Source organism: Sciurus vulgaris (genome assembly GCF_902686455.1).
Source record: "Sciurus vulgaris genome assembly, chromosome: 2".
Classification (NCBI taxonomy): Eukaryota; Metazoa; Chordata; class Mammalia; order Rodentia; family Sciuridae; genus Sciurus; species Sciurus vulgaris.
In genome coordinates this window covers 45365781-45509959 of record NC_136462.1, presented here as the reverse complement: position 1 = coordinate 45509959, position 144179 = coordinate 45365781, and the positions used below count along the sequence as shown (strand labels likewise).

The following is a 144179-nucleotide window of genomic DNA, read 5'->3' as shown; positions in this document are numbered from 1 at the left end:
ATTCACACATGACAAAGGTGCGCTATCAAAGTCTTTTAAATTTGTATTAAAACTTCAAAAATTTAGTGTTCTTACTATATGTTTAGAAAACAGAAGTCTAGCAAGTGTATCTTTTTCTGCGATAGAAAAAAGAAATTTGGACTTTTTCCTTTTAAAAATCTAATAGTTATCCTTTATTGGTAGTATATTCATCTAGATTTTGACAAACTTTCATAAAGAAATTAATCAAAAGACAATAATATTAGTAAAAAAATTGGTGAAGAATTTGAATTGACGCTTCTCCAAAGAACATACACAAATGACATGAAAAATCCTCAATATAACTAGCCATCAGGGAAATCAAAGTCATAACCACAATGAGATAGTTGTTGACACCCACCAGGATCTCTGTAGTAAAGGAGGTAGATAATACCAAGTGTCTGTGAGAATACAGAGAGCATGAAAACTTTATACATTGCTGGTGTGAATATAAGAGGTGCAGCCTTTGTGGAAGGCAGTTTAGCAGTTCTTCGAAAAGTTAAACACAGAATTGCCATATAACCCAACAATTTCACTTGTAGGTATAGAAAATAGGTATTCAAATAAATACTTACACAGGAAATACTAATAGCAGCACTTTCATAATAACCAAGAGGTAGAAACAGTTATCCATCAATGGATGAATGTATAAAAAAGATGTGGTAGACCCATGCAATGAAGTATGATTTAGCCATAGAAGAAAAAATTACTGATCCCTGCTACAGTATGGATCAGCCTTGAAAATATTATCCTTAGTAAAAGAAGTAAGACACCAAAAGCCTATGTTGTATGATTCTACTTACATGAAATGTCCAGAATAGGCGATTCTATATAGAGAGAAAGCTGATTAGTTGTTTCGGGGAGCAGGGGAGAGAGGGAGAGTTACTGCTAAGATAAAAATGTTTTAAAATTAGTGGTGATGGTGGCACAACACAGACTATTCTAAAATCCATTGAATTGTATACAGTAAATGTGAATTATATATGAATCACATGTCAAATTTTAAAAGGGAAATATAGAGAACAGAATAGTTGTCTGATAAAAAATTAAGGAGAGATAATATGGTTCCTGCTTTCTCTCTCTCTCTCTCTTTTTTTTTTTTTTTTTTTTTTTTTTGCAGGAAGAGTTACCAGGGATTGAACTCAGGGCACTCGACCACTGAGCCACGTACCCAGCCCTATTTTGTATTTTATTTAGAGATAGTTCTCCCTGAGTTGCTTAACACCTTGTTAAGTTGCTGAGGCTTGCTTTGAACTCCAGATCCTCCTGCCTTAGCCTCCGGAGCCGCTAGGACTACAGGCGTGCGTCACCACACACAGCTTGATTCCTGTTCCTCTTGATCCCAAACTTATCACACACCATTGGCCTCAGGGGAATAAGGGAGGGTGACAGCATGTACAGCTTCACAATGACTCAGCTTATTTGAGAAACCATTTCAGGGTGAAGTTCTGAGTTTGGAATTTTGAACAAAGGCAGGGAAATGCAGGAATTGGTTGGTGCCATCACCCGTGGTTTGAACTTACGAATTCCTTGGAAACAGCAGGTAGTATGATTTATGACAGCTTATATTTTGTATGCCAGTTCTTACAGATACAAATTAAATTAGCTGTTTGAAAATGGCTACCCTTTTGCAGATGAGTAAAAATATTGCTCAAGATGGTTTTACTCAAGTCAAATGAGAAATATCTTGCAATTTCAGTTTTATTCAAAAACTGTGAGTATGTGAGTGTGCACACATGCATAATAGAGAGAATTAGAATTTCTTAAGGCTTCACTGGGCTTACAGTGAAATTTAAGTAAAATTTTAAGTGAATATTCCCAAGCCAATTTCTAGTATATTTGGCATTTTACAGAATCTAGTCCTGTGCCAAGTGAATTTCAAAGGGGATAATTTTTTGACATTTATTCATTAGCAGTTATCAAATAATCTTTGCCTTGTAAAAGGCTTTCAAGTCTCCAGGAGTAAGGAATTGGGTTAGGAATTAGTGCAGAGATCTGAGAGATGAGCCAGTTCTTGGAACTTGCAGCACCTCATGTCACCCACAAACATTCCTGCCTCTGTGCCCTCAAATTCTTTATCATTTCCAGTTGTCTGTTTATGTCTTAGACCAATTCAAGGGAAAGTTCAGAAATCTTAGGTGCAATCATGTCTTTCATTGATCTGGCTCAACTGAAAATAGTCCTTGGACTTGTATCCTATCAAGAAATTTGAAGCCAGGAGTGATAGCAGATGCCTAAGTTCCAATTACTCAAGATGCTGAGGTGAGAGGATCACTTAAACCCAGAAGTTCAAGACTAGCCTGGGCGGGTAACATAATGACATCCAGTCTCAAGAACAAAGAAATAATATATAAAATATATCAAAAAAGTGAAGCCAAGTATAGTTCTCCCAGGAAATATGTGTGCCTTGAAATGAACTGTCAAGATAATTCTTTGTAGTTCTGAACTCAAAGTGAGACACTCCATCTTTCTCCCTCTCATATATTCAAAACAAAAAGAAAGGAAGGAATGCTTGAATTACTGTTGAATTCTACTCTCCTCTTTGTAAACCTGCAGTCCTCTATGAAGCTCGGTGGCTATATATTCAGAAAAATCCTCAAGACAAAAAGAACCCAGACTCAATGATCAATGGTATAATCCCTGGTTCCTTCCCTCCCATCCTGTTCAAAGTCACTCAGAGACTAAACAGAGTGGAGATGCAAATTGCTATTCCTAGGATACAGTGGCTTAGCACGTTGGAGTTTTTCTTTCTGTGTTGTCAGGCATCATAAACTTCTTAAGGGTCTGAGACCTTCACCCAAGGGGAAAGCTGAGGGACTCTTGGTACCTCTGGGTTGACAGTCATCATGATACGTGTGGTCTAACTGATGATGGCACTGTGTCCTAGATTTGTGGTCTGTTCAAAGCAGAGCACAGTGGGGGAGTGGGACTGAATGACGTTTGAAGGAGAGGGCTGAGGCTGAGGCAGGAGGAGTCCTGCAGTCACAAAGGATGCTAAATGTAAGAAGAACAAAGAGTCTATCAAATCCAGGGGCCTCCCTCCTCTCGTGGGTACACACCCAACATCGTACATGGCTTGCTCAAGAATGTAAGTGTTGGGGATTCAGAGTGTAGCTCAGTGGTAGAGCCCAGTGGTAACAGTGGGGGCTGAGCGTACACAAGGCCCTGGGCTCAATCCCCAGCACAAACATACACACAAAAGCGTATAAGTATTGTTATGATTTTAAAATACAATAGAGTTAAACTCAGGGGACTGGATGCTATTCATTCTTTTCCTCAATCAACCATCTTTGGCACTTTCTTTTGAGTTTTCAAAAATGTATTCATTATGTATTTTAAAATATATGTCTGGGTACGTGCGTGTTCCTGCTAACAAAAGCAATTTGTTCTTATTTTGGAAGTCCACCTATTGGTAAAATACACAATGAAGATAATAAGTAATTATCCCCTATCACACCTGTGCTAGAAAAATAACTACCCAGTGATTGGTGTCTCTTCCCTCATGTTTTTTCATGCACACTTAGTTTAGTGTTTAAAACAATTGTAAAGTATTTTTTGGTCCACATGCTTCACATTTTATTTAACCAGTCACCTACTGATGGAATTTTAAGTTGGGGGCAGTATTATAAATAGTGATGCAGTATCATCCTTACATATATGTTTTTGACATCCCAAGAAGTGAAATGCTAAGATTAGAGGCATATTTATTTAAAATTTTAATAAAGATTGGAAACTAGAGGTGTAGCTCAGTGGTAGAGCACTTGCCTAGCATGTGTGAGGCCCTGGACTTGATCCCCAGCCCTACAAAATTAAGAAGTTTTAATAATAATTAAATTGATCTCCAAATATATTATCAACTTTTATTCTTACCAGTAATATATTAGACTGCATATTCCTGGTGTGTTTTTTCAAAGGAACACAAAAACAATGAGGAAAGTTTTAAGATTAGGCTTATATCCCAGTACATAATAGGCAGAAAAAAAAATATGTATCCAAGGGGAGCAAAATTACAGCCACTAGTTGTAAGGACATCACAACTGACAACAAATATTATACGTATATCTTCTTGTATGTTTTATTGATTTCTAATATTCCTCAGTATTATTAAAATGGAAAACTAGAACACTCTTTGGCTTCACATTAGAGGAGCCATAAAAGGAAAAAGTTAAAATGTATTGTTAATGCTATTATTATAACTTGCTTCATCTTCTGTTCCAACATTTTTGTCTCAAGATCAGGACAGCACAGAATAATGTAATGTAGAAAATGATAGTCTTACAAGTGACAGTCTATTTTTTTCATCAAATATTAGTATCTGGGAAAACAGATTAAATAAATTTGTATGGAAACTCACATGCCTTTTAAAAGTCACTTCTTGAGTTGGGAACATAGGTCAGCGCTTAAGGGCCTGCCTGGCATGTGTGAGACCCTGGGTTTAGTCCCCAGCTCTGCAAAAAGTCAAAAAGCAAAACATAAAAATAACAAAAAATTAAAAAAAAAAAACTGCTCCTTGTTTAAACACAACACAGCCTAGCTTTATGTGATTTATGTGTACTAAACAGTGAGCCAGTGCAGCTTAGTGGACAAGATACTAATTAATAACTAGTACCAATAACTAATATCATTTGTAAATACTATGATATATTGTAAATATCATTTGTGTTACATGCTTTATAAGCATTATCTCATGTAATCTTGGTTATTTTTTGTGAGAACGGTACTATTATTATCTTAATTTCATCCAAAATAGAGTTTTTTTCCTGGTGAAACACTTTAAGCATGGTTACCAATATAGATGCTTCAGACAAGTGATTGATGATACTGAAAAGTCCCTTCAAGCGCATCTTCCTCTATGACTCATTTCTCCCTGGGAAAGGGATATTGATTGATTATACCTTTACTCTTCCTGCCTTGGGTATTGTGAAGATTAAACATTTGCACACAAATAACGCGACCATTATGGATTTACTTGAGAATAAAGAGAATTCTACTCATGGTGGTGGATCCACTCAGCTGGGTTGAGCAGGACTCTGACCCAGCCTCGGAAGCTGGAATTCCACCCATAGGGTGTGGCCTTGCTTCACTTCCTGGGTAATGCGTAGGTGGGCAGAACATGCTCTGCTCTTCAAACGTTTTCTCAGGAGAGGATCTCATGCCAGCCCTAAACAAACAGTAGGAATAGCTCCTTGGTGCTCAAGGATAAACCATCATGAGCGCAATTTACCTTGCTGATGATACTGTTGAACAATTGATGAGTTGTATTGTAATGTGAGAGCAAGGGAGAAGAAAGCCCCAATGTACAGTAAAATCAAAATTACATTTGGCAGGGAAGGGATCCATGTAGAAAAGGAAGCCTGCAAATCTTAGTAGGTGCATGCTGGGCACAGCATGGGCTATAACTTTTGAGGTTTGTAGAAGAAAAAATGGCATCACTGAGACAAAGGAAGAAAAGAGAAAAATTGATGTGAATGCACAAAGGGGGATTAACTTCGTTCCACTTCAGTACAAAAGTATATTGTGTTTGTATTGAAATATCAATTCCAAACAATAGTTTCTCTGCATCCCCATCTATTTGTAATAAAGATGTCCTCCTTCGAGAAATCTCAGAAAGTTAGCCGTTAGAGGGAAGATGAGAATGAATCAGTCCTGGTGAAACTTGATCAAAAGTAAGGAAACAGAGTTGTTCTTTGTGCATGAAAGCCTTAAGGACAGAGCAGCACTTATTACTGATACCTTTGGTATTTAACGAATTTACAAATTATAATCCCATCTATGTCTGCCATTCTTTAGCCATCTGAATATTTTTAGTTGATTAAAATTAATTCCCGAAAAAATATTTTAAGAGTGCCCAGTCATACTTTATTCTGAGAAAAGATTCCCTGAGAAAGAAATATTTTGGAAATGAATCTCTGAGCTTTAGGTTTCAAACTATCATCCCTTTCAAGGCCTTTAATTGCTTTCTGTCAAACTGGGAAGTTAATCTGGAACATTTTCAGGATGCTCAAGTTCTTGCAAGCTTTATTTCTAAAGCAGATTCACAGCTGTGCAGAGAACAACCTTTGAAGTTACCATGCTTTGCTAGTCTCTCAAATGTTTTGCTTTGATCTGCAGGTACCATTTTTTTTCTAGGAAATTTTCTTGTGCTTGTTTTATTTCCTGTCACTGCCCATTTTTATTCTATAGTGTCCATATTTCTTATGAACCAAGGTTGTCATAAAAGGGCAAATACTTTGCCGGTTGTATTGGCTTTGATGAAATAGAGGTAAGAGAAACTTTATCACTGATTTCTTTTATATTCACATTTTATTTTGATTAAATAGTAACTATATTTTCCTTTAATGTTTACATGGTGATATTTGATGAAAAAGGATGAAGTCATTTGTCTGCCAACAATATGCAAAATGAGAAAGAGAAAAAAATGGAATCAATTCCTCAAAGAGTTTTATTTTTTTAATTGTTACAGGCAGGGGTTTTAAGAAGTTTTACATAAAATATTTAACAACTATTTAGTATGTATTTAATATTTAATGAAATATTTATGAATTATATTGCATTTGAAGTTATAATTATAAAATGTGATGGGGAAAGAAAGGAAAAGAAAAGAGATGGGAAAAAAGAAAAGAAGGAAGAAATTTTAACAGAAAACAGAAGTAAAAAGAAAATCAACTAGAATTAACAGAAGAAGAAAGGAAGTAGATCAAAGAAAAGAAGGAAGGCAAAAAGGGGAAAAAAAGAGGTCAAACATGAAGTGATTATTTTCTACAAATCCTACTGTAGTTGTTGATCTCTATGTATCTCCACTTCTTTAAATAAATGCCTTTATTCCCTGCATACACATAATACAAAGAAAAGGTAGTCTCAAATGCCTTTCTTTCCTGTTACTCTATTTTAAGAAAAAGAGGCTTTTTAAAGTGATCTTCACTTCCCAATGTTCTGTGCAAGAATAATACAGCATGGTTATTATTTATGATTAGAAAAAGCATTACCTGTGTAGCTGTTCCACCCTGATGTTTGCTGCTACAGTGTTCACATGTTCATTTATTCTAAAAGATAATTCAAAGCCTATGGAATCCTTTAGCTCCCATCAACGAAAGGTGCCAACAATGTGGAAGAAATGAATTAACCATAGAGTCATGCCTATAACAGTCCTTTCGATCTTGAAGTCAAACTGCTCTCTGAAAACTCTCTTCCAGAGAGTAATGGCTAGAATGTATAACATCACATTAAGAAAATGTAAGGTCATTTAGAGTTCTTATCGTGATAAAAAAATTTTTTTAGTTTAGTTTTTATGTTTTGAGTTCAACACTGCTGCCAGCACCACCTGGCAATTCTCAATGCTCTTTTATCAGTTAGCTCAGCCCTGCGGCTTTCCCTTCAGCTCTTTGTGGGCTGTTGTATACCTTGAGCACACACTTCTGCTTAATGTGTAACAAGTACGCTGTTTGACACAGCACATAGATACTATCAAAGCAACTACTAGTACTGGGATTTGGATTTGAACATTAGTTGCCTTCTCAAGCTTTCTTCTTTGCAGGAAGGTGTGTTTGAGTATCAGCTAGCTACCTGCATCACTAGGCATTCAGGCTAACCCACCTGCTTATAATGCTTTGCTTCTTGTTCCCTACCTGGTCTTGTTACATTGTGTTATGTGCATTCAGCAGAAGTAGCTAAGCTATATGGTGTTGAGAGTCAATTGTGGTTTTAGGCAGCTTTTCTGTAAACAAAAGACCCAACAAGAACAACTTAAAGGTGATACATGCGTACCCATGTTTATTTATAGCAGCACAATTCACCATAGCCAAACTATGAAACTAGACTCAGTGTCCAATAATGAATGAATGGATAAAGAAAATGTGGCATATATACACATCGGAGATTTATTCAGCCATGAAATTATGTCATTGTAGGAAAATGCATGAAACTAGAGACCATTATGTTAAGCAAAATAAGCCGAACTCAGGAGGTCAAGGGTCATATGTTTTCTTTCATATGTGGAACCTAGAGAGGAAAAAGGGAAAGAAAGGTGGTGGGGAGTAGGGATCTCATGAAAATCAAAGGGACCTCAGTAGAGGAAAGGCACCAGAGAACAGGAGAAGGAGGAGGAAAGTGCTAGAGAGCGATATTGGCCAAATTATATTGTTGTATTGTGTGCATGTATGAATATGTAACAACAAATCCTGTCATCATGTACAACTATAATGCACGAATAAAAAATGAAAAAGGTAGAGAAGTTAATTTGGGGCTCAGTTTCAGAGGTTCAGTCTATGTTCAGCCAGCTCCATAGCCTGGGTCCAAGATGATGCAGAACATCATGGCAGAAGAGTATGGCAGAGGAAAGTAGCTTAGGAAGCAGACTCTCCTCTCTAAAGATAAAATGCATACTCCAAAGGTACATGCCCACACCCAGTCACACCCAGTCACACCCTGTTGGCTTACAGTTAATCCCTATCAGTGGATTAATCCACTGATTAGGGTAAGGCTCTCATAATTGAAGAATTTCACCTCTGAAAATTCTTGCATTTTCTCACATGTGAGTTTTTGGGAGACACCTTATATCCAAACATTAACAATTGCTGAGAAATATGAAGTCAATTGGTTTTCTCCATAAAGAAGGGCCTAGGAGATTCTGAATTTGTTCCAGGATCTCAAGAGAAACAATCCCAGAGAGGAACACTGCTCAGTTTTAAGAATATGGCTGATAAAGAACATGTACCTAGCTTCTCTTCTCTACAGAGCAGAAAACAGGACATTTTGAAATGTGCACCACCCCTGATCCTAAATACAATGGTACCTTTCATCTATTTCTGGTGACTTTCATTTTCTTTTGTTGCTGGATCCCCTATATAATTGTAAGCATATCGCAGGCAAGCATAATGGTAAACTGCGGGTGGACGCTTCCTCCGCAGATGCAGACAATATCTGCCTGGCTGGCACTGCTTAATTCAGCCATTAACCCACTTTTATAAGGTCTTTTAAGCAAAAGGTGCAGAAAAGCTCTTAAGAACTTAAAGGAGAAGATGCAGAAAAGCTCTTAAGAACTTAAAGGAGAAGATGTTTTTCAAATTTCATTTTCTGGTTCAAGATACTTGGTGAGTCAGTCTGAAAATACTAAGGAAACAAAGCGGAAAGACCTTTCCTAGAGTGATAAACAACCCCCAGGTCTCCTTTGGAGTGAGAAACACATACCTTTGGCAATGTGCAACACTAAGACTCGTAAAGCAACCCAGTCAGATGGAGATATGTAAGTCTATTTCAAGCAATTTCTCTGATGGAGAGGAAAGAGCCATCTGGATTGTGGGAATTTGGAAATCACAAGCAAGCAGCCTTTTCCTACCCAGGATGTAGAGGGTCTGAGGATGAGTAGAGATGCCTTTAACCCATAGTCTCTAGTTTTGCTGCCTGACCCCTCTGAAACAGCTGCAATAGTTCTCTCTGGTCTTCCTGTCTCCATTGGTTTCCCTATCCAGTCCCTATCCAGTCCAACTACTGCAGAGTAGTGTCCTTAAGACATCAATGATAGTACTGAGCCCTCTCTGCTTGAAAGCGTCAGTGGCTGCTTATTCCCTGGAGAGCAGCTGGGTGGGCACAAGACTCTCCCACAGCTCCCTCATTCACAACACACTCTTGCAGAACTGGACAAAATGCTCCATGTTTTCTGGACATGCCATGTACATCCTACTGACGAGTCTTTATTCATCTTATTCTCTTCTCCTGTGATGCCTACCCATCCTCTTCTGAAATAATCTTCATCGTTGTTATGGGTTGAATTGTATCCCTTCAAAAGTTAAGGTTCAGTTTCTAACCCACAACATGTATGAATGCATTTAATTGAAAATAAGGTCTTTGCAGATGATCAAGTTAAAATAAAGTCATTAGGGATGGTTCAATCCAATAAGACTGGTCTCCTTATACGAAGAAAGGCATTAGACATAGGCACTCTTATGCTTGGGGTGTTATTTGTACCCTACAAAAGTTCATGTGTTAGAGGCTCGTTCCTCAGAGTAGTGGTGGAAGGTGGTAGAACTTTAAGAGGTAGAGCCTAGTGGGAGATATTTAGATTATTAGGGAAGTGTCCTGGGAAGGAACTATAGGACCCCAGTCTCTCTGTGATCTGTGATCTTTCCCTCTCACACATAGAGCTGCTGTTGTGATACCATTGGCCAGGAGGTTCTCACCAGAACAGAGCCAGTGCAAGCATCTTTCCTATGAATCCTCAAAACTAAGCACCTCTTATCTTTACAAATCAGCCTACCTCAAGTATTTCATCATGGTAACAAAACATGAATTTCACCTCTTGTAGGTGAAGAATGTATAACATGATTTATATTATATATATGTTTATATATCACCTGATTGTTTTGTAATGGTATGTGAGAAACCAATAATTGTATATATATCTTTGGGAGAAAGAAAGGCAATCTCAGGTAAGGGAAAGATTACTTTTAATTATTTAATAATTTATACTGTTGGAAATTTTACCAGATATACATGTATAAATATTTTTTATTTTAAATTTTAATGAATTTTTAAAAGAAGGTAATATGAAATAAGTACATAAAATGTAATTTGTGATACTAATTAGGTTCATTTTGCTAATTACAATAAATGATCCATCTAACATGATTTAATTAACTTGAAGTTAGTTTTTATAATAGTTCCCCTTTATCTGTGGAGGGATACTGCTTTTTCCTATATGTACACATCTATGATAAAGTTTAATTTATAAATTAACACAGTAAGAGATTAAGAGATTAACAATTCATTATAAGATAGAACAATTGGAACACACTTCTGTTCATCCTCCTCTCCCAAACATGGTTTTTCCATCTTAACTAAATACTTAAGACACAGACCATTACTTTTGCAGTTTGAGGTATAACATGAAACTAGCATAAATTTTTTTTTCCTTCTTCACAGTTTCATGGCTAGACAATTCATTCTTGCTGTAGATTTTAGCAACCTCTGCGTACCTTTTTTCCTTCCCTTATTAAGAACTTTCACCTTTTACTTAAAGAAAGTACTTGTGTTTTCTCCTGGGCATACTGCCAAGATCATTGCTCTTGTGCTTTGGAGCTATTATTAAGTAAAATTAGGGTTACTTGAACACAAGTAGTGTGATACAAGGACAGTCATTCTGATAACTGAGATGGCTAGTAAATGACTAAGGGACAGGTAACCTAAGCAGTGTGGATAACCCGGGCAAAGGGATCACTCAAGTCCTAGACCAGGCAGAGAGGGAGTACGAGAGATTTCATCATGCAATTTGGACTAATTTAAAATTTGTAAATTATTTCTGGAATTTTCTATTTAATATTTTCAGACTGTGCATTATTGACTTGGTAACAAACTGTGGAAAGAAAACTACAGATAAGAAGGGAATACTGTATACCTGGTGAACTTTGCAATATGCAAGTGCATTTAAGTACCTGTTTCAGCATCAGACATTTAAAAGAACTTTTACAATTTTATTACAGAATCCACACATGACCATAGAAGTAAAGTTAGAAAACAAAGACAAAAATAACAAGTTACCACTTTTCAACTATTAAATAAAAATCCAAGTTTGATCATATGTCACAGATTATCATGTAAAAATTCAATGAATATTTCCAGGACCTTTTCTATGCTAAAATATGTAAGTATGAAAACTTTCCTATAATTATAATTTTTAATTAATAATATGTCACTGACATATTGTTACGTTTATGTACAGAATTAGATTTTTAGAACTAGAAGAAACCTTAAAATTACCTTAGAACAGAATAATGAAAATATGGCACCCCTTCCTACAAATGTCCTTGACAGATAGGGCTGAGTGACCGTAGCACCTGGTTATAGCTCAGATGGAGCATCAAAATCCTCAACACAAAGCTACAGAAAACTGCAACCAAAATGATAACGTCATGTAAGTTGGAACTGATTATTTTTGACTAACAAAAACCAATAATAAGGAGTCAAATATTTCTAGATGAAAGTCACACAATAAGTAAAGGATCCAAGGTAGAAACTTTCAGTCCATGATGTCCATCAGATGTCTTGGGAATTATCCTGTCATAGATCTCTGAACTCTGACCCTAGGATGGCCAGTTAGGCAAATGGTGAATTTTCAGAACCTCTTCTGTATTGAGGACAATAAATAATCACCTTGTGGGTATGACTTGAAAGAGCTTTTTAAAACATTTTTTAATTTGTTCTTTTTAGTTATATATGACAGTAGAATGTATTTTGACATATCATACATTTATGGGGTATAGCTTCCCATTTTTGTGGTTGTACATGATGTGCAGTTACACTGGTCATGTACTCATATATGATCACAGGACTCTTATGTCCAATTCATTCTACTGTCTTTCCCATTCCCTTCCCTGCTCCCTTTCCTTCACACCCCACCACCCCCACCTTGTCCAATTCAATGAACTTCCACTTCACCATCCCCATTGCCTATTGTGAGTTGGCCTTTGCTTTTTTGGGATTGGCTTATTTCATTTAGCATGATAGTCTCCAGTTCCATCCATTTTATTAGCAAATGCCATAATTTCTTCTTCTTTATGGCTGAGTAGTATTCCATTGTATAAATGTACCACCGTTTCTTTATCCATTCATCTGTTGAAGGGCATCTAGGTTGGTTCTATAGTTTAGCTATTGTGAATTCAGTTGCTATCACATTGACATGGCTGTGTCACTATGGTATAATGATTTTAAGTCTTTTGGGTATATACTGAGGAATGGGATAACTGGGTCAAATGGTGGTTCCATTTCAAGTTTTCTGAGGAATCTCCATATTGCTTTCCAGAGTGGTTGCACAAATTTGCAGTCCCACCAGCAATATGAGTATATCTTTTTCCCCACATTCTCACCAACATTTATTGTTACTGGTATTCTTTTTTTTTTTTTTTTTTTTTTTTTTTTTTTTTTTTTTTTTTGTGGTGCTGGGGATTTGAACCCAGGGCCTTGTGCTTGTGAGGCAAGCACTCTACCAACTGAGCTGTATCCCCAGCCCTGTTTCTGCTATTCTTGATAATTGCCATTCTGATAGGAGTGAGATGGAATCTCAGTGTAGTTTTAATTTGCATTTCTCAAATTGCTAGTGATACTGAACATTTTTCATATATTTGTTGGCTATTCATATTTCTTCTTCTGTGAAGTGTCTGTTCAATTCCTTTGTCCATTTATTTATTGGGTTATTTGGGGTTTTGGTGTTAAGTTTACTGAGCTCTTTATATATCCTGGAGAGTAATGCTTTATCTGAGGTTCAGGTGGTAAAAATTTTCTCCCATTCTGTAAGCTCTCTCTTCACATTCTTGATTGCTGTAAAATTTTTTAGTGTGATACCACCCTATTTATTGATTCTTGATTTTATTTTTTGCACTTTAGGAGTCCTGATGAGGAATTTGGAGCATAAGCCAACATGATGGAGAGTTGGGCCTACTTTTTCTTCTAGAAGGCACAGGGTCTCTGGTCTAATGCCTAGGTCCTTGATCCACTTTATGAGTTTTGTGCAGGGTGAGAGATAGGGGTCTAATTTCATTTTGCTACATATGGATTTCCAGTTTTCCCAGCACCATTTGTTGAAGAGGCTATCTTTTCTCCAATGTATGTTTATGGCACCCTTGTCTGTTATGAGATAACTGTATCTATGTAGGTTTGTCTCTCAGTCTTCTATTCTGTTTCATTGGTCTTCATGTCTGTTTTGGTGCCAAAACCATGCCCTTTTTGTTACTATAGTTCTGTAGTATAATTTAAGGTCTGTATTGTGATACCTCCTGCTTCAGTTTTCTCACTGATAATTGCTTTGGATATTCTGGACTTCTTATTTTTCTAAATGAATTTTATGACTGTTTTTTATTTTTCTATGAAGAACATCATTGGAAACTTAATGGGAATTACATTGTCTGTATACTGCTTCTGGTAGTATGACCATTTTTACATTAATTCTGCCTGTCCAAGAACATGGGAGATCTTTCCATTTTCTAAGGTCTTCAATTTCTTTCTTTAGAGTTCCATAGTTTTCACTGTAGAGGTCTTTCACCTCTTTTGTTAGATTGATTGCAATTTATTTTTTGAGGATACTGTGAATGGGATAGTTTTCCTAATTTCTCTTTCAGTTGATTCATCACTAATGTATAGGAACACAATTGATTTAAGGGTATTAATTTTATATCCTGCCACTTTGCTGAATTCATTGTTGAGTTCTAGAAATTTTCTAGTGGAGTTTTTTGGATCTTCTAAATATAAAATTATGTCATTGGCAAATAGCAATAGTTGAGTTCTTCTTTTCCTATTCATATCCTTTTAATTGAAATAGCTCTTAACAAGAAAACATACTTTAATTTCATATGTTTTAAAGTATTATTTTATGGAATATACTTAAAAATATTTTTTTGTGATACAGGATACTGAACCCAGTGGACGTAGATCACTAAGCTACATCCCCAGATCTTTTTCTTTTTCCTTTTGAGACAAGGTCTCACTAAGTTGCCCAAACTGCCCTCAAATTTGCTATCCTCCTGCTTCGACTTCCTGAATAGGATGACAGGTGTGCACCTCTATGTCTAGCTTAAAATGTCAATTTTTAAACACTGAAACTCAATTCATACATGAGTTTTTAGACAAAAGTGTGAAATAATTAAATTAGCTAAATTTTTTCTTTGTGTTTATCCAAAGGTATACAACAGAGTAATCCTGCCACTGTTCTAGGACATTGTCATAGGTACACAAGTACTTTTCTACTCAGTATTGTGAAAGACTGCTATAGTCACATCTGAAAGGCTCTTCTGGACTCTTGCTTATGAAAACTACTCACTCACTGAGTTGGCTACTGCCTGGCTGTTGCTGAGACTGGCTTTGAACTCATAATCCTCCTGTCTCAGCCTCCCAAACTGCTGGGATTATAGGCATGCACCACCTCGAATCCCTGAACTCTAAGGCAGGCTGATATCTATGACCTCTCCCATGTGGTGTCTAATGGTGTCTTTTAGACAGACCAACTTGACATATTATATTAGCAATCCTTTGTAACCTGGAATGCACATCTTGGGACTGAATTCTCCCAATAATATCAATTCAAGATAATAAATACTATTCAGTAGAGGCAGCAATATGTAACAAGCATATATTGAGCACTTATTTAGTGCAAAGCACTGTGTTAGGTTCTAAGACCACAAGATCTGGCAGACAGTTTCCAGCCTGAAGGTCCTTGCAGTGAATGGGGAGAGACAGTCATAAAGAAGATCATTTTTTAACTACACAAAAAAGAGCTACATTTACACAAAGTAATATTTACAAGAGGCAATATTTACAAATCAAATCTTGCAGTCTAGGTAATAGTCTGTTTTCTTAATATTTTCACAAAGAGTAAAACAGAACAGTTGTTAGAATAATGTTCATATCATTCTATTATTTACTTATTGTTTATTTTTGTTACATAGACTATGAACTCACTAACCTATTTCAGAGGAGACATGCAACTGGGCAGAGTGGAAAACTTTCATATTTATTCTTTCTTTGTTTTTCTTTAAATCTTAAGTAAAAATATATTATTTTATAATTTTAAGTAATCTATAAACAATTTCCATTATTTGAAGATTAATGGTACATTTTCTTAAGATTCTTTTAAGTCATAAAACAAGCTCTTTAGGAGGTTTAGCTAATGCTGAAACATGATTTTTTTCCCTTATATATCATTCCCCACTCCCAAGTTCTACCACAATAAGCATTTTTTTTTTTTTTTTTTTTTTTTTTTCAACTGGGGATTGAACTCGGGTGCACTTAACCACTGAGCCACATCCCCAGACCTTTTTTGTATTTTATTTAGAGACAGGGTCTCACTGAGTTGCTTAATGTCTCACTAAGTTGCTGAGGCTGACCGAACTCTCAATCCTCCTGCCTCAGCCTCCTGAGCCCCTGGGATCACAGGCTGGCACCACCGTGTCTGGCTCCTAACCATGTTTTGTGGTGATGAAAATATTTCTACAGGGTCACTAGGTATTAGAAGAAGAAAAAGGTTGTACGTGTTTCTAACAAATTTGTAAAACTCTGTTATTGTACTGGAAGGTCCCTCTTTAATCCTTCAGTTTCTTTGTGCAGCTTATTCTATCCCAGTCATCTTCTTGAAGTCCATCTGAGCTCCAGTCATTTCGAATGGCCCCCCAAAGCTAGATGAAAAGCTGCAAGTGCACCTGATAGTGTCCTGACATAATAAGAACAAAAGCTCACTAGAATCACAAAGTCACATAGTCTAATACCAGTTAGTACTGAGTACATCAAGCCCTCAACGTAAATGGAACCCCAGAACAAGAAAAGCAATCCAGTTAATGATAATGACAATAACAACACTGTATTACTCACTTGTAAAAAATATTGTGAATGGCAGAATAAAACAACTGTAAGGTAGTGGAGAGGGGAAACGAATTGCTACCAAAAGAGAAAATTAAGAAAAATTTTAATGTTTTAGATTTATAGCAGAAGTAACACTGATATATTTACAATCCACAAGACATCAGGCATCTCATGGTTAAAACATCTAGACAGTTGATCATATTTCCCTCAACCCTGCACAGAATCTCTGAGTATGTGTTTTATCGTGGTAAGATATACGTGACAAAAATTTTGTTGTGTTTACCCTCTTTAAGCGTATATTTCAGTGGCATTAGGTCTGTTCACAATGTTGTATGACCATCACCATCATCCATTTCTAAAACATTTCCATCATTTCTAACAGAAACTTTAGCCATGGATGAAAAGTCCCCATTCCCTTCTCTCCTCAGGTAAACAATTTACTATTGTAAATTGTTTCCATGAATTTGGCTACTCTAGTACCTTGCAGAAGTAAAATCATACAACATTTGCCCTTTTGTCTCTGACTTATTTGACTTAACCTACATCTTCAAGGTTCATTCATGTTGTAGCATGTATCAGAACTTGATTCCTTTTTCAACTGAATAATATTCCTTTGCATATGCATATCACATTGTTTTTATCCATTCATCTGTTCATGGACATTTGCGTTGTTTCTACCTATTATGAATAATGTTTCTACAACTTATATACTGCAGATGGGTAGCTGTTTATTCTAAAGGCACAGAACTTTGAAGAGAACATACAATAACTTCCTAATGGCTTGTTTTTGCCTTGAGTTTGTAGAGCGCACCAGGAACCCACAATTTCAGAGACCTTGCCTATCAATACTAACACACAGTGAAAAGACAATTATTCTAAGCTGAAAGAGCTCTTTATATATAACTTGATGTGTTGATTAGTTTATTTAAAGAAAGAATGTGTCAACCATTGGAAGAGGCTCATATAAGTGTAGAAAAAAGTGGAAGTTGAAGATGCAATTTGAAGTTGGAGAACCTGATAAGTAGATTATACTCAATAAGTAAAAAACTGATAAGTCAATTATAAAAGTCTGTAGAATGGACACATCCATTATGGAGACAGACACAAAAAAATTATTACAGCATGAGAACACATGTTTAACTAAACAAAAGGCCAAATTGTAAGTTTTTTAAAAATTCTTTTTTCATAATCTACTTAATGGTCATGCCCAATCACATGCTCTATACCTCCCAGAACTCCTTATTGCTTGAGTTAATAATAGTAGTACAAGTATGTATTTAATGCTTCTTGCCCTCAAGCTCAGTGAGGATAGGGATTATTTGTCTTGGGCAGAGATCAGGTTTCATATATATATGTATATATATATCTTTATATACACATATATATCTCAACATTATTCACAAGTTTGTAGCAACATTATTCACAATATACATTATATACATGGATATACATGTATATAATATATGTATATACATGTAATATATGTATATACTTATATATGTAAATATTATAAATAAATAAATAAATAAATAAATATATATATATATATATATATATATATATATAGTCCCTTGAAAATTGATAAACTCATATACCTGGAAATTAAACTCATATACCTGGAAATTAAATGCTAGAATGAGGAAAGTTGATAATTCACCAAGTGGTATGGTTTAAACTTGTACCCCAAAAGCTCATGTGTGAGAAAATGCAAGAACATTCAGAGGTGAAATGATTGTGTTATGACAGCCTTAACCCAATCAGTGAATTAATCCCCTCATGGGGATTAGTAGGTGGGATGCAGCTGGAGGAGGTGGGCATTGGGGGTATGGCTTTGGGTATATATTTTGTATCTCGGGAGTGGAGTCTCCATTTTCTTCCTGGTGTGATGTCTTGAGCTGCTTTCCTCCCCCACACTCTTCTGCCCTGATATTCAACCTCACCTCAAACCCCATGGAGTCAGCCATCTATGGACTGAGACCTCTGAAACCATGAGCCCCCAAATAAACTTTTCCTGCCCTAAAATTGTTCTTGTCAGGTCTTCTAGCCACAGCAGTGAAGTAGCTGACTAAAACACAAAGAAAAAATTACATTATATAATAATGTAAATAAAGTCAATCAGGTAGATCCCCTAGCAAAAGTCTTCCAACACTTGGGCTGCTCTCAGCCCCTCAGCAGAACTCAGGATTCCCTGAGTGCTGCAAAGATAAGATCGACATATTTGCTGATATTCCAAAATGATCTTGGTAGAAATGTACACAAGCACTTAACTTGATATTATATTTTCTAAGTGGAAACTAAAATATTGATGGACTAATGCAAAAAAAAAAGTTAATAATAGTCAATAATTTTTTCTTTTCTATTTTTTTTTCCAGTGCTGGAGATTGAACCCAGAGCCTTGCACATACTAGGCAAGTATTCTGCTACCAAGCTATACCCCAGCCCGCAATGTAGTTAATAGTTCTCTTAATAACTCATTCATCTTTTCTCTCAGATTTTTCAAGCAACTTAGAATTCATGATAATGGGAATGAGAAACTCATTCAAAGAATAAACAAACTGATGGAGAACCCTTTGCCTGTTCTTAGAAAGTTGCAATGACAGTGGTAGGAATAAAACTTACATGTCCTGGATTTCCAATATTGGGGTTTTTCCTTCCCAAATAGAAACTATTTTGTGATTATGAAAGTGACATGAATGAGCTATCATCCACTGCAAGTCATATTGCATATGGCAGAAATAAGCCTTGTTAAAACAACTTCCTCTATGAAGACACTGTCATTTGCCCTTTTGGAAAACCCATATTCTAACTCCACTGTTCAAATAACACCCACCAGTTTGCATACTATCAATAACAGTACTGGACTTTGAAATCTCTTTAATGAAGAGTTCTGAGAAGATTAAACAAAAGTTCTTTGGAATAACTAAAGATTCCTCATGAAAGAAGAAACAGGTATGGATTTCTACACAGTGAACATGAGCAAAACTCTGTTAGCATTCATTAAGTTGCTTTGCTAATTTCCCATTCTTCCTTCCTAAGAACTTGGGAAAACCATTAGTCAAATGTATAGCTTGAAAAATGGTTATAATCTGAATCTATATTCTTTTAGGATCTGCTATTTAGCCTCTTCTGCATGTCCAAAAGGATTCTTGCCTGTATTTTGTATTATAATATATGCATTCTTATTTCCCTTAGAGATTTTCTTAGGTTCCCTTTTATAAGAGCAAATGCCTGTATAATGCTTACCTTATACCAGAAACTGCCCTAAATCCTTATATGTTCATTGAAGTCTCATGGCAATCCTTCTGAGATGGGTTCCATTATTACTGCATTACACACATCAGGAAAATAAGGTACAGAGAAGTTTAAAAACTTGTACAAAGTCCCACAGTTGGCAGTATGGCAGAAACTGAGAATTCAAATTCCAAACAATTAACTACTATGCTATATTGCTTTTCTAAGTATCAGGTACTTCATCACAGAACTCTTAGGGCTTCCTTCCATCAGTACGCTCAGAAAAACACCTACTCTACATCATTTTTATTTTTATTTTCCTATGCAGCTTGGCACAGAAATAGTTTGAGTTGAGGGAGGACAGTGGGGATGGTAGGTAAGATTGTATGAAAGCTAGCTCTGCATTTGTTTTATGGACGAAATCAAGGTCTGGGAGAATTTGTACATACAAGAGTGTGTGCAATTGTCTTAAACCTCCTATTTCTTTATGCCCTTAATTTTCTAGGGAACTAACTACAATTACAGTTCTATGTAAGTGTCAGGAAATAAAATAACTAAATGATCTTTCATATTTTCTGATCTCATCACCAGACTGTGCTCTTCCTTTAGCAATTTATTAAATTTTTTTATTTAAAAAATAGTCTTGTTCACTGAGGTTTAATGGATCACATGTTCTTAATTAGAACAAAAATGAAGCTGTTTTCATTTTGAAAAATATGGTGAATCCAGAAGAAAAAAATATTTAGGTGTCTCGTATATCAGATCTATTTCCTTGCTTTTCTACAAATTGAAACCAGGAAATATATATAGTAGCCAATGAAAAACAGATTTCTTTCTTTCTAGGATTAAAAAAAGCACAACTCAAATGCATGCGAAATTCATTGTATGAATGTCAACACTAAATTTCCTTGCAAAATTACCCTTCTGTAACAATTAATATAAAGACAATATACACCAACAAGACTTTAAATGTCTTCTGTAACAGTCATAGTTGACTAAAAATGTTGACTTATTTTTTATCCTATACAAAGATATTTTATTGCTGTGCAAGATTGCCCTCTTGTGTTTTCTTTAGTTAAGTCATTATAATTTTTATTGATTTAATATTCAGCCTTTAACTTTTCCATCTAAAATTAATTTGCTACTAAATGAACTTCAAAGCCATATTCCCAAATTACACAGATCACAAATTAATGTTAATACTGTTATGGTTTTTTTTAATATATTGTATCCTTTCAAATCTCTAAACCCATTTATGAAATACTGTGGCCTAAAATTAAGAAGCAGCCAACAATGAATCAAAATGCAGTCTGTAAAAAATTAAAAGATAAATTTAAAAAAAAGAAAGAAAAAAGCAGCAGACAAGCAGAAATAGATACACAAAGAATATTTGCAAATAATGTAAAAGAAATCTAAAACCCTTCTACTAATTTCCTACATTACCAAGTTATAGAAAATGCAATCAATTAGTCTATGAATATAGGTCTGCTCTGATGTCCCTGTAGTCAAGTTTCTTCTTTTTGCTTACTCAGTTACTATGGGATTATAAAAACAACATTGACATTCTTTAATATTTTTAAATATTTTTCCTTGTGTATCAAATTAGTTTTCTTTTTAATATTGCCTAATTAAAACAGGTACTCTTATGTTGCTAGTGAAAATGTAAACTTGGCACAACACTTTTTGAAAATCAAATCAAGCAATTTGTATGAAGAGCCTTAAAAAAGAATCATTAGGTTTGCTTTTAAGAATTGTCTTAAGAGCACGATCCTAGCCAGGTGCTGTGGCACATGCCTGTAATCCCAGCAGTTTAGGAGGCTGAGGCTGGAAGATCTGGAGTTCAAAGCCAGCCTCGGCAACTTAGCGAGGTGCTAAGCAACTCAGTGAGATCCTGTCTCTAAATAAAATACAAAATAGGGCTAGGAATGTGGCTCAATGGTTGAGTGCCTCTGAGTTCAATCTCTGATACTCCCTCCAAAAAACACAATCCTAAGCACCCCCAAAATTTTATGCCCAAACTGCTTATTACAGTTTTATTTACAGTGCAAACATTGGTGCCACCATAAGCATTGTGTTGTGTTGCATTAGATTGAAATCCTTTGCAGCGCTTAACATTTTTATTGTAATATTTAAAAGAGTATACACTTTTTCTATGATGAACTTATGATATTGAGTTTAGAAAAATCAGGTATAAATTTGTGTGTGTGTGGCGAGGGGGTGGGTGCATCACAGTAACCTGAAAGCAATCCTCCTGGAATTATACACAAAGACTAAAATAGAGGGCTGGGGATGTGGGTCAGTGGTAGAGTGCTTTCCTAGCACGTGTGAAGCTCTAGGTTCGATACCCAGAACTGCAAAAAGAAAAAAGAAAGTTTAAAATGGAATGCTTCAAAATATTAACAGTTATTTGGTGGCGGCACTACAGTGGTGTTTCATTTGTATTCCCATGTTTTTAGGTCTAACACGTATTAGTGATTAATGGGGGAGACCCCTATGTTCCTCAGACTGGGAGAATTCAGATACTTTCCCTCTGTAGACACATCAGGAATTCTGTGGGCTGTGTAAGCTTAGTAAGCTTTTCTAAAGAAAACTAAGATTTTGGCAACTAGCTCAGTATTCAGCATCTCTTTGAGTCAATTTAAGAAATCTGGGGACCTCTGTACCACTAAAAAAGAGTAAGTCTTTTGGGATGAATACTTTTCCTCTTCATACTTTATTCTTTGGAAAAACAGGAAAATAGTTTCAGGTGATGGATTCCTTCTCCAGACATAGAAAAGAGCAAACAAAGTAAAAACCATTTATTAAGTGCTTAGTACATGTTAGGTTGGTTGAATAGGGCCAGAAGCTAAATGTAATAAATGACTGACTGGAATGAAAAATGGTTACAGAATTTCACCTCCAGCCATCCTGTAGAATTTCCTCAGCTAGGTTGCAGCTGAAGAGCTGGCCTTCCTACCTAAAGTTCTGAAACGACCTCTGTCTCTCTTATTTCCCACTCACACTGTTTATCTCAATCCATTTTCCAGAGTGCAGCAAGGATGAGATTTTCAAAGAGCAAATCTTCAACAGATTTCTAGTGCATTTTAATAAATTCTAAGCCCTTCTAGTAGCTGACAAGTCCAGTGGTTATCTGTTTCCACTTCTCCACCTCTCTAGGGTTCTCTCCTGCTTCCCTGCCTTCCAGATGTTCTGATTTTCACGAGGCTTCTGCTCAGGTGTTTTCATGGGTTAAAACAGACCCACCCTTTCTCTTTTGTCTAACAAATTCCTGCTTACCCTCCAAATTTCCGACTAAATGTTGCTGTTGTTGGGAAACCTTAGCTGTCTCTGCTGTGTGCACTCTTCCTAGTCACCAGTCCTAGTGTCCCTATCATAGTCTTTCTCTGGATGTTAAGGAAGCCTCTGGTTTAATTGATCTCCCTGTCTACATTGTAGGCTCTATGACAACAAGAGTGAAACAGTCCTATTTGCTTTGGTCCTGGTGATGCCTAGCAGGAGGTAACAGATGTTCACGGAATGAACAAATAAGTGGATGAATAATTGAGATAACTTGATAATATCTGACCTCCCTAAAACTCTAAAGAGGTACCCCCATTGATGCTAGTGAATATTAAAATAAAGATGATCAACATGTAGCAATGGTGGTGGTCCTGGGTATATTATGTGCATTCTTCTAGCATTAAGTCCTAAATCCTTTCCTCAGTTCATGGATATATGTACACAAATATATTAAAGAGGTTTTAAAATTAGTTTTTCAAGCTCTGTGTTGGGGAAAAAACCCCAATCTAAGACACTGGCTGTTTCTAATCCTTAAAAAAAAAAAAAAAAAAAAAAAAGTCTCTATCCAACAATAGGGGAGTAAATAAATTAAAATTAAATATGATTCATAAAATGTTTATAAATAATCTTTAAAGACATGAGAAAAATATTCACATATTGTTTTTAATGTATTCAAATTGCAAATGTAGAATAAGCTGATCTCTCAGATGCAAAGAAATATATGTTATATGTTTACATAATACAAAGATTAGAAGGAAATGTATCAAAATGTATATTGTGATCATCTGTGAGGATCACCAGGTATAAAAGACTTTTCTTCCTTACACTTTTCAGTATTTCTTGGAATAAGCATGTATTACTTTTGCTAAAATATCAAAAATATTTTAAAGATCTTTATAAGATGAATTCCTTTAGATGGAAGCAATTGTTTCAAAGAATGTTTTAAGACTGTAGGATAGACCAGCAGTAAATAACCAATAGGACAGTTACTTGAAGTGGATTAGGGGAGAGGCAAAGGGGCTGCACCATCTAATTACTTCTGGAAAGAGTGAGGCCCATTGGGTCTGAAAAAAGTTCTTCACCTGCACCACCTATCTCAATAAAGCTAGGAAGTTGCTTTTTCTTTTGCTTAACAATAGGTCTCAGTGATAAGCAAGATTCCCCTCCTCCAAAGCTCCCTGAAGTGCAAAAAGACTAAGAAGATCAAAGGAGCCACCAGCCACTCCCTGAACTTCAAAGGTTGCTTCTATGGGAATTCCGAGAAGCAGCTGCATGTTTATACATTACTTAGAGACCTCCATTACTGTGTATAAATATAACATTACAATATCTTAGTTGCCATATCCCTTCTGTTTCCTCACTATGGTTGCGTTTTAGGTTTGACAGTTTCTTATTCATATCAAAATGAGTAACGAATCAAAATATATTAAGAATAGAGACCTCCCTACCCCCAGTGAGTACATGTACTATTATTAGCCTTAGTTTTTTTTGTCTTTTCTAAACCTAGTTTTAATGTCTTGATTTTTTTCTATATTTTCTCATTGCAGAAAAGAGTGATGAAAGAAGCATTTTGTTTAAATAATTTGTGTTTAAATGCAACATTTGAACAATTGACCGAATCACTTACCTTTTCTGAATTGGTTTCACAGACTCAGTCCCCGTGATGATGAAAAATGTCCCTTCATTAAAATATTTCATGCATGTTAGGGTAACCTAAAGCCAAAATAATCAGTCAACCATGTAAACATAAACTGTTATGCTGTCATTAAATGCATTGCCCCCAAAGTGTTTATTTTAATAATAAAAATGTATCTATAAGTGATTATGTTAAGCAACATTATCTTAAGCCCCAAGTATGTCATATATGTGATAAGAGGAGTCCTATATAATTAAAGGCATTTATACCAAGAAAGAAATTTATATTCTGAAAGGGTGTAGAGTCAGGTCAATTCTTTATTCATGCCATTAAAATGATGTATTATGCATATAATCGTAGAAAGAAGACTATGACATAATTCCGATCCTTAAGAATTCTGCTGTAGAAACCACAAACAAGCAAAGAAATGATGTAAAAATGTGCAGTCACAGACATCCAAAACACTCAGAGTAGGGAGTCAATTTTTTGAGCACAGACACAGAGATTAGAAATCATTTAGTGCATTTTGGGAACTGCACACAGTTCAGTTCAAAGTTTGTTCATTCATATATACAATAATCATTAACTGAATATTTTGAATTTAAGCTGTGAATGGAAGGAAATAATGGAAAGCTAACTAACACACCAAGGGAATTTTCTAGATGGAAAAGCAAGAATAAATACCACAGAATAATAAAGTTGCAAGAGAACTGAAGAGTCTAATGGTCTAGCCTTTGGGTCCTAATGGGTGACTCTTGACATAGTGGCATTAGAGGAAGGGCTAAGAGAGAAGCTAATCCACTGGATGAAGAGTGAACCTGCACAGGGTGGAGACAGTATCTTGTTATTACAGGTTAGCAATTCATGATGGAAAGGTGCAGGAACAGGATGGTAATAGGAAAAGTCTCCAATGTAGATGTACGTAGCAAAAATAACATGGGAAATTCAGGAGAGAGAAACAATGATGGGACAGATCTCCTAAAATGCTGAAAGAGATGGCATCAAGCTCACAACTAGAGAGAGGCATGAGTTGGAATGAACTGGGTGGGCCATCTACCACCCTGTAAGACTAGGGGGAAGTGGGCAAGGATAAATTCAGGTATGGATGAATTTCTAGGCATGGAGTGGAAAGTGGGGGTGTGCACCAATGAAACAGTTCACTCCTCTCAGTGAAATGGCAGCAGAGTTATTGCTAAGAAGGAGACATGAAGCAAGTTATGGTTGAGAATAGGTGCTGTTGGATGAAGCTGGCCTAGGAGACAAGTAAAACAATTGTAGAGTACTGATAGCTAAGGGCAAAGCTAAAGTAGACACCAAAAATTTTCAATAGCTTTAATATGAAGAAATAGCATACTCCAACATTTTCACTGGCCCCCTGTGTCTGAGAACCATTCCATGTCTTCAGGCAATTAGTATGAAAAGTTAGCATGAGGTTGAAAGTAATAGAAATGGGAATCATTTGACCATAACCCTCTCTGATTCTTCATTCTCCCATAAGACCCCAGTTCTACTGCCAACCACTGTTCTTTTTAGGGAGATAGGATTAATAACAGATGGTCATCCTCCATATCAAAAGGAAGAACCAAATTGTTAATTGAAATATTTTACCTAGGAATCATAGAGTGCTTCAGGATTACAGGTAGTAAAACAATATGCTAATACTTATCCTTTGATTAAACTCCATAGCCCTCAAATTTGATATATGCCTTTTATCTAAAATGAAACAAAGTTGAGGACATACACATTCAGGGATTTATGCATGATAGATAGGATTAGTAGGATTAAGAGCCACATGACATGTAAAATAAAATGACATAAACATTTATTCATAAATTATACATAGTTCAAAAAACTACATATTTTTGAATGTTATATAATGGCATTTAACATCATCCTGCTGAGTCAAGGAAAATTGAAGTATCTTTTCATTAATACTGTCTTCATTCCCAGTTACCTTATGGGTACATACATAGCTAGGTTTCCTCTCTAAATTTAGATAATGAAAGAAAAAATTTCTTTTTTTCTTTTTCTTGGTACTGGGGATTAAGCCCAGGCATGCTTAACCACCGAGCAACATCCCCAGTCCTTTTTTGTATTTCATTTAGAGATAGGGTCTAGATGAGTTGCTTAGGGCCTAAACTTCTGAGGCTGGCTTTGAACTCAACCATCCTTTTGCCTCGGCCTCCTGAGCTGCTGGGATTACAGGCGTGCACCACTGCACCTGTTAAAAATGTTTTTTTTTTTTTTTTTTTTGGTTAGGAAGAATTAAAAATCTTTCTCTTTCCAAGTTAACTTCAGTAAGTTACTTTAAGACTTTGTTTTGAAACTGCTATAGGTCTTTCAAGTTGATTCAACCATGAGTTTCTTCTTAAAAAAATTAAGATGTGTCTTTTTGTTGTTCAAAAGAGAACAAAACAATAGTAAAAACAAGTGAACTTTGCATTATTACAAAACAATGAAAATTCCAATTACCCAGAAAGAAGAGGATCACTGGTTATATTTGCCCCATTCTGAGACCATTTCTTTTCATATGATGTCATTGCTCATGGAGATAGCTGACTAAAATTTTTAGAGTCTTGTAGTAGGCAAATAAACCTCAAGCATCAGAGTGATGCTTCTATTTCTATGACTAAAATAATTTTCTCATCATATCAAGTAAACATAAGTAGAAAGAGTTTCATAAGCATATAAAAAGACTTCTTAGGACATCTGACTAGAAGGCCATCATTAGAATTTTAATATCAGGATATAAAGAGAAGTCACTGGAACTTAGATATCAGAAGATTCACTAGATTATTGATTATCAAGGGGACCAGAATTTACTTCATCATTTTGGGCATTCTGAACTGCTGAATAAGATTGCCAAAAAACTTAATAAAAGTACCCTTTTATGTGTTAGTTATAGGAACACAAACTGAGCAACACTCAAGTCTAATAGAAATATTTACAATTCTCAGCCTTCTGAAATCAACTGAGACAACATTCAGTCAGTCCCTTGAAGTGAGCAAGCTCAGTGGCCAAGTTACAATGTAGAAAGGACATGAAGACCAGCTGCCACTCTTTCATTCCAGTGGAGATACATGTATTTTAGGGGGGTTTATAATCCAAAGTGAATAACTGAGAGACATTTTTCTGAGTAAATTACCCTTAAATATTTCCTTGAGAATAGTGGAGCCATCTGGGCCAGTTTTTCAGCCATGATTTGAACAAATCATTGTTTGGCTGAAGACCCAGGTAATACTTAAAAACAATGTATTTTTGAAAAATGTATCTTTAAACAATGTATGCAGATTTGGAGATATGGTTTTCTTTTGTGGGTTTTAAAGAACATAAATGGAATCACACTGTCTTTTTTATACATCTTGTACATTTCCCTCCTCCCCTTAAGTTTTTAGGAAGTCTTTCAAGTAAATGCCTGTGGGAAGTTGTACCTTAAAAACAAAAACAAAAACAAAACAAACAAACAACAACAACAACAAAAAAAAAACCAGCAATATTTCTGTTCTTACCTTGTCTTTAAGAAACTTGTTTCTCCTTATCAAGAGATAGAGTTTATTTACCTTTCCTTTGAACTTGGATGCAACTTTGTTACTGCCTGTATAAATACAATACAGCAGAACTGACATTCCACAAGACTTTTAAGGCTAGACCAGGAAAGGTGAAACGCTTCTGTCTGGTTTTCTCTCTTGGGATACTTGTCCTGGGAATCCAGCCAAGAGGCTTCAAAGAAGTCCAAACCAATCCATGCTAAAAGACCACATGGAGAGATCTTCAAGGATAAGACTGAGACCTTCAGCCTCTAGCCAGCATCAACCAACATCAACCTTAGAGTGAAAATCTCAGATGATTCTAGTTTCTCAACTTTGACTTTTCCACTAAGGTCATATCATAATGAATCAAAGAAAAGCTATTTCCTGACTCATAGAATCTGTGTACATAATAAGTAGTTGTTTTATACTACTAAATTATGGGAGTAATTTACAAAGGATTTGTAGTAATGGGAAGAGTACTTACTCATATTTCAATCTTTTTAAACAACAGCATAACTAACAGTAATATCCTATAGTATTTATGCATTGTAAATTTAGTCATTCCTGTATTTACAGACACTTTCTTGGGTTTGGGATTATTTTTTTCCTATTAAAGATGAGGTTGAAATCAACATTCTTGTATATCCCTATTTCCCTATTTGTACACAACCGTCAATATTTCTTCAGGTCACAAATCTGTAAATGAGTTAGTAAATACATATAAGACAGGACAGTGCCTGGCACACTGTAACAAATTTTACTATTATTATTATCTTTAAAGCTTGAATCTCTCCGTGAAAGGTGATAGTTTTTCTTTAACATCGTGACAAGAACTCTAATACTTGTATCTAACATCCACGCTACAGTGTATCCTGCTTTTTACAGGGTTTAGATTATGGCAGAAAGTCGCAAATATGTTCAGTCATTGAATTATATGCCTGAAAATGTCCATCTTGAGCACCCTTGACCAGTTTTACAAAACAGTTTTTTAAAAGTGAATTTGCACAGTGTGTAGGTGAGTTACACAGTGTGCTGGCCTCTCAGCTAAGACCTGCAGAAAACCATCAATTGTGGACAAGAGCACAAAGAGCCAAGCCACATGCTCAAGTGTGTGCTGCTGTTCTGTGCCTTCTGCACCCCCTTGGAAAGATCAAGACACCTCTTTACTGGTGCTTCATAACCTATCAGAGCTCTTGTCAAAAACCGGGAACGTGCTTCTTGATCATTTTCACTCTCTTTCATCAATCTCTGTCATTCCTTCCCCAGGAGTGCTTGCAACAGTCCAGCACCAGTTAGTCCCCTTTACCTCCAATTCTGCTCGGCGGAGGCAAGGGCGGGGGTGGGGGTAGGGAGAAGGGAGCTATGGAAGAGGGAAAGGAAGGGGACTACCTGTCTCAAAGGGATAAGGAGGCTCATTCACATTGCAAACGCTCAGGTTTCTACAGCCATCCTCATATTTTCACAACTCAAAGCTTTAAACTTCCTCTCCTTTACAAGTTGCTTCCCTGATTCGCTCCATTTTTAACCGCTTCTCCTTTCCTCACGCCCCTGGTTAAGGCAAAAGTTAAACGTTGTGCAGTTGTAAAAAGGGCCAGGTCCACAGGCTTAGAGCTGGCAGGATTCATGGTAGCTGGGTGGGCGCAACAGACTAGGAGCAGGCAGTGCCCGCCGGGCCCACCCCTCCCCATCTCTCCGCGGCCCCGTTCAGAATCTCGCTTGGTGGAGGAGCCCCAAAACTGAGGAGAGGGGGCTGGGAGCCGGTGACTCCAAAGCCCTGGTAACTTCCCCGCCCACAGTCCCACCCATCAGCTCTCAGCCTCCCGCAAAGCCCGCGGGAGACACCTTCGGCCCCGCCCCTCCGCAGGTCACCTCCCTCCACGCCCCTTTCCCTTGGCTCCGGCAGCCGGCAGGCAGGGAAGTGTCGTAAAGCCAGGCCCAGGAAACTTTACCCGGGGTAACAGCCGAGGCGCTTTACGGCGACGGCGGCTGGGTGAGATCCTTGGCGGCGGTAGAGGCGGCCGCGGCGGCTAAGGAGGCGGCGGCGGTGGCTGAGGAAGAGGAGTGGCGGCAGCGGCGGCGGGGACCAGTGCCGGGTGAGCGGCGGGGAGGGGGCGGGGAGGTGCCGCGGGTGACAGGGCCGGCGGATGGGCCCGGGTGAACCGGGACGGTGGCCGGCTGAGCAGCTGGGCGGCGCTGACGAGCTGGGGGGGTCGGCGCGGAATTGGGGGGCAGCTTCGTGAGGGACGGTTTCTGCCTTTGTTCCCCCCTCCTCCGCCGCTCCCCGCCCGCTGCTCCCTCTGCTCCGCGCTCGTCGGTCGAGACTCATGGCCTCCTCTCTCGGTCTCTGTCGCTCCTAGGATGGCGGAGGTACCGCCTGGGCCTAGCAGCCTCCTCCCACCACCAGCACCTCCGGCCCCGGCGGCGGCCGAGCCCCGTTGCCCCTTCCCGGCGGGGGCTGCCCTCGCCTGCTGCAGCGAGGACGAGGAGGACGAAGAGGAACACGAAGGTGTTGGCGGCAGGAGCCGGGCGGGCGACGAGGCAACGGCGGCGGCCAAGAGGCATCCGTGCCTCCGCTGCCCGGAGCCGCCGCAGGAGCAGCAGCAGCTCAACGGATTGATCAGCCCCGAACTGCGACACCTCCGGGCGGCCGCTTCCCTCAAGAGCAAGGTCCTGAGTGCAACCGAGGTGGCCACGAGCACGGCCAACCCCGACGGGGGCCCCAAAGCGACTGCAACAAAGGGAGTCGGGGTTCACTCGGGCGAGAGACCCCTTCACTCCCTCCCCATTAATGCAAGAACTGCGCTCCCCAACCCGGCAGAGGTAGCCGCGGTGAGCGACCCCGCGGCGGCCCGCAATGGACTGGCCGAGGGCACGGAGGAGGAGGAAGACGAGCAGGTGCGGCTGCTGTCTTCGTCCCTGACCGCCGGTTGCAGTTTAAGAAGTCCCTCGGGCAGGGAGGTCGAGCCTGGGGAGGATCGGACGATACGATATGTCCGATACGAATCCGAGCTACAAATGCCCGATATCATGAGACTGATCACCAAAGATCTGTCCGAACCCTACTCCATTTATACGTATAGATATTTTATCCACAACTGGCCACAGCTGTGCTTCTTGGTAAGTGGATGGAATGAAAAGAGGGTGAGCCCAACCGAGATCCAGGCCACGCAGGGCAGGGAGCTTGAGGGCCGAGAATGTGGCAGTGGATGTATCCTTGTGCAATTCATAGTATCTCACATGATGTAAAGTGTGTGTACACATTCCTAGTTATTTAATGAAACTGTTCTGAAGGTAAGACTTCATGACCTGGGTTAACTTGATACTGATGAAAGTGCAGCAAGCCTTATGATGCATGTTTCACTGGGTGGGGGGTGTCTTGTGTCCTGTTTACATTAACTTATGATCATGTTTAACCGTATTTAATTACCTTCCCTCATCCTCAAAGCACTTAGTAGTCATTTCATTTGAATATGGTTCTGTTCGGATACAGGCCTTATTAATCTCTCGATTACAGTCATAATCAGGGAAGAGTGTATGCATAAACATGTTTTGGTGAACATGATTGTCAGTAAACTTTCTGTGGCTACATTGGAGAATTAAATCTTACAAGGGTGTTTAATATTTATGGAGATTGTTTCCTTTTACTTCAGCAGGACAATTAACAGTTGTGGCTAGCCTGTTTTTTACAGAAGGTGCCACTAACACTTCTGGTGACTTGAAAGACTCCTGAAACTTGAACAGAATATTCTTTGTGGAAACTTACCTGTGAATTTGTTACTAGTCTTTTTTTCTTTTTCCCTTTTAAAGAAATCAGTTAAAGATATGTTTAAACACTGGTACTTGGATTGTGTGGGGTATAGTTGACAAAAGTTTTTTATTTACGTGTAAGCCAAAGAGACTTGACTGTTGGATAAACGGAATAATTTTTTTTTCAACTTACATACTATTTACAGTACCAGTAATTCCTTTATAGTAATATTAACCCAATTTCAGTCCATATGAAAACTTTAAATATTGACTGCAGATTAGTATGTTTTGTATCACTATACATAACATATTGTTTCCATTGAATTATATGAATGGTGACATGCTTTTAAGAAGTATTTTTTGTGAAGATAAAAGCTACCATTATTATTTATTGTTCTAACATTTGCTTGGTTGTACTTAATAGTTGGTGCAATATGTTTTGACAATACTTTGAAAGTCTGATTCTATAGCTTGATGGTAATCTGAAAGTATAATCTGGGTATTGTAGATAATAGTTGTTTTGTTATTTTCTGTGTTAACTTTGTGTTCAATTTAATACATTTGCTTAAGCTGTAGGTAGTATTTTGTAGAAAATGTTCTTTTAGGCTTGTTAGCATTGTATTAAATTAAAGTTCTAAGACATGTCTATGTCAGTGAATATGGGAAGATGACTTACAGCACTATTACAAATGTCTTATCGGATGCTATTGTATTTGCTAAATATTTAGAGTAATTCAATTTTAAGTTAACCCACAGAAGTATATATTTGAGTTACATTTTAAATCGAAATGGATGTTTTTCGTCAATTCCAAAAAGTGGGTATGTATATGTAATATTTAGTCAACTTTTGAGTCCTGACACTATCTAGGCCTCCCAACTTGGCTGCCATTTTAGACTCTGGTAAATTTGATATTAGTAAACTTTAGTCTTGATTTTATATAGACCCCTTTTAATTCACCAGCTAATTTGTACTTTAGCCTTTAATAGCCAGTTTAATATTAAATTCTGAATACCTGGAAGTTGAGATGCACAAGTGGTTGTCCTGTAAGATTTACTAGTGCAAGCATGAATCTGGAGGTATTAAACAATAAAACAGTAAACAATAGAGGCTCTCTTAGAACGGGAATTTATGTTGGCATGCTTTTAAATTTGAATTTCCCGTAAGAACTGCTTTTTAAAAAAATACAAGTGTTTATTTTAAATCATATCTGAAAGAATCCTGGAGAGAGTGAGAATTGTTGCCCAACTTTTTTTTTTTTTTTCTTTTCATGAAAAAAATAAAGGTAAGAGTGACTTAAAATGTTTAATTCTCCAGATATTTAGTATCAGAAAGGTAAAGGTAGAACCCAGGTCTCCTGGCCTCTCATTATGGTAATAAATAAGAACCTGGAAAAATGGCATACCCTTGACTGTTTTATACAATTCATTCTGTCACAAAGTTGTCTTCATTAAGGAACAGTTGTTCTTAAAAACATTGTTCTCAAAAGATTAGAAACCTCCAAATGTTCATGATTTCCTGTAATGGGTCAAATGGAATATATAGGGTTGAATGATACAGAATTGCCAGTACTTGATTGACTAACAAGGATGACAAATTTATTATAATTTTTTTCTGATGTAACAGATGCAAAAATACAAGACAGTACAAATGTGAGGCACTGTCAGTTACTGTGTATTTTATCCATTAGTGTTCATGGTGTTGTGGTTGTTGGTGCCTTTTAGAAGTTCTTAAATTCACTACTAACAGTGTAATATAGTACTTCCGTTTATTTGTTCTAAATTTAACTTTCTGGCTTCCTTCAGTTTTCTATTTGTAGTGTTCTGGAATTTTGGAATCTCTGTTTCACACAATTTTTATTTTTTCATAATTTTATCGATTGACAAACCTTTGTCCTTAGTAGTTAAGTCTTAATCTTGCCAGTGATTTTTGAATTTCAGTACTTGAAAAAAAACAGTTAATAGCATGAGTTTTAAAAGTATGTGCAGAAACTTTTTATTTGGAAAGATCAAAAAGCAATTTAGTGGTTGTTGTAAATGTATATTTATTAGCAGTTTATCATGAAAGAATGCAGTATCTGTTTTTATTAGCAACATTTTACTAATAGTGTATCATATATTGGGCTTTTATTTTTAGATAAAGTATACAACTTGATTTTTGCTTCTCCAGATTCTTAATTAGGAAAATATCCAATTCGGTCTAAGAATGAAATAATATATTATTTTGTTTGCTTTTTACTTTCTTGATCAAAGGATGAAGATATGTTTGGGAAATTCCTGTCCAGTATGAAAGTTGTTTAGTCGTATTGTAGTCAGTGGTTTTCATTTTTTCTTGATTGAATAGCTTTAATATCTGTAAGATGTAGTTGTCCTTTATTTTTGTGTCAGAGGTTAATATAGACTTCCATTTCACAGGAGCTTAGTTATGAGATCAGGTCACAATTTTTTTCTGGCCTTTTTAAAGTACCATTTGATCTAATGAGTTTACATGTGTATGTTTGTGTTTTAAGTGAGTTATTCTCAAATCAGAAAATGCTGTCAGGAGGACTGGGGCTATAGCTCAGTGGTAGCATTCTGGGTTCAATCTCCAGCACCAAAAAGAAAAGAAAAAAATGCTGTCAGTGTCTGGGGATGTAGCTCAGTGGTAGAGGGCATTTAAAATAGGCACCAAAAAGAAAAAAAAGTCAGAGTTGTTTGATCAAACAACTTTTCTGTGTATTTCAAGTCTTAATGCAGAAAGAACTTTTAATTTTCAGAAGAATTAAAGCACATTCATTTATTATAAATGAAAAAAATGGAAATAATTTTAGAGGTTTAGTGACCCGATATAATTTTGGACTGTGTGATAAAACAGAAATGAACTAGTGTGGATTGTTGAATTTAATATTCCTTCAAAGGAATTTTTCTGACCTAGTTTTAGGTTTGTGTGAAATGGATTAGAATTATCTTGCCTAAAAAGATTTTTCCACAATTTATTAAAAAAAAAAAGAGTAAGCCTTAATCAATTTATAGAGTCACAGACTGAAAAAAATGTTACAACAAATCAAGTTAAAATATGTCTTAGGTATAAACTGAACTTTGTTAATTAACTTTTTAACCCAACCTAGTTTTGTTGTTGAAATTGTTTCTTATGCAAAGATAATTTACAGAAAAAGAAGTACTGCTTGCTGACACATTAAGCAATTGGAGATATTACCCTATTTATCAGAAAATAGTATTAGAACCTTTTTTTATCATTTTTGGAATTAAAAAAATATTTACTGTGATGACTTTGGAAATGTTAATGAAAATGGGGAATTATTAGCATTTATTTAACATGTAGCCTTTAACACTTTAGGAAGCTGACAAAATAGAAAGCCCTGTAAATCGTATTAATATAAAGCTTTGATTTTGAGCTACAGAGAGCTTTATGACAACGACCCATAGTCAGGAGTATCCTAAAAATGAGACCATCACATACTTAGTCTTTGGAGTACTTGAATACCAGAATCTCTTGAATCTAAGCAATATCTTACAAATAATAATCCTTTCCCTGAAAATGTATATATTTTTTCTTGGTGAAAATCTGTCATTCAGATATAAATATCATGTAATATTTTTCATTAAAACTTTATTATAAAAACATAATATTCTGCTGATGGGAAAATTGTATAACATTTCATCATATTCTAATGAATAGATTTTTTCCTTCAAAAAATTTTGCTCACCTATTCCCCCTTTCCAAAACTTAACTAGGTCTTTATTGCACATAATTGTAATTTTAAGTATGTCATGTATAATCTTACAAAGTACTTGATTGTTTACCTTGTGAAAAATCTTTTTCTTCTAGGCTTTAATAAGCATGAGAAATTCATGTTCTAAAAAATATTGAGAGATTTTTAAAAATTGGAACATTTGAAGGAGTTCTGGGATTCAGATTTCTGAAACTTTTGTGATTGCTGTCATTATCTCTTCCTCATTCAAAAATGCTGAACAATGGTTGGTTGCTGTTTTCCCTGGGTAAATATGCAGTACCTCATGGCAATGTATTCTTCATGACTGTTTGTTTATTTTTAAGGCCATGGTAGGGGAGGAGTGTGTAGGTGCCATCGTTTGCAAGTTGGATATGCACAAAAAGATGTTCCGCAGAGGTTATATAGCCATGTTAGCTGTGGATTCCAAATACAGGAGAAATGGCATTGGTAAGAAAAATATTATTTCACTAAAAGAATGACTAAGTTATTTTCATTTTTTGTGTTTTAAAACAAAAGACTTAAATATAAATACAGAAATGAACTTGAAGATAAAGGAAGAAAATTAAAGTTGTTTTTATTTTAAAGTAATATACTCAGAAAGACCTTAAAGTGAATTTCATGTTAATGGTTTTAGAGATTTTTTTTTTTCTTTTAGGGGTGGTATTTGGGATTGAACCTAGTGGTGCTGTATAACTGAACTATATCTCCAGCCCCTTTTATTTTTTAAATTTTGAGAGAGGTTCTTACTAAGTTGCTCAGGTCAACCTTGAACTTGCAATCTTCCTGCCTCAGCCTCCCTAATAACTGGGATTACAGATGTACACCACTGTACCAGGCTAGAGATTATTTTTTTAACAAGTAGAATGTGATCAGTTTTCATCTTCAAACCTTTTTTCTTTCTGATATCATTCAAAATGCTTTGTATTATATTAAGTACAAAAAGTCTACAGTTTTTAATAGCATTATGAGGGCACTTGATCCTAGCCCTCAAGAAGCTGTTCATCCATGGGTTAGGTGGATCTGAAGCAAACCCAAACTATGAAGTAATTATTACCATTACTTAGTGCTTGTTGTCAAACATATTTCACTTTCAGGGAGGCCCAGGAGAGGAGAATTGATTATTTCTTCCAAATTCATGTCTTTGGTCAGGGGGCGGGGGTGTCTACCTTTCCTAGCATGTTTCATTAATCTTATGCTCATGGTTTTTAATGGTGGTTAAAATCACCTGGGTGATTTAAAAGCAAATGTTTTGACCTTTTTCCCTGTGAATCTTGTTTATCCTGTCAGGTAGGACTGACACTTCCCTCAGTGACTGAAGTAAGCCTACTTAAGAATCATGCTGGGCTAGTGGCACACTCTTGTAATCTCCATGTCTCTAGAGGCTGAGGCAATTTCAAGGCTAGCCTCAGAAACTTAGTAGGAACTGTCTCAAATAAGTAAATAAAGAAATAAATAGGTCTGGGGATGTAGCTCATTGGTCAACTGTCCCTGGATTCAATCCACAGTACCAAAAAAAAGAAAGAAAGAAAAACCACTGATCTAGTGTCTACTGACTTTTTTTCATGATGGAAGAGTAGAAGTTAGGTAAGCAAGTATTTGTCTAAAGCTTGTCAAATTCTGGGGTGTACTTAAGCAAGTGTTCATGAAGTAATTTTTGATGTCTGTACCAGTACTTAATTATTAGCAATTTTGTTACTTGCAGCTTTTTGAAATAGTAAATGAACATTATTGTCTTAACATTAGACTGTTTCATATAGTATTTGATGTCATGAGAAATTATCATAAGTAGGTTTACTTAATGTTAGGGTATTTTGTTTTGTTTTGTTTTTGAGACAGTCTCACTATGAGGCCCAGGCTGGCGGTGAATTCCTGGGTTTAAATAATGCTGCTTCAACTTCCCAAGTAGCTGTGACTATAGGCATGTGCCACCATGCCTGCCAATATGTTAGGTTTAACTGACTTTGTTTTTTTTAATAGTATTACAGCTTTCCACTAAGATTTTTAATTAATTGGACCTGTTTTGTAAACCCAGTTTAATTTTCAGGGGATTGAAAAGAGCTGATAGAACTCATGAAAAATGATAGGCAATTGTTTGTCTAGTTCACAGGACAGAAACCAGTTGCTTTAGGGTTACAAACTGGCCTTCAGAAATAATTGGCCCACAGTATGCATGCATACTAGTATGCATGATTTAAAAATTAAGTGTTTTTTAAACTGAAATTTGTCTTTTTTTCTTTAAAATCATTTGGCAGTTTTTTTTTTTCTTTTAATGGGTTAGATATTTCTGATCCACAGTAGGATACTTTTGCTAGACGTTTATAGACACACCACTGACATCATTGAGAATGCCATACTTAGTTGCACCTAGGTCACTATAAGATTTGTAGAAACTGAGTGTCTTGTCCTATTGTGGGCACAGTAGTTCCTGTGAAGCTGGCTTGTGCCTTTCTCCAGGGGTTTGGAAGATCTTTCACAAGATCAACTCAGTTAAGTTCTGGCCAGCACATGGTGGTGGTGGGTTGCTCTGGCCATATCATATCTTGCCTTTTTCCTTTCCTCCTATGTTCAAACAATAAAACAAACTCCTGCTTGGGGCAAATGATTACATCTGAGAAAAAGGAGTATATCAGGAGATAGGTCTTTCAAGAGGAACCTTATATTGCAATGTGTAAGTTCTCTTTGGTTTCTCTCAGTTCATATCTACATTTTTGTTCCCTCACTTAATTTGAGATGGTCAGTATGTCTATATTCACAGTACAGCCTAACATTGCACATATCTGTGCTTATTATGAATATCATAAGTTAGGCTCTTTAATAAACTAATTACATTTTTCCTTCATTAATACTCAGATCTGTATTCTAGGTACTAACTTGGTTAAGAAAGCTATATATGCCATGGTTGAAGGAGACTGTGATGAGGTAAGTTTTTCTTAATGTTTAATGCCTTTATTGTGGGCAGTATTGTACTGAGTATTCTATGAATATTCTATAATAATAGTAATAAATTTCATTGGAAACTTATAAAAATTTAGCTGATAGTGAGAATTATATTCTATTTAAAAACATGAATTTTGACATAGAATCAATTTTAAGATAATGGAGCTTAAATTTCTTCAAAATGTAAAGGTAAAAATCTTAGGCATTTCTGGTAAATAACTGGCTTTTATAACCTGGTTATCAGTTAAGTCATTTTAGGTAGGTCTTACTACAAACCTAATTTTAATTTGACCTTAGTCTTTGTGTAACATCTTTTACTTTTTCTTTTTTTTTAACCATGGGAAAACTGTCAGCCTATGTGAAGGACATTTCATACTTGAAAAAAATCTCTAGGCCTTAAGCATAAATGATAAGGCTATCAGGGATGACTTTTTAAATGTAAAACCTTCTGTATGTTAATGTAAGGGTATTTTCTCTTTTCAGCCTGTTTGTAAGACCTGATGGCAGATATAATTCGTTTATATTCTACAATATTGTGCTTTACATATGTGCTCAGTTAATATCAGTGATGATTGGGATGTTAACATTTACTGTTGTTCAGTGTGGAAGGGAACAAGCTTAAACTAGAAAATAACAGATGTCTTTACTATGACAGTGGTAACCAAGGAGGAACAAAGTTGTATTTCTCAAGACAGTTGTCTTTATTATTGGGGAGCAAATGTACCTTAGAGAGCTCTCAAAGGACATGAAATTAGGCAATTTTTTTCAACAAATTGAACTTAATAATATTTTTGTGACCTTTTGGAAAAGCAGTTTTTTAGGTATAAAATTTATACAGTTATTATATTAAGTATGTATTTTGTTTATAAAATCACTGCTTCTTCCATCTTCACACTCTTCAATTTTTTTTTTTTTTTGAACCCAGGGGTGTTTAACCACTGAACCAGCCCTTTTTATTTTTATTTTATTTTTATTTTATTTTGAGACCAGCCCTCACTAAGTTACTTGGGGCTTTGCTAGGTTTCGGAGTCTGGCTTTGAACTTGTGCTCCTCCTGACTCAGCCTCCCAAATTACTGGGATTACAGACATGTGCCACCGTGTCCAGTGAAACTCTTTAAATTTTTTACCCTTTTTTCCACCTATAGCTAATAAGCGTCCTCCCATTTTCTAAGCACACATTTATGCAAATATGTAACTTTTATACAAATGAAATCATCTTGTGCAGTAATAATTGCTTTTATTTAACACTATATCAGTGTATTTTCATGTTAAAATAGAGATTTACTGTAGAGTATTTCCATGCTCCTGGTTCACATTGTCTATATCCTAATAGATCACACTAAATGATGATATATGGCCTATAGACATTGGGTAGCACGTGAAGTCATTTTAGGATTTAAAGACATTTAATTTTACTCTTAATGGATAATTCTCAGTTGGTGGAGGAACTTGCATCATTTATGACAGCTTTCAGTATCCAAAAGTCAAATGTCAGAAACCCATCATTTACAGTAACTAAATTTGCAGGAGGTAATCGAACTGGATGAATTCATGAATATAGGTCTCTATGTTTGAACCGTTGCCATACTAGCTTAGCTCATCAAGAAGAGAAGTATCAGGCTTTACAAAAGTTGCTTAACAGTTTGGAGAAATCTTTGGGTTTGATAGACTTTGTTTTGATCTGCTATTGAGTAGAGTCATTTCTGGTGAGGGAAGTTAGAGGCAGGAAGCATTTTGTTCCCATGGTCAAGCCTTTTACGAATTACCCTAATCACAACCTGTGAGGGGGGCTTTACCTTAACCAATCATATTTATAAACATATAGTGTTGGCTTTTCTCTGAAAATTCTAAGGTATGATACAGAAATTTTGATGATAATTTTAGCTTCAATGTTAAATCCTAAAATTAGTGATATACTTTAGGATAGAAACAGTCTTTTCATTGTGGGTCTGAAAATCTAATGCTAGTTCTTTTTTTTTTTCCTTTTAAAGTAGTGAGTATTACTTATTGTTATCTTATTGTTACTTATTGATCATGGAGATGACTGCTCCGTGAACTTTTTTATCTTATTTATTCTTGGAACTTGAATGTCTCTGCTTGTGGATTAGAGAACCTTTCCTTGATTTTTTAAAAATTGCTTATCTGTGTTCCACATTGCTCATATAAATTTATTGTATGAAGGGACAGAACTCTTGTTTGTGCTTCATAAGGCTTTCACTCCCCCTTTCATTTAGTTTTAAGCCAGTACAGCAACAAACACTTTTATTTTCATTTTTTTATTAAAATCTTTTTTATTTTTACAGACTGCATTTTGATTCATTGTACACAAATGGGGTACAGCCTTTCATTTCTATGATTGTACCTAATGTAGATTCCCACCATTCATGTAATAATGCATATACATAGGGTAATACTGTCTGTTTCATTCTACTATCTTTCTGTCCCCCACTCGCTCCCACCCCATTTTCCTCTACACCATCCAGAGTTCCTTCATTCTTCTCTTCCCCTCCTCCATATATATTGTCATGCACTTAGCAGAGAAAACATTCGGCCAATGGTTTTTTGGGCTTGGCCTATTTCACTTAGCATGATATTTCCCAACTTTATCCATTTACCAGCAAATGCCATAATTTTATTCTTTATGGCTGAGTAATATTCCATTGTGTATATAGACCACAGTTTCTTTATCCATTCATCAATTGAAGAGCATCTAGGTTGGTCCACAATCTAGCTATTGAGAATTGAGCTGCTATGAACATTGATGTGGCTGCATCACTGTAGTTTGCTGATTTTAAGTCCTTTGGGTATAAACCGAGGAGTGGGATAGCTGGGTCAAATGGTGGGTCCATTCCAAGTTTTCTGAGGAATCTCCATACTGCTTTCCAGAGTGACTGCACCAATTTTACAACTCCACCAGCAATATACGAGTGTGCCTTTTCCCCCACATCCATGCCAACACTTACTATTGCTTGTGTTCTTGGTAATAGCCATTCTAATTGGAGTAGGATGAAATTTTAGGGTGGTTTTGATTTGCATTTCTCTAATTACTAGGGATGATGAACACTTTTTCATGTATTTGTTGACCACCTGTATATTTTCTTCTGTGAAGTGTCTGCCCAGTTCCTTAACCCCTTTATTGATTGGGTTCTTTGTATTTTTGGTGTAAAGTTTTTTAAGTTCTTTATCAACTTTGGAGATGAGTGCTCTGTCTGAAGTGTGTGTGGAAAAGATTTTCTCCACTCTGTAGGCTCTCTTTTCACATTATTGATTGTTTCCTGTGTTGAGAAGAAACTTTTTAGTTTGAATCTATCCCATTTATTGATTCTTGCTTTTATTTCTTGTGCTATGGGGGTCTGGTCCTAAGCCAAGGTGATGGAGATTCGGGTCTACTTTTTCTTCTATTTCATGAAGGGTCTTGGGCCTAATTCCCAGATCCTTGATCCGTTTTGAGTTGAGTTTTGTATGGGTGAGAGATAGGGGTTTAATTTCATTTTACTGCATATGGATTTCCAGTGTTGCCAGCACCATTTGTTGAAGAGGCTATCTTTTCTCCATTGTACGTTTTTGGCTCCTTTGACTAGTATGAGATAACTGTACTTATGTGGGTATGTCTGCGTGTCTTCTATCCTGTACCATCGGTCTACCTGTCTATTTTGGTGCCAGTACCATGCCGTTTTTGTTACTGTTGCTCTATAGTAGAGTTTAAGGTCTGGTATTGTGATACCTCCTGCATCACTCTTCCTGCCCAGGATTGCTTTGGCTATTCTGGGTCTTTTATTCTTTTAGATGAATTTCATGATTGCTCTTTCTGTTCTATGAGAAATGTCACAGGGATTTTAATTGGAATTGTGTTAAATCTGTATAGCACTTTTGGAAGTATGGCCATTTTGATAATATTAATTCTGTTTATCCAAGAACATGGGAGATCTTTCTATCTTTTAAGGTCTTCTTCAATTTCTTTCTTTAATGTTCTGTAGTTTTCATTTTAGAGATCTTTCACCTCTTTGGTTAGATTGATTCCCAATTATTTTATTAATTTATGTTTTTTTGAGGCTATTGTGAACGGAGTTGTTTTCTTCATTTCCCCTTCTGATGTTTCATCGCTTGCATATTAGAATACTTTAGATTTATGTGTGTTGGTTTTATATCCCGCTATTTTGCTGAATTCATTTATGAGGTCTAGAAGTTTTCTGGTGGAGTTTTTTGGATCCTCTAATATAGAATCATGTCATCAGCAAATAATGACAGCTTGAGTTCATCTTTTCCTGTTCATATCCCTTTAATTTCTTTAGTCCATCTAATTGGTCTGGCTAGTATTTCAAGGATGATGTTGAATAGAAGTGGTGAAAGAGGGCATCCCTGTCTTGTTCCAGTTTTTAAAGGGAATGATTTCAGTTTTTCTCCATTAAGAATGATGCTGGCCGTGGGCTTAGCATACATAGCCTTTACAATGTTGAGGTATGTTCCTACTATCCCTTCTTTTTCACTTTTAATTTTTGATAGTAGTGCGTGTGTTGCTTCTGTTTCCTTATCATTTTATCCCATTTGGTTTGGTTTCTGCCCCTTCATGGTCATGAAAGTGCTTTCTCATCGATGTATTTGCTAGATCTAGTAGCTTGTTTTTTCTGCTTATTAAAATACTTCTCAGTCTTCAAGACCCATTTTTAATACCAACCTAGTTCCTTCTGAACAGATCAGTTGCATCTTCTGTGTTTCTCTTGACTCTTTTCTTGTTAATACTTTCTGCACTTACATTCACTTTCAGTGTCTGTGTCTTTACCACTGAGGCACAGAGATGCCTTCCTGTGTCATTGCTGTATTCTTAGTACTTAGGTTGGCATTTGTGATACAGTAAAACAGTTCATAAATATTTGTTGAGTAATTAGCTCTGTGTTTCTAGCATAGTGTTTGTACCTGTTTTAAGGAGCACTTTTGAGTTTTGACTTATATGAGTTGTTAACTTGTATTTTTTTTAACTATATAGAGGCTTTCTAAGGACAGAAATTGCCTTATTTTTTGTACACGGTACCTAATATATAAAATGCAAAAGGATTCTGCAGAGTCAACCACAATGTTAAAATATGTTTGGGTTAAAAAAAAATTAAATGTTCTGGGTGCAGTGGTGCATGCCTTTTAATCACAGTGACTCAGAAGGCTAAGGTGGAGGATTTCAAGTTTGAGGCCAGCCTCAGCAACTTAGACCCTCAGCAACTTAGCAAGATCCTGCCTCAGAATAAAATGTAAAAGGGGTTGGGGTGCAGCTTAGTGGTAAAGCACCCCTGTGTTCAATCCCTAGTGCCAAAAAAAAAAAAATATATATATATATATGAAATTGCCCTTTGTATATAATTAATTGTTTTGAAGAAAAATTTGAAATTATTTTATTATTATATTCTCTTTAATAATATAGTGACCAACTATAAACATTAAACATGTACTTTTACTTTCATTAAATTAGGCCAAGCTTGGTTTCTTTTAAAGGGTCAAGAAATGACAACATATCTGAAAACCTTTATCTGAAAGATGTTTGTTTGTGTTATGTTGCCTGGCACCCAACCCAGGGCCTTGAGTATGCTAAGCTACTTAGTTACACTTCCAACCCTGTGGATTTTAAATTATTTCTTTTTCTCTTTCTTTTCCTCTTTCTTTTTTTCTTTCTTTTTTGGAGATAGAACCCAGGGCTTCCTGCATGACTTAAGCATGCATGTAGTTCTGCCACTGAGCAGCATCCCCAGCTCCTAAATTACATTTTCTATTACTTTGCTATTTCTAAAATTCTTACAAAAAGATCTTTTGACTCTGTGGATCTATTAACAGATAAATGCACATCCTATCAATTTATATTTTCTGTTTGCTGAATATGTGACTTTGATGTTCATATTGTTCTTGATTGCTACTAGCCATTTTAACTTCAGAATAAAAAAGCCAGTTAGTAAATAGAGTTGAAATGTAGATCAAATAATAATTTTACATTTTTCTGGCTTAGTAGATATTTTCATTTTGTCTTACTGTGATTTTGCCAATTTTTTATATCAAAATTAGACATGTTAAAACAGCATAGCTATTTTTCACTTTCTTTACATTTGGCACCGACAAAAAAAATTAAAGCATCATAAAAAAGAAATAAGTGGATTTGTTGCTTTATGACTAAAAAGTGTATTACATATATGCTGATCTTTAGCTTGAATTTGGTTGCACCCCCATGCTCTGGCTGCTAAGACAAGTATCTCAGGTTTGTGTTTCACATTAAAGGAAAGGGTAAGATAAATACAGATTAAAGTAAAATCTGTAAACCTAATTATAGTATATCTGCATGGTAACCACTTTTTTGTACTTTTTTTCTGAAATAAATTAGTATATGTACATGTAATTCATTTTGTTAACAGGGCTTTACTGTTTAAGCTGTAGCTTTCCTTCATCTCTGAAAATTTCAGGTTTTTTTCTTTTTTTTTAAGATTCAAGGTATGAGTATTAATATCCAGAATGAACTGTGATCATAATACAGTGGCATTTCTTAATGGAACTGAAGTGTGTAGTATATAATCTTAAAACATTTTTAGTGGAAAATAATGTCATTTTTTCCTTCTGTACTAGGGGTTAAACCTGAGGCCTTGTGCATTTCTTCCATTGAGAAACCATAATAAACATTACAGAAAACTCCAAAAATATAAAAAGTCTACTGCTTACCTTTTTGGCATATACATTTTTTTATTGCCATTTCTAAAAATGAATGTGTTTAGTTTGAATAGGTAGTTTCTCTCTTGTGTAAATAGTACCTCTGTGACTTATTGCGTATTGTGACTTATTGCAATTTAAACCCAGGACCTCCCCTAATGCTTCTTATTTCTAGCACTATACAAGTAATACACATGACATTTTGGTAAATTCTAGATGTGTAATACTTCACTGTATTTTGTACTGTTAAAAGAATAAAATAGATCATATAGGCAATAATGACTACACTAGATTATTAGGAACCGAGGAGGAGGTCCAAGTTATTTTAGGGTTAAAATAGGTACATATAAGGGTAGGAAGAGCCAATCATTCATTTTTTTTCACTCTGATAATATAAATGATGACTTCTTAGTACTTAAATTATATGTTTATCATTACATTTTTAATGTGTTTAATAATCATGTTTAATATTTTTTATTTCACTAGAAATATATTTTTGGCTATGTTACACAGGCTGCTAGGTAAATAATACAATAAAATGGGGTTATTAAAATGTAAGGATTTAGTTGGGCGCAGTGGTGCATGCCTTAATCCCAGCTGCTTGGGAGACTGAAGCAGGAGGATCCAAAATTCAAAGCCTGTCTCAGCAAAAGGGAGGCACTAGGCAACTCATTGAGACCCTGTCTCTAAATAAAATACAAAACAGGACTGGAGTGTGGCTCAGTGGTTGAGTGCCCCTGAGTTCAATCCCTGGTACCATCTCCCCCCCACCCCCCAAAATAGTAAGGATTTGGCATAGGTAGTTTGGCCTAATTAAAGAAATGGCCACTTAGCAGTTGTGTGATTTTAAGTGAATCATTTAACATTTTCTATTGTCACTTTGTGTAATATGCTGTTAATTCTGTTTAGTAGGATGTTATAAAGAGTAATAATTAGTTGTTGATTCAACCAGTGCTAGTGGAAGGCCTGCTAGTTGCCATACAGTATGCCAATGGACATGCCTGCTTTCTAGAACCTTCCAACCTAGAATATTAAAAATGCTGTCTAAACTGTAGTGATTTGACTTGCCCTGTTAATGGTTTGTTACTGAGAGAATCAGTGGAACATCCTAGTAATTCCTTTTCTCTGTTAAATAGGATTCAACTTTGTCATGTTTCTTTAAGACCAAAAATCCTCAATTATCCCTTACTTTCCTATGTAATATTCCCATGTTGAAGAGTAAAAGAGAAGCTTTTAGTGAATTTCCAGTGTAAACCTGGATTTTCTTTTAATATAAGAATTTAAGTGATTAAGTATTTAAAAATAGCTATTTTTCCTAGCATTTTCTGTTGTGTCAAATAATATATGATATCTTTATTTAGAAAATGTGAGTGTGCCAAGAGAATCTTTACATTTTAATTAGAGTAGCCTTTTAAGTAATTTTTTTTCTGTGTAATTGGGCTTTATTTATCTGATGATTAAGATGATGACAAACCAGAATTCAACTCTTAACCACACTTCAATAGTGTTTGTGTAAGCTATAGTGAACCTTAGATGTGTTCTGAATATTTTTAGATTAAGGTGGACTTCAGTCCCCTTCATCCTGTCCTGTGTAGGTTTGATCTCCCTTTTGCTGCTTTATTTTACTCTGGGAAACAATTGGAGAAAGTAAGGAAGAGTGATTACTACTGAGCTCTGGTTCAGTATTTGGACTCTGGTTGGTCCTTGCTCTACTGGTTGCCTTAAGTTTCATTCATCTTTAAAATAGAGATAGCTGTATTTTCTTCATAGGGCTTCAGTAAAAATAAATGACATAATTCATCACAAATAGTACAGTTTCAATAAATATTAGTGTTTTGTTTTGTTTTGTTTTGTTTTATGGTGCTGGGGATTGAACCCAGGGCCCTGTGCATGCAAGGCAAGCACTCTACCAACTGAGCTATATCCCCAGCCCTAATTATTACTTTTTTTAATTGTCACTTTTTTTTTTTTTTTTTTGTGAAATGAATTACAAGTTTTACATTATTATAGCTTTACTGTTTCTTGTATTACATGGCCTTGATTTAACATGTTAGCTGTAATTAGGGGCTGACTTAATATCAGAAGTCCAGGAATTACCCAACAGAATTGTTCAAAACTGAAAACTTATATTAATCAGACTGGAATGTTCCAAATTTAGTATAGCATACATTACTAGAAATTGAATTGTGTTTTTTGTTTTTTTTGAAGAGCAGATAGGAATTGAATTTTAATTCTTTAATTTATTTGCTGTACAACTTCTATTTAAAATCTTTCTAGGAAAATTTTTACTTGATCCTGAACTGTCAACTGTCATTGACTTGATTTTTAGATCTTTTAAAGGTTTGGATTTAGCATGCTATTTGCTTTTATCGGCTGATTGCATTGATAATTGCTCTTAGATGATGCTTTTTCTTTATATTTTCTGATCATTTAAAAGCATGGCAATACTTTTTTGTAATATTTATGAAATGTGTATCATACAATGAAAGATTCCAAGGACATATTTTATTAACAAACATTTAAGAGATTTCAGTGTGGTAGATAGTGTTACATGCAGAGGAAACAGCTGTGAAGGAGGTACATGTTGGTCCCTGCTCATTAGGCTCACTAGCTAGGAAAGGTGACACTAGGTACATTGACTGTTTCATAGGAGCAGTGCAGTAGTTGTGGGGTAGTATAAAAGGAAATGGATATTCCATCTAATCTGAAAAGGAAGGCTAAGGCCCAAAACAGTGAAGGTAGAATATTCTTTCATGGTGGGTTCCAGAGACTGAAAGTTTAGTGTTAAACATGAAAAGCAAGAGGAGAGAAACTTAAGGGAAAGATGGATATGTAGAGGCTATTTCTTTTCTTTTCTTTTTTTTTTTGTACCAGGGATTGAACTCCCGGGTTCTCAACCACTGAGCCACATCCCCAGCCCTAGTTTGTATTTTATTTAGAGACAGCGTCTCACTGAGTTGCTTAATGCCTCACTTTTGCTGAGGCTTGTTTTCAACTTGCAATCCTCCTATCTCAGCCTCCCAAGCCTTTGGGATTACAGTCCTGCGCCACTGCGCCCGGCTAGAGGCCATATATATATATATATATTTTTTTTTTTTTTTTGATACATATGTATTTTTAGTTGTAGATATACACAATACCTTTATTTTATTTTTATGTGGTGCTGAGGACTGAACCCAGGGCCTCAGGCATGCTAAATGAGCATAGAGGCCATATTTTAATGTACTTAAGTCTCTTTAGATTATTTTTAGATTATGGATTTTATCTTGAGGACAAAAGAGTCAATAAATTATTCTAAGTAGGGAATTAAGAACATCACTGCTTGTAGACAGTGGAGTCTTCTTGAGTTAGGGAACTCTTAAAATTACAGTGAGAGTTGATGAGAGTGGTATCAATGGGAATGGAAAGAAGAGAACCAATCTGAGAATAGTTTTTGAGGGAATTGACAGTACTCACTCTTTGGATGTTTGTAGGTGGGTGGAGAGTAATGTTTCAAAGATGATCCTGGGTTTCAGGCTTGAGGCTGGTGTGGTGTGATGGAGATCTTTTTACAAGATATAGAATTATAGAGAAAGATCAGACCATCAGTTCAATTTTGGATATGATAAGTTGAGGGGTACTGTCTTTTCTGTATTACATCTGTTTGAATCCTTGCCTTGATAACTTGAGATAGAACAGGAATAGCTTCATATGCTTTACTTGGGCCTTTGTTTTATTATACTTTGCCATTTTCCCTTCCCCTCTATAAATACCTAAGTGTTATAATACCCTAATAATCACTATGGCTCACTGTATTGACAATTCTTCAGTGAGATAGGTGAGAATAAATAGAAAAGGCAAATAGAAGTATATATTTATATATATATATAAAACTATATCTATTTTAATCTACCCTAAAGTTTGAGTATCACTGATCTGAGTTAGCAGACTTCCTCTGCAAAAGGCCAGATACTAAATATTTTAGGTTTTGTAGACCATAACTTTGTATGGCAACTGCTCATCCCCGACCTGTGTCAAGAAAGCAGCCATAGGCTTGTAAACAAATGGGTATGGCTATGTTCCAGTAAAACTTTATTTACAAAATCACTCAGCAGGCACATTTTGCTCAAGGTCTGTAGTTTGCAGACTCTGGTCTAGACAAATGTAATTGTTATCAGTATGAATGATGACATATAATGAAAATACAGGAACAAGAGGTCAAGCTGGATAGTTTCAAATAACTGGTTTACTTTTTAAACCTTTGTTGATTTTTTTTTTTCCCCCTTGATCTTTTGTCACCTTTATTTTTCTCTACGGGGGAATAATTCATCTTTGTTTTAGTTTAAGACATGTATTCTCATTTTTAAAAATTTCAAACATCACAAAAATCAGTAGAACAGAAAATAAGCCCCCAGGATCCATCCTCTCCTTGACTCAAAGATAATTACTGTTACATTCTGATGACTTTTTTTTTTTTGTATCATTAATACCGTTTTCACCATTGGTTTTTAAACAAATCCACATCATATGTTTTTCTTAAATATTTAATCTGATTATATCCTTTAAGTTTCTGAATTATGAAATTTTAACTTAGTTTTCTCTCATTTCTTTGAAGGTTGTTTTGGAAACAGAAATAACAAATAAGTCTGCTTTGAAACTTTATGAAAATCTTGGTTTTGTTCGAGATAAGAGGCTGTTCAGATACTATTTAAATGGAGTTGATGCACTGCGACTTAAACTGTGGCTGCGTTGAGAAATTGACATCAAGGAACAACTTCCAACCACACAGAATCGACCTTTGCATGCAATGCAATTTGTACAGAATTGCTTTGCAGGTGGATTTAGAAATTTCCATGCAGCTCTTACTTGTCAGTGTCTCATTGAGTGTCGCACAATATTTGTTGCACTTTGGCATGGCGCATTTGTTCTGAATTAAAAGAGATTGTTTTAAACTTCAAGAGTTCTTTTGGTACCAACAAGATGTGCCAGTTGATAGCCAAGATTTGTCCATTTACAGAGTCTGCTGACAATGTTATTTACATAGTGATCATTTTATCACAAAACCAGTAAATGGAACATGATTTTTGTTCCTTAAAAAAGCCAATGTAGATTGTAAAAGTCTCTAAGTATACTAACATTTCACACAAAACCTGCCATAGTTTTTTGAAGGGGGTGAGGGAAAAGCTTCAATTTTAGGTTTTATTTTTTCAATATTAAATTTTCCATTCTTAAATATTGGTACCTCAGTGATTAGTGAATGAAAAAAAAAATGTATGGTGGGGTATTGTTTTATAATAAGTAAAGATAATTAAATTGCGTCTGCCAGTGCCTGTGTAGATAAGTGTATTTGTCTTCATCTCTAGTTTTTGAATGCATGCTGTCTTTTCCTTTTCTTTAAGACCTTTACAAGAAAACTTTGTTTTTATTTAAATTCTAAATTTGATAATAAATTATTTCAGATTTTTATAATTTGGATACTTTTTCCAGGTGAGTGACAGAGTGGTTTACTTTAGAAGTCCCTTCTTTCTTTACTGTAAGAAGTTGAATCTATTTGGAAAAACTTAGAGGAATGACTCAAAAGGGATGAGAAATGTTGAGAGAGCAGGGAATTGCTGGGTTTTGGATGCACTTTTTTTTCCTTTTTTTTTTTTTGAGAGGGAATTTTTGGAAAAGAATAGAAAATTAATGTAAATTGGTGTGATTTTATTTAATCAAAATTATTGCTAAGCTGTGAAGAACAGCTTTTATAAAGTAGCTGGAATTTTTCCCCCCCCTTAATTTGGATTCACATTGCTTTTGTTTTCTTAAAATACTTCACTTTTGGTTCTTCATCTTGGAAATAAATTTCAAGGTGCATTGTATCCATTTTAAGCTGCTTTTATTTTCTTTTCACTTGTCTGAGCAGATTCTTGGGGGCGCTTTGCTTTGTTCCTCCAGAAACACACAAAAGGGAGAAATGAAAATCTTTTTTTAATGAGTTCTTTGGGTTTTCTGAACAGCTACCATGTTTATTAATTACATTGTGTTTTGACTAATCAGTGCAATGTAACACATTTTAAAGTTAATTGCTTTCAATTGAGTCAATAAATCTGTGATGGATAATTTATTTAACTGGAAAACCTAGGTACCCATAAGAAAAAAAAGATTCATTCTCTGTGAAAACTCTTCTAGGAATCTATGTTGTCATTTTCATTTGGATATACTTCTGCGCTAGGATTTGGTTTGAATATTTTATGACTATAATTACTGTATTTTAAAACCCTACCTCCATTAACAGTTGGTAAAGGCCCCTTTTCAGGAAAGTTTGTTGCTTTTTTTTTTTTTTTAAAGGAAAGCTGCTCTTTGCTCAGTATAGTGTTTTGAAAGTGAACATGGTAAGAAGGACTTTTAAATAAAGATACACAATTTATATTTGATGAAAACTAAAATTCCTGCTGGTGGGATCATTTATAATTCCTTATTTTTAAGAAAACATTTCCATTTTATATTGTCTTTAAAAGTTTAGTGGGCAGAATACTGGTTCTATTAAAAAATATCACGACCATAGGACTCAGCTTTTCAGCTGCCATTTTGATCTGTTTTTGATCAAACTTCATTTGGGCTCTAGCATTTAGAAGAATGCCAGTCATATTGATGCTTCTGTTATTTTAATTTGAAGGAAACTAGCTGAAACAGTGTTACATGTGTCATCATCAAGTTATATTTCACACCTTTATATTTGGTTCATAGGTAATGATTATTGATGAATGTACATTTGATTGACTCAAATAATGGGGAGAGTTGTAAAGTAGATACATGCTAGATTATCAGTTCAACCATTTTTTATGTTTTTGCCAGAATGTCAAGGAAGCTCTAACTACTGACCCTTAACCCCAGAACTGCTGAATTAACTAAATTGATTGCCTGGGCATTTGTAAACATGACCTTAACTATGTGACTAAAAAGTCAAATGGATGCCATATTGTTCAGCTGGTATATGTTTGATATCAGTGTACCTTATGTCTTTAGGGGGGCAAAAATTGTTTACCTAAAATTTTAATCTGTAGCCTGATAACCTACCACCAAAATTAAGTCTCTCTTCCAGTTGAAATAGCATCAAACATTAACTTACTTGGATATCAGACTTAAACATTTTTCTTATATCAGCTTGAAACAGTTCCGTTTATAATTGATAGAGTGGGTTCACTTGGCTAAAACTGAGCAAAATTGGTGCAACTTTCTTTTAATGGGGTGCTGCCTCTTTAAGACTGACTGTACTTTATCCACTGACACTGGTTTGGCAGTTGGTACTGCTGAACATTTTTATAAATGCTACCATGAAGCTATATATGTTAGTGTTGGAGAAGCTAACGGGTATACTATCATTTTTGGTGTGTGGGCTGACTATAATTTCCCTACCTTGGGATGAAGCTACTTACTCTAGAGAAGTCCACAGATCAGAAAACAGACAGTAATTTTTGAAGTTGAAGCCAGCAAAATAAGAAAAAGAAAAAGTACTATTAAAAAATTGGTCTTAATATTTTCTGCATCTCTTCTCCAAATTACCCTCCCCCCTTGCTCGACAAATCTATGTAAAGGAGTTTGTTTGTCACATTTCAACTTTACCTTGCCCTGTGTTATGATGTTAGCTGACATGTATAAGACTGGATGTGTATATTTATTATGGTGTCTAAAAATCATGAAATTCATCACTTTGGAGGAGCATAGATAAAATCAAACTGGTCGTGCATCAGTTATTTTTCAGTGCACCATGACATCATTAAAATGAGTGCTATAATGTTACAGGGCTTTCAGGTTTGTAAAAACATAACCATAAATTATATTGACGTCAGATATGAGTTGAGTATCTATAAAATATCACGTGTATCTCAAAATATTGGACTGCTGTTTGATGACTGGATATTGCTGCATAATTTTCTCTTACTGTCCCATATTCTTTTGGAGAGAGAGATTTAATGGGATTTGAAATGTGCAAGCTGTCTAAATAAGATGCAGTCAAATAAAGTATGGTTAAGTTGTGTTTGCATTTTTCTTTAAGATACAGCTGTGTGCATTTTGTGATTGGGGTTTTTTTTGTTTTGTTTTGTTTTTTTTTTTTCGCTTTTACTCAGAGAAACAAGAAGAAACAATCTATTCTGTTCCCCACTTCTGCCTCCCATCCAAGAGTTGTTTGGAAGCAGTAATAAACAGTTGTCATTGTTCTACTTTTTGTTCTGACAAAGTAAATTTGAAAATAAGATGAACTTGATTTTTCTAAAAGTACTCAGTCAACTCATGTATCAGTACACATGAGAGTTTTTGCATGCATTAACTGAAAGTTATTGTATTCCATAGCAGTTTATTTCTGAGAGTTTTTATTTCAGTTTACTATTTTTTGTTTGTATAGTGCCTCCTTGCATTAGTAGTGTTTTTCACTTTTGCTAAGACACAAAGGTAAAGTAGAGCACTATTTTAATACAGTACTGAGGTAGAAAAGGGCTTTTTGCCCCATTCTAGTAAGAAACTTAAATTAGTAGTTATGTATGCTTTCATAATTTCAAGATTTTTGAATACTGGTAGGATGAGATAATCTGTTTTAATCATATGACGGCTACATTTTTATTATGAATGACAAATATTCATTTGTTCTTTATGATAATGTGAAAATATCTAATTGAGTTCATGATTTACTTGGGTCTTATGTGGAACTCAAAATACTTTATAGATATTTAGTCTAAACACCAAAAAATTGATGCAGTTGGTTTATACCTTGAACTCAGTATTAACCTGTAGCCAGAGGTATAGTGATGCTCAATAAACACCTTTTAAAAATAGGAGTTAAAAAAATCTCATGAGCATATAAAAAAGCTGCACTTTTTTCAGATCAGTGCTCTGATGATGGAAATGAATGCTCTTTGCACTCTCTAGTATGGTAGCCACTAGTCACACATAGCTACTGAGCCCTCAGGTGTGACTAGTGTGAATGAAGAACTGAATTTTTAATTTTATTAATTGAAATTAGTCACATGTGGCCAGTGGCAACTGTATTGGGCAGCACAGCTTTAGATAATGTGTAAGCAGTAATAACAGGAAAGCATATTTTATACTTTCTAATTCATTAAAATATGAAATAAAAAGATCAGAAATTGCCTCTGAGCAAAAGAACACCCTGCCCACGAGGTGTTGTAGCTTTCTGAGAAAAGCAGCTCTTTCAGTTTTGTTTGTAGAACTTTGAGCTGAGAAGATACGCAGATTCAAGTGTGAAAAATTGGTTTCTGATAGACTCTTATACTTTTAGTCTTAAATCATGATGTATAGTTAGGCCTGAAAGTTTCTCATTTTAGATGAATTTAAAATCATTTCATTTCTAAATGAAATCAATCTTTATAATTTGCCAGTGGTCTACTTGAGGCCTGGAGGTTTGTGATATTTACACTTTTAAATTCTGGAAAATCACTCATGGTGATGAGGCCAAAGACTGTTTTTGTTTCTGAGCAAAACAGATTAAGCAAAGTATTACCCTAACCCTAGCTGGTCATCTGGTAAGCTGCAATTAGTCAAAAGGCAGGAGTAAGGGTGGTAAATACCTGGCCAAAGTGTGCCTGGTTTAGCACAGCTTGTTAGGAGATCAAAACCCCTGTTGATAGCAACTCGGTGTTTAATCTTCAAATGAAAAAGAAGTCTTTATAGACCATGGAAGTGCCAAAACAATCTAATAATTTATACAATGCAGGGGTTATTAATAATGACTTTTCAATCTAATTATGTAAGGTTTTTATAATACTAAAAAATAAACTTTAGTTATTATTTTCATGAATACCTCTTTGCTGTATGAATATATATCAATTTTCTAAGACCTCAATTTTCTGAGAATCTGTATGTACATTGTGGTAAATAACTATGTAGGTTCAGACCTGGCTTTTAAAGACATTGTATAAAGACATTTGTTACTGGATTTGTTACATAGTGAATTGATTTGAAATTTCTTACAAACCTTTGTAGACTTTTCTAGTTCCCTTTACATGTAGGGTTTTTTAGTAAACACTTATTTAGTGAGATTTGTATTTCAGAAAGTGTGTACCCTCATTTGTTCATTTACAACTGCAAAGTTTGTATGTCTCGTTTTCCTTTCATGCCAAAAAAAACTCACTTTTTAAAAGCCAGCAGGTTTCATGAACTGAAAAACGTGTTTTGCCCCCTAAATAGGCATTCTTAAGTTTTATTTGGTGGGTTTAAATATTTTAGAGTTAAAGCCAGTAGTAATCATTTTGAGAATGCATGTATTTTTTTTTTTTTTTTTTTATCTTTAGAAATCCGCTAATTCCATTTTAAAATGTATAGATGCCTTTAAGGAACTGCTGCATTAAAATGTACAGATGCATGAAACTTCTTAAAAATTAATATAATTGCTAAATTGGTTTATTTATATTTGTGATTCAATGCCCTAATATATGTAGGGCACTTATCACTATCGTCTTTAGGGCCAGATTTCCCATGATTATACATGGCTGTTTATCATGTAGGGGGCCAAACCTACTGCCTTAAAGCTAAACCTGCTGCCTTTAAACTCGGATACCTGCTTTCCTCCCAATTGTGGCTGTAAACTGTGACTGCACAGTCAGGTAGTGTTATACTTAATTTTATTGTGAATTCAAATAAAATTTGTAAGTCCACCAAGTATTGACTTAACTAGGTAAATGTGAAGTGATTTCAAATCTGTTTTTGGCCAAGTCTATTTAATAGCTTTAATTTGGAAATGAAGTACATCAATATGGATGTGAGCATTGTTTTGAGTTCTTATGAGATAATTATTTCTTCACATTAGGAACCAATAGTGAACATTCAAAATGTTTATTTTCATCCGGATGATGCTGGGCAAGTTTCTTAACCTGTCTGAGCATTTAGTGGTTACTACCTGATACACTTATTGTGAAGAGTAAGATAATTTATGTAACTCACCTGAACAGTGCCTAGTAGCCTAGTATGAAGTAAATAATAAATTTTAGCTATTATATATATATATATAATTGTTCGTATATATATATACATATATATATACATATATATATATACATATATATATATGAACATAGTAACATAATTTTGTATTTTTCCAGGGGACAGTACCAGGGATTGAACCCAAGGGCACTCAATCCCTGAGCCACATCCCTAGCCCCAGTTTTTATTTTGAAACAGGGTCTTGCTAAGGTCCTGAGGCTGGCTATGAACTTGTATCCTCCCACCTCAACCTCCTGAGCCACTGGGATTGCAGGTGTGCACCATCAAGCTTGACATAATTTTGTATTTTGCTATCCAGTTTTGTTGTACCATTTAAATTGTAAAATTGATTTAAATATTATATTAGATCGTATGAACATAACCCAAACTGTAGCAAATGAAGAGAAAAAAAGCTTTTTGCATTCCTCTCATAGAGAATATTGAAATAGGTAAACAAGTATAATGAACTATCTATATACTTATCAACTAGGCCCAACACCGTGGTCAGTCTACCCCACCTCATACTGTTTCAAAACAAATTTCAGAGATCCACAAATATTTTGATATTTATCTCAAATGGTAAAATTTCATTTTTAGAAGCAAAACCTCAGTATCTCTATCCCACACACTAATCCTTAATCATATAACCAAGTTTCTAGGAACTTATTTTTAATAGCAGCATGGGAATACATAAGAAGTAGAGAGAAATATACAGAAGGTTGCTCTCAAAGATGAAAGATGCAGTTCAAGGATAGTAGATACCTAAGTACATGTTTGGAGGTACAAATATTAAGCAATAAGTGGAAAAGTAGAGGTCAGATTTCATATCCCAAGTACCTAATGTTTTCCAGTGGACATCAGAAGATAAATATATTTATTGAGAGAAAAATAGAGTTGATAAATAGGGTGAAATTGCCAAGTGACTAATGACTTTAAGGGTTAGGTTTTTGAAAAATAATCAGCTAGATATATTTTAAAAACCTGGGCGAGCAGGAGAGAGAAACGTGGTAATATTTGCACCAGATTTTAGTAGAGATGGTTACACAAGTGAAGACTAGCTGAAAACCTATGGTGAAGTAAAAATAAGAACCAATCAAAAACTCCAGTGTGTCCAAAAGGGATCAGTGGAGAATAACTCAATACATTTATTACAGCCGTTTAATCTGAGTTTAAAAGGAAACCCTGAACCACATGGCTGACTAGAGTTGCCAGAAAGGCATGAAATTAGGGTTCGTTGCACTGCAGCTACACCAAATGCCAAGTATGGGCTGCAGAACTGTGGGTCACAAACCATGGAGACCCACTTGGGTGTTTGTAAATATGTTTGTTCGTAAGAACACCCAAGTGGAGGTGCAGGACATTTGGGTTCTTAGGCACAATCTAAAACTGAGAAGATGGCTGGCCTGGCCTGATGATGGCATCCTTGGGAGCGTTGGGATGTGATCACCTTGGTTTGGGGTGGAGAGGCCTGATTAATGCTCTTTGCATTGCTAGGAAAGCAGTTGAGTGATAAATGGTAACAAATATCATGCCAAAATATCGTGCCTTCTCATTTTCAAAGCACTTTCCCCCTACTTTTACTCAGTCTTTAGGGAGATCTTTTGAGATGGAAAGATTTTTTCATTTGGCAAGTGAAACCAGGACTCAGAGTGCTTCAATGACACTTAAAGGTTATGCAGCCGTGATGCCACCTGAACCTGGGCCTCTTGAGTCTCTAGTTTTTTTTCCAACATACATAGTGCTTTATGAAACTGACAGAGGATAGGACTGAATGTACTTTATTTTGTTGGATAAATTAAGACTGTAATGAATTCTACATTATTTAAATAGTTGTTTTTATTCAGCGTAAAATGTAAATGCTCTCAAAATGTTTAATAGGTCTAATTTGTAAAATCCATAAAAGGATTTTGGATTAAGTGGATTTTCTTAATATTTAATTGGTTTCCAATATAGAAAGAACTGTAATATCTTTCAAGGAGACTAGGATTCGTTTCTGTTTCAGAACACACTTTCTTCATGTACTGTCCTATGAAAATTGAAATGATCTTACTAAGTAATTCATTGGTAATTAATTTTGAAATTTCTAAATCTTGTGCATGAAACTTTTGACATACTACCAGTAAAATTTTACTTTGTCAAATTTCAAGTAAGCTCATCAATTTTTTTTTCCCCCCCCGTGGTGGTGTTGCTGGGGATGAATCCTGGGCCTCATGTATGCTAGAGAAGCACTGTACCATTGAGCTACATTCCCAACCATTTTAAAAGACAGGGTCTCACTGAATTGCCCAAGCTAACCTTAAACTTGCAATTCTTTTGCCTCAACTTCCCAAGTTGCTAAGATTACAGGTATGCGTCACCACACCCAACTGAAAACCCTTTTATATGGGGAAAAAAGGAGTTCCTGGGGAAACAACTACTTTGATGATTAAACAACTATGAAATCTAATTAAAATATGTAACAATACTTAACACTGGTCATAATATTTTCTTTATAGTACTAGGCCTACAAAAATGTGTTTATTTTTAACAGACCCTTTTCCTTGTGGGAAAAACTTTCTGGAAGTTATCAACTTTTGGTAATACAGTGCTGAATGTTGGGGCTAATACACAAAGCTGGCTTCAGATAGAGTAAGGTGGAAATGTGCAAAACCTGTGCCTCTTAACTACTGGTTAGACCAGCAATCTCAAGCATACTATTAAAAAACAAAACAAAACACACACACACACACACACACACACTCTGTCATTTCCCTACTCATGAGAATGAGAATATTTGTCTTTCAGGTTAGTTATGTGGATTCACTGGAGTGTAGCTCTTTGGCAGTAGGGAAATTGTTTATGGCTGGATTTGTTTGTTGGTCATAACAGTGCCTAGAAAAAAATAAGTCATGCCAGAGTTATAAAAGAAACCCTTGATACATAAATGAAGTAATTGATGCAGGATGTTTTGAAGGTACATAACAGAAATGAGTTCTCAGATTTAAAAGCCTCCACGGTATCAGGGCAGACAATCTCTGTTTATTCTTCTCTCTCCATGTCTGGTCTTCTTCCTTAACATTCTGTATAAAAGTATACATCCTCTACTTATGTTCTTTGCCTTTATGTCATAAGGTCATATGAACTTATTTTCTGCCTTGTCCCAGTAGCTTCGTTCCATTATTCATTGAACAATGATTAAGGACCTGCTCTGGATGAGGCATCTGTGCTAGACACTGAGAAAACAGAACCACCCAAATGGCTCTTGTGAGGCTCACAGATCTGCCTTGAAAAATAGGTAGCTTATTTACTAAATTTAGTTTACCTTTACCAAGGGGAAGCATGGCTAGTATGTGTTTGACTTTTAAATGTGAAGTATTGAACTCTCTTTGGGACAGTTATGTAACTATGTGTAAGCCTTGCCTTTTTTTTTTTCCATTAGCCTCAAGATTTTAACTAAATTAACTGCCAGTTATGTATTTCTATACCCGGGAGAAGGGCGCCTGGCATATAATCTTTTTTGGTTCTAAGTCTGAACATTTCTCCTGGAAAATGGGTCTGTGCTTTGAGCAGACAGTTGTAAACCCTGGGAGCAATGGGAATGTTTGCCAGCATCAAAGGGGATGTTTGAATATCTAACAGAACACACTTAAGCACTCACTATGAGTCATACGTTGTACCTGGCACTACAAAAGAAACCGACACTCCACCATTGAAGCATCAAATAGAAGTCTAAGGAAGGAAAGAGAAAGGCGTGTGGGGCCCTGCAGATTATCTTGTATTCATTGAGCAGGCTGCAGTCTTGAAATTATAATGGGAAGCTTGGGAACACTTAAATAAGCATTCCAGTGTGTGGTGAGTCAGAAATATGGTAGGCAAATTTGAAGATTGATTAGGAAATAGGGGATGAAGTCCTCTTCCTAGACAGCAGTTTAAAACTCAACAATTAAAGTAATGCCATGTGACTATCACTTCAGCAGCCTAGTTTTCTCTTTCAGAGCATAATCAGAATTTTGTATAGTCATTGTCTCTCTTAAAAAAAAAAAAAGTCCTTAAAACCTAAGGATTTTATGTGGGGTGTGTGTGTGTGTGTGTGTGTGTGTGTGTGTGTGTGTGTGTGTTGGGGTGGTAACACACAAATGAGGCAAAAAAAAAAAAAAAAAAAAAGATCCTCTGAAATAGTCCAGTTCCTCTTTGGAAATGAGGCCTCAATCCTGCCTTCTACTAGGAGTGCTGCTGGTGGATAGTCTTCAATCATCAGCGGAGGAGAGTTGCTGTATCCAATGTTATACTCCTCCTGGAGCCAGCCCATACCCAAGGCTGGCTGATGTGGCATGTAAAGGCTCAGCTGCAGCACCCCAATTCTGAAGGACCACCCCCTTGCCAGAACTCCCTAGGGGTCAACTGAGCCTTCATTGACACTGCATCTCAGCTCAGCTTCCCTCTGCTCAGTCTGCCTCCTTAGGAGTACTTCCTAATTGATTTCCTGCATGCTGGTCTCCATTTCAGGTCTGCTTCCTGAGGATCCTGCTTAGAACAAGGTAGAACTGAAGGGGTCAGAGATTTGTGGAGACAAAGAAACTTCTTCACAAATAGCTTTAAAAGAGCCATCTTTGCATTTCTTGCCCTTAGGGACTGATGTGATACAGGAGGTCTACTGTTGGAAAACCAGAGACACCAGTAGGATCTTGGCAGAGGGGAAGGGCAATGAAAGGGCTCAGCCTTACCAAAGTTATATCTTAGGGTTAAAAGCTCTGCTCGGAGAGTCAGATTTGGGTTTAAATCATGTCTGACTTTGGATGACTTCTTTTTATATTTTCAACCTTATGATGGCATATGTGGCTTATGATGGCAATCTCATAGACCAGTTCAGTGGCAAGGCTTCTACTTGCTGTTTGGGGGGATTCTGGGAGCAGAGAAGGGGTCTTAAGTAGATCTGCCAACCCACCCTGTTCCCCACATCTTACTCCTCATGATCCTGTGTCACAGCTGATGAGGGAGAAATCCAGACTTTAAGGTGTGACTTTTGGCGCTGGAGTAATTTCTTACAGACTTCTTTACCTCTACCATCCTTCCCTCAGATCAACTGTGTAGGGATCTAAGTAAAATAAAATAATCGCAAAAGAAGAGGGGGAAATGCAAAAGCCCTAATAGAAAGCAACAATCAAATTTAACCTAGAATGTATGCAAATTTTATATATATCTATATATATAATATTTACAGCTACTTGTGCCTTACTACTGTTAATTGATACACAGACTTTCACAAATGGTGTTCTTTTTTTGAATTTAGAGTAAATGATATGCCTATAATGTCAGTGTTGAGCATATTTTGATTCTGATATCCTTTCCTGTGTGAAAGAAATGAATGATGTTCCAGTAGTTCCTCCATGATGTGTCAGTGAGTATGTCACACCAGGAGGATCATCCCTGGGATACTGAAGCAGGAAGAAAGTTTGGGAGCCAAACACCTGGGACTGAACTAGGAGTTGGGACCTTCTAGTTTGGTCCTGGCTCTTGGATGATAACTGCTTTATTTTGCAGATACTGTTCAGGAGTAGCTATTTGATACATTTAAAAATTCAGCTTAGGGCTGGGAGTACAGTTCAGTGGTACAGTTAGCATGCCTAAGGCCCTGGATTCTATTCCCAGCACTGCAAAGAAACAAAACAAAACAAAAAACCCCACAAATGAAACCCAAACCAAACAAAAACCCACAAAATGACACACACACAAATGAACTGAGGAAGAAAATACATTGTGTCAAGAATCTCTAATGAAGAACATAAAGGAAAATTAAAATTGGAGACAAGTATTTTTTTAAGGTCTTTTCTGAACAACCTTCCCGACCTGCCCTTGATTTAATCGAATGAACAACTGAAGATAACTAAATACCAGTTTTTTCTGGCAGAGAGTCGTCAAGGACATCAAGCAGTTTGATGTGAGTTGGAACTATGACCTAAGGTGTCTCTTATTTGCAGAGCAGTTCTGCTCTTTGGGTTTGCATTTACATGGCTACTATAAATTGTTTTCCATTTGTGAATCTCAGGATTTAAAAAACAAAAAAAAACTGGAGATGGTGTATCTTCCACAGATTTCTACTCTAAATTATTACTAAGTCAGATTCTAGAGGGAACCATAAAATGCTGAAGCTTAGCACAGCATCTTACATAGTGGTTAATTACATGGGCTTTGGCATTAGAAAGCCTAGGTTCAAACCACTTACCAGCTTCATGATCCTGGAGAGTTTGATCTGCAGTTTCTTTATCTATAAAAATAAAATCATAATTGATCCTCATAGGAAAATGAAGATGATTAAATAAAACAGTGCAAGTAACTCTTAGGAAAGGACCAGAGTGTTTAATAATGAGTTGCTTTTGTTATTATTAGTGGAAAATATAAGCACTCCTATTTTGCAAAATTAAAAAACCTTGCTATTTTAACTTGACAATCTGAAAAGTGTGCTGACTTCTAAGACAGGAAGGACACAAAGTCACCTTTGTAGTGGGCTGTACCTCAGAAAGCTGTCGGAAGAGCCCTCGACTGACAAAGTTACCCTGAAACAGGGCCTGAGTGCTGTGTCTGACAGGAAGGGCTGCCTTTCTCATTGAGGAGCTCTAAGGATCTTGGATAGTACCTTTGTTCCACCTGGATTGAGTTACTGATGTTCCTTGGGGCTCTTGTCCCCAAGCTAGACACTTACTCCTCACTTATTTATGGGAACTAAATCCTTCCTTTTACATTTAATCCACCTCTAGGAGTTGGCACTCTTTAATAAAGCAAATGGTTGGCAATTGCGTTTTTAAAATTAGAATTCCAACTTAAAAGGATGAAATGTGTACTTTTAATATCTTTTTTATTTTGAAGTAATTTCAGATTTATGGAAAATTTTCAAAGAAAGGTACAAAGAAACCACTAGGATTTCTAAATTGCTAACACTTTGCCATTTTTGCCTTATTTTTTCTATATATTTTTTCCTGAATCATGTGAAAGTTATGACAGCCCACTGCACCTTAATACTGCAATGTGTATTTCCTAAAAATAACAATAGAAAATTAGTGTTGAACAATACTATCACCTAATCTATAGACACCCCCCATTAAAATTTTGCCAAATGTTCCAATAACATCCTTTATAGGTACAGAATCTGATCTAAGATCATGGGTTGCATTTAGTTGTTATTTCTTTTTAGTACCCCTCAATCAAAAGCTGCTCCCATTTTTTCTTTTCCTTTACTACATTGATAATTTTTTAAATGTATTCTATAAAATATTCCCCCATTTGGGCTTATCTGATGTTTTCTTATGATTAGATCCAGATTACGTATTTCTGGCAGGAAACGATGTATTCTCAGTGCATATTATCAAGAGGCACTGTTTATTTATTTGTCCTATTATTATTGATGTTCATTTTTATCACTTGGTTAATATGGTGTCTGTCAGTATAATATAAAATTCATTAACAATTATGTGCACATTTATTAATAAGCAATGAATACATATTTTGTGGAGAAATGCTTTGAGATTATGTAAATATCCTGCTCCTCATCAAATTTTCACCCATTAGTTTTAGTGTTCATTGATTCATGACTGATTCAGTTATTACCAATTCAGTTATTTCAGCTGCCAAACAGAAAATTTCCAGTGTCATCATTTATTTATTACTTGGCATTTTCTTTTAAAGTAGAGCTTTTTCTTTTCCTATATTTATTTACACATTCATTCATTCATTTATATAAATGTGAACTCATTGATTTCTATTTTATTCAATGTGTTATTACCTGTTTCTATTATTATTTATTCATTTCTTTAAGAGGGTCCTCCTATCCTTTTGACATGTCCCCATGATTCTTTGAGCACTTGCTTTGTAGTACAACAGATGCTGTAGTCTCATTTACTATTTCCCTTCCACATCCCTGGAATCAGTCATTTCTTCAAAGAGTCCTGGTTCCTTTCAGTGGAGAATTATTTAGAAATCATGCACTCGGCACCCTACTGAAGCCATTGAAGTTAACCCCTTTATTACATAATGGACAGAGCTGCTCATTTTAATGAAACGTGCTTGATTCAGGTGGTAGAAATCTGAAGATCAGATTTTAAGATCCTTTGCTACTCACTCTACATTTCCCTATTTGCACTCATTTTTTTTTTATCATAACCAATATGTGGGAGTTCAGCATTTCAATATGTTATCCTGGCTGGAAGTATTATCTATTGCACATAGTCCTTGAAGTCTTAATAGTGTGGAGGATAACCTTGAGTTTGCTTGACCAATCCTCAGATTTCTTTGAGATCATCAAAACTTGCTTGTTAACAGTGCTAATTTTTGAGTTCTTCCCCAGAGATTCTGATTTAGTAGCTCTGGAGAATGTTTACATTTTAATGAGATCCTGAGGAGGTTCAGGTGGTATAAGGACCACTGTGAGAAACACTGGATTAGCATGTTTCTGTTCACGTCCAGAAGAGTCCTAAAGCTGTAGTCAATCATTCCTGCTGATATGCAAGGTTGAACTGACTATTAGGACCCATCAAAACTTTCAAAAGCAAGATAATTGGTGTGTTGACACTTGACTACAATTATAGGACAGATATGTCAGCTTGTTCATCAACACTGATATGTCCAGGCTGTGCTAGTATATCTGAAAGAGGTGGTACCTAATAGAGAACCCTATAATACCAGGCAGAGCTGAGTCCAGAAACCAATGCAATGGGCCAGGTCTTACCTTCTCAGGCAGAAGAAAAATAAACTTGAGTTTGACCGGCTGATGTTCTTATTAAATAAGACTGAAAAGTGACCAGGGACAGACTGAGGACATGAGCTCCATACTCCTTGGTTAAAGTGTGTTTCCTTTTTCCAATTTTCCTTCTGGAACAAGGGCTGATGACTGAATAATTTATACTCTTCAACAGAAAGAAAGAAACTGTCGGCATTTTTTTAATCAGTGGTGAGCTTTCACAAAGATTTATTGTATTCAGTCATCATAAGTGACTTAGCAGATAGGTGACTTTATCATCACATTCCACAGATAAGGAGAGTGTGTGAAGTTTGCCCAGGATCAGACTGCTAGGAAGTGGTCATGGAAACACTTGGTCTTTGTTTTTAAATTCAGTGTTTGGGTGATAAACATCACATTGGGCAACATTTTGTATTTTGACTTTTTTCCATGCCAGCAGGATGCAATTCAGGAAAACAAGACGCTGACATGCACAAAGGGGAAAGCCAGGTGGACCTGCTTACTTCAGATCTGAGCACCAGCAGGGTCACTTCCTGAGGGGTGTTCTGTTGCTGCCTCAGCCCCAAGTTGACGTGTTATTTGCTGTGTGTGTGTGTTTCTGGGGATTGAACTGAGGGTCTTGTGCATTCAAGGTAAGCACTCTACCAACTGAGCTATACCCCCAGCCTGTGTTATTTGCTTTTATAGAAATTTATGCCTTTACTTTACAGCACTTGTCCTGGTGGAGAGCTGAACACAGCTGTGTGATTATTGGCCTAACAGATGTCACCTTTGCTAGACTATAAAAGCCTGGGAGAAAGGGATTCACCTGCTTTTGATCATTGTTCTCTGCATTTTGCATAGAGCTTGATATGTAAGAAATTGTTGAAAGGATAAGTAATGATAAGAGGAATTCAAAAGGATGCAGGAAGAAAATTGTGGCCAAATTTTGCCTCAAATAGACAAGAGTGGGACCTTGGGGGGAAAATCCAAGGCAAATACATCCTAGTTTTTTGTTTGTCCCCCCTTGCCTTTCCTCTTCTTTCCTCTTTTCCTTTCCCAGGGTAAATTTCTTCCTCCCTCTCCTCCCCCTTTCCTCCTGTACCTCCTCTACCTTCCTATCTCTTTTTCTTCGCCTTTTTCCCACAGAAATTTTATCATCTCAATGAACAAAGGCTATGAACTTTGAAAAGGAAAAATGGAAGTCACTCTTATGAAAAACAGGCTCCAGAAGATCTAAAATGCTTCACAAAAGTCTGACTTAAAGTCACTTCCACCAGAGCCCCCTAGGACCTCTATATTTGTAATTAATTCTCTCATTGTTCTCTGATTCGCTTTTTTTTAAGTCCTTTTTTAAATTTGCAATTCCCTAATGTAACTTTAAAGTTACTTATGAAACTTTCAATGGAAAAAAATTTTAAATTATATAGAAGAAAATAGTATTATGAACTTTCATGTATTCATCCCCTGGATTTAATATATAACGTCCTGCCATACTTGATCCATCTTTCTCCTTCCACTTTTGTTGTTGGGAGTTTTGAAGTTATTTAAGGCACATGACAACATTGTAACTAACTCTAGCACACAAGAATGTTTAAGAACAACCCCAATGCCTTTATAACTTTTAACAACCATTTTTCATGTAATTTTAATATATAATTCCCTGCCCATGCTCAAATTTTCCCAGTTGTCCATAAACTGCCCTGAAATTGGTTTGTTTAGGTCAGGATTAAGACCTGTATAGAGTGTTGTTTCTTAACTCTCTTCTAGTCCATAACTATTCTTTCTCCTACCTTTTTTAAAATTTTTTATTCATTTTTATTTTTGTGGTGCTGGCGATTGAACCCAGGGTCTTGTGCATGTGAGGCAAGTACTCTACCAACGGAGCTATATCCTCAGCCCTTCTCCTACCTTTTTAAAATGTTATTTCGTTGTTGGAGAAAGTGAATGATTTATCCCATACACCATTGCATTTTCTACATTTGGCTGATTTTAGCTTCCCTTGTACAACTTTTTAAATTTTTTATTTAGAAAAAAATTTTAAATTGACATAATAATTGTGCATGTTTGTGGAGTACAGTGTGGATGGACATTTCAATCAATACATATATGCAATGTGTAATGATCAGGTCAGGGTAACTAGTTTATCACCTCAAACAGTTATCATTTCTTTGTGTTAACATTCAAAATCCTCTCTATGCACTCTTTTGAAATATACAATTAATTTCAACTTGTTCTTCTATCCTTTATATTTCCTGAAAACTGGAGTATAGATCTTCAGACATGATTAAGTTCAGATTCACTTTCTTTGGCAAGCACAGCTGCTAGGAGGTTCTACAGACTTTTACTCATCTCATTAGAAGACAGGTGAGGTTGGGTGACCCCATTTTTAGAAATTTAAGATTGGCCAGCTGAGCAAATTATTGGTGCTTTTCAGTTTCCTGGGGCTCTTGAGCTATCTCTCCATATTGCAAGAAAAGTTTCTAACTGCATTTTGTATTATCTTTTCAAGGTTGTTTGTATAATGATCCATCTGGGAAGAAAGAGATAATGTCTCCCTCTGGAGCAAAGGGTAAGCAAGGTTGCTTACTGTGTAAAATATTGGCCTTCCCTAACCTCAGGGTTCCTTCCTCAAATGCAACCTACTATGGGTACAGGGTTGTCTGGACTTTGTTTTGCTCTTCGTAATGGAGTATCTGGGAACCAGTGCAAAACTGGTGATATCTGGCTACTTCCCTGCTGTGAGTAATAAACTGTCTTCCTTCTCTGTATCAGTCTGGGTTTTTCAGAAAAATAGATCAATAGGATGTACATTTGTTACAATTGATGAACCTACATTGACACAAAGTTACCACTCAAAGTCTATTGCTTCTGTTAGGCATCAGTTTTGGTGCTGCAAATTCAAAGAGCTTGCCAAATGCACCATAACATGTATGCACTGTTGTAGTATCATACAGGATATACTGCCCTAAAACTCATCTGTGCTCATACCCCTAACAACCACTTATTTTTAAAATTATCTTCATAGTTTTACCTTCTTCAGAAAGTCATATAATTGCAATCATACAGCAGGTAGCATTTTCGGATTGACTTCTTTCACTTAGCGATGTTCATTTGCGTTTTATCCATGTGCTTAATGACATTCCATTGTCTGGATGCACCACATCTTGCTTATTTGTTTACCTAATGAAGGTCAGCTTGGTTGCTTCCCAGTTTGGGCATTGATGAATAAAACTGCCATGAACATCTGGACATAAATTTTCATTCATTTGGGCAAATACCAAGAAGTGTGATTACTTGTAATTAGATATCACTTGTTTGCAGTGATATCTAATTGCTGCTTTAATTTGCAGTTCCCTAATGTATTTAATGGTGAATACCTTCACAAGCTTACTTTCCATCTTTACATTTTCCTTGTTGTTCTTGCATCTGTTAAGGTTTTCTGCCTATTTTTTCATCAGATGTTCATTTTCTTACTGTTGAGTTTCAGGAGTTCTTTGTATATTTTGGATAACAGTCCTTTGTCAGATGTATATTGTACAAATATTTTCTCTTGATTGGTGGTTTATTTACTCATTCTTCTGACAGTGTCTTTCACAGAGCAGAAAATGTTAATTTTTATTTTCAACTTTTCGATTATTTCATGGATTGTATCTCTGATGTTTTACCAAAAAATTACAGCCATATCTAAGGCCATGTAGGTAGTTTTCTCCTGTGAGTATTATAGTTTTGTATTTTACATATAAATTGAGAATCAATTTTGAGTTAATTTTTTGAAGGATGTATGGCCTGTGTCTAGATTAATCTTATTGCATGTGGGCATCCAATTGTTCCAGTACCATTTGTTGAACAGACTATCTTTGCTCCACAGCATTGCCTTTGCTGTATCAAAGGTCAGTTACTATTTTTATGTGTACCTATTTCTGGCTTCCCTATTCTGCTCCATTGATCTATTTTTCTACTCTTTTGCTAATATCATACCATTTTGCTTACTGTAGCTTTATAGTAAGTCTTGAAGCTGGGTAGTATCAATAATACAACTTTTGTTATTCTTTCCCAACATTGAATTAGATATTCTGGCCTTCTGTCTGTTCATGAAAACTGTAGAATCAGTTTGTCAATATCCACAAAGTAAGTTGCTGAGATTTTGACTGAGCTTATGTTGAATCTATAGATAATGTTAGGAAGAACATCTTGACAATATTGAGTCTTCCTATCCATAAACATGGAATATCTCTCCATTTATTTAGTTCTTTGATATCTTTCATCAGAGATTTGCAGTTTTCCCTCATGTAGATCTTATACCTATTTATCATAAGCATTTTATTTTTGGGAGTGCTAATATAAATGGTAATGATTTTTATTTCAAATTCCACTTGTTCATTGCTGGTATAAAGGAAAGCAATTGACTTTTGTATATTAACCTTTCTATTCTGTAACATTGCTTATTTGTTCCAGGAGTGTTTTTCTTTTTTTGTTGTTAATTCTTTTGAATTTTCTACATTGAAGATCGTGTCATCTGTGAACAAAGAGAGTTATTTCTCCTTTCCCAATATGAATACTGTTCTTTTCTCGTCTTATTATTTAAGCTAGGACTTCCAGTGTGATGGTGAAAAGAATGATGAGAGGGTATATTCTCCCCCTGTTCCTGAAAACAGGAAAATTTCAAGTTTTTCACTATTAAGTATCATGTTAGCTATGGATTTTCTGTAAATGTTATTTGGCAAGTTGAGAAAGTTCCCTTCTGATTTATTCCAAGTATACTCAGTTATTATTCCTTCCTTCCTTCCTTCCTTCCTTCCTTCCTTCCTTCCTTCCTTCCTTCCTTCCTTCCTTCCTTCCTTCCTTTTAAAGTCCTCAAGGGGTGTTGAGTTTTGTCAAATCTTTTCCTGCACCTATTGATACAATCATGTGATTTTTTTTTTTTTTTCTCTTTAGCCTGTTGATGTATATTGATTTTTGAATGTTAAACCAACCTTGCATACCTGGGATAAATCCCACTTAGTCATGGTAAATATTTATTTTTAAAGTCAAAATTAGAAGGTCAAGTGTTGCATGTTTTCTCTCATATGTGGAAGCTAGAGAGGAAAAAGGAAAAGTGGGGGATGAGCTCATGAAAACCAAAGGGAGATCCACAGAGGAGAGTGACTAAGGGACAGGAGGTGGGGAGGGAGGGGGAAAGTGCTGGGGAGTGACATTGGCTAAATCATATCACTCCATTGTGAACATGTACAAATATATAATAATAAATCCCATCATCAGGTACAACCATAATGCACCAATAAAAAATGTGGAGAAAAACTTACTCTTATTGTTGAATTCAATTTGCTAACAGTTCCTGGAGGATTTTTTCATTGATGTTCATGAAAGATATCAGTCTATAGCTTTTTCTTTATTTCTTGTAGTGTTTTCGTCTGGTTTTAGCATTAGGGCAATGATGGAGTCACAGGATGAATTAGGAAGTAGACCCTCTGCTTCTATCTTCTAAGGGAGGTGGTAGGGAATTTGTATGATTTCTCCCATAAGTGATCACAGGATTCACCAGTGAACCCATCCAGGCCTTTTGCATTCTGTTGTGATGCTATTAGTTATTGATTGATTTATTAGAAATAGGCCAATTCGAATTATCTATTTCTTCTTAAGGAGTTTTTGGCAGATTTTATCTTTGAGGGAATTGGTTGGGTTTTGTCAAATGCTTTTTGACGGTTGATCCATTTTAGTCAGGTTATCAAATCTATGGGCACAGAGTTGTTAATAATAGTCTCTTATTATCTCTTTAATGTCCTTGGGATCTGTAAGGATGTTCACTCTCTTATTTCTGATATCAGTGATTGTATTTTCTTATTTTTTACTCTCTTACCTAGAGGTTTATCAATTTTATTTATCTTTCCGAACAACCAGGTTTCATTTTCATTGATTTTTCTCTATTAACTTACTGTTTTCAATTTCATCTCTAATTTTTATTATTTCTTTCCTCTGCTTATTTGAATATAGTTGGCTCTTCTTTTTCTAATTTTCTATGGTGGATGCTTACATACTTATTTAAAATTTTTCTTCTTTTCTAACATCTGCATTGAATTCTAGGAATTGCCCGACTGCATTCTCCACATTTTGCTATATTGTTTTCATTTTCATTTAGTTAATATATTTTAAAAGTTTCCCTTGATATTTCTTTTGATTCATGTGTTATTTAGAAGTATGTTATTTAATCTCCAAATTTAGGGAGGGAGATATTCTAGCTATTTTCCTGTAACTGATTTAACTCCCATTGTAGTCTAAGAGTAGACATTATATGATTTCTATTGTTTTAAATTCATTGGATTTTGTTTTATGGCCCAGAAAGTGGTCCATCTTGGTGAAGATTCCTGTGATCTTGAGAAGACTATGTCTTCTGCTGTCCCTGAATGTTAAGGTGTCCGTCATATCCAGTTGATTTATGATATTATTGAGTTCAACTATGTCCTTACTGATTTTATGCTGGATTCATGATAGTGGGGTGTTGAAATCTCCAACTCTAACAGTGGATTCATCTATTTCTTCTTGAAGTTCTGCCAGTTTTTGCTTCATGTATTTTGACATTCTGTTGTTAGGTTCACCCACTTTAAGGATTGTTATGTCTTCTTGATCTCTTTATCATTATGAAATGGCTCTATTTATCTCCCTGATAATTTTCCTTGCTCTGAAGTCTGCTCTGTCTGAAATTAATGTAGTTATTCCCACCTTCTTTTGATTCATATTAACATAGTATTTCCTCCATCCATTTTCTTTTAATCTATTTGCATCTTTATATTTTAAGTGGGTTTCCTAGCTGGGTGTGTTAGTGCATGCCTGTAATCCCAGTGACTCTGGAGGCTGAGGCAGGAGGACTGCAAGTTTGAGACCAGCATCATAAATGTAAGGGAGACCCTGTCTCAAAATAAAATTTAAGAAGGACTGGGAATGTAGGTCAGTGGTCAAACACCCTCGGATGCAATCCCCAATATTGCAACAAACAAACAAGTAAATAAAGTGGGTCTATTGTAGGCGACATAGGTTTGAGTCTTGTTTTTTGATCCATTCTGACAGTTGGTGTCTTTTAATTGGTATATTTAGACCACTGACATTCATAGTGATCTTTGAGAACATAGATTGATATCTACCATATTTGTTATTATTTTCTATGTGTTACCCTTGTTATTTGTTTCTATTTTTGTCTTATATTCCTTTTCTGCATTTTTGTGGTTTTAATTGGCATTTATTATTCTGTTTTCTCTCCTATCTTTATCAATTATACCTTTTCTTAATCTTTAAATTCTAAAATGGATGCCCTAGAGTTTGTAATATACAATCATAACTAGTCCACATCTACTTCCAAACAATATTATACTGCTTCACAAAGTAATTCTAATTCCTCTCACCTGTCCTTTGTATCATTGCTGCCATTCATTTTATTTATATTTAATTGTGGGTAGATAGATTAATATGTGTATGTTTGCTTATAACAATGGTAAGGTACAGGGGGACATTCTGTGATTCTATGACTGAGTTTTAGTCTTTTGGTGAGTCTGTGCTTGGACTATGAACATCACCAGCACTTTGCAGTTCCTCTTACCCTCTATGTGGGACATTGTTTTAGTCAGCTTTTTGCCACTAGGACCAAAAGACCTGACAAGAACAAGTTTAGAGTGGGGAAAGTTTATCTGGGGCTCACAGTTTCGGAGGTCTCAGTCCGTAGATGACTGACTTCATTGCTCTGGGACTGAGATGAGGCAGCACATCAAGGCAGAAGGGCTTGAAGGAGGAGAAAATCAGCTTGGGACATAGCACCAGTAAGCAGAGACAGCTTGACTTTCCAAGGAAAGTATATAAAATCCCAAAGGTATCCCCCCACTTCCTCCAGTCACACCGTACCTGCCTAAAATTATCACCCAGTTAATCCATTTAATGGGAGTAATGTACTGATTAGGTTAAGGTTCTCATAACCCAATTATTTCACTTCTGAAGTTCCTTGTATTGTCTCACACATGAGCCTTCGGGGGACACCTCACATCTAAACTATAACAGACACAATATTTAGAGGGGGGTAGAGTGGGGTGTTTCTACCCCATGTTGCTTATGTTCTGATAAAACCTCTGCAGTTTAGGTTCTGATAAAATAGTTTCTCCTGCGGGCAGGCCTCCTTAAGGAGAATGGAATTGTCTGGTATATTTCAAAATGATTACTTTTCCCTGCCTCTGCTGGAAGCATGAGGGAGTTTTTCTTTGATATTCATTGTGAAGATTGATAGAGCTTTTGGAGGTAAAACCCACAAAAATTATGGGTGTTTTCTTAGGACTGGATTCTCCTAGTGATTTTGTCCACATGGAGCCTCCAGCAATTTGTCAACTATTGTTTAAGTTTTCCTACCCTGGTACCAGCTCCTGCAGTGGTTTCTGTTCTATTAAGTTGGAATTTTCTGTCTTTACCTGTTCTTCCAATTTTTAGGACAATGGTTCCTGTGACCTCACTTCTCTGATGGATCTAAGAAGAGTTGTTAATTTTCCAGTTTATTTAAAATTTTACTCATTGGTAGGACAAAATGAAAAATCTAAGCTCCCTACATGCCGATTTAGAAACTCAAACTCTTGCATTTAAAGTTTTCTATTATTTTTTTAATCATGGAAACCATTTCTACAAGACTAAATCCTCTAACTAATATGTTGAATGTCATCAAAATTTGAAGTGGTATTTTCATGCCACATATTAATTTATTCAGCAGGGGTTTGTGAAACCCCTGTACTGGGCTCATGCTGGGCCAATAGTACTGAGCACACCAGGTGGAGCCCTTACCCCTACGGAGCTTGCGTTTTTTTGGGTACAGCTTTTCATTTCTCTGGTTGTAAACAAAGTAGAGTCACACCATTTGTGTAATCATACATGTTTATAGGGTAATGAAGACTGTCTCATTCCATTATCTTTTCTTCCTCCACCCCCTCCTCTCCCATCATTTCCCTCTAAACAATCCATCCTTCCTCCATTCTTCCCTTACCCCCCTGTCCCCCCATTATGTATCAGCATCCGTTCATCAGAGAAAGCATTCAGCCTTTGGATTTTGGGGATTGGCTTATCTCCCTTAGCATGGTATTCTCCAACTCCATCTATTTACCTGTAAATGCCATAATTTTATTGTTCTTTATGACTGAATAATATTCCATTATGTATATATACCACAGTTTCTTTATCCACTCATCTATTGAAGGGCATCTAGTTGGTTCCACAATCTAGCTATTGTAAATTGAACTGCTATAAACATTGATGTGGCTGTGTCACTGTAGTGTGCTGATTATATGAAAAAATGTTCAACATCTCTAATAATGAGAGAAATGCAAATCAAAACTACCCTAAGATTCCATCTCACCCCAGTTAGAATGGTGACTATCAAGAATACAAGCAACAACAGGTGTTGGTGAGGATGTGGGGAAAATGGTACACTCATACATTGCTGGTGGGATCGCAAATTGCTGCAGGCACTCTGGAAAGCAGTGTGAAGGTTCCTTAGAACACGTGGAATGGAGCCACCATTGACCCAGCTGTCCCACTCCTCAGCCTATACCCAAAGGAGCTGTGCATTTTAGTGGCACATTGCACCACAAGTCTCTTGATCCTCTTTGCAGTCCCCCTCCCTTCTTCTCTGCCGGCTGCTGTGTTCTCCCTCTCTTCTTCAGGTACTTCCCATGAAGGAGAATTTAAAACTGGTCCTGAGGGGTGAAGGAAAAGGACAGGCACCTCTGGTTCCTCTTTCTAATTTTTCTGTGTTCATATTGTCTTGGTCCAGTTACTTAATATCTCTGACTGAGTTTTCACATATGAAAAATAGGGGAAAGTTTTAGAAATGGCAAAAAGGACAACTACCTCAGGATTTGAAGGATTGTAATCCAGAGGACAAATATGCATTAACCTTAAATCTCTGACCAGAAACAGTGGATGGTTTCTACTGAGATTTTATGTATTTATATTATTTATTTTGCCTGACTATAAATATTTCATTTTTCATTGTTTCATCTTTATGATGACAAATGATTTTCAAGTTCACTTCCTACTTTTCTTTGTTTGTATACAAGACCAAACCAGTAACAGGTACGGCCAAGACACATGATGTCACATTTACACACCCCTGCTGTATCTTCCTTTGGATCACTGACCAGCCTAGCTGGGAGGGAAGGATGTTCTTAGGTGGCACCATCTTGATGCTCTGGGTCAGGAGGGAAGGTCAAGGATGGGACATCCTGTCCTACCGTTCTCCATTCACATTTACCTGGGACCAAGGTGGTCAGGATGCCCCAAGTCATGTCTCTGAGCTCCGTCCCCCTAAACTGACAGTTTACGGTGAGTGAAAATCAGTCCACCTTAGTGGCGGGGAGAGAGAAGAGGCCACCCACCCCTCCTGCCACCACAGTTGAGGTGTACAGTTAGCCTTGTCCTTGATCTCTGGCCACTGGCTCCTGTTTGCTTTCTCATGTGCCCAGGTGCCCTTCTTGGAGGCAGTCTGCTCACGGTCTTATGTAGATATGCTCTATCAAGAATTTCTGTTGTCTCCATCAATAAACACACGAAAAAATGTTCATCGTCTCTAGCAATTACAGAGATACAAATCAAAACTACTCCAAGATTTCATCTCATTCCAGTCAGAATGGCAGTTATCAAGAATACAAGGAATAGTAAATGTTGGCAAGGATGTGGGGAAAAGGTACACTCAGACATCGCTGGTGGGACTGCAGATTGGTGCAACCATTATGAAAAGCAGTATGGAGATTCCTAAGGAAACTTGGAATGGAATCACCAATTGACCCAGCTAGCCCACTCCTCAGTTGACACTTAAAGGACTTAAAAAATCAACTTACTATAGTGATGCAGCCACATCAATGTTATAGCAGTTCAATTCACAGTAGCTAAACTGTGGAACCAAACTAGATGCCCTTCAAGAGATGAGTGGATAAAGCAAATGTGGTACATATACACAATGGAATATTACTCAGCCTTAAAGAAGAATGAAATTATGGCATTTGCAGGTAAATGGATAGAACTAGAGAATATCATGCTAAGTGAAATAAGCCAGTCCCAAAAAAACAAAGGCTGAATGTTTTCTCTGATAAGCAGATGCTGATCCATAGTGGTGGCGGGTAGGGAAGAATGAAGGAACTTTTGCACAGGGGAGTGAGGGGATGGGTGGGTTGGTGTGAATGGGAAGGAAGGTAGAATGAGACAGACATTATTACTGTATATACCTGCATGATTACACTACTGGTGTGAGTCAGCACCATGTACAGCCAGAGGAATGAGAAGTTATGCTACATATGTGTACAATGTGTCAAAGTGCATTCTACTGTCAGGTATAATCAATTAGAACATATAGAAAAAAAGAATTTCTGTTGACTTCCAGTGAGACTAAGAAATAGTTACCTTTAATTCAAAGTTTCTGGCCTTGGTACTATTTTTTTCTTGTTTGTACCTGCTGCAATATCCTGCTCTTGGCCTTTGAATCTTTAGGTCATTTTGCTAATGATCTGTTGTATTATCATAATTATATCCCTCAAAGCATGACAGCTCTTACAGGCCAATCCTTATTAACCTGTTCCCATCTGTCAAGAGACCGACCCTTCTGTCTCATTTGCATCTAGCTAATATTTCAAATCAACTCCACATAGATTGATTTACCTTTATAAAATAACCAAAAAGGGATTTTGGAAATCCAGTCTAACTCCCTGCTCATCTCAGCCATTCTACTATGATACAATTTTTTGTTATGTGGGCAGATATTTTACATTTCAATGTTTACAGGGAAGATTCTAGACTGCAGAATAACCCAACAGATTATGCAGAGGAAATAGGAATGACAAAAAGATTAAACATGAAAGGGAGGAAGGGAGAATAAGTCGTGGGGACAGCTCCTGCCTTCAGAATTCGGTGGGCAAAGTGTCTCGTCCTGACATTCCCAGCCTTCTCCTGAGATGGCTGTGTTACAGCTGCGTCACGCTTTATGTGCCTACCACTAATTACTGATAATTAGATCTTATTTTGAAGAGTTGGAATGCCTCTTATAGCCTATATTTAGGACCACCTCTGAACCATTAAGTCAGGAAAGAAGTCATAAACCAGGTAATAGAAACTTTGCTAATAATCATGGAAAAAATTGAAGCAGGTCAGAGCCAGATCTGCCTACCAGCTTTCCAAGAAAGGGTAATAAGGATCGCCTGGAACCCTCGGGAAGGAAGCATGCAGGGAAGAAGTGTGGGAGTGCGCTGAGAGGACCAGTAGCAGAAATGTGAGGAGGAAAAAAAAAAAATCTCTTTTCCCAGCTTTTTGTGGTTAACTTTACCTTTTTTTTTTTTTTTAAACTAAGGAGTACATGTAATGAGAATGGCCAGCAGAGGGCCCTCAGAACCTCGTTTAGTATTCATGTGGTGTCTGAGCTTTTGCTTCTCTTCCCTATTCAATTTTTGCCCCGTCTTGGCCATACTAAGGATGGCACCCAGGGCCGGGGGCATGCTGGGCAGGTGTTCTACCACTCAGCCACAACCCCAGCCCTTGAATTTATTTTTTTAAGGGAAAAAACAAAAACAAAAAAACAGCCTTTACATCTTTTTTGGAAAATAATTGCCCAAAGTATATCACAAGCACTGAGTCATAAACCCTACTTCATGCAGAACAAGGAATTTTAGCAAAAGCCAATAAGTGGCAAGCCCTGGAAAGGAAGCAGCCCTGGACTGGTACTTCTCATAGAGGGAAACACCAAGATTCATGTTTCTGTTTTGGGAAGAAGAGGATGAGTGGTTTTTGGTGTGTGTGTGTGTGTGTGTGTGTGTGTGTGTGTTTGTGTGTGTGTGTGTGTGACATTGTTAAACACTGAATGCAAAATGAGCCCCTTTTCCAATAGTTATGAAGACATTTACCAATTAGCTAAATCAATATGCATCAAATCCTGTGGGTCAGTCTCTCCGGTACGAGTGCTGTGGCCCTCTCAGCCCTGTGGGAGGGAGGGAGGAATGGGAGGTTCTTAAATTCCCCTTCGAGTCTAACAATCTGTGATTTCAGCGTTCAGCCCTGATCTGAAATCTGACGTTCCTTTTTCCCTCAGTCAGACTCCCAGTATGTTATCAATCGGAAACAGAAAGAGAGGTTATGTGGTGGAGTAAGTTTGGATTACATTCTTGGGGAAAGTTTTCTTTTGTGTGTGTGTGTGGTCCTAGGGATCAGAAACCCAGGGTCTCATGCATGCTAGACAAGTTCCTTACCACTGATCTACATCCCCAGCCTGAGAAATGTTGAAGGATGCCAATAACATTTGAATAAGTTCACTGGGATGCAAAGAATATAATATCGCAAAAAAACGCCTTCTTTCTCTTCATTATAAACCTGGATTTCATGTTAGCATCTTTTTCTTTATTTCTGCAGTCTCAAATCTTAGGGTTTTTGAGCAACCCTGGAGAAGAATGATTTCCTCACTCATGCTCTTGGATAGTTGAATAAATGGTTTCTAGACTAACAGACCTTTTAAACCTTCTCCTCCTGGTGTCCTCTGTCATTACCATGTTCTTGGGTAGAACCCTGCCACTGCTAGGTTTTATGGATGTGTGATGTGTTGGAAAGGAAGCCAGTCCCTTAGTGCTCATTTGGTTATGAACCTCTGTTGCTTCTTTCGTATCCTTGAATCCCTTGTTTGGGAAACTGACTATCCCTCACTCCATGTGATTCCAGTGAGGCTCCCAATCGCGTGTTCCTGCCTTCCGAAGGTTGTAGAAGTGCACCATCGTGGCCACCAGATCCCTTTTGGAGGATTGATTTTCATACTTGGGGGGACATGAAATATGATCTTTCATTTATGTTCCAGCTTCATGGGAAGGATACATACCTTTGCCTGCCAATGGGTATCATGCCTGTCTACTTTGTCTAATACTAATACGGTCACTCCAGCTTTCTTGCAGTGTTGCCATTGTCTATCTTGTTCTCCCCTTTTATTTTCAACATATATGCATCTTTATATTTGCAGTGAGTTTCTTGTAGATAGCATTCAGTTGCTTCTCTCTGCTTGATCCTTTCTCCAATCTGACCGTCTCTACATTTAAATTGTGTTGACTACTTACCTTGAATATGATTATCGGTATAGGTGGGTTTACATCTGCCTCCTTACTGTTTGAGTTTATTTTTTTTGCATCTGTCATTTTTATCACTCTTTTCCTCTGTTTCTGCTTTTTTTTTGGGGGGGGGTGGCGTTTAGTGACTTGATTTTTGTGGGGAGCCATCCATGGCTTGTATGAGAATCAAGCATAGTTGGGCTATTAACCAGGCGGATCTGGCCTTAGGAACTCACTCTCGGTTATTAATAACTCTTAGAGATCACCTGAGTCATTGGTTATCTTGCATTGGTTTACCACTGAAGTTCAAATACAAGCACTGGATGTCTTGCTTACCTCCACCCCTCATCCAGCCTTTCACAGAAGAAGCTCCTACGGGTCCCTTTTGATCTGTACCAATATAAATGAAGCACGTACACAGGCTCCTTCCTTTGTTAGGGCCAGACCCTTCTGGAAGGCTCAATCAGTCATGCCCCTGTTCTTAAAATAATTCTGTCTTCTGTCATTATTTCTGATAAATAAATTCCATAGCTTTTATTTTTCAGCTGGCCCATCCCTCCTATAGGAGCCCTTTAACTTGCCTACGTGGGATGTGCAGCGAGAGATTTTATTGGCTTATTAGTTTTTAGTTTTGCTTCTTTTTAAAAAAATTTCTCAGTGGTGGCTTTACTGTATATGGAACACTTATTTGATTTATCTGGACTTGCACTTTGGTTTCATATCTGTGGGTGAGTCCATGGGAATCCAAGATTTTCCTAAAAACCATTCTTTTATCATTGGGTTGGCAGTAATTTACCTTACACTGTTTGTCACATAAATATATTCCACTAAAAACCAACTAACATAGCCCTAGCTCAACCTCCTATTAGCCAGATTCTCAGAATGCTGGTGCTTTCCCCATATACCTGGAAGATAGAAGGAAACTGGGGGAAATATGGCAGCCTTTGCAAACTCAAGTTACTTTTTAAAAATCAGATTTTTTTAAAAGATCAGTGTTAGATCACAGCAAAGCTGAGTGGCAGGTGTAGAGATTTCCTACATAGCTCCTTCCCCTCCACATGCATAGCCTCCTCCACTATCCATGTCCTCAACCAGAGCGACCGTTAGTTACAACTCATGATGTGATGGGCTGACAGATCTGACTCCATGAGAATGTTCTAGGCCATACTCTAAGGTAAATGACTAAACAGACTCCATTTTGCTCTGAGACTCCATGTTATGTAGGAAATAAGCTTCTCCCATGGGAACACCCCGCCTCTGTGCCCATCATCAGTTACTTAGCATGACATGTTTAATAATGTACAATGGCAACTCCTATGTAGTAAAAATTGCTCTCCTTTGACTTCTATTGCTCTTAACCAATGTACCATGTAAATGGTAATTGTATGAATGTTAGTATCCATTCTTTAGTTTGTACCTAGGTAAGGGTCATTTTGACTCACTTCCCCTCTGTTGATGATCTCATGATGTTAATGTGTAATTTCGAATCATAGCAACAGACACTTATGATTGATGTGATTTTTGGTATAAGAACCCCTACAACCTTGTGGTTGGGGCTTTCTCCCCATAGCCATTTTTGGGGGCATTGTGTGAGACAGTCAGCGGCCGGCTTATTAAAGACTCTCAGATTTGGACTTCTCAGTGGTGATCGGTCTGTTCTTCAGTTGTGCCCCATAACAATGAACCTACCTTGTCACCCAGAGTCTACACTTTCTATGTTTGTTTTGTTTTTTGGATTTTTTGGCACCAGGGATTGAACCCAGGGGATCTCAACCACTGAGCCAAATCCCCAGCCCTCTTTAAATATTTTATTTAAAAACAGGGTCTTGATAATTTGCTTAGGGACTCACCAAGTTGCTGAGGCTGGCTTTGAACTCATGATCCTCCTGCCTCAGCCTCCCGAGCCACTGGGATTTCAGGCATGCGCCACCACACCCAGCCCTTTCTATGAATTTTTGACAAATGTAATGATATATATTCACCACTTTAGTACTTCATGGAGTAGTTTCACTAACTGAAAGACCTGCCCTATCTATTCATTCCTTCCTCCTTTCCAGTCCCTGGTGACCACTGACCTTTTTATTGCCTCCACAGTTTCGCCGTAAAGGTACTTTTGTACGTTTTATGAACCAAGTTGAAGTAAACTGTAGGTGCCTCTGTTCAAACCCTCTCAGGACTTAATTTGGCCTGACTTTGCTAGCGCCTGTATCTGAGTCTGAGAACTTTTTGTGCAGGGAGACCTAGGAACTCATGGCATTTGGGAAATGTCAAACAATTCATTTGTATTCCTCATGCCCAGCATCATGAATGGATGATTGACGAGGTGGTAGATAACCCCAGTACGCTTCCCTGTCAGCGGAGTAACACCAAGACACAGAATTCCCTAACAGGATTAAGCTCCTGTTTTTAATGAGTAGCAACTTTCTTTCTTCCTTTTTAAAATTTTGTTATAATTAGTTATAAATGATAGTGGAATATACTTTGACACATCATACATAAATGGAGTAATTTCTCATTCTTCTGGTAGTACATGAAGAATCACATCATTCGTGTAGTCATATATGTACAAAGGGTAATAATGTCAGATTCATTCTACTATCGTTCCTACCCCCATAACCCTCCCCTCCCTTCACTCCTCTCTAACTAATCCAAAGTAACTCATTGTTCCCTAGCCACCCCCCTTATTGTGAATGAGCACTGTCACTGGCTCTTTGCGGTTCCAAAATCTGTGGATATTTGTCACCGCCTGCAGCAACAACTTGCACGGGTCTTATGGGTGGTGGAGTGGAAACTGAGGCACTTCTATCTTTCTCTTTAGTGCACTGCTTTCTTGCTTGTTTATAGAGGATAGAGGAAATGAGGTTTACTTGCTTTGAGAGGAGAGAGAGAGAGACTTTGCTTAAGAGAGACCTTGAGAGAAGGACAGACTTTGCTTAGAGCCCAGAGGAAGAGACTTGCTATGCCTTAAAGTCCTGTATCTCAGTTCTCCGTTCCGCGATCTGCCTTCTGCCGCTGCCCCTACTCGCTGCTGTGTTCTTTCTTCTGACTTTTCTGCTAATGGCTGCTGTTGCGTATGTCCCTACTAGCTACTGCCGCGTGTTTTTCCCTCTGGCTGCTTCTAATGGCTGCTGTCTCTGTCTCACTCCGCCTACGCTTATATCACCTCCAGGTCGCGGAGAGCAGGGCCACGCCTCTTACACAAAGATTAGGCGAGACGCTCCGAGCAGGAAATTAGTGCTCGAGAACACATGCGCATACATTGTGTGCGTGGTGGAGAAAATCACCTGAGTGTGCTTATGTCAATTAACCTCCTCGCTGCCGATGTGATCAGGCACCATCTCGGCGCCGCCAACATGGCACAGCCCCCAACAGAGCACAAGTCTGTTTTCCAGCCAGAGCAAATCTGGAGGAGGTGGGCCCACCAGTGTGCCCAGGCCCCTGTCCTCTCCACCTCTTCTTGCTGAGATTGTCAGATGCAGTGTGATGCTCAACCCACCTGAGGCTGATTTTACAGGAACAGTTTCTACAGCCACCCAGAGAAGCAATGTTCTTGATTGTGCCCTCGATCGGCTGCCTTCCCTGAGAACCTTTTCAGGTCCCCTTCTGGTGATTCCTGGGATCATCTCTCATTCTGTCCTCATCTGCTCCTGGGGGAACTGTAAGGAAAACTCAAGGAAGTGGATTGCAAGAGCCTTCCCAGGACAAACGACTGTGCAAATGAGAAGTCTTGAAGTTTAAGCTCCAGGAACTTCATGGTTGGCCACTCCAGGAGAGTGCTCGCAACCTGTTTTATGGTGGCATTTTGTTGCCCGACAATTATGGCAACCAGAGTGTTATAGGTTAGATATGAGGTGTTCCCCTAAAAGTCACGTATGAGACAATGCAAGAAGATTCAGAGGAGAAAGATTGGGTTATGAGAACCTTAATTCAATCAGTGAATTAATCTCCTGATAGGGATTAACTGAGGGGTAACTGAAGTGGTAGGGTGTGGCTGGAGGAGGAGGGTATCAGGGTGTAGTTTTGGAGCACACATTTTTATCTGGCGAGTGATTACCATGTGAGCTGTTTCCCTCTGCCACACTCTTCCGCCATGATGTCCTGCCTCACCTCGAGCCCTGAGGAATGGAACCTGCTGTCTATGGATTGAGACCTCTGAAACCATGAGCCCCTAAATAAACTTTTCCTCCTTTAAAATTGCTCTGGTCAGATCTTTCGGTCACAGCAGGGGAAAAGCTGACTAAAACCAAGACCCATTTTGGTAGAGAAGGCCTGAAATAGCTGTATTCTGATCTGTTTAACTCCTGCAGGTTATGAAGGATATTTGAAAAATTTCCAAAATCTCTGAAGAGAGGATGGGAGAGAGCTGAGAATTGAGAGGCATGGGGACTCAGCACAGCAGGCAGGATGGATAGCCTATCCTAGAGGCTCCACAAAGAACATTATTGGTTCTTGGAGATGAGCAGCACCTTGCAGACTGAGGTGGTGCCCAAGTCAGAAGGAGAAAACCACTGAGATTCCTCCTTAGCAATCACTGTGCTAGGTCAATGCCAAGAGTATGGCAGGAAGTAACACCAGCCAGGAAGACTGAGGTGATGCTCAGGAGAGGGCAGCGGACACCCAAGGTCAAGATGGCTGTCTTTCAGTCAAAGAGGGGATAAAGGACATCACTAAAATGAGATATTCCTTACACCCCACCAGCAAGGGGCCATAGCAAGACCTGTGCATCTTCCCCCAAACATGGAGCCTGACTACTAGGGAGAGAAAAACCAGAATGAATGGGAGAGAATCTTAACAGATTATGTTAATCCTGAAGTGACTATTGTACCTTAAATAAGTAAGGGGACAGTTTTGACCAGTAATGGATATGGGAGTTTCAGAGCTAGGGTTCTAAAGAATATTCTAAGATAGTACACCCTGAGACATCTCCTTTATGCTTAGTAAACCCAATACTTATTGAACATTTATCTTTGCACATGAGTATTTTTAGCTCTGTTGAATAAATTCTGAGAAATGGTTTGCAAAACCTATTGATTTTATAATGCACAATAAAAACACCTGTTTAATTTCATTATTAATTCTAATTGTTTTTTAGTTGAGTCTTTTAGGTAACCCAAGTATATAATCACTTTGTCTATAATTCTTTTCTTTTTTGGTACTGGGAATTGAACCCAGGGGCACTTTACCACTGAGCTAGACCCTCAGCTCCCACCCCCACCTTTTTTTTGAGACAGCGTCTCACTAAATTGTTGAGGCTAGCCTTGAACTTGTGCTCCTCCTGCCTCAGCCTCCTGAGTTGCTCAGATTGTAGGCATGTGCCACCATGCCCAGCTTTATCTGTGAATCTTGATAAATTTGTTTTCATGGTTCCTTCACTATGTATTTCTGGCTGTTGTTTTATGTCTTCATGTCCTGTTCAGACTTTTAGAAATACACACACACACACACACACACACACACACACACACACTGTATTAGTCAGGGTTCTCTAGTGGAACAGAACCAACAGGAGGTATGATTACAAAAATGGCATTTATTAGATTGACTTACACAACCAGAAATGGGTTAGTCCTCAATGGTCTTCTGTAGGCTGGAGAACTAGAGGAACTAGTATCACAGTCAAAGATGCTGAAGCCTCAGAACAGGAGGGATCAACGATGCTACCCCAGTTTGAGAAAAAGGGCTTCTGGAAACTCCCTGGAGAATCACTGTCAGAGTCCACTTTGAGAGAGTGAAGAAGTGAGAGTCTGATGTGCTCAGGCAATTGCAGCAGCAATCAAGAACCTGTTCAGGAAGAATCAAACTTGCATCTGCTACAGCTTCCTTGTTCTTCTAACTTATTCCATCCAAGCCTCCAACCTCCCATACTTAGGGAGGGTCTCCACTTCACTTTGCTTTCCCACATGCCAATCATTCCTAGATACGCCCTCTTTGACACACCAGGAAACCTCTTAATCTTCAGAATCTCTTAATCCAATCAAGCTGACAATTCAAATTAGCCATTACATACACACACATATTACACACACACACACACACACACACACACACACACACACTCTCTCACACAAATTCTTATTTTTATTACTGATTTCAATAGGAAAAATACTGCACATTAACCAATATGTTTTAAGCAGTGTTAACTAGTATATTATGTGTATTATGTAATAAGTCATCTGAAATGTTATTATGGGTTAAGGCACTTTTTGTACATTTTACATGTGTTATCTTACATCTTTGTCATGACACACCAGGACAGGTACTATCCTTATCCCCATTTACAATGCAGACACTGGCTAGAGAGCTTAACTTGCCTGAGACAGGAAGTGGCAGAGCTGGGATCTAACCTCTTACTCTCTGGCCCAGTGGTCCTTGCCTCTAACCAAGTGTGCCAGCAAATGTTTGTTTTAGCTTAGTGTAGCTGTGACAAAAAGACCTGACATGAACAACTTAGAAGAGGAAAAATTTATTTTGACTCAGTTTCAAAGGTTCAGTCTTTGGTTGACCAACTCCATTGCTCTGGGCCAAAGGGGAGGCAGAACATCATGGCAGAAGGGTGTGGTGGAGAAAAGCATATCAGGACATCACATCCAAGAGGCAGAGAGGGAACTCTGCTCACCAAGGACAAAAAAAAAAACCCCAAAAAGTCATGCCCCCAGTGTCCTATTTTCTCCAATCATACCCTACCTGCCTATGGTTACCACCCAGATAACTCATATCAGTGAATTAATTCACTGATTAGATTGCAGCTCTTATAATCTAATCAATTCACCTATGAACCTTCTGGCATTGTCTCACACATGAACTTCAGGGGGACACCATATACCTAAACCATGACAATTTCACATCCAACTTTCTGGAAAAAGCTCCGATCTATAACATTTGCTTATTTTTGTGGTATAAAGCCTACACCATGGCTGACATGTCATCACTGAACATGAATTTGGAAGAGGTCCTCACAATTCCTCTTCAGATCTGGACCTGGCCACTCTAGCCAATTCCAGCACACCACAGCCTCTGATGTTACACCCAAGGCAAGCAGGTAGTTCCTGCTTTAAGGTACTGTCTGGTTTTAAGAAAGAGATATCAGCTGGAGGTAGCCCAAATAGAGTGTGGATTTATAAAGATCCAATCTTGGAAGGAAGAACAGGAAGCAGCAGGGTTTGGGAGGAACTGGGAATGAGGAACAGGCAGACCTTCAATTGTTCTCTACTGATGTTCTCTGCATCTCCACCACCCATTGCTCCCTGAGCACACTCTCTGAGGTTCCTGCCAACAGCAGAGATGGAGGCGCCTTCTGATTGGCTCAAGGGGCCCCAGGTCAGCCTTAGGACTGTCATCCATGGCCATGTGGTCTCAGTGAGTCTGTTTGCCTTTGTTCATGTTCACTTTGGAGATGTTAGTCTAGACTTCTAACTCCTTCTATCTCTAGTCCTGTTATATTTCCAACCCATTGTTGTACTACTGTCCTCTAGGGTCCTCAAATCTGGACCCTGACCACCTTTCTAGTGACATCTCTGTTCATCTTCCTGCTTTGGTTTGGGTATGCTGTGTCCCCCACCATTCAATCTCTTCTGCGCACATTCCTACTATGATGCCACCAACCATGTCATAATGTGGTACTGGGGACTTTTACCAGAATCTGAATCAATATGACTTCCTCTTGGACTTTCAGCCTCCAAAATTGTTATCTAAATAAATCTTTTTTTAAAATAAAGTACCTAGCCTCAGTATGTAGCCTACAGTTATAGTTATATGAAGGACATTAAGGGTTGGGACTGTGGCTCAGTGGTAGAGTGCTTGCCTAGCATGTGTGAGGCACTGGGTTCAATCCTCAGCACCACATGAAAATAAATAAAATAAAGGTATCATGTCCATCTACAACAAAAAAAATTTTTTTTAAGACATTAATACATTTTCTTTTGCTTACTCTATTTTTTGTAGCTAGGCTAGTCAGTTTCCATTACTGTGACAAAATACCTGAGAAAAATTACTATATGAGAAAATATTCATTTTGATTTACAGTGTCAGTCCATGGTTGACTGACTCCATTGTTTTTGGGCCTGTGGTGAGGCAATACATCATGGTGCATGCATTGGTGACTACTGTGGTTTGGTTCTGGAATTTCCCCCAATGTCTTATGTTGAAGACATGGTCTCCAGTACAAAAAGGTTCAGAGGTGGGCCTTTCAGGCAATGATTGGATCATGAGGATTTATCAGTGGATTAATCCATTTGATGGATTAGTTAATAACTAAATAAACTACTGGGAGGTGGGACCTAGTTGGAGAAGTAGGTCACTGAGGGCATGCCCTGGAAGGGGTTACCTTCTTCCCAGCCCCAACCCACTCCCTGCTTCCTGGCTGCCATGAACTGAGAAGCTTTCCTCCACCACACTCTTCTGACATGGTGTTCTGCCTCACTTCAGGCCCAAAGAAATATAACCAGCTGACCATGGATCCAACTCCCTGAAACTGTGAGTCAAAATGAATCTTTCCTTCCCTAAGTGGTTCTTGTTAAGTATTTCGATCACAACAACAAAAAGCCGACTAACACAAAAATCAGGTCTTCAACACATATGCTCTGGGGTACATTCCAGACCCAAACCATAACAACTAGACTTCTTGTTGACCCTTGAACATTATAAGCTTATTCTCAGCTCAAGAAAATATAGTCTTGTGATATCTGGAAAGCTGTCCCATAGGCTCCTCATGGTGTATACCCTCCTTTCATTCAGGGCTCTTCCTCAGATAGTCCCTCCCTGAGTGTCCTGCCTCAGCAATCTACTCTATACGTGCCTGTTTTGTTCCTGCTTTATTTTCTTCCTGATGCTTGTGTGAAATTATACACTAGACTATCTGCTCATGGCCTCCATACTGGAATGTAACCCATTGGTACAGGGGTTTTGTCTTGTTCAAGGCTGTAATCTTAGCATTTGGAACAGTGCTTGGTGTACAGTAGCTACTCTAAACTCATTCTCTGAACGCATGATCAAATGCATAAATGAATGAATTGCAGATCTATTACAGAGTATGTGCCTAAAAAAAGGCTTGACTATTAGTTTCCAGTTGTGTCATCTTTATTTTGTTATTGATTTCTACTCTCAGTCCATTATGACCTGATAGAACACAAGGCAGTATCTGTTTTTTTTTTCATTTCCTAAGGGCTGCTTTGTGGCATAGCATATTGTCTATTTTCGAGAAGGTTCCTTGTGCTGCTGAGAAGAAAGTGAATCTGCTCATTGATGGATGGAATATTCTATCTATGTCTATTAAGTCTAGGTTATTGATTGTGTTATTGAGTTCTATGGTTTCTTTGGTTGGTTTTTGTTTGTAAGATCTATCGAGTGGTGACAGCGGTGCGTTAAAGTCACCCAGAATTATTGTGTTGTGGTCTATGTGATTCCTGAAATTGAGAAGGATTTGTTTGATGTACAGGGATGCACCATTGTTTGGGGCATAAATATTTACTATCGTTAAGTCTTCCTGATTTATTCCAGTTGTGTCATCTTTTATTTTGTATTTTAACAAAATAGCATTTTCTTTAAAAATGAGATGTAATTCAGATTTTTAATGGTTGATGTTCCCTAAATTACCCCTTAGTGTGCTTTCTCCCAAGCCCTTGGCAGTATTCTAAATCAGTGAGGTTTTACAGTAATCCATAGGAATGAGCTTTCTTTATTCATTCAAGGCAGGAAGTAGTTGATGATAATTATAATTTGATGACAGTGTGCTTCCATGGTAAGAAAGGGAGTGGCACAAAGAGCTGGCATTCTCTTTTCTGTTTTTAAAGGCTCTGTGCAAGCAGCAAACATTATGTGCTTGCTTACAAGGTCATTTCATAAATGATTCCTGAAAAAGTTATCTCTAGTTAAAACCCAGGACGGTAACTCAGAATTGACAATGAAATAAAGGAATGAGGAAAAACAGTCCTCACCTGAAAAAAAAAAAAAAAAAAAAGAAAAGAAAAGAAAAGAAATAATTGAGAGAAAAGCACATTGCAATGGGAAAAAATTATATTTCTTTCTCATGAAAAATTCAGAGGGGAAGGAAAATGTTGTTTTCACAAAAGAAAATATCCATTTGGTCATAGACAAGCCCTTTTTCTTTCCAAAGCTGGAGAGATTTTCAGCTGAAGAAAATTGACAACTTTGCCTCCAGGCTGAATTTTATAGTTTTCACCAGCAACAGCTGTGTTATGATGACTGCATGTTGCCTCGAACAAATTCAAGATTAACTATAGGCTGGGCATTCTCAGATGATAGTAGCAAAACGAGCATTGCTTGTACTATGTGTGGGGGCTGTAGGCCTCATGTCCTTAACTGGAGAAAATGACCTCAGAAGTTGTTGCTTTTAGATAGGAGTAGATACACTCTGGTAAAATAGAATATTTATAATGCTAAAGCTGTGATTTCCAATCTTAGACAAGCTTAGAATTTTCTTCCTTTCCTGAGGATTGAATCCAGGGCACTTTACCACTGAGTTACACCTCAAGCCCTTTTGATTTTTTGAGACCAGGTCTCACTAAGTTGCTGAGGCTGGTTTTGAACTTGCGATCCTCCTGTGGCAGCCTCCCAAGCTGCTGGGATTACAGGCATGTGCCATTGTGCTTGGGCCAAGCTTGGATTGTCAACATTACATTCACTTGGAAGCTTAATAACAAACATTCCGGTGCCAGAGCCCAATACCACCCCAACCCCCAATCAAAAAGCAGGCCCAGAAATCTTGATTGTTTTTACGTTTTTGATCATTTTACAGTAATTTTAACTGAGGCCAGCATCGAACAGTGCCCTCCTCTGGCCCTTGCCACAGTGTTTAGCTGATCTTGTCCTGGATGGCACTTTCTGGTGGGGCTGCTCACCCTGCTGCTCCCATGCCAAATTGTGAAGGGATTAGGTGTGTCTCCACTCCCATCTGCTTTCATCTTTCTCTGTGCCCACAGTTCGGCTATAAGTTAAGCTACTCTATATCCCTAAAAACCAATACCGTCAAGTTCTTGCCTTTTGCAGTGTACTATGGTGCCTTTCAAACAAACAAACAAAACAAACATACCATATAGTAGAAAAGAAATGTGGAAAAGGAACATAATTGAAGCTGGTGTGTTAGACATAAAATTGAGGAAAGAAGGAAGAGACCCTGGGTCCCAGCAGGTCACCTTGAGAAACAATGATCTACCCCAAAGAGGATTTTTGGTGGGAGACTTTGGAAGGTGAATCTCTCTGTGCCTCAGTTTCCTCATTTCTAAGATGGAGATGATATTAATACCAAACCACAAACTATTGCAGAGATTAAACATGTAAAGTGTTCGAAGAGTGCCTGGCACACAGAGGCAGTTCATGCACATTGGCAGTTATGATGATCAATATGATCTCTTGAATTCTTGAGTTTACAGTCGGTGAGGGAGAGTTCCTTGTGGAGCAAGCAGATATACTCAGAGAAGGTATTATGATTGATTGTCTTTGTAGCTAACACATTCTGATAGAGTTTTGAGAAATATTTTGAGCTATGCATCTTCGTCTACAGATGGGTATAGCTTCTGTACCCCAGGCGATGTTTAATTTAGGCCATCCATTTAGATGTACAAATTCCAAGAGCTTTTGAGACAAGTCCCTTTCTTTACTGTCTAATCAGCCTTAAATATATAAGACTCTTGAGAAATGATGGAAATGAGTGTAAGCAACTGCATAGCTGGAGAGAAACAAGTGCTTCTCTAATTGACTAGTTAACACATTCATTAATTAATCCAGCTAACATTTAATAACAAAATCTGCACCAGATGTTGTGCTAGGAAGTGGAGATACCACAGGGAGAAGACGTGGTCTGTACCCTCATGAAGCTCAGGAAGTTTGCAGAAGGAAGCTTTGTCCAGTTTGAAGTGACAGAGCAGAGCAACAAAGGCATGTTTTGCAACTCTGACTTCAGCAATGGGAGTTTCCTGTCCCACTTTAAAGTTTCCAGATTCACCATAATATGTGAGGACACTATGCATAGGTTGCATTCATTTATCTTCTCAAGAACTTTTTTTGAAAAGTCTAGCTGATCAAACAATTTATGTATCCATCTGCTGGAAATGTTTCTTGTCCACCACAAAAATAGTAGGAATAGTCACAGAGAACAGGGAGTACATGTGCCCAGAATGGGTTTGCCTTCCATTCTAGGAAGAAATCTGAATGCTCATTCCCTGACAGATCAGGCTTTTTGTCTTCTAAGTAAGACTGGTCTGGATGGACTGAATGTCAAACTTCTGTTTTTTCTTTTTGGAAGTTTCCCTTTAAAGGTTTCAAGAGATGTTTTTGTTTTGCTTTGTTTTAAAATTTTACGAAATTCCTGGAAGTTTCTGGATTGCTTCAGACTATTTTTTTAGACTACATTAGATGTGGAGCTGAATCACATACAAAAGAAGCTCTTAAAAATTGTGTGAAGATCTATTTTTACAAATGGAATAACTTTTTTTAAAAAATTTTTTTAGCTGTAGATGAACATAACATCTTTATTTTAATTATTATTATTATTATTATTATTTAGTTTTTTATGTGGTGCTGAGGGTTGAATCCAGTGCCTCATATGTGCTAAGCAAGCACTCTACCACTGAGCAACAACCCCAACCTCCAAATGGAATAACTTCTGAACTGAACATTTCTAAGATTTCCTTAGTTTTAAAGAGCTCTAAAATCAACATCATAATCTAAGAGTTCTTAATTTTGAGCTTTAATTTACAATGACTTTTAATATCTGACATCATTCCATTCCTTTCTTAAAGCATCCCTATTACGGTCAACTCACAAAAAAAGTGTCCTAAGCAAGCTTAGTGTCTAGTTTAGCATAATTGTGACTTTCTTAGAAATTCACTTTTATTTATACAAATCTACTTTCTCATCTGTTTTATATGATCAAATTTTCTTTTAAAAAAAGCATGGTGTGGTGGCAAGGGTCCAAGATGAACTCCAAATTATTTTGCTTTGGTATTCATGCCCTGTGTAGACACTTCTGTTGACCTGTGACTCCTGTTTACCAAAAGAATGTTCTGGAAGAACTGCAGAGCCAGTTCCATGACTAGAGACCTAGAGACTGGCAGCTTCTGTTTCTTCTTCTTGGGATATTTGCTTTTGGGAGCCTTTGGCTGATGTGAAGAAAATGCCTTCGCCCAGTTGCAGAGGCATTGTGAAGAGGCTCTGAGACTGTATGGAGAGTGGGCAGGGCCCAGCTGTCCCAGTGTCCTAGTTAAGCCTCCAGATGACTCCAGTCTAGATACCATCTGATTTTAACTACATGGGAGATTTCAAAAGAGACCAGCAGAAGACTCACCTTGCTGAGCCCAGCCACTGACAGAAGGGTGAGACAATAGAATGGCTGTTGTTTCAGCCCCTCCGTGTTGAGCAGCAGGTAGTTCTACAGCAATAGTTATTAGCATATCTGAAAAACCTTTTAAACAGAAGACTCCAAGTGGTATCCTGTTTACCAAGGTGAATTGCTTTCCCCAAAGTCATTCAAAATCTAACTTGAAGGACTTTGATAGGAAAACAACTTTACTGTCTTGCTGGGTGAGTGGCATTCTTATTCTCTATCAAAAAACTCATCAAAAAGTGGGATTCTTTCTGTCCTGGTTCTCACCAGTGCTCGTGGCTTCCTCTCATCATTCCCCTGCTCATCAGAGTCCACGCTGGAACTGTCCCAGAGAAGCTGTCCCCGGGCCTCTTGTTCACGGAGCCATGCTTCCATTTTTCCAATTTTTCGGTGACGATAGTTGTTCCTTGCTTGACATTCCAGAAATTCTGCAGTCTGTGAGTTTCCTACAAAAGATGAAAAGCTCCTTTAATTTGTTTTTTTCCCCAACAATGTTTTTTTGTTTGTTTGTTTTAGTGTGTGTGGGTCTAGTATGTGTGTGTGTGTAAGAGAGAGAGATCTCTCTTTCTCTCTCTCACATACACGATTCCAACTGGTGTCTCCTTAAGCATTAATTAAATCTTAGCCATTATTTTAGAAAGTTTTAAATCTCCTGAAAGTCACAAGAACAGTATGATACCTACCTATGTACTCCAACCCTTTCATAACACTTTGCTACACATTGCTTTCATCTGAAACATGGAGAATTACTTAGAGTCACTTCCCCCTGAATACTTTACCACAAATCTCTTAAGAATAAGTACATTTTCCTTACATAATTATAATACAATTACCTTACTTAGGAAACTTAATATTGATATAATACTATTCTAATATATGGTCCATATCCAAATATCCATAGTTGGGCCAATAATGCTATTTACAGATTTTGTTTGTTTGTTCATGTTTTATTATTATTATTATTATTTTGATACTAGAGATTGAACCCAGGGGTGCTTAACCACTGAGCCATACCCCCAACCCTTTTATATATTTTATTTAGAGACAGGGTCTTGCTAAGTTGCTTAGGGCCTCACTAAGTTGTCGAGACTGCCTTTGAACTTGCTATCCCCCTGCCTCAGCCTTTGGAGCCTCTGGGATTATAGGAACACACCACCACACTCATGTTTTAATTTTTAGGTCCAAGATTCAGTCCAGAATCATGCATTCCATTTTATTTTCTTCTATTTTCATCGCTAATTAGAAAATCCTGGGGTTGGGTGTATAGCTCAGTGGTAGAGCACTGGCTTAGTATGTACAAGGCCCCAGCACCACACACACAAAAAAATCCTAGCCTATCCTCACAAGGTCCTCTCACCTCTCACTCATTTCCTTCCTCCCTCCTTCTTCTCCTCTGCTTCCTCCATCTTCATTTTTATCAATGCTGACGTTTTATTTCTTTCCTGGGCATGACACATATTTTAAAGAGTACAAGTCAATTATTTTGTAGAACAACCCTAACCTTAGGCTTTTCTGATTGTTTCCTTGTAGTTAAATTCAACATTTTGGACAAGAATATTGAACATCTACTGTGTGTTAGGCACATGCTACTCACTTTTAACTTTCACGTTGACTCTGACTTCATATCAGAATCACCTATGTGGGCTATAAAGACAGATGCCAAGACCACATTGCAGATCTAGGGAACTGGGGAGCTCAATAAGTCAGACTTTCCCTCCCTCCCTCCCTCTCTTCTTTCCTTCCTTTCTTTCCTTCAGACTTATTTTTGGTGTGGGGTTTGATTATATGCTTGTATGCATTTACTTTAGCTTTTTAATTTAAGCAGTACCCAGCCTTCTTTTAGAATGTACACAGCAAATGGACTTTGCTCAAGTAAGTCTGGTTTTCCAGAAAACAAAATCTTCCCAATCACTTCTGAGCTAGGAAAATAATCCTAGGTCAAAGTTCAAAGTCTCCACCAGTCTGGATGGAGCATATTGAGTCATATTAATGATAATTGTTTATTAAATCTTTTGGCATATTTTATTTAAACCCTTGACATCTGCAGTTGTGTACTATTATATAAGAAAATCAAGCATTTCTCTTTTTTACTACGCATCATATTTTTTAAAACTACTTTATTGAAGTATGATTAGCAAACAAAAAGCTGTATGTACATATTTAATGTTTATAGCCTGGTGAGTGAAGATCAAGTATTGCAATGTAAGGATTCATGCCCATGACATACCAGTTTCCTTTTTGCCTCAACAAAGGATTGCTGTTTTCTTTGGAGGAATACCATCATCATTGTTATTGTTGCTTATGTACATAGCCATGACAGATAGCTATGGTTAATATATTTTTGCAAACTTGACCTCTCCTCTAAGCTACAAGACATTTTTTTTTTTTTTTTTTAAACGGGATACCTCCACTTTGATGTCTATTTGGCAATGTCTCAGCCTCACCTCTTTCTCTCACAAACCTGTTCAGCTCTTGGCTACCCTAATCCAACAAATGGTACCACTTTTGCCCCATGATCCATTCAGTTATTCAAGATAAACCCAGGAATCCAATCTACCTGGGCTTCTTACTCTATCAATTTATCTGTGTCCAACCCATCTCCAAATTTTTTTTTTCCATCTCCAAAATTCTGTCTCCTAAATATCTTGCGTCTGACTTCTCTCCACCTTCATCTTCACCATACTCTCCTGGTCCACACACCATCTTTCACTTGGGCTACTGCCATGTCTTATAACTACATATCCTCTTGCATTTCCTTCCCAGTCATTCTCCACAGTGTAGACAGAGTGAGGTTTAAAAACATAAACCTGACCATGCCACTGCCCTGCCCTGTCAATGGCTTCTTCTTGCTCTTAAGATAGATTTCAGAATTCTTATTTGCAATTTAAGAATTGCAGTTGCCTGTGTGATCTGGTCCTGCTGATGTCTCAGAACCATCTTGTCACTCTTTGAACCTCTCTTCTCTGCCCAGTGTCTAGAGCCCACTGTGCAACTTCTCACAACAGGGCTTTTGCCCCTGCTGGTGTTCATTAGTTTGAAGGTTCAGCATCCCTGGTCCTCATTCTCACAGGCTCTCTGATCCCTTCATCCAGTGACTTCGTGTCTCAGCTACATGGCACTTCTTTATGGAACTCGGACCCTGCAGCTCATTCTAACTTCTGGTGATGCTCTCCCTGAACACCTCCTTGTGCATTGTGTGTGCTGTGAAAGCTCCAGAAGCCAAGGTCCGCCTCTGCAGAGCTCACTACCATATGATGGACCTACCGTGCAATGCCTGGCACTTGTTATATGCTCAGCAGGTAGTCACTGAATGAGTGGATGAACCAATGAAAAAATCAGAGAATCTTAGCAGGTGAGAGGTATTGGTGATTAGGACCTGGGAAAGACTTCGTCATCTCTGCTCTGCATGAGCCAAGAACCGCTAGAGGCATCACTTAGACTGGAAACAGGACTTTCCTAAAACATCTGAATAGAGTCAGGAGCTTTTTTGCTGTTGCCGTTGTCTCATCTTGCTTCATCTCTGGCCACAGTCACTGGGAAATGGGTGTAGGAACATGCAAAGAATGGGATCTGGGCATTCACACAAAAAAAATCTCTTAACAATAACAACAACAACAAAGATAAAATTGCTTAAGAACAGGAAATCTGAAATGTAACTAAGAGAAATAAAAACTACTTCTCTACCACCACAGTGCCTGAGACTGCCCTCTACATGAACCCTATACACATATAGTGGGGATATGGGCACTGGAAATATTTCCTTTTTAACATTAGAGGTGAACTATGTCTTTGTAGTCACCAAAATGACTGCTTCAGAACTACTACACTCATTTATTTTATTTTATATTTTAATATTTATTTTTAAATTTTTTTATTTTTACAGGCTATGTTTTGATTCACACAAATGGGGTACAACTTTTCATTTCTATGGTTGTACACGATGTAGATTCACACCATTCATGTAATCAAACATGTACTTAGGGTAATGATGTCTGTCTCATTCCACCATCTTTCATACCCCTGCCCCCTTCCCCTCTCATTTCCCTTTACGCAACCTAAAGTTCCTCCATTCTTCTCTTACCTCCCACCCTCCACCCCCATTATGTAACATCATTCACTTATCAGGGAAAACATTCAGCCTTTGGTTTTGTGGAATTTGCTTAATTCACTTAGCATGATATTCTTCAATTCCATCCATTTACCTGCAAATGTTATAATTTTATTCTTCTTTATGGCTGAGTAATATTCCATTGTGTATAAATACCAGTTTCTTTATCCATTCATCTGTTGAAGGGCATCTAGGTTGGTTCCACAATCTAGCTATTGTGAACTGAGTTGCTATAAACATTGATATGGCCGTGTTACTGTTACCTCACACTAGACAAAGGAGCCAAAAACATACAATGGAGAAAAGATAGCCTCTTCAACAAATGGTGCTGGGAAAACTGGAAATCCATATGTAGTAAAATGAAATTAAACCCCTGTCTCTCACCCTGCACAAAACCCAACTCAAAATGGATCAAGGACCTTGGAATCAGACCAGAGATCATGCACCAAATAGAAGAAAAAGTAGGCCTGAATCTTCATCATGTAGGCTTAGGACAAGACTTCCTTAATAAGACTCCGAAAGCACAAGAAATCAAAGTAAGAATCAATAAATGGGATGGATTCAAACTAAAGAGCTTTTTCTCAGCAAAGGATACAATTAGTAATGTGAAAAGAGAGCCTACACAGTGGGAGAAAATCTTTTCCACACACACTTCAAACAGAGCACTAATCTCCAAAATTCATAAAGAACTTATAAAACTTTACACCAAAAATACAAAGAACCCGATCAAAAAAGGGGCCAAGGAACTGGACAGACACTTTACAGAAGAAGATATACAGGCAATTAACAAATATATGAAAAAGTGTTCAACATCTCTAGTAATTAGAGAAATGCAAATTAAAACCACTCTAAGATTTCCTCTTACTCCAATTAGAATGGCTATTATTAAGAACACAAGCAATAATAGACGTTGGCGTGGGTGTGGGGAAAAAGATGTACTCATATATTGCCGGTGGAGTTGCAAATTGGTGCAGCCACTCTGGAAAGCATTATGAAGTTTCCTCAGAAAACTTGGAATGGACCCACCTTTTGAGCCAGTTATCCCACTCCTTGGTTTATAGCCAAAGGACTTAAAATTAGCAGACTAGAGTCAGGGGCTTTGAAATAGGAAGAAAATATTTGTTAGAGGTGTGATCTAAGGTAATATTCATGATAGCTTAAGTCCCACAGCACTGCTGGTTCTATGATAATTCAGGCCTAAAGTTAATGCATGAGGCAAAATTCACACATTTCAGTTTTATCCTTGAAAATCAATAACTGTCACTTTATTATATACATAGTTTGTGTACATAGTTTTGAGAAATTCTGAACTAGGTGTTTTATTACTTTTTATGTTTCTGTAAGATCTTTGGTCCTCTGTGGTTTATAGGCTTAAAAAACAGTAGAAAATAAAAGAATTTAAATGGGTTTTGAGTGAGCAGAAAGGGTGAGTTTTCCTACTCCAAAATTAACTTGGGGACAGAAACCACACCCAAGGGGGAAAGCATGGGGAGTGATTTAGGGAGCACAAGGATCATGAAGCGTGGACAGTGCTGGGGGTCGTGTGCTTTATAACATGGGTTTCAAAAAATGTATCACTATTATATCAAGCCCATGATTTCATGGTATCTCACAAAATCACATTTACAAAAACAAAACAAGATACTCTATAGGAAAACAGTACAGGTAGCCAGATAAGACCAGAATCGTGCAGGTGACATTCAAATGATGGGTGAAGGGTGACCTTTCTCTGAAGCATATGGTCATTTTGCTCTAAGATGTCAATTCCATCCCCCCTGTTTTGTTCATTTCCTGTATGTTTACACAGCACTTCACATTTTATTTGTGCTGTTACACATGTAAGATTAATTTTTACATAAACCCTGCATGGCAGACACTACTTATTCCCATTTTTCTGATGTAGAAACTCAGGTTCACAGAGGTTTAATGACTGTCACTTAGCTATATTCTCTCTTTACATAGAACAAAGCTATGTAGAAAAATATAGGGCTATTATTTATTGAGAGTCTAGTATGTGCCAGGCCCTGTTCTAGGAACAAGGAAAGATGCTGGTCTCACAGAGCTCGTTTAGCAAGTTCTCTGTTGAGACTCAGTGAAGATCTCTGACTCTGCTTCCAGCACCTTCCCTCCAGTGTATTCATGGCCAACATTTCTGCAGCCCTTTCGGTGGTCAGTCCCACTGATGGGGTGCTTGGCCCCTAGCTCAGCACTGTGTGTGCACACAATAGTGTTAATTTCCAGCTAGGGGTTTACCTTGGGGGAGTATGGACAGGGAAAACCAAAGGGGGCTCTAATTGGTGGGGCAGCACAGTGAAGAGACTGAGGACAGGGACGTCTCTTGGAAAGCACTGAGCAATCTGAGTCCACAGAGCAATTTGGGTTGGTTGGATGGGAGGGTGGCAGGAGCTGAGCTAGGAAGGTGGGTGGTAGCTAGACCCTGAAATACAGTGGAGGGAAGATGCTGGAAGCAGAGTCAAATCATGGCGTCTGGAAAGGGCAGGTGCCTCAAAACACATCAAAACTTACACACCCAAAGAGCGATGTTCACTTCATGTATGTTATATATAAGTATATGGGTCACATGATTATATATGTAATTTATCAGAGCAATATACATAAAGTATGAATAAAGGGCAGATGATTTCATTTTAAAGAGTCAGGAGAAAATAAAGATTGATTTTTTTTCCCTCACACGAGGGCTGAAACTCAGTCCACCTTCCAAAGGGAGAACAAGAAGGGGTGAATATATCATGGAATAAGAGGAGACTGTTAAAGAGGAACCTTAATGGCCAAATTCTGACAAACAGGATGCTCGTGTCCATGTAGGATCTTAGCTACACTCCACTTGTAGGAGAAAGCAAAGTGAACTACTTTAGAAGGCAGGGAAAGAAGACAAAGATGCTCCCTGGGAAGAAGAAGGACTTAGTGCTAGGCCACCTGCCAAGTGCAGTGGAGTGTGTAGGCTCCAGAGTCAGGTGCCCTGAGCATGCATCGCTTGAGCAGTTTCACCACTTCCTGGAAGGCTGTGACCCTGACCATGGACTTGACCTCTCTGGATGTAGTGTCCTCAACTGTAAAAGAGAGGTGGTAATAATCCTCACTTCACAGACCTGATATGTGGAGGATTCAATAATGCCTTTAAAATGTTTAGAAACCGCTTTTAAATATTGGCTCTGCTCATTATTATCCCAACATCCTATACTTCTACATGTACAGTGTACAATGAGACCACATAGAACAGAATGGTCAACTTGGAATGCACTGGAATCTCTCTGTCACTGAATAAATTCTCAGTGATGTTTGCTTACTTCCCTTTCCAACTCATCCAGCAATAGGTGTGTTGACACAGACCATGAGGTTCTAATTACTTGTGATTTTATTCTAATGAGAAGCATTAGAATCTCATGCTAGTAAAATATACATTTTCTTGGCTCATTTTGTCATATGTACCCTCACATACAGGTGCACACACATGCACAGTCATTACAAAGGAAAAGACTGTCGGGCTGGGGAGAAAGCTCAGTGGTAAAGCACTTGCCTAGCATGCATAAGGCCCCGGGTTCAATCCCCATGACCACATAAAAAAGAAACAACAACAATGAAGGAAGAGGCTGTCATAAAATTTAAGCGTTGAGAGAGTTTTTTAGGGTTATAGAGTTCAAATTTGGCTAATCTTCAAGATCACTTCTGGAACTTTTAAAAAGGATAATTCTCCTGCCTGCCACCTAGAGATTATTTTAGTAGGAAGAAGGTGGGACCCAGGAATCAGCATTGAAAGTGCCCCAGGGGTTCTGCTCATGACCAGGCTGTGTATCACCTCCCTGCCTAGTGAGTGGCTTGGTTGCTGCCTGTGTCACCTTTTCTGTCCCCACCCTGGGAGGGCTAAGGGGCAGGGGAGTAAGCAGGTCAATGCTGCTCCTTTCAGAAGCCCTGGAGTGCAGATTTCTCCTGAAAGGGAGAGCTGAGGAGTCACAGCTGGTGGGTTTGCAAGCTTTCCTGAGGTCTGCACAGAGCTCTGAGTCCTCAGCGTCCTGATGAGGCAGGCTATGTGAGCTGATGATAAAGAAGTCCTGACTTCGAATGCTGACTGTCACATGGGGTGCACAGTAGTGCATCCTATGTTCTTGGTTGTGTGAAGATTAAAGGAGGCAGTCTCTCTTAAGGGAGGCACACAGACTGGTTTATCATGCACACTCCATGAACCTCAACTTCAACAAAGTAGAATCATTTAAAAAGCCTAGGACATGTGCCACAGTGTCTGCTGGGCCCCTCCAGGTTCTGGGGTGTCTTCCAAAGCCTTTGCCAATGTTTTTCTTTTAGGTCTTTCCTCAAGTGATGAGTCTGTGTCTAACTTTTGCTGAGGTTCTTTTCTTGGTTGTTTTGCCCAATTTTTTTCAATTGTAAAAGTTGTTTATCTATGTGACTACAAAGCATATTTCATTCTGAGACCTGAGAGCATAGGTTAAATGGATGCCCCATGTACATTTTCAATTCTTCAGCCTTTTCTTATTTAGTTAACTTATTGATTAAGCATCTTGTTCCTCTGAGTAGGGGCTGTGTCTCCTTCAGCAGGTGATTTTGCAACATAGAAGCTCTAGGTCTCCAGAGATATGGCCAACGTTTCTGTAGCCCTGCTAGTGGTCAGTCCTGCTGACCACTCCTGCAGTTTCTGATTTTGCACTGTGTGTACAAACAATAATGTCCATTTCCAACTGCAGGTTTACCTTGGGAATATGGACAGAGAAAACCAAATGGGGCTCAAACTCGTGGGTTGGGGACAGGGATGTCTGTTGGAAAGCACTGAGCAATCTGAGTCCACAGAGCAATGTGGGTTGGTTCATGGGAGAGTGGCAGGAGATGATGCTAGGAAGGTTGGCAGTAGCTAGAAAGGTCTAGGGCCTTGTTGAGGAGTTTAGCCTTTGTCCTCGGGCCAGTGAACACTCACAGAACTGTATATGTGTGTGTGTGTGTGTGTGTGTGTGTGTGTGTGTGTGTGTACATATGTGTGTACATATATATATGTATTTTTTTTAAAGCAGGAGAATGATGTGATCAGATTTGCATTTAGTAAGATTGCCATTGATGCAGTGCCTCTAGAACTTCGGTGTATGTGAGAATCACCGGGGGATCTTAAGAACAGATCCGGTGGGGGTCAAGTGGGCTCTAGAATTTTACATTTCCAGTCCACTCAGAGACAGTGCCAGTGCTGCTAGACCTGACATCACACTTTGATCACCCAGCAGAGTAAAGACATACTTCAAGTTCAGTGTGTCTTAAGCTTTAGGGGCATCAGGAGCACCTGTGGGATGGTCTGATTCAGCCACCGTCTGGCACCTGTGCAAGTCTCAGGTGAGGCCGATGCTGCTGGCCCGAGGCCCACACTGAGAACCTCTGGAGCGGGGTGTGGGTTGCTGGAAGGTGGGTTAGACCTAAGGGGAGGACCTGGTCAGGTGCTGTTGCAGTGGCCCTGGTGGGACAGACCGAGGGCCTGACCTAAGGTGCCACCATGGAGAACAGAAGAGGGGGCAGATTTCAGCACTAGGTGACCTCGACAGGACTTTGTGACTGACCGGCTGCTAGGAGAGGGAGAAGAAAGTCGGGAGAGGGCCCCAGGGCCCTGGCCTGAGTGGGAGTGGGCATGGAGGGAGGCCTCACCCAGTGTTCTGGTCCTGCAAGAAGAGCCAGCTTAGGGAGGCCAGTGACGATGGATCCATTCTGGGCCTTCTGAGTGTGCCCAGCAGAGCTGACCTGCAGCCAGGGATAGGAGCGTCTGCATATGATGCCAAACCAGCTAGTGCAAGTTTGCCACGTGGCCGCGGGCTATTCGGTATTTCCACATCCTTCATTCTAACCTTAATTTGAGGCATTTTTGTTTTGTTTTGCCTTTTCTCCTCATAGGATGGGGCAAGGATGGTAATAAGGCATATAAACCATGTTAAACCCATAAAAAGAAAGAAACATCTTATTACAGAGCTTAAGCTTCTGCCTTTTCTTCCCAGCTATCCAAAATTATATGCCAATGTGCCCATTACATTCTGACAAGTAAAACAGCAGGAAGAAACCAAGGATGTTTGCTGACTTCTCACTCCTCCCCACCCCCACCCTGGGAGTATATTTGATGAAGTTTTACAAATGCTTGAAATATTTTACTAAAAATGACACATGACTCACCTGGGCCTCTGTTCATGGTTTTCTCAGGTAACATGGTTAGAGGGTCATTGTCTTCATTCCCTGGGATGCTTTGAAGAATTTTCTTGGCTTTACGGTCTCTTGGTTGTTTCTTAGACGTTCCTTCTTCCCCGTGAAGACTCTGCTTCAACTTCATTTGGGCCTGAAAATGATCAGCTATACATGGTCAATGTTCTCTCCCAGCTATCCTTGCTGGAATAGACCAACAGATTAGCCACTGTGCAAGTTGTAGATTGTCCACAGACACCTGTGGTCCCCTAACAACAGTATAATTTTCTTTTTCTGTTAGAAGGTGTGGTGACTTTCTTTACTCTGAGGCTTGTTAGGAAAAAGGTGTGTGCCCACAGTCTAAAAGTCTCACTCAGTTAAGGCGAGGATGATTGCAGAAACATTTCTCTGTGGAATTACAGTCAGTTTCTGCAGGCTCATTCCTTAGAGACAGGAATTTAGAATATGATAGTTATGTGACGTTACTGGTAAAAGCTTTGTGTTAAGAGATCTGCTGTGGTTTGAATGTATACTCTAAATTCACGTTTGGAAACTTAATCCCCAAATTCATATGTTGATGGTATTTGGCCCTCTTTTGTTTCTAGCCTTGACTCTCTTTCATTCCTGCTTTGTCATTCTCTCACTGTCACCATGTGATGTTGTCAGCTATGTTATGACACAGCAGCAAGGCCCTCACCACACGCCAACACCTTGATCTTAGACTTCCCAGACTCCAGAACTGTGAAACTTAGTTTCTTGTCTTTATTAATTCCTAGTCTGTGGTATTCTGTTATAGTAGCAGAAAATGGACTAAGACAAGGTCTTTCTTGTAGGAGAATTGTATGGCATGAATTAAAGAGGCCTAGGTGTCAGAATAAAGACCAACTCTCTCCCAGGCCCACTCCTTTTATGAAACCAAGAAAAATTATTTACTCCATTTTCCTGCTGGAGCCAGAATGTCAGAGGAGTGGCCTATTTGTAAAAAGGAAGACTCAAGTCATCCATATATTTTCAAGAGGACTGAAAACAGAGAACAGAGTCAGCATGGTTGTTGATAGAAGGAATCTTCTTGTCTTTCCAGGCTCAGTAGTTGAATCTTTAGCTCCAATAATTTTCAAGATGCTAAGTCAAGACTAGATATGCATAGTTGACTATATTCATGTGCCAGGGTGGTGATTTTATGTTATACATTTGGTAAATATAATATTCTTCTTATATTTACCTCTTGTCTTTTACGGTTCATTTCCAGCATTTGCATCTTATGCAAATATTGTCTTTTCCCAGAAGTATATGTTGGAGTTTGCATTTTCTTTTCCAGTTCTTGCTATGAAAGATGACACAGTCATTAGTATGGGGTAATTTGTAATTGACTACAATCTACAACCTTAAATCCTTCTTGGAACACAGTGAGATCTTAAACCATCATAATCCATAGAGATTTCTTGCGATGATAAATGTGGACTACTGTGTGTCCCTGACAAGTCCTTTGTATCGCTATCAGTGAGTGAAGTGGCATTTTGCAGTGTATATAATGTAGTTTTAAAGGTTCCTGTAGAGTTTTGCAGACCTTGAATGCAAAGCCTTTGATAATTTCATTTTGAAAATCTCATTTTGACAATATAAGATTTCCCCTGCTTATTATTATCTCTCCAGAAATGTGTTCTGATTAAATGACAACTTCCTTTCTCTCCTCGCTTCTTCTACCATTGACTGATGGGCTGGTTATAGAAGAGCCACTGACAGGTTAAATGGAACCTATTTCCCTATAGAGTATTCTCATTTGCCAGTATAGGCCCTGGGGAGTATCGCCATTTAGGGAGGAAACCCGAGGGGGGGTGGTGTCCATCTCTGCAGGTATTGTCAGCACTAAGTGGCCTGGAGGATCTGACTGTACTTGGACATCAAGTCATCACACCAAGTCAGTTGGTTCCATAGCAGCCCCCGGAAGGCTCTGGAATGACTTAGTGGAACCTGCGGAAAACTGACCCTATCTCACAGTTTTTGTTTCTGTGTGTGAGGAGTTCTATTCAGGAAAGCATTATCAGAATACGGCAGGAAAAGGCACAGTGAAAGACCTCCCCCAGGATCCCATTCTGGTGAGTGAGGGACAGGAAAATCAGGAATGACCTGTGGATAAGATTTCTCTTGCAAACTGAGAATGAAGGGAAAGGTTTAAACTGGGTGGAGAAAGAAAGGGAAAAATCATAGATTTTTCACAGAACTGAAAACTTCTAGAGTCACCAGCTTCCCTGTAAAATCCCTCTTTCTCACTGACATCGCTCTGTTTTCCCCACAAAACAGAGAGGGGGCAGAGCTCATCCGACAGGAAAGAGCAGCTGTAGGCTGGAAGCCTGCACAGGTGAGAATGGATAGCTTTGAAAGGTTCTAACTGCAAAGGATTTATTTGTTTGACTTGGCTTTGAACTCTTCAGTGCAGGCAGGACATGAGAAGGACCGTGTGCCCTAACTCCATGCAGCCTGTTCCCTGCTAACCACCCCTCGGGGGCCTCCCGTAGCTCACCTTTACTTTGTGCCTTGTCCAGGTTTCTTGATGGCTCAGGAGTCTTTCAGAGGTAATTACTTGTGGCAGGTCAATGGGTTCGAGCTTCTGGAAGTCCAACATTAGAGTATTCAGCATTCCTCATGCCATGAGATGATGAAACAAAAGCCAGTCATTAAACTCTCTGAACACTTTGCAGCAGCACTTATTTCTGCAAGTGTACGGGGAAGGTGATCCCAACACCATTACAGTCTTATCTGTGCAAATGGCCTTTTGACCTGTCTGGTTCTTTATTGTTCTATCGCACCATTGCAGGTGACTTACTAATTGAAATATTGGTCCAAGAGTTAAGAGACTGAGAATTGTTTTCTGTTTGCACTGCATGTTCAAAGTTATCAAATTAGCAAGGTCTTAGAATATTAGAGGTGAAAGAGGCACCAGGAGATTACTTTATTTTACTAATTTCTTGATCACCAAGCTGACCTAATCTAGTTCTTTGGCAAGGGGCCTGTTTTTAAGAACTCCAGAGAAGCTCACTCAGATTTCCCCAGTGACAATCATGGGTGATTATGAGACACATTTAAAGTGAAAGTGCAGTGTGTTAACAAACCTTAGAGATGTCTTTTTCTAGCAGAGGTGAGGTTTCATGGAGAATATCACTTTGGAATTTTGAGACTGGGTGGCAACTCATGTCCATGGGTCTGCCTATAACGTTTTTATTTTTTATTTTATTTTGTGTTGATAGACCTTTATTTTATTAATTTATTCATGTGTCTTACACATGCTAGGCAAGCTCTCTACCACTGAGCCACAACCCCAGCCCCTGCCTATATCCTTTTTAAAATCTCAGACGTCTTTATGTTCCACAAGCTGAATAGTGAGACACTGAGAAGGGACTGAGCAGACTTGGGAGATGAAGTTGGTCTCTTTACACTGACATGCAGTGAAGGGCCTGGAGAGTTTATTGTTCACCCAGTGAGCATTTACTGAATGATTGCTGCATGCCAGGCATGGGGATGCAATGACCAACAAAAATGGAGATGTCCCTCATGGAGCTTATAATCTATGGGCAACAGGTTGACTTTTACTTATGTAATTATTTGACTGATGGTTACAAACTGTATCCATGCTTTGAATAAAAAAGTCTTTGACAATATATAATCGGAGGACCCAACCTTGAAAATGAACTGGATATGTTATGGGATGAATTATGCCCTCTCCCATTCATATGTTGAAGTCCTGACCCTTAGTACCTCAAAATCTGATCTTATTTGGAAATAAGATCATTGCAGAGGTAATTAGTTGAGATAGGACATACTAAAATAGGATGGGCCTCTACTCTAATATGATGGTTTTCTCATAAAATAGAGAAATGTAGACACAGATACATTTACAAGTAGGACACCATGTGGAGACAAAGGCAGAGACAAGGTAGTGTTTCTACAATACAAGGAATGTCAAAGAGCACCAGCAAACCATCAGAAGCTAGGGGAGAGGCATGGAACATCTCCCTTCAGAGGACCCAACCCTATAGACACTTTGATCTCGGACTTCCCATCCCCAGCACTGAGTTATAATAAGTTTATGTTGTACAAGTCACGCAGCTTGGCATACTTTGCTATAACAATCTTGGAAGGCCAGCAGGAGGGAAAAAGCTAGAGACAGTCCAAGACAGTTTCTTGAGAAGGTATCTGAATTTGGAAGATTGGGAGTCCGAGGCAGGGGCTAGCATGTGATCTGTTGAAGGAACTGAAAGAGCTCAGTCAGCTGCACTTTCAAGTGAGGGAAAGAGCAGCATAAAACAGGGCTGGGGAGGTCAGGCAGGGCCAGCGGGCCATTCTAAACATGCTGGTCCATCTTAAGAGGAATGGGAAGCCATTGGCAGTCTTAAGCTCAGTACTGACATGATTGATTTTGCTTTTAAAAATATGAAGCTTCTAGGTGCAGTGTGGAAATGAGATTAGAGGAGAGTAACTATGAAGTGGGGAGAAAAGTTAGGAGGACAAAGAGGATGGACTGAGGTTACAGAGGTGATGGAGATGAGGGACTGAGGTTGATGGAGGAGGATTGAGGGCTCTGTGACCAGAGAAGATCCGTTATGGTTGGTGAGGGAGAGTGAAGGCTCCAAATGGCACCCAGAACAAAGGAGAGATGGTACTGAGATGGGGACCCTAGAGGAAGACCTGACTTGGGCGGATTTAGAAGGAAGATACAAATTTGGTTTGCAGCAGGTTGAGTTGGAGACACCTTGGAGACATGTGAGTGTAGATGTTAAGCAGGTAATTAGTTAGACAGGCAAGGAGCTCAGAGGAGAGGTCTGTGTTGGATGTACATTTTGGAATCATCCCTGGGGAGACCATGACTGAAACCAAGGTCACAGGCAAGGGTAAGACTGAGAAGAGCAATGCCAAGGACAGCAGACTTGAGCTCCAATACTGGGAAGTTGGCGGATGGGGCTGAGCTGGCCAAGGCGACTGAGAAGCAATGACTCAAGCAGGAGGAGGAAAACTCAGAGAATATCAAGCATCCGTCAAGCACCTCTCCCACACTAGCCAATGCCAAAGACAAGTGATTATTTATTTGAAAATTGCTTTTTATTTTGGTGTGACTTGTTGCATTGTGAAGTTGACCTGGAAGCCAGCTTGGTTTTTAAGGTGACTGTGGAGCGCAATGATCTAAATTATGGCCTGTCTGACTCTTGTGACTGCATTTGTGCTGGGAGCTGCCTGTGCAAAGGTGCAAGTCAAGATGCCCCAGTTGCTATGGTAATGCTTGCCAGGGGTGGCTATGGGCAAAGGCCCATAACTCTACCAGTCGAGGCCTTGAGTTCAGCACCTTCTTCCAGGGATAGTGAATTCTGAGCAAAACAAGATGACCCTAATGTCTCACCAGTCCTGTGTCCTTCAGATTGTCTGCTTGGCCGAAACTTTTCCACAAATAACCTTTTGATGACAAAACCTAAATAATAAACTTGCTGAGCTAGCTCTGGAGTCAGTCAAGCCTCACCAGGACTTGGCTACCCACTTGGTCCCAGCTTTTTCTCCCTATGTGTTTCTATTTGTTTTTTCTTTTCCCCTCTTGCCTGTGGTTTGGTATCTCTTTAATTAATGGGAGAGAGATGAGAGGGTCTCAGCAGGTGGCTAGGGTAAAAAGAGACTGCAGAGCCATGAAAACAGATTATGAGTATCCAGCACCTGTAGTAGGGAGTGTGACTTGGGCTTCCCACTACTTTCCTGTGGAGTCATTTCCTGGTCCTGAAACTGACCTGTTCTGGGGAGAGCAGACAGCAGCCCTTTCTGCTGGAGCAGTCCAAATTTGACCTAGCAAGGAAGAAGTCAAAGGGTATGGACACAGGGAAGGGACATCAAGGGCAAGAAGCTCCTCTTTATGTTTCAGGCAGTTGGCATTGGTGATAGGAACTACTTCTCTGTTTCACTTTCACCTCCAATGAGGAAGTGGTCCTTTTAACATAATTTAGCAAAGATGTAATGAAAAATAATCAATAGTAGTAAAAGAAGTGTGTTTCCCTGGCTCTCAACTTTGTGGAACATGAAAATGTCAAGCAAATGGATTTTGCTAGCACTGGCTGCAGCAACTGATTACGAATGCTGGAAGAAGGGAAGACAAGGAAGGGAAAGGGAAAAAAGAGAGAGGGAGCTTTCAAGGCAAATTTGGGAGGAAGGATCAGCAGTGATGGGGGAATTTCTGGAGGTGAGGAGAACATGGAGTTTTTGTGCCATACTTGGCACTGGGGCAGTGTTCAGGATTTGGGTCTTTCTGATGAAGCCTGTATGACTTTGCAGCCATTGCACACAACACCCAGGTAGAAATATGTCACCTCACTCAATCCTCAGGTGCATCCTCTGCACCTCTGCATAATTATGAGGATCTCCATTTCAGAGAGGTTAATGACTTGACCAAGTTTGCCAGCTAGAAAGTGGCACCACCAAGATTCAAGCTTTAGAGTGTCCAGTTCCAAACCCAAGGTTCTTTCCTTTACCACTTATTCCCCACATGGTTTGTCATCAGGATCTCCTAGAATTAAAAAAAAAAAAAAAGAAATTCCTGGGCAATTCACTGGAGATTGAGATTGAGCAGATCCTAGTATATCCTGAGAGTGCAGATATGTGTATGTATATATGTGTATATTTATGTATGTATATATGTATAAATGAGATATATATAATACATGTTATATATTATATAAGTGTGCATTTATAAATCATCAGAGACCCTGAAAGCTCTTCCAGGGTCTCTGATGATTTCTTTCCAGATTGGAGTCCATCGGCTCCACACTGCCTTGAATAAATAAAGAAACTACATCATAATAGGCTGTGGAGAATTTGTTTGCAGAGTATTATTGATAAATTGAGTCTGAAGAAGCCAAGGTATTTTAGTCATTTAAAATCATCTATCCATAAATTCTTAGGGCCAGGTTTTTGCTTTGATATTATAAGGATATGGATAATCACAGACCTTTCTATTCTTGGCCTTTCAATTTAAATTTGTGATTCTTTTTTTTTTTTATTTTTTTGGTACCAGAGATTGAACCCAGAGGAATGTTAAGCTGAGCCACAATCCCCAGTCCTTTTATTTTTTATATTAAGACAGGGTTTTGCTAAGTTGCTTAGAGGCCTCCTTAAGTTGCTGAAGCTGGCTTTGAACTTGTGATCCTCCTGCTTCAGCCTCCTGAACCGCTTGGATTACAGGTGTCAGAAACTTCACCTGGCAAATTCATAGTTATGATAAGGGCTAAGTGGTAGGTAAGTTCAGGAACCTTTTCTAGGTAATTACTTTTTCCCCCTGCCTTTGAAAAGAAACCAAAATACCACATGATTCCTCCACAAAGCCACTAGATGGCGGCAACTGACATCACAAATGGCATCTCACCTTTAAATCATTGGCTCCTGGCCTCCTAAACGTTATGGAAAATGTTGCTGGGAAAATTGGTTTCATCTAAATAGCAAAACGACTTTGCCTCAGAATTCCGGGTTCATCTGCATGCTCCTTTTCCCTGACTGTGAAGTGAGATGCCTCATTTCCTCATCTTCTGAGAGAACCCAATGGAAGGAATTACTTGAGAATGGGTAAAATGACATTTCTTAAAAATCATTTTATAATATCAAGATATGTATTATTTGTCTAAAGGCTTTTGAATTATTTGGTTTCTCAAACAAAACAAATAGCCAGCATAATCAGTTGAAATGTTCACTAGGAGATTCAGGAATTGAGATTAAATCAACTATAAGACCTAAATCACTGAACCTGGTGATAAACACTAATCTTTTCCAACAAGAAGAGGCAGATGAACTGACTGGAGCAAGCAACTCAAAGAAAATGTAAAATCTATCTGGTATCAAAGCTTCAGAATGTGTCTTTAAAGGTTCTGGGAAGCAGAGAAAGGTATCCAGGACAGGTTTGAAGTGAGAGATCATAAGGCCCAAGAAGGAATTTCTGATCAAGGCATTGCATGGAGTTCATATTTCAATAGTGTTTGCTCCAAACATCTAGCAATGAAAAAATAAAATGTAAAATAAAAAAGATATGACTTGGCTTTAATATAAGATACACATCTCCCTAGACCAGAAAACAGAACAGAAATGCAAATATTTAGGGGAAGCTGATACAAAGGCACTTAGTAGTCCTGATGGCTGTTATTCCTTTGGTTAAGGTTTTAAAATTGCTCCATATAAAATGGGAAATCAGAACCAGGTTCACAGATTGAAATCAAGGGCTGTATTGTTCTCCATTAGCCTATCTTATAGAAGAACTATAGGAATGGGGCTGTAGCTCAGTGGTAAGTATATGCTTAGCACATGTGAGGTCCTGGGTGCTATACCCAGTACTGAAAAAATAAAATGAAATAGCAGAATCTAAAGGTAAGTTGAAAGACTTGTTTTATAAGCATTATCAAAAAATCAAATATAAAGAAGAAAGAACTTAAAACAACAAATTCAAAAACAACACATTCAAAATGGAAAATTTCCTGTCAACAGATAGATTAGCAAGAAGAATAAGATCCCCAAATCAACTAAGAACCTTAAAAGAAATTCTTAGCAGAAAAATTTCTCACTTGCCTTAAAAATCCAGGTGGTAAAAAATTGTTTTAAAGGTCTGTTTTACCAAACATTAGAGGAAGAGATAACACCTGTTATAACAAATGTTTTACAGAGTAGAAAAGAGGGAAAGGTAATTAACTCATTTCACAAGACTAATTCAATCTTGACAGCAAAACTGGAAAAACATATAAATATTATATATGTCACTTATTAAAATAGATACACACAGCTGTAGAAAACCCAATTTAGCAGTATATTTATATATGGATCTCATGACTAAGTAGGACTTAGGCAGGGATGCAAGCATAGTTCAACATCATAAAATCTACAATCTATTCACTGGTTAAAAAGGAAATCCCAGGGGCTGGGGCTGGGGCTGGGGCTGGGGCTGGGGCTGGGGCTGGGGCTGGGGCTGGGGCTGGGGCTGGGGCTGGGGCTGGGGCTGGGGCTGGGGCTGTAGCTCAGTGGCAGAGCGCTCACCTAGCATGTGTGAGGCACTAGGTTCGATCCTCAGCACCATATAAAAATAAACAAATAAAATAAAGGCATTCTGTCCTTGTACAACCATAAAAATTTTTTTTAAAAAGGAAATTCCTATGATTATTTTAATAGGGAAAATAAAATAAATTTAACATAGACCATAATTAAAATAAATGACATTGTGCAAATTATCTTCTATTTGTTTTTCTGGATCCACTTGCCACATTTCTCTGCCCTGGTCACTGCCTGTAAGGACTGAGCAGTTTCCCTGCCTATGAATTCACGTTGGGTGCAGCCACTGGGGAACCTGGCAGAAGACTGAAGTAGGGAAGACGAGAAAGGTGTTTGCTCCTCTGTCTCCCTTCCTGCAAAGTCATACTGGGGGGACTGTGTCCCTCAAAGGAAGGTCCCTGCTACTCTCAAAGCAGCTCCCTGTTCCCAACTTCCCCCTTCCAAGCTCCAGAAATTTCTCCCTATCTCAGTCCCTTGGCCTAGAGGTGGTTACCCATGGCAGCCACTAGTGGTTACTGCAGTATCTCTTGTGATTTTCTTGACCCAAATCTCTATACATACATAGTTATAAGGAAAATATTCCTGGATTATTGTAATTGGATTGTGACATTTGTTTCCTTTTGGGAATCTAACTGGTAACAACACCTATCGAAATCCCATTATAAATATTGTTTGGGTTGAGTGTCCTTTGTCTGAAATACTTGGGACTAGAAGTGTCTCGGATTTCAGAGTTTTTCCAGATTTTGGAATGTTTTCATATACATAATGAGGTTTCTTGGGGAAGGGATTCAAGTCTAAACACAAAATTTGTTTCACATGCTTCCTATGAACGTAGCCTAAAGGTAATTTTATGTCCTATTTTCAGTGCACCTGCATTTGGCTGCAACCCATCACATGAGGTCAGGTGTGGAATTTTCCTCTTATGGTGTCATGTTGGTGCTCAGAAAGCTTTGGATTTTGGAAGATTTTGGACTTCAGATTTTCAGATGAGAGATGTTCAAATGTACTTAGTTTTAGATTAATGCCATAGACAAGACAAGGATGCCCATCATCACTGCTTGTATTCAACATTGCAAGAAATTCTAGCTGATGCAAAGTCAAGAAAACAAGTACAAAGAATAAGAATTTGGAAGAAAGAGAAAAAAATTATAGATGATATTGTCTCTATAGAAATCTAGAAGAATCTATAGACAATCAGAATCATCAAGGAATGTGAATAAAGATGTGAATCGCAAATTTCAATATACAAAAATTTACAACTTTTTAATTTACTAATAATCGTTTAGAAAATTAAATGGGAAAAAAGATCTCATTCACAATAAGTAAGGGAAAAGTCCTATATCATATTTGATGGTCGGTTACATGTGGCAACTTGGCTAGGCTACAATCTCCAGTTATGCACACACAAATCTAGGTGTGACTGTGAAATATTTTGAGGATGTGATCGAAGTCTATAATCAGTTGAATTTAGTGAAGATTATTTTAGATGACCTGGGTAGTCCTGACCCAATTGAAAGGTCTTAAGAATAAAACTAAAACTATGTTGAAGAAGAAATTCTGCCAGTGGACAGCAGCTTCAGCTTACGCCTGGGAGTTCCCACCTGCCCTTCCTGAGGTCCTGCCCTATGGTTGTTGGATTGCCTTGTCAGCCTCCACAATCACAGTCCAATTCCTTGCTGCAAGTCTTTTACTATATAACTTCTACTAGTTCGGCTTCTCTGGTAGAACCCTAACTGATACAAGTGCCTAGAAACAAACCTTAAAAATTGCACAAGACCCCCATGGAGAAATTATGAAACACTACTGAAAGATCCAAAAGAAAATCTGAGTAAATGAAGGTCTAGGTCATGTTCATGGTTCAGTAGACTCAATATGGTCTAAGGCCCAAAACAATGTTGAAACCATTCAAGGCAGAACTACCCTTCTTATCTCTCGCCAGCAGATTTACACTCATCATTCTTTCTTCTCCAATTCATTCATTCAATAACCAACACATACTTACTGACCAGGTGTTATATGCCAGGCACCGTTCTAGATACTCAGATACATTAGTAAAGACAGAAAAAAAAAAAAAAAAATCCCTGGCTCTGTGAAGGTTTAATTCTAGCATGAGCGAGGTAGGGGAGCAGTGAAGAAGATACACGATGAACACAACAGGTAAGTAAGGTGTTTGTTTGATATATTAGATGGAAATAGGGGTGCTGGGGAAAGGACAAGACAGTGAAGGGTTGAGGGAATCAGGAGGATTGGGATGAGGATTGCTGTTGTCAATTGGTCAGGAGGGTAGGCCTTCTAAAGTTGTTGACGTTGGAACAAATCCTTGGAGATGAGGAAATTATTCAAGCAAATCATCTGGGGTCACAGTGCATGTGTGTGGGGGAATCCAATATAGGCTGGGTGTTAGAGGTTTGGAGGAGAAGGTGATCAGGCCAGAGGGGGCGCTGCTGATCAACTCTTCTCCGTGGGGCAGGCATTTGATTCAGTGTCCTGGCAGAGGCCCTTAGGTTTCAGTTCCAAGTTGAGGAACCTTAGTTCATGACCTGCTCTATACTTGAGGAGTAGATGTTCAGGAAATGGAGAGTGCCAAGTACACAGCTCAAATTATTTAGGATGCAATTATATTTGGTTTAATAATTAAAAATACTTTTAGAATTTTTGGGGGGCAGAGATTAGGCTATTAATTAGCATGTCATAGGAACCCAGCATTTATTATTCTCTCAAAAACCCATTTGTGGTGGAAAATGTGCTGAGCCTCATTTGTGAAGATAATTATAGCTGATATCTTTGGGGTGTCTGCCAAGTTCCTAGTGATTTCCCTTTTTTCTGGGAGCTGATTCCAGAATCTAGAGGGTGACTCTTCCACCCACATTTCTACTGCATGAACATGTCCTCTGCTTATGCCTCTATTGGATCAGAGCTGGAATCACAAGCAAACTCGGCCAGTAATATCTTGTCTCCCAGGAATTTGAAATGAAAGACAAGAGGCTTAGGTCAATCTGTCCATTTAACTGGAGCTAAAAGATGCAAGCTCAGGGTAGCCATATTTCATCAAATGTACCTGAGGAGCAGAGAAAGCTGATCTTCAGACATTAAAACACGTGTACAGAGGAGAGCTTAGGGGAGAAACAATTCTGCCTTTCAGTTTCCAACAGGTGTCTCCCAGCTCTGAGGTTCCATGATACATTCCTAAACCATTAAAATTAACCACATCAGCTGCTCTGGGTAGTCAGTTGGACTCCTTATACAGGGATGCTCCAGGTCTGTAGTAGCAGGGAGTGCACTTTGAGTGTTTTCCCCCCAGCAGACATGATGTTCGTTCATTCTAACACAGACTTTTCTGTGGTGCACATTGTTAGTGAATGAAGATATACAATTAAATGAGATACAGTCTTTGCACTCACATAATCTTCCTCCCTCCCTCCCTCCCTCTGTCCATCTTCCTTCCTTCCTTCCTTGCCAGGGATTGAATCCAGAGGTGCTTAACCACTGAGCCACATCCCCAGCTTCTTTTACTTTTTAAATTTGATACAGGATCTTGCTAAGTTGCTTAGGACCTTGCTAAGTTGCTAAGGCTGCCTGTTATGGTTTTGATATGAGGGTGTCTCCCAAAGCTCATGTGTGAGCCAATGCAAGAGGTTTAGAGGAGAAATAATGGGGTTATGGGAGTTTTAATCCAATCAGTAAATCAACGCCCCCCCCCATGGGATTAACTGAGTGGTAACTGAAGGTAGGTGGGGTGTGGCTGGAGGAGGTGGGTCACTGGGGGCGTGGCTTTGGGGTATATGTTTTGTATCTGGTGAGTGGACTCTCTCTGCTTCCTGATCATCATGTGAGCCACTTGCCTCCACCACACTCTTCCACCATGATGTTCAACCTCACCTTGAGCCCAGAGGAATGTAGCCAGCTGTCTATGGACGGAGATCTCCAAAACCGTGAGCCCTCAAATAAGTTTTTCCTCTTCTACAATTGTTCTGGTCAGATCTTTTAGTCATAGCAGCAAAAAAATCCTGACTAAAACACTGGCTTTGAACTTATAATCTTCTTCCCTCAGCCTTCCAAGAGCTGGGATTATAGGTGTGCACCACTGAGCCCAGTAATTTTTCTTGACTTCATTTTTAAGGTGGTTGGTTAGTGTGGGGGGTGTTATATTAGATGCTGAAATATCAAAGTCCTCTTTTGAGCTTGATGGACTATTGGGAGAATAAAAACCTGACCTTGGCTTCTTTAGGTTTGATAGAAAATAGAAGTACTTTGTGAACTGTACAGTGCTACACAGATATTTTTCACTGGTTGTAGTAATGTCTTCTGAGTTAGTTGACTTAGAGTCTTCACAGAGACATCCATTAAACACACTCCACTGAAAGGAAGCATTCGGGCAGACGTGGCTGCCATCACCTGGAGGTCTTCTCTTGGGGCACAGCTGCCCCTGAGGCTGCTCTTTTCTCTGGTCGCTGCTGCCGCAGGCACCCATAGGTCTTTTCTCTGGGCATGGCTGCCATCTACACCGCTGCTCCTGATACTGCTGCTGCCGCAGACACAGCTACGCTAAGGCCGCTGCTGTGGCCTGGAGGTCGTCTGGAGGTCTTCTCTCTGGGTGCCGCTGCAGCTGCAGCCACAGTTGCTGCTGCTGACCCTCCACCTGCTGCCAATGACACTGACCCACTACAGCTGCTGCTGACTCGCTGCCTGCTGCCACAAACCCCCACCACTACCACTTCCACCACCACCCAGGGTCTGTTACCAAGGAGACTCCAGGTTTGGGTGCACGTGGCCACATCCATCTTGAGACTTCAGTCAGGACTTGGGGAGTTGGGGTACCAGAAGGTTTGCTGCCACCACCATATTGGGGCCAGGACCAGGAGGTTCAGTGTCAGGGTGCTTGTAGGTTTGGTTGCACCTGGGGTCTTCCTTCTGAGAGTGCTGGTGGCCGCCATCTAGTTAATGTTCTCAGGATTGCTTATCCCTGGTGGTCTCTCTCCAAATTCCAGCAGCACTGAGATCTTGGGACTCAATGTGGCTGAACTTGGGTGATCTGAAGACCAGATTGGTGGGATCATGATTGGGTTTGCCAGGGCTGGTCTGGGCCAGGCAGTCTTGTGGGAAGACAGACGGGCTGAGAAACTTTCAAATGCCTGCAGAGACAGTTGTTCAATTTCCATTGAGTTCTATTTTATTTTAATTTTTTTCTTCCCCAGTATCTCTCTCCACCATATTTCCAGCCAGGTATTTTTCATGCATCAGTTTGTTGAGGACGGTGATATGTGCCTGGTGTTTTGCAGTTCTGTTGTATATTCTTATATTTTTAATTTTTTTCTTTTTATATGTATTCTTCCTCTTGCTTTTCTGTTTTCTTGGATTCCCTTTTTACCTTTCTCCACCTGACAGTCAATCTCTGTTGGTTCCTCTTCAACTTTTCCTGTGGATTTTTACTTCTAACTTCTCTCTTTCTTCCTTGTGAACATCACATCTTACACTATTTCTGTTCTGTCTTTGTCCACCATTTGAAATTGTAAATCCTTTTGGCAAATTTTCTGTTTATATTGTGGACAGTGATTGAGTTCATCATTTCTGTTTACAGTGAGAAAGCAGTAGACGTCTTAGTGGGAGCTATTAGACTTAAGGCTCTGTATTGTTTACACTGGGTACTATTGATGTTGGTCTCCTTTTTAAAGGTGGGGTATTGGAAATCTTCAGCACAATATAGGTCTACATGGTAAAATCTGTACTTCCTTAGATCCACACAACTAGATGGGAAAATACATAAGCAACATGAAAAAACAAGGGGACAGGTGCCCCAAACAAACCAAGATGCTGCAGTAAGAGAATCCACTGATACAGTAAAACAAATGTCCGAGAAGGAGTTCAGAATGTACATAAACTGATCTGTGAAGTAAAGGATGGTGTAAAGAGTGAAATCAAAAGAAAATATAGGAAGCGAAAGATCACTTTAATAGTTAGCAATTCTGAAAGCAAAACAGAACAAAACAAAAAAAACCCCAGATATCCTTGAAATGAAAGAATCAATAAGCTGAATTATAAATTCAATGGAAAGCACCATCAACAGACAAGACCATTTGGAAGACAGAACCTCAGACAACGAAGACAAAATATTTGATATTGAAAGTAAAATCGACCATGCCGAGAAGATGGTAAGCATCCATGAACAGAACTTCCAAGCATTATGGGATAACATGAAAAGACCAAATTTAAGAGATATCAGGATAGATGAAGGAGCAGAGATACAAACCAACGGAATGCACAATATTTTCAATGACGTAATATCAGAAAATTTCCCAAATCTAAAGAATGAAATGGAAAAGCAAATACAAGAGGCTTTCAGGACCCCAAATGTACAAAATTACAGCAGACCCACACCAAGACACATTATAATAAGAATGACTAAAACATAGAATAAAGATAAAATCTTAAAGGCCGTGAGAGGAAAAAAAGCAAATTACATATAGGGGGAAAACAATTCAGATCTCAACTGATTTCTCAATCCAGACCTCAAAGCTAGGAGGTCATGGAACAACATATTTCAAGCTCTGAAAGAAAATGGATGCCAACCAAGAATTTTATATCCAGAAAAATTAATTCCATGATAAACAAAAGTTAAAAGAATTCACAATTAGAAAGCCTGCATTACGGAACATTCTCAACAAAATATTCCGTGAAGATGAAGTGAAAAAAAAAAAAAGTGAAAATCAGCAAAGAAAGGAACTACACTAAAGGAATAGTCAATCAAAGGAGACACTAAATCAAATTAAAAACCAGAAATAAACCAAAATAACCAGGAATACAAATCATATCTCAATAATAACCTTGAATGTTAATAGCCTAAACTCATCAATCAAAAGACATAGACTGGCAGATTGGGTTAAAAAACAGGACCCAACAATGTGCTGTCTTCAGGAGATTCACCTCATAGGCAAAGACATCAACAGACTGAAGGTGAACCAATAGGAAAAAACATATCACTCATATGAATTGTGTAAACAAGCAGGGGTTTCCATCCTCGTATCAGATAAAGTGGACGTCAAGCCAAAATTAATCAGAAGGGACACAGAAGGACATTTCATATTGCTTAAGGGAATTATACATTAGCAAGACAAAATGATTATAAATATTTATGCCCCAAACAATGGAGCATCTATGTACATCAAACAAACCCTTCTCAATTTCAAGAATCAAATAGACCACAACACAATAATACTGGGTGACTTTAACACACTTCTCTCAGATCTTCCAAACAAAAACTAAACAAAGAAAGTGTAGAACTAAATAATACAATCAATAATTTAGACTTAACCGACATATATATAGAATATTTCATCCATTATTGAGAAAATACACTTTTTTCTTGGCAGAACATGGATCCTTCTGTAAAATAGACCATATCTTATGCCACAAAGCAACACTTAGTAAATAAAAAAAATGGAGATAAACCGTGCATTCTATCAGATCATAATGCAATGAAAACTAGAAATCAATGATAAAATAAAAAATAGAAACTACTCTAACACATGGAGGCTAAATAATACACTATTGAATGATGAATGTATTGTAGAAGAAATCAAGGATGAAGAAATACTTAGAGGTAAATGAGAATACTGATACAACATACCAAAATCTCTGGGACACTATGAAGGCAGTAATAACAGGAAGTTCATTCATTGCATTGAGTTCATTTATTAAAAGAATATGGGGCTGGGGTTGTTGCCCAGTGGTAGAGCACTTGCCTAGCATGTATGAGGCACTGGGTTCAATCCTCAGCACCACATATAAATAAATTAAATAAAGGTATGTGTCCACCAACAAAAAAAAGTTAAAAAAAAAAAAAAGAATAAAAAGTCAACAAATGAATGACCTAACTTTACATCTCCAAGCTCTAGAAAAAGAAGAACAAATCAACACCAAAAACAGTAGAAGACAGGAAATAAATAAAATCAAAGCTGAAATGCTGAAATCAATGAAATTGAAACAAAAGAAAAAATTGAAAAAATTGACAAAACAAAAAGTTGGTTCTTTCAAAAAATCAATAAAATTGATCAACACCTAGCCACACTAACAAAGAAGAGAGAAAACCCAAATTACTAAAATATGTGATGAAAAAGAAAATGTCATAATGGACACAAATGAAATACAGAAGATAATTAGAAACCATTTTGAAAATTTATACTCCAATAAAATAGAAAATATTGAAGACAATGACAAATTTCTAGAGATATATGACCTCCCTAAACTAAATCAGGAGGTCATAAATGGTTTAAACAGAACAATTTCAAGTAATGAAATAGAAAATGTTATGAAAAGTCTAACAATTAAGAAAAATCCAGGACCAGACAGATTCTCAGCCACGTTCTACAAGATCTTTAAAGAAGAATTAACACCAATACTCCATGAAATAGAAAAGGAGGGAACCCTTCTAAAACTCATATTATGAGGTTAATATTACCAAAATCAGACAAAGACATATCGAGGGAAGAAAACTTCAGACCAATATCCCTGATGAACATAGATGCAAAAATTCTCAATAAAATGCTGGCAAATCACACACAAAAACATTAGATTGTGCATCATGATCAAGGGGGGTTCATCCCAGGGATGCAAGTTTGGTTCAACATATGGAAATCAATAAACATAGTTCATCATATCAATAGACTTTAAAACAAGAATCATATGATCATCTTAATAGATGCAGAAAAAGTATGTGACAAAAGACAGCACCCCTTCATGTTCAAAACACTAGAAAAACTAGGGATAGTAGTAACATACCTCAACATCATAAAAGCCATATATGCTAAACCCAAGCTCAACAAAATTCTAAATGGAGAAAAATTGAAAGCATTTCCTCGAAAAACTGGAACAAGACAAGGATGCCCTCTTTTGCCACTTTTATTCACCATTGTCCTTGAAACTCTAGCCAAAGCAATTAGAGAGAAGAAAGAAATTAAAGGTACACAAATAGGTAAAGAAGACTCAAACTATCACTATTTGCTAATGACATGACTCTAAGAAGATCAAAAAAATTCCACCAAAACGCCTCTAGAACTAATAAATGAATTCAATAAAGTAGGATATAAAATCAATACCCATAAATCAATAATGAATCCACTGAAAGAGAAATTAAGAAAACTACCCCATTCACAGTAGCCTCAAAAAAAAAAAAAAAAAAAAAAAAAAAAAAAAAAAAAAAAGAAACAAACAAAGGAAAGCAGTGTGGAGATTCCTTAGAAAACTTGGAATGGACCCTCCATTTGACCCAGCTATCCCACTCCTTGGCCTATACCCAAAGGACTTCAAATCAGCCTACTACAGAGATACAGCCACATCAATGTTCATAGCTGCTCAATTCACAATAGCCAGACTGTGGAACCAACCTAGATGCCCTTCAATTGATGAGTGGATAAAGAAACTGTGGTATATATATACAATGGAATATTACTCAGCCATAAAGAATGATAAAATTATGGCATTTGCAAGCAAATGAATGAAATTGGAGAATATCATGCTAAGTGAGATAAGCCAATCTCAAAAAGCCAAAGGACGAATGATATCTCTAATAAGTGCAGGATGACACATAATGGGGGGGAGGGAAGGGTTAGTGTTAGGGTTAGAGTTAGGGTTAGGGAGGGGGGCAAGTATGGAGGAAGGAAGTACTGTATAGAGGGAAAAGAGGGGTGGGAGGGGTGGGGGGAAGGGAAAAAATAACAATGAATCAAACAACATTGTTCTATGTAAATTTATGATTACACAAATGGTATGCCTTTACGCCATGTACAGAGAAACAACATGTATCCCATTTGTTTACAATTAAAAAAAATAAAAAATAAGAATTAAAAAAAAAAAAAAAACCTTGGGAATCAATCTAACAAAAGAGGTGAAAGAACTCTACAATGAAAACTACAGAACACTAAAGAAAGAAATTGAAGAAGACCTTAGAAGATGGAGAAACCTTCCATGCTCCTGGATAGGCAGAATTAATATTGTCAAAATGGCCATACTACCAAAAGTGTTCCACAAATTTAATGCAATTCCTATTAAAATCTCAATGACATTCTTCATAGAACTAGAAAAAGGAATCATGAAATTCATTTGGAAAAATAAGAGACCCAGAATAGCCAAAGCAATCCTTAGCAAGAAAAGTGAAGCAGGAGGCATCACAGTATCAGATCTAAAACTATACTACACAGATATAGTAATAAAAACAACATGGTACTGGCACCAAAATAGACACGTAGACCAATGGTACAGGATAGAAGACACAGAGACAAACCCACATAAATAGTTATCTCAAACTAGACAAAGGTGCCAAAAACATTCATTGGAGAAAAGATACTTATTCAAAAAATGGTGCTGGGGAAAATGGAAATTCATATGTACAAAATGAAATTAAACCTTAATCTCTTACCCCTGCAGCAAACTCAACTCAAAGTGGATCAAAGACTTAGGCACTAGAACAGAGACCCTGCACCTACTGGAAGAAATGTAGGTCCAAATCTTCACCATGTCGGCCTAGGACCTGACTTCCTTCACCCCTAAAGTGCAAGAAGTTAAATCAGAAATCAATAAGTTGGGTGGATTCAAACTAAAAAGCTTCTTTTCAGCAAAATAAACAATAATGTGAAGAAAGACCCTACATATTTGGGAGAAAATCTTTACCACATGCACCTCATATTAAGCATTAATCTCCAGGACATATAAAGAACTCACCAAAAAATCCCAAATAACCCAATCAATAAATGGGCTAAGGAACTGAACAGACACTTTACAGAAGAAGATATATAATTGATCAACAAATATATGAAAAAATGTTCAACATCTCTAGCAACTAGAGAAATGCAAATGAAAACTACTCTAACATTTCATCTCACTCCAGTCAGACTGGCAATTATCAAGTAACAATAAATGTCGGTGAGGATGTGGGGAAAAGGTACACTCATACATTGCTGGTGGGAATGCAAATTGATACAACCATTATGGAAAGCAGTATGGAGATTCCTTAGCAAACTCGGAAAGGAACCACCATTTGACCCAGTTATCCTACTCTTTATACTCACAGGACTTAAAATCAGCATACTACAGTGACACAGCCACATCAATGTTTATAGCAGCTCAACTCACAACAGCTAAACTATGAAACCAACCTAGGTGTCCTTCAACAGATGAACGGATAAAGAAAATGTGATATATATATATATATATATATATATGAGATGAAATATTATTCAGCTTTAAAGAAGAATGAAATTATGGCACTTGGTGGTAAATGGATGGATTTGGAGAATACCATACTAAGCGAAATAAGTCAAACCCAAAAATCCAAAGGCTGGATGTGTTCTCTAATATGCGAACGGTAATTTACAGTAGGGGTAGGGGCTACTAGGGGAGGATAGGGTTACTTTGTATTAGGTAGAGGGGAGTGAAAGGAGGGGAAGGGGTATGGCGGTAGGAAGGATAGTACAGTGAAACAGACATTATGAACCTCATGTACATCATATATGATTGTATGACCAATGTGATCCTATAATATGTACAATCAGAAAAATGAGAAATTATACTCCATTTATGTACACTTTATCAAAATACATAAATGCATTCTACTATCATGTAGAACTAATTATAACAAAAAATATTAAATAAAAATATAGTTGATTTAAAAAAAAGAAAGGAAGCATTTATTTGGTTTAGGAATAAAACAAGTTTTAAAGTTATTCAGTTTATCCACAGATATGCTCAAAAACTTTAAAATTAGTTATTCATTTATTGCACTTAGAATTTATTTTTCTTGAACTAAACAATATTTGTTGAGGTTTCTTACATTTTGGAATATTTTCTAATAACTTGGGAAAAGATGCTCTCTTGGAACCAAAGGATATAATCACTTCAAATGATAATTTCAAGCTTCTAGAGAAGATAAATAAACAGAAACCAACTGAAACAAATAATTCCCAAAATTGAGCTTCAGTACCCCTGGGGATGGCCCCCCATCTGGGTGAATTCTGTAGTAGGTAGGATTTGGCTGTAATCCTGTTTCTCACGTGTCAATGGTAGATCCTGCTCCCAAGAAAGACCCAAACCCCTCTTTTTAGCTGTTGTTCCTTTTCAAGGACCCACTCTGATCTTTTTCCCTTTCTCGGATGAAACTTTTTAGAGTTTTTAACCCTTTAAATTTGTAGCCCTCTAAAGGGAATCTATTAAACATTTATTACTGTGAATACATTTGATGCTTTTGTTTTGTGGTCTTGAGATTTAATGTTCCTAATTTCAACAACTAGTTAACTTCTGGGAAAATAAAAGGTTAAAGATAGAAGGTGTGGAGATCATTTGGACTGATGGTTTTGAATACAGGACTCTGAGACCTGGCTGGTGTTCAGTCTCTGTGTGTCCTTGGGCAAGTTACTTAGCTCTCTGACCACGTGTGTAAAATAAGGATAAGATTTCCTTTCTCACAGGGGGCTTAGTGGAGTACATGAAGAAGGTGGTAATTGAATAGTAGAGTTATTGTTTTTATTATTTATTATAATTAGTCATAGACACCCAATGAGTCAGTGCCCAGGTACTTGTTAGTGTACTTGCTCCTTTTGGAAGTGAAATCATTACAAAAGGAAATCCTAAGTAGCTCGGTCTTTGCAATTGGCAAAATTATCTTTAACAATATTCTCATTGATGTTAGTCAATGTCCCTATTCTATAATGACAGTTATAACGGGATGTTACTATTAAATTCAAGAAATTCTTTATGAAGCCCCTTAAATTCATCTTACTTGAAGTCTTCGAGGTGGATGCCTTTTAATAATACTTGTTTCTCCCTCTTCCAGTGGGATGTCAAAATACATGGCCCTGGATGCTTGAAGAACTGGGGGAGAAATGAGAATAAACCATTAAAACAATTTACCACTGAATCAGAGAGAAGATCATCAGTTATTACACTTGTTAACACCATTTTGTACATTTTCGGTTATATAGGTTTAACCAATAGATTGAATGTGGAGATGAAACACATGGAACAGGATTCCTACTCAATAAATGCAAATGATAAAATTTTAGTCTAATTTCTACTTTCCTCTTTCCTCCTCTGGTAGATATTTAGAGGAAGACCTGCAAAATTAATAATGCATTTACTACAAATGCAATTGAAACACAGAGTTTGGCCTGTGTAATAGAAAGTAATAGAAACTTACTGATTTGTTATAGTTCCATGGACTCTCCTCCCCAAAATATAAGAAATCAGAAAAAATATATTTATTTAACAAATGAAAATAACCTATCTTTTAACAGGAAATAGGTAATAGGTGATGGATTAGATGCAGAGAAAGGTGACCCAGAATTGGAAGATGAGCTTCCAAATAGGAGCATGCAATGCTTAGCATTGTAGGATCACAATTAAATAGTTTCCTCCAAACTAGGAAAATTCCAAGTTACTACTGTAATACAACATATCAACATTCTTTCCTGAGAAAATAAGCCAGGGATACAGAGTTAAGCCTCTGCTAGGAAACAGGGAGTCTCAGTAGGTCTGTTATGAATTTTATAATCCTGGGCTCTTGTACTGCTGCCAAGAACAAACAGCATGAGTAAAATCTTTGTCCAGTCCCTTGGCAATCTAGATGCATCTGATTCTAGATTGTTAAGTAGACTACCTTACACTTTCACTTCACATTTAAAATGGCAAATTCCAGGGGAATTATGCATCTCCATCCTTAAGACTTTGGCCACTTTAAGGACTTTGCTCCAACTTTTAGTAGCATGAAAACTATGTTCTTGTTTTCTTTCAATTAAGAGACCACATTGAGAGGACAGAAACAACAACAAAACATTGGATTTAAAAATGTAAATATTTTTGGCAAAATTTGTTCATAAGTATGACTACTTCTTCTTTTTATACTATGATTTGAAAAATATAACCCCATTATTTAGTTAGATTCTCCCAAAATGGCATATGCTATACCAGGCAGTTGTTTTCACCACTGATTACAGGTGAAGAAAACTGATGAAATGACTTGTCCAAGATTGTTTGATTGGGTATTTGGTGGAGCTGGGATTAGCCTGCAGCACGCTTGCCTTGTTATTTATAATTAATGTGATTTTGTGTTCTCAAAAAAATAAAAAATTCCAGGTGGGACTCTAAAGTACTAAAATCAGCTTTCACTATCCAGTTACCAATAATCTTAAAACTTTGGATAGAGTTTGGATTAAAAAAAAAAAGAATCCTCGGAGCAACAAAGAGGAAAATTCCCACTCATATATTAAAGAAGTTGGGGAACATATAAAATAAGCTGTATAGAACTACTTAAAGTTATCAGTTCTACAGGAAATATTCATGCATATCATTGTGAACAAGATCTGCTAGGTATCAAAAGAGAATATAGGCATTCTGACCAAGACATCCAGTAAGGGGAGCTTATTTGTGTTACAAATCCAGAATGAAAAGAAAAGAGAAAATTCCATACATATATACTTGTGTATACATTATAAGCATATATTTCTCTTCCCAAGGTTAGAATATCTGTTTCATTGTCTTCACAATCATCACAACACATTTTACATGTCTTACAAAATACCCCAGAATAATTTATAGCCACTTCAGTCCCAGAGCTTCCAATCAAATGAAAAAAAAAAAAAAAAAAAAAAAAAAATTCTTCACTCTGCTGATGACCATGAAGAGAAGGGGTGACTCATCCACTCACCTGTACTACAATAAATCAATTTTATTTGGGGTGGTTTCAAAAGTCACATTAGAGAGGATTCTCTCCTGAAGTGCTGCTTTCAAAACCACAAAGCCTGATGCATTAAACCGCACTAGAGATAATGATTTAAATTTAGAGTCTAACTGAAATATATGATTGTTACCATTTATTACATCAGTATCTATATAATTTTAATGGTCTGGCAAAGCTCAATACAAACATGGAAAGCACTATAAACTAAGCTGAAACAAAATGATTTTCCTTCTCATTTAGTATGTTGAAAATGCCTTTGTACACAGTTCACATACCCAATTATAAGGTCCCAGAATACCGTCAATTGACAAACGTTCAATCCCCACTGAAAGATACTGCCTTACACCTCAATAAAGTAGAGACTTTCTGAGATCACAGAGACAGGTCAATCTATGGACAGCCTTATTAGGTCCAGATACATAAATCTCATGCTGGGTTTTGCATTTACCTGTAGAATATCTTCCATACCCAGTTTCTCGCAGAGGTGGCAGCCAGCCTTCCAAAGCTTCATTCCGGTCCGGCAGTCTTGCCAACGAATATGAGCTCTTTTCTTCTGGGTTCTGATTAAATGCAAAATCCGTAGGACCAGCCGAGGGAGTCTCTGCGCCTTTGTTCTCTAGAGGGGCTACTTTGGTCACCCTAGAGTGAGCCTTAGAGTGACTCCGGCCCATTTCCCATGAAAGATATTCAAAGGAAAATCATGCTGGAGGTCGTTTGGGGGTCTTTAACGTGGCTTGTTTTAATTAAGACATTTCGGAATCCCAGCAGCTTGGGAGGCTGAGGGAAGAGGAAGGCGAGTTCAAAGCCAGCCTCAGCAACTTAGCAAGGCTCTAACCAACTCAGTGAGACCCTGTCTCTAAATAAAATACAAAAAAAGGGCTGGGGTTGTGGCTCAGTGGTTAAGTGTCCCTGAGTTCAATCCCTAGTAACCCTCCCCCCCCCAAAAAAAAAAAAAAAAAAAAGAAAGAAAGAAAGAAAAAGAAAAAGACATTTCAGAAGCCGTCTCAACTTTACAAAGTAATGGTTTCCCTCACAACATCTTTCTTGCTCTGTTTCACCACATACTAACCCCCTGGCCACTTCCGGGAAGGTTGGTCTCCATGGAGACTTCCCTTCAACTCCTGCGTTGCCATTCCAGACCCAAAGAATTCAGTTAAACATTGACTTGGTTATGTGGCTTTCTGAAAAACACAGCAGTAGGAATAGAAACTACTATTGATCATTAAACAAATGTCTGACACCAGTAAGGCCATGAACAGAGATGTAGAGCAGAGATTTAGAGAAGTCTTAAACTTGACCCTTTCATTGCAGTATCCTCATAGGAACTAATCATCAAGAACAGCTAAGTCATCTTTGGAAATAAGGGAATGCATGCTAATTATGGAGGGTTTTGCTGATCTTTAATTGGAATTGGAGAATATGTTTTGCAAATAGGAAAGCAGCAGCAGAGGGGCCAAAGCTTCACTTCATTTTTCTGTCAATGATTTGAGATTCCTTTGAAGGGAATACATTGAGAGAAGACAGGAAAACAATAGGATTCCCCACAAGACAAAAGAAAAAAAATCTTGAATAAATTATTCAAATAAAAGCCGTTTTCAAAGCCAGTCTATTTACTACATTTATTTTTTTAAATAGAAGAAAAGAATGGATGGCAAGTAGTGATTTATGCATGGTAGGACTACAGGTGTTTTTTATTTTATGTTTTATACTTAAAAACAAGACTCACTGTCAGGTTTTAATTGCTCATGACCACAGATTACATATGTTTCCATCATCTCCATAGAGAAATTTTAAAATATATATATTTTGTATTTTTGCAAAATCCATTTGCTAAGGGGACTAACATGGTGTTTGAAAAGTCTTGAGAGTCAACAGAAGGATTCGGCTCTCATTTTTCATTTTATTATTATTTAACTTGGAGAAATTATATTTGTGAAGAATAGGAGACTTCACTGAGGAAGCAGGTTAGTTGATGAAGAAATAATTATAGAAATGAAAGTGTGTTTCTGGGTTTGTTTCTCCTTTGATTCTTGGCCACATCCAAGCTTGGTGACGTCCACAGATTACTCAGTGTCCTGCTCTGTAAAGTGGGGTTAATAATAATACCTCATGAAGACTGAAGACCTGCGCAGCGCAAAACAGTTCTCCAAGTGCAGGTAGTGGGTCAGATTAGGAAAATTAGAAATTATAATTAAGAAAATAAGAAATAAAGACTCAATTATAAGTGAAAGCGGGACTCACTCCTGGGTGATCCAGCTCTGATGGAGTCTGGTTCCAAGAATGAGTGAGGCTCCACATGTTTATTTTATAGGTTTTAAACATCAAAGGGATTCACTGTGAAAAGCCTTCTTCCAGGTAAGCAGGACAAGTTTGTGAGCAAAACACCTTAGTTGGGAGTTTATCATTTTATGACCTTCTCTTTTACCTCAGAGCAGCTGGGTTTTGAATTCAAGGCTTTTGGATTAGTAAACTTCATGACAAGCAGGGAATTCTCCCTATCAACAGGCATCTCTGCAAATGATCGTTCCCCTGGGTGCCCTTGCACTGAAGGATTCCCAGTTAAAAGCAATGTTTCATTTGCAGCTCCAGACATAATTTGGTTTCATTCAGAGATCTTAGGACACTATTGACAGGTAGTAAGTACCCAATAAGCATGGACCAGTATCCTCTTCCTCCTGAGAAAGAATTGCTATATGTCCACACAGGCATGGGATAGTCCTGATTCCCATTGATAGCAATTCATTAAAACAGACATGTTCCTGTGTAAAGATTTTATACCTAAGTATAGAAAATCCAATGAGGATAAAGAAGGGTCAATTAATTGAATCTACTTACCTGGAAAAACAACAGCCTGAAGAATTATCATTTAAGAAAGATCTTCATATGCTGAACAGATTTTATAAGCATCATGGTAAAAATTTTTATTTTCTTTAAGAGAAATATGAGAACTTAATCTCACCTATAGAGTCAGACAAAAGATGTAGTTTGTTAACCACTAGAGTTGGCACACTTTAAAAAGCTCTCATCTACCAAAACTTGACCATTCCCAGAATACTTTATAATGATCATCGCCCCCTGCCTCCCAGTTCAAGAATTGTAACCAAAAGCTCGGTCCTTGTCCCTGATGCCAATTCAATAATGAGGACATGGTTTTGAGAAAAAGGAAGAAGAAGTTTTATTGCTTTGCTAGCAGAGAAGCAGCACAGGGGACGCCTGTGCAGAGGCTGTGATTCTGCCCATCAGGAGTAACAGGGGGATTTTAAAGGAGCTCTTCAAAGCTACTTCCAGGGAGCCCTGGGGGGGGGGGGGGGTCCCAGGGTACCACAGGATGTGTTAACATTCACTTGTTAATTTGGGAGATATTCACTTCCTATCCTCAGGCAGATCTCTCCTTCCTGTGGAGCACAGAAAACTGAAGGTAATCTTGTTCCCTGCTCTCAGTTAGGGAGGGGGAGAAAGAGAGGAGGGAAAGAAAAACTGTCCCTTTTAAAAATAAGCCTCAGAGCTATGTTCAAAAGGTGAAGCGGACCACTGTTACAGAATGACTATGAATACGCATTGTGTGTAAAAATAATACAATACGGTGTTATTTGTAATAGAATTCACAAATATGGAATGAAAATATAAATGTCTCAAGATGAAGCTTAGAAAGCTTTTCTGAAGTTGAAGATAGTGGACAGAGTAAAATTTGTTAAGACAAAGGCACAGAGAGAAGATAAGGTGGTGAGACCCCAGAGGAGAAGGGGAGGAGCAGGTACTAACAGCCCTGTGTGCTGTTTCAGCTGCTGAGGACTCAAACTCCCGTCTTGGCGCAGCAACACGGGCAGCATGACCTGGCACTTCACACAGGATCGTCTTGTATAAGCTCAGAGTTCTGGCACCTTCTTGCCTGGTGTAGCAAGTGCCCTCCTTCAAGACGTGATGAGCCTAGCTTTGAGGCAAAAAGCTACCAAGCTGCATTTCTCAGAACGCTCAGCTTTTGTCCTTGATTCACTCCAAACTAGCCTTGGGGTGAAACTATTAAGCAATCTTGTTTAGTGGATTTAAATTCTATAGAAACTTAATACACATTCATAACAGAGATATGTGGATTTTCCTGCCTTCTAATAAAAGAAAGTTTTACATTTGAAATGACAAGAGACAAATCCAGGGCTTTAAGTATGAGTGTGGCATCACAGAGTTAGGTGCTCTTGGAATTTCCTGAAAGCCTTTGAGAGCCTATTTATCTAGTCAAAGCCAGCAAGAGAGGAGCTTTTCTTGCTGGGTGTGAACATTACCTACCTTCATCCATAGGACTGTGATTTAGCTGCTTTGTCTTGGTTTTGATGGACTTGCAGAGTGATCCGCACTCCTCTAGCCCCACATCTTGTAAGGTGGCTGCCTGGGGTGAGAAATGTGCCTCAGGTAGAGAAAGACAGATTTATTTGCTGATAGCTCACCAGCTACTGTCTGAATCAAACAGGGAACCAGTACCACAGTAGTACTCTGTTCTAAGTACCTACCTATAGAAAACTAGAACCATCTAAGGTTTATAGTAGTAAATCTTAAAGTTTAAGCAACCTATTATTGGATGAATCAGTTTCTTTTTGAAATGGGCTCTAGGTAACCACTCTGGATGTTTTATACAGCTGTGATACTGCCAGTTACCTTGAGGAGTCTGCTTCCTCAGGTGTGGAAGTATAATGCCAGAGAAGCACGCCGAGGCAAGTGTAGAGTAGAAAGTAAGAAGCTTTATTAGAGAAAAGTAAAAGCAGACTTCCCCTGGGTGGAAGAAGGGGAGCCAAAGGCAGAATCCATGGGCTGAGCAAGTCTTGTCCTTTTTATAGGTTTTATTCTCCTTATCTCTTTCCTTCCTGCTTATGAGTTCCAGTTTTGCAGGTGAGATGCAAAAAGTGAGAAGCAGATGGGCAGGGGGAGGGCCAAAGTGATCCAGGCTGGTAAGGGCCCAGGGGACATTAATTAGCACTCCTTGCCTGCGGTCCTTGATAAGGGCAGGTAAATTTGGTAATCAATGAGCTCTGGAGATCCTTGACATTCCATTCTCCCAGGGGCAGTCTCCAACTTCCAGATTCAGGTGACATTCATGGCTTCCATTTCCTCGATTTGACCGATTCCCTATTTCTACACTAACTGCCTGTCCCCAATTCTGGATTCGGCTGCCGCTTACATCTGTTGGGCATTGGTTCCAGCCCCAAAACCCATGGATGCTCAAATCCTGATATAAAATGGCATAGTATTTGCATATAATCTACATGCATCCTTTCTTGTACCTCAATTTGTGTCAAAATTACTTATAATAGATAATACAATGTAATGTTACATAAAGAGTAGTTATGCCATATTGTTTAGGAGATAATAAGAAATAAGGCTGTACATGTTCAGACAATTAAAAAAAGTATTTTCGATCCATGCTTGGTTGGACCTGTGGATGCAGAACCTGAGGATACTGAGGGCCAACTACATTAAGTAGATGACAGACACTCATGTGACACTCTTTAGGACAAGATGGTGGCTATTGGGAGTCAGGTTGGTTAAATTGCCTTGTACTCCTTAGTATCTGGTTTGCTTGGAAAAGCCTCAGACAGAGTTTCAATATGTGCATAAATATTCCTTAGGGTTAGATTTAATTTCACATATAAGTTAATTATTATGTTTTCCATCAGTGGGTTTTAAATCCTAAATATTTACAGGATTCCTAAATTATGCTTCTAATAAAGTTAAAGCCTCTTCTGCAATTGATCTGTAATGGATAAGCCATCACTGGAGGCTTTTCATCAATGTGAATTATGTGTTTGGATGCAAACTAAGCAGAGTGCACCTTGATTTTCCTTCCAGGGATCATCCTCCTCTGATAAATGTATGTATTTATCTATACATCGGGTGTGAAGGTGACAGTGCAACCAGACCTACTTAGTTTAGAAGCTCTGAAGGGAAACAGATGGAAAAAAGCATTCTGAAACTTCTGAATAAACTTTTAAATATCAGTTGAGCCTGGTGTGGTGGCACACACCTGTGATCCCAGGAATTCAGGAGACTGAGGCAGGAGTTTAAAGCCAGCCTCAGCAACTTAACAAAGCCCTAAGCAACTTAGTAAGGCCCTGTCTCAAAAAAAAAAAAAAAAAAAAAAAAGGAGGTGGGGTGGGGGGTTGAAGTTGTAGTGATAGAGTTCCCCTGGATTCAATCCCCAGTGCCAAATTATAACAATAATAATGAGAATAATTAAGCTTTGTTGAATGAAATTTGTATCCTTATCCTTTAAATATACTCTGCAAGTGCATCATTGAATTAAATGCTAAAACCGAGCTGTCACGTGCCTACGCTACTTTGAATACAGCCAGTGGATAAGTTTCTTAATATGCATTGCTAATGGATTAATTTAGATGAAAGAATTTTTTTGTATATTTTCTCTCTCATTGGGAATATTAATCTAGTTATAATACTTTTAAAGACATCTTTAGAAAATTGTCTTCCTTGCACTCCTCCTCTTTCTCATTTACACTGAATTTTAACCTTTAGTACATGGACTCTATCTGGTCCAATGGTTACTCAGCATATAATTAAATAAATATGTATTTTTCTCCTAAAGGAAAAATTCTACTCTTACTGATGCCAACCAAATCTTTTGCCTCTCTGTTTTGATAAAATTAAATTGTGGACCCAGAAGTGAAGATGTGAACTTCTAGCTACTAAGGGAGCATAAAACCAGGGTGGACAGGAGTGTGGTGAGTCAAATGTCCTGGAGTTCAGGGTGGGCCAAAGTGGTCCAGAGCAAAGCTTCAGTTGTTGTCACCGAACTAAGATCGGCCTGGACATTGCTAATTCCTGAGTTCCAGAGTTCAGCTGTGAGTTTTAGAACATTTCAGCTCTTGGGATTCAAGACAGAAAGTCACCCTGTCCTGGGAAAGTCTGTACTTTGGATTTTGAAAAATCCCATCAGGCTGAAATTTCGAGGACACCAAATAAGAGACCAGCACAAAAGATTTCTCTTTCTTTCATTTCCTTGTTATTCCTTGTATTTCTCACCAAATGCAATGCCAAGCAATACTAAGATAACACCCTCACAGCTCTGGTCCTCTACCTGGTAGTGGGATTCTTGCTCAGGCCTAGCGTCCCAGATGTGGCTCAGGTCACTTGGCAGTGCAGTAAGGACAGAGTGTTCCTTTGACCTGTAGTTGAACTTCTACCTCTGCAGTTGGGTGACCACTTAGACCCTAGTTATTACTTTCCCCTGGGGCGGAAGTTATGTGATGACATCCAAACTTAACTCTATGATCTCTTTTGGAGTTCTGGAGGGCAAGTTTTGGCACATGTTTGTTTTCTAGGTTATTTACTTATTTATTTGGTACTGCGACTTGAACCCTGGGGCACGTTACTACTCAGCTACATCCCCAGACTTTTTATTTATTTTTTATTTTGAGATAGGGTCTCAAACTAAGTTGCTGAGGCTGGCTTTGAACTTTGTCCCTCCTGCCTCAGTCTCCCAAATTGCTGGGATTACAGATGTGAGCCACTACGTGTCACAATGCATGATATAGATTTTTTTTCCCCTTGGTGGTGTTGCTGGGGATTAAACCCAGGGTCTCACACATGCTAAGCAAGTGGTCTACCACTAAGTTATACTCTAGTTCTTTGTTTTTCTGGGGTTTTTTAATTTTGTTTTGTTTTGTTTTGGGTACCGGGGACTGAATTTGGGGGCATTTGAGCCACACCCCGAGCCGATTTTTGTATTTTATTTAGAGATAGGGTCTACACTGAGTTGCTTAGCACCTCACTTTTGCTGAGGCTGGCTTTGAACTCACCATCCTCCTGCCTCAGCCTCCCGAGCCACTGGGATTACAGGTGTGCACCACAGCACATGACTTGTTTGTTTGTTTGTTTAATAGAAGCAGAAAGCAAATCTGCAAGATTGCTAAGAGACAGAGGCAAGAGGTTCGCTGATCTTAAGCTTGCTTCCTTGTTACCAATTTGCAGCCTAGTAAAGGACACAGACCTTGGAGTAGCTAGCTTCAGGAATGTACGACAATAGAACAATGTGTTCAGTCTGCTTATTCTGGCTATGTCTCATGAGAAGGGAGCAGACGATTCCACAGGCGTGTCAGGGGTCTCAGGCTCGACTTCCATCACAATGCCAGCTTGGACCCTCCCTCTTTCTGAGGTAGTTCCAAGAGCAGGGCTCAAAGCCTTGCTGCACTTGTCCTGCTGCCTGTTCTTTTTGCTTCCTGGCTCGCTCTGGGTCTCCTCAGCAGATTCACAGGCGCGGCTACTCATAGCCTGGTGGAGAGTTTTGGATTCTCTTGATGAAAGCGGTGCAGTCTTTGGGGTCTTTTCCAAGGCTCTCTCAGTTATCCTGTGGAAGGTAGGTCCCCAGGCTCAGGACTCACAGGCAGTCAGAGGCTCCCCAGAGCTTCACCTCTTCTAGATGTTTCCTATTACAGAAGTGGTGCCCTCTGTAGGATTGGACACTTAAACTGACAGTTCGACATATTTGACTCCACGGAAATGTAATAGGCCAGGCTATATGGGCAATGACTGAACAGACTCCATTTTACCTTGAGACTCTATGTTATGTAGGAAATACTTCTCCCGTGGGAACGCCCTGCCTCTGTACCCACCATCAGTTGCTTAGCATAACATGTTTGGCAACACAAAATGGCAATTCTTGTATAATGAAAAAATTATTCTCTTTTTGATTCCTATTTTCCTATGTTAACAGTGATGTCAACAGCAGTTGTCTAGATGTTAGTAACCATTCTTTAATTTGTTCCTAAGTAAGGTCATTTTGACCCACTTCCCCTTCTGCTTATGATTTTAGATTGCATGATGTTAGCTTATAGTTTTGAATCATAGCATCAGTCTCTTATGATTGATGAACTGACTTATGGTATAAAAACTCCTGCAACTTTACGGTGAGGGCTGTTCTCCCAATAGCCATTTTTGGGGCACGTGTGAGACAGTCAGCCGGCTGGCTAATAAAGACTCTCAAATTTGGATTTCTCAGTGGCGATCCATCTGTTCTTAAGTTGCGCCCCATAACAACTTCAGGCATTTCCAAGCAGAGCACAGTGGTTAATTTCTGTGTAATTGTCAGCAGCCAAGGCTACATGCTCAGACTCTGAGCAGCCAAGGCCTCTGGGGTGCCAGCTTTTTAGCCTTGGTTCGTGGTGGGAGGTGAGGTGAGGAGGCTGCTGTAGAGGGGAGGCCCACGGTGCCAGGTGCTGCTCTGGGAGAATGAGCCGCGGTTCTGCTGCTCTGACTGGATTCAGCCTCTAGCACTGATGTGGAAGGAAGGGTGAGGCAGCTCGGATTTCCAGAGGAACACTGTAAACTACAGCTCAGCCAGCACATCATCAGCTTCCACTGCCCTCGGTGTACAATCCAGACTCACGGATGTGCCATCTTACTTTGGGTTCCCTGGGACAGCTTTGCATGCAGGTGACTTATTTGTAAGATCATCCTGGGAAACAGAGGCAACAGGCGTAGGGGCAACTCAGGGGAAGGCAAATAAAGCGAGTCTAGAGGGTGTCATCTGGTTGGTCCCACTGTGAGAAAAACATATTCCTGTAGCAGAATTCTCAGACACAGTGTGGAATACACTGTTTCCACTGTTTCTGCATCAGAGACATCTCACCAGAGGGGCGAAGGAGTGGGACACCTATTCTCCCATGCCTGTCACTCTTGGAGAACTCCTGAGGAGAGGGAGCAGAGGGGTGTTTATTTCCTGGCACTTCTGGATGACACATGCATGAGGTCAGAGAAAGCCCTGAGGTAGAGATGTACATGCTGGCAACTGCCTTGAAATGGGCAAGTTCCCGGGCACAGGGCAGGGCCCCAACAGTGTCAGCTAAACATGTTCTTACATATATCCTCACAAGCGGACCTTGGCTGCTGCTCTAGGCTCACTTCAGGAAGTGGGTGGATGTTGGGCAATTGTGCCCTGGGAGATGACAGTCCCCACTGGCCCATCATAATAAGCAGGAAGGCTGCCATGGCCCCAGACCTGGGGTGCTCCACAGGCAGGCACTTTGGCCAACCCACTGGTCTCCCAGAGCTGCTAGTTTTGAGTACTTAGTTTGCAAACACCCTGTGCTAAAGGCTTTCCAGAATTTTCCCAGTTCATCTGAACAAAAGCCTTATGAAGTAGATCAGGTGCTTAATGTCTCTGAACTGTACTCCCTTAGGATCAGAGAAGTTAAGCACCTGTCTAAGGTTACGTGGTAAAGACAAGATGCGAACCCTGTTTTTCTTACCCCGCGGCCTGTTTTGTCTTGGGTTTGGTTTTGGGTTGTTATAGCTCTAAAATGTCCATTCTTTTCATTTTGAGCAATCTTCCTACCTTTCTTGACACTACTAACTTGTTGAAGAGACCGTGGAATTGGTTGTCCAGTGGAATGTCCATGTTTTGGATTTACCTGGTTGACTCCTCCTGGTGGGACCTGTTTCTCCAGTCCCCGGATAGGATGTGAACTGGGAGTTAGGACAAAGGCTTCTGGGATGCAGGTGTGTCTTCCAGCAGCACCACCCTCCCAGCTGATGCTGTGCTCTTGGGCTGCCTTTTGCCTGGGGAGACTAGATGCTAATTGGCCAGTTGGCCCAGAAGGGCGTGTGGATCCCTCCAGTGAAAGCCTGCACCCCCTCCTCATAACCAGTGGGGTGATACTTTAAAGCTTGTTCTGTGTGTGTGTGTGTGTGTGTGTGTGTGTGTGTGTGTGTGTGTGGTACTGGGGAATCAAACTCAGGGCCTCACACATTCTAGGAAAGTGCTCTACCACTGATCTACATCCCCAAACCTGTGCTCTTAACCATAATGTGGTAGAGCTATTTCAACACCAGATTAAAAGGTGGCTATGCTAAATCCCATCAGGGTGCTGAGCCTGAACGAAGAGGGTTTCAGACATTAGACAGTCTTAACCACCTTTTGCAAAGATATGGAGAAGAGGCAGACTGGTATGTTCCCTTCCTGCCTCCCCAGACCAGGATGGAGGAGGCTTTATGACCTCAGGTTCATGTGAAGTTAACAACTAAGCTCACAGGCACCCAGGTCAAAACATGAGATGCTGGCACAGGGTTCCTTACAGGAGGACCTTGCCTTCCTTCCAAGCAGTGGGGCAGCCCTGCCTTTCCTGCACATACCAGATTTATTTCAGATGATGCTGAGCCCCACTTTGTTTCTCATGCCAGCTGCCACAGGCCCCAAACAACCAAAGAAACTTCCAGCTTCCAATTCTAATGATAGTGAATGAGGCTATTATGTGATCAGCTCTGGTTCAGGCCCAAAATAGACCCCAAAGTGCCAAGGGATTTAATGACATCCCCCAACACTCTATTCTCCTTAACCCTCTGCCTGGCCTGCTGTACTACTCTGCCACACTCAGGTGTGTCCTGGGGTTTGGCACTGTGCAGGGACGGCCTGGACCCCAACTGCTGCAGCTGTCCCCCTGAGGCCCTGAGGTTGGTCCTCTGGTGGTGCCTGTCATTTCCCCTGTGCCAACACTACATTTTCTTGGCATCTGGGTCCGGAGAAAAGTTCATGGACTTCTCCATGCCACAAAGCAGGAGGCAAATGATGATGATAGAGTTGGTGATGATGATGATGATGATGGAGGTGTGATGATGATGATGGTGGAGGTGGTGATGATGATGATGGTGGAGGTGGTGATGATGATGATGGAGGTGGTGATGATGATGATGGAGGTGGTGATGATGATGGTGGAGGTGGTGATGATGATGATGATGGAGGTGATGATGATGATGATGGTGCAGGTGGTGATGATGATGGAGGTGGTGATGATGATGATGATGGAGGTGATGATGATGATGATGGAGGTGATGATGATGATGATGATGGTGGAGGTGGTGATGATGATGATGATGGAGGTGATGATGATGATGATGATGGAGGTGATGATGATGATGATGATGATGTGATTTGCCCTAAAGGGCAAGCACAGGAGTTCGGAGCTGGGCCAACCCACTTAGAAAGAACTCTTAACATCCCTTTCCTCACCCCCAAGTCTTCCTGGGTCAGCAAAGGGCACATGGAAATATCTGTGAGAGAGAGTAGTTGTCTAGATTTTTTTTTCTGACATTGGCTTGTTCCAGAAGGCAGGTTAAGTTCTGCATCAGAGAGGTGAGTTTTTAAGAAAGATTTTAAGGCTAAAGGTGAACAGTGCAAATCTGGCATGGGCAGTCCTGTGCCCGAGTAGCAGAAAGATCCAGGAAAACTGCCTTTGTGTTTGAGGGGAGACAGCCCTAGGAAAGATGGCCATGGAGGTTCAGAGACAAGGGAGTGGTCAGTACGTGGGGCAGTCCAGAGGCAGGGCTGGCATGCACATAGCATTAAAGAGAGGAGTAATCCTAATTTTGGGAGACCACATAGATATTTTTTTCCCAGTATTTCATAAAACTTCCAATCTCATGGAAGGCCAAATCCCTTCAAAGTGTGTCCCTATTCAAAAACCTAACTTTCACCTTTATGAATATCTCTAATTGAAGTGATTCTTATCTGCTCTGGGTTATTTATAATAATAACAACAGTCAATAACACCATGAACTCCAATTGTGCACTAGGCACATCACAGAACTTTTTAAATACACCATTTTTTTTTTTTTTTTTTTTTAGCTCCTACAGCAATGCTATGAGGGCAGACCTACATTATCCTCCTTAGTGAGGAAATGGAGCCGAGAGAGTTTAAATCATCTGCCCAGAGTCACATAGGAGGCGTGCAGTGGGATTTGAATCCCCAGTGCTCTTGACTGATCTGGGAACCTAGTTCCATGTCTTATCATGTGCAGTAAATCAAGAAGTCCTGAAAGATAATGATCATACATTCTCTCACCCTCTCCACCTCCACACAATTAGTGCAGAACCTGTGTTGTGGCGTCCCTTGTAAGTATTAATTGGAAGAAATGGATATCTTACTTTTACTTCTCTTCTCTTTTGCTCCAGGCTCTGGGGAAACAACTCTGGGCTTCTAATTAGTGCCAAATCTTCAGAATAATGTAGAGAAAAGAATCCTTAAATTCTCATTAAGCTCTTAATGAGTTTTATTGCAGGCACAAATGAAGAGAAGAGTAGTGGCCATTTTAGATCTCGCAGCTGTCAATCTGTAATTGTCTTTATAATTGTCTTTATCGTCACATGCATTATGAAGTCTCGAGTGAAGCCTTTTGAGTCCTAACCTTTGAAGAAAATCTCTCTGGAAGCAGAAGTTGTTTTTAGAAGTCAAAATATGCTCTGGGGAAATATACCACGAAGAAGACAGCATGCACCTTCCGGGAAAGAGGGCAACTTCCCTCCCCATGGTTGGCCTGTGCTTTACTGACCACCTGGATGCTCACTGCAATCTTTACCTCCATCTCTGGCTCTTCTACAGAACCTACTAAGGAGGACATCCATTTTGACACAGTGGAGACCTTCTCACTTAGAAGCGGAAGTGATGCTACCAATACACTTCTCAGCTGTTGAATGGAGATGACTTATAGATGCTACTGAGCTGCGTGAACCAGCCTGATGGAGAGTCAGCATGGTCTGGAGCTATGATGTCAGGTTTTGGGACACCCATGGTAAGCTGCCATCACATAAGATACATGAATCAATAGTGTTACAACTATGACACTGAGTGAAACTTCTTTACAAAAGCAGAAAGATCACTAAACACGGTGTTACGATTTAGATGTGGTATCCCCCCAAAGCTCTCATGTGACATAATGCAAGGTTTGGAGGAGAATGGGTTGTAGCTTTAATATAATCAGTAAATTAACCCCCTGATGGGATTAACTGAGTGGTAACTGGAGGCAGGTGGGGTGTGGCTGGAGGAGGTGGGCATTAGGGGCATGAATTTGGGGTATCTATTTTGTATCTGGCAGTTGGACTTTCTCTCTGCTCTCTGATCATCATGTGAGCTGCTTCCCTTTGCCATACTCTCCCACCATGATGTCTTGCCTCACCTTGAGCCCCAAGGAATGGAGCCAGTCAGTTATGGACTGAGGCCTGAAACTGTAAGCCCCTAAATAAACTCTTCTCTACAATTGGGCTGTTTGAGTCTTGTAGTCACAGCAGTGAAAAGCAGACCAAATCACACTGACTTGCAATCCCCTTGGGTTAAGGAATACTTGACTTAGCCCAGTTCCGGTGAAATGAAGGCACTCAGAATAGGTCCGGTATGGGTTTGACCTACTGGTAAGGAGTCCTTCCCTGTGCATGGGAAATTCTCTTTTGGAGTCATTTGGGCCCTGATTTTGTCTGTAGATATGGTGGATGTTTCTTTTTTGTCATTTTTCCTTCCTTACTAGGGAAGTTCTGAACAAGGCGACCAACATGGTGTGGTATAAAGGAATGAACCTGGGCACCAGACGCCTGCATTCTAGTGCTAGCTCTTCTCTAGTAGTAAATGTGACTATTTTGTTCACCTCTTGCCACGTGTGAGGCATCGTGTTTTGTACTTTACATGACTTAAATTAGAGTCAGTAGCTTGAGTGAGTAAGAGCTTGGACTTAGGAACCAGCTGTCTGCTTTGAATCCTGGGTCCGTCACTTTTTAGTGATGTGTAGGCCTATGCTTCTGGGACGTGAAAAGGGAATATGAGTAGTTTTTTCTCATAGGGTTCTTAGGTGAATTCATATGCGTGAAGTACTTAGAAGAATAATGGGCATGGTCGATGCTTGTAAGTTCATTAATAATAGTAACTTAAAAAAATAAAGCCTCAACTGTGGGAAGTGGTCAGCTTTTACACCTATTCTGAGGATGAGGAAGCAGTGGCCTAAAGCAGTTTCTTTCTTTCTTTCTTACATTTATTTTTGGCAGTACAGAGGGGTTGAATCCATGCATGCTAGACAAATGCTCTACCGCTGAGACACACCCCAGCCTCAAAGCAGTTTCTAAGTTACTAAGAGAAGCAGTGTAGATTCAAAACTATGATCTTCCCCACAACATCTCCTTGGGCCTCAGTTTCCTTGATTGTAAAATAAGGGGACAAAGTGAGGTCTGAGCTCTTCCAACCACCAACATTTTGTAACCCACTCCTTCATCCTTGTTGCCTCTATAGCATCTGCAATCACTCTTTCCAAAGTTTATTCCCTTCCAACTTCAACTTCAGATATGCCCAGATCTCCCTTAGTCAAAAATTCTTCGTTGTACCTTTCCGTGTGCCAGTTTCCATATTCCTCTGCTAACCTTGAAGGTCAAGTTATAGAGACCACACCCACTCACCTTCCATCCCCTCCTGGCTCCCCAGTGCTTCCTCAGCCTGTACCGCTCAGCCAGCAGCACTCTCCTGAAGGCCAGTGACAACTTCCTCCTTCCCACATTCACTTGCCTTGTCATAGTTCTTCTCTGACTTGGTATCATTGCAGAATGCAACATGTCAAAAGGTGGGGATCCACAATGATCTGCCAGTTTTCTCTCCTCCAGAACCCCTCTGTGTTTGTCAGGTCTCTCCCTCTCTTCTTTTTGTTCCCTCTCCTTAAACTGCATCAAGAGTTTCATATGGTTTATGATATTGTGCCACTCTCCTCCTCAATTCACTGTTACATTTTGGAGATCTTCCCGTATCAGTCATTGAGAATTACCTCATTCGTTTTGATGGCTATGCATTATTTCAGGATGGAGACACCTGATTAATCACTCCCCTCTGGAGGGGCTTTAGTTTGTTTTAGATTCTTTGATTGCTAACAATGTCACAGCGACTATCTTGGAATATCCTTCATGGGTACAGGTGTGAATAGTTTTCTAGGATAAATAGCAAGATAGACTTTCTGAAATATAGAGTATTACATTTTAATAGATTAGTTGCCTTTCTTTTAGCTGTTAGAGTTTAGCTCACTCTAGTGCATTTCTGGGATTAAGGCATGCTGCTAGAGAGGGAAGCTCTTAGAGATCCCTCGGTTTGTGATTCTCCATTAGCTAATTTTGCTGGTGCCCCACCTCTGATGGTAGTAATTTGTTTGACTGTCTGCTTTTGTTTCTTTCCCTGTCTCAGTGATTTGACCTGATTTTCTCCATGTCTGGATCTCTGAACTTTGTACCTGTAACTCTGGGACACCTGTTATCTACCTGTTGGAATCTCTACCGACCTCTGCTCTTCTCTCCTCCCCCAGTACACTGACCTGGATAGCCTCCCCCGCTCTTGACCCTGATCTGGCCTTACTTGTATGCAGGATTCTGATCCCACCTGCCCTTTTCCTCACTCTAGTGCACTGGTGTCACAGGTTCTTTTGGAGTTCGTATTCCTCAGCTCCTGCCGTGAGATTAATATCTCAAATGACATTTTGGGAGCCTCTGCACAGTCCTGGTTCTGTCTGGGCTCAGTCACTTCCTGGCCTGGGGGCTGTTCAAGCACACACACAGTTATTGGTTTCCACATTGTACAAAATGCTGACTATCTTCCATTTCTAACCATGTCTGTTTTTTTCTCTCTGGTGAAAAAACTTTCTTTTTCTTCTATTCTTTACTATTCTTCAAGCTGGGTCTTTGCTCTGCTGTTCTTTATGAGCTCTCACTTCTTCAATATTTACCACCTCTTACTTACCTTAATAAAACTCAAACGCAGCTCATTTTTGAATCTACATAACCAGCCTTCACCTTTCTCCATGCTCCATTAATGTCTTTCCAGTTGTCTTCATAACATCTCCATTTGGACGTTTCCCATCACTTCAATTCCAATATGTCTAAACTCACAGAACCATCTGCTACCATCCCACCCCATCTGTTTCCTTCCTCCTTTCCCCTCTCTCTCTAAATGATACTCTATTTCCCTAATCACCCAGATTGGAAATCTTGGAATTACATCAGATTTCTTTCTTTACCTTTTATATACAATCAATCACTGAATCTTGCTGACTTTTTCTCGTTTAAAAATAACATTGTGGGTGATTTCTGGTTGAAAAGTCAATTGGGTACATGCTCTTTTCTGAAACACCATGAAAGTGGCAGTAAAGGTATGTTTTTAAAGGCAAAAATCTGTGCTGAAAGGGAAAGGAGAAAGTCAAAAGTTGCAAAGTAGACGGATGAACGTAAGTTGGTTTAGAAAACCTGAAAAGTTACACCATAAGCCAAGAGCTTGAAGGTCTTAGGAGCATAACAGTTTTCACATCTCTGAATGAGTCCATCACCAAGAAATTGAAGGTACTAGATCCATTAAGAAGTGGGATGGTATGAATCTACATTGTGAACAACCATACAAACGAAATGATATACCCCATTTGTGTTCAATGAATCAAAATGTAGTGTGTAAAATAAATAAATAAATAAACAAAGAAGTGTGGGTAAACGAAGAGCTAAAGATAGGAACACTAAGAAAATCTTTCTGAGGCTGCTAGAGCCCTAGTTGCCCTTTGCTAATCCTACCCATTTCAGAAAAAGATGAGAGGAACAGTAGATTTCTGGTCCAGTAACACCAGCAACTGTTGCATATGGGTGCCACACCACATATGAGGAAGCAGTTAAAGGTTATATTCTGGGTGCTAAGACCTTTGGCTCTCTTTCTCCACCAGCTCTCAGGGTTCAAACTTTCGTGAGGCAAGGAATGAAGGATCCCTATCTGGGGACTCTGGCCAGCTCAAAAGAAAAGACCTAGAGACACACCAGACACTCCCTAGATATGACCTGACCACATCACCCTCCAGAAAAAGCCCCAGTCCACAAGCCCCACCCAACTTTTTAAAAGCTTGAAACAACAGAAATTTACTATCTCACCAATCTAGAGCCTCATATCAGAGGGATGGCAAGGGACATGCTCCCTCTTAAATCTGTCGGGGGGATCCTTTCTAACCTCTTCTACCTCTCCCCGTACCCCAACTACCTTATAAGGGATTACCAGACTTTTGAAGAAAGACTTCAGTATTAAATACAGAAAATAAAATAACACAATAAGTGAAAAGAAACAGAGATCATGAGGAGAAAGAGAAATGGGGGCAGGGAATCCCAG

General features: G+C 38.4%; 2 protein-coding genes across 10 annotated transcripts; one reads left to right on the top strand and one right to left on the bottom strand.

Moving 5' to 3' along the window:
- The first annotated feature begins 29971 nt into the window (after positions 1 to 29971).
- On the top strand, positions 29972 to 54898 carry NAA30 (N-alpha-acetyltransferase 30, NatC catalytic subunit). The gene is made up of 5 exons (XM_079128992.1): positions 29972 to 30125; positions 30390 to 31149; positions 35834 to 35957; positions 38374 to 38429; positions 49718 to 54898. The coding sequence occupies exons 2-5, from the start codon at positions 30391 to 30393 to the stop codon at positions 49853 to 49855; spliced, it is 1077 nt and encodes a 358-aa protein (XP_078985118.1). The 5' UTR covers positions 29972 to 30125; position 30390; the 3' UTR covers positions 49856 to 54898.
- Positions 54899 to 84363: 29465 nt separating this feature from the next.
- On the bottom strand, positions 84364 to 127213 carry CCDC198 (coiled-coil domain containing 198). 9 transcript variants are annotated; one of them, XM_079128995.1, is made up of 8 exons: positions 126704 to 127213; positions 124300 to 124391; positions 105004 to 105090; positions 103705 to 103806; positions 102477 to 102636; positions 96462 to 96535; positions 92465 to 92643; positions 84476 to 84639 (listed from the first exon to the last, which is right to left on the bottom strand). In XM_079128995.1, exons 1-8 carry the CDS (start codon positions 126924 to 126926, stop codon positions 84612 to 84614), a joined length of 945 nt encoding a protein of 314 aa, XP_078985121.1. In that variant the 5' UTR covers positions 126927 to 127213; the 3' UTR covers positions 84476 to 84611. The 9 variants fall into 9 exon arrangements, with proteins under 9 accessions (XP_078985120.1, XP_078985126.1, XP_078985127.1 ...); XM_079128994.1 differs by lacking the exon at positions 96462 to 96535 and having other exon boundaries at positions 84364 to 84639; positions 124300 to 124382; positions 126704 to 127212; XM_079128993.1 differs by lacking the exon at positions 96462 to 96535 and having other exon boundaries at positions 84365 to 84639; positions 126704 to 127211.
- Positions 127214 to 144179: the final 16966 nt, after the last annotated feature.

What these genes read in the sequence shown, in the direction of transcription:
- NAA30 (XM_079128992.1), top strand. Translation starts at nt 30,391, where the DNA reads ATGGCGGAGGTACCGCCTGGGCCTAGCAGCCTCCTCCCACCACCAGCA. An exon ending in ATACAGGAGAAATGGCATTG is followed by an intron (nt 35,958 to 38,373) that starts GTAAGAAAAATA and finishes TCTGTATTCTAG; the next exon opens with GTACTAACTTGGTTAAGAAA. An exon ending in TTGAAGGAGACTGTGATGAG is followed by an intron (nt 38,430 to 49,717) that starts GTAAGTTTTTCT and finishes ATTTCTTTGAAG; the next exon opens with GTTGTTTTGGAAACAGAAAT.
- CCDC198 (XM_079128993.1), bottom strand. Translation starts at nt 126,926, where the DNA reads ATGGGCCGGAGTCACTCTAAGGCTCACTCTAGGGTGACCAAAGTAGCC. An exon ending in ATCCACCTCGAAGACTTCAA is followed by an intron (nt 105,091 to 124,299) that starts GTAAGATGAATT and finishes TTGGACTTCCAG; the next exon opens with AAGCTCGAACCCATTGACCT. An exon ending in AGAGGAAGCCACGAGCACTG is followed by an intron (nt 84,640 to 92,464) that starts GTGAGAACCAGG and finishes CTTCCTGAACAG; the next exon opens with GTTCTTGATTGCTGCTGCAA.